The sequence below is a fragment of the Molossus molossus genome, unplaced genomic scaffold (assembly GCF_014108415.1).
Source record: "Molossus molossus isolate mMolMol1 unplaced genomic scaffold, mMolMol1.p scaffold_m16_p_12, whole genome shotgun sequence".
Lineage (NCBI taxonomy): Eukaryota > Metazoa > Chordata > Mammalia > Chiroptera > Molossidae > Molossus > Molossus molossus.
The window spans coordinates 37029352-37173530 of record NW_023425347.1 but is presented as its reverse complement, the minus strand read 5'-3'; the positions used below and the strand labels follow the sequence as shown (position 1 = coordinate 37173530).

The 144179-nt window shown below is 37.6% G+C and overlaps 2 protein-coding genes across 2 annotated transcripts; one reads left to right on the top strand and one right to left on the bottom strand.

Moving 5' to 3' along the window:
* Nucleotides 1-54642: 54642 nt before the first annotated feature.
* Nucleotides 54643-89748, bottom strand: ODF2L (outer dense fiber of sperm tails 2 like). Its single transcript, XM_036256402.1, is given in 19 exon segments — nt 54643-54771; nt 57095-57220; nt 59508-59670; nt 59753-59838; nt 60312-60350; nt 61150-61308; nt 63307-63411; nt 64636-64746; nt 68276-68411; nt 69355-69464; nt 72799-72984; nt 76486-76602; nt 77137-77208; nt 77335-77411; nt 78801-78877; nt 78879-78913; nt 79558-79690; nt 81590-81755; nt 89608-89748. Coding segments are annotated over 18 exon segments (1974 nt in total). The 5' UTR covers nt 81703-81755; nt 89608-89748.
* Nucleotides 89749-99619: 9871 nt separating this feature from the next.
* On the top strand, nt 99620-143495 carry LOC118626677 (calcium-activated chloride channel regulator 2-like). The gene is made up of 14 exons (XM_036256683.1): nt 99620-99868; nt 100766-100903; nt 111088-111238; nt 113689-113797; nt 114937-115096; nt 116996-117223; nt 123332-123562; nt 124606-124783; nt 125907-126013; nt 127347-127571; nt 130380-130650; nt 133642-133812; nt 136864-137097; nt 142842-143495. The coding sequence occupies exons 1-14, from the start codon at nt 99683-99685 to the stop codon at nt 143282-143284; spliced, it is 2832 nt and encodes a 943-aa protein (XP_036112576.1). The 5' UTR covers nt 99620-99682; the 3' UTR covers nt 143285-143495.
* The last annotated feature ends 684 nt before the right edge of the window (nt 143496-144179 follow it).

The window sequence follows — 144179 nt, the reverse complement described above, 5'->3', positions numbered from 1 at the left end:
GTATGAAATGGAAAATCTTAGCTTGGCACCATGTCTAGAAACAGCTGCCCGTAACATGATGGCTACTACTGTTGAATGCCTCCATGTAGATTTGGTCTTTGTGGCTTGTCTGCCTCCGGGTACTATGGTAAGTACAAACTCCAAACACACTTTTTTTTTTTTAAGTTCCTTTGAATTAATGAAAGAGGCTGAAACCAGAAGCCAAACACTCATTAGAATAATGCTGTTCTTAGAAGGTGCTTTGATTTACATTATTTTCATGAGAAACTCAGCCCTTTTTTTGGTGCTGCCCAGGCATGTGAGATATCACAACAGGCCGGCACCTCCCAGGGCCGAGCCAGCAGCATTGCCCCTTGCCAGCACGAAACGGCTACAGGGTGTTGTTCTTCTTCAAAGGGTGGTCCCGAGGCTGCTGCTATTTCCCCTTTGGTGGCACAAGATGCAGCAGCAAAGAGTGAGCATCAAGCTGGACAGTGACATGCTCAGCATTGATTGCATTTCAGATCCTAAGTAGAAGATTAAATGTTCTATATGCTCTGCAATCAAGACTCTAATTCCAAGATTTATCACCCTTACCAGGTCTCAGTTTCCAACTGCTTAATGAAAGGGCACTGAGTTCCACCCTATGTCCGTATACGGGTATTTATGTGTGGTGCTGTACATGCCGTTACAATTCTATTTATTCTTTATAATCACAGATGTTGCTCAGTATAATTTCTATATAGAGACTGTTTACTTTGAAAAAAGAGAGCTAATAATTTTGTTTGACTAAATCATGCAGTTTAGAAAAATTTCCAAGAGAGCCAGTAATCCAGTGTACTTTTAATTTAGTCTAATGCTCCTTCCTTTAATTCACATTTGTTCTTTCACTATGGTTTAAAATAGAACAAGACTTTTCTTAGATGATACCTTTCATGTAAGGTCTTAATGATTCTATGAAAGAAAGAAAAAAAACCTCAACAACAGCCCATCAAACGTTTAAATCAAAAGATTACAAATCAAACAAAAAGAAGATGATAAAGGAGGAGGAGGAACAGGAGGAGGAGGAGGGAAGGACAAGTCATATTCAATTTAAGGGATTGCACAGGCCAGGTTAGGGGAAAGCCTTGTTTTATCTCATGTGTATAAATGCTGAGTCCTCCCTAGGCAACATTTTCTGTTGTTTTAAGATTAGCTGTCTATAATTAAGCAATGCTACTTGGTAGAGTATTTCTTAGAGGATGATTTTTATGAACTGAAGATCTAACAGAACAAAGGAATTTTATTTTACAGTAGAATATTTCAAAAATACCCATTTTAACAAAATAGCTACAGATGTGCCTTTTATTTTCTTTATTTCCAAAGAATCCATAGTGGAATTTAGGCACCAATTGGATAAGTAATGGATACACTAGAAATAGATTTACAAGGAAACCAAAGAAAGGGCAGCTGATACTCCGCTTCTTCAAATGACTTACATAAAACACTCATGCTTCCAGCCCGCCTGAGGCCTGAGACACACCTCAGCTGTGCAGGACTCAGGAGCCAGCGGGAGTGAGGCCAGCTCAAAGGAACGAGGACAGGAGCACTGGACCCCACTTAGCGACTTGACAAGACTTAAGGAAATCAAAAGCTTCCTGAGTCAGACAGTCTGACCACCAGAAGCAGCATCCCTGGTCTAGAAGACTTCTGAGGACCCTCCGTCCCTAGAACAGATTTCCTACCACCGTTCAGTCAAATTTTCCTGGGGAGTAAAAAGGAAACAGTGGATGCCTATTGTACTCTGGGCACTGTGAGGTGTGTTATCTCATCTAATCCTCCCAGCAACCTTGTGAAGTATCATTACCTCTTTTTTACAGATAAGGAATCTCGGTTTCAGAGACATCAATTAACTTGCTTAAGGTTACACAGCTAGTTAAATTAGTATCAGAGTCTCAATGTAAAAGAAAAGTCTGGCTCTGCCTGGCCGGTGTTGCTCAGCAGATTGAGTGTTGCCCCATGGACTGAGAGGTCCCGGTTTGGTTCCCGGTCAGGGCACATGCCTAGGGTTGCGGGTTCAATCCCCAGCTGGGGGGTGCAGGAGGCGGCAATCAATGTATCTCCCTCACATTGATGTTTCTATCACTCTCTCTCTTCCTCTCTACTAAAAAAATCAATAGAAACTTATTTTTTTAAAAAGTCTGGCTCCTTATTAAACATGATGTGACCTCCCAAGATAAAACCCTTTTTTATTTGGTAGATAGATTTAAAATATATATATATATATATATACTTAAGGTACGTTTTAAAAGAAGGTACACCTGAAATGTGAATATTTATTAAACATATGCACACGGAAAATAGAGTGGTGAAGGCCTGGAGTGGTGTAGAAATGTGGTGGAGGGGAGGAATAGGGGAAAAAAGGGGGGACATCTGTAATACTCTCAACAATATAGATTTAAAAGTAACTGAAAGATGTTGACCTTGGCACATATCTCATGACCCTATTTTGCTTCTTGTAGCAACGCATCAGAGAAAACCTCCAGAACATGCTGTCAATTCCCAGAAAGTGGGTCTGAGACTATTTCCTACCTGATTCCAGGGACTGGTCAGGGTCAGCTCATTCTCCATGGATTCAGGCGAGAGCAAAAGAACCAGCCACAGGGAAGACCTGCGCCAGCTCGAAGCCTAAGACAGAGACCACAGCTGCTGTGTCTCGGGGCAAACACTAGTCAGCAGCCACTACCAGGTTCTCCAGTGAGTTCTCCCTCACTGCCCTGTCAGTACCAAGATCAGATAGTTTTGTAATTAGGCTCTACATAATCCTTAAAAACGGGTAATATTTATGTTGTTTGTGTTATTCCAAGCCATAGAAAAGTTGGTGTTTGTGTTATTCCAAGCCATAGAAAAGTTGGTCAACTCCCTGATTCATTTTAGGGAGCTGGCAAAACTGTCATCTTAAAGCCTGATAAGGACGGTACAAATCACAGGTAGAGTGATTGAAAAATGAACTTAAACCTATAAAAAGGATCAATGGGAACTACATTTGCAATAAATATATGAGAATAATAGCAAGAGTCTTATTAGCTAGGGGCTCCTGTGGTGCGGAAACACGCTCGGTGAAAGCCTTCCCCAGTGTCCGGGCAGGAAGCGCTTGGATCCAGCCGGAGACCTCTCCTCGGTGAATGCCAGGTGTTGCTGAGAGGAAATGGAGAAGCCAGACTTGACCGGAAGGTGGCAGTTATCACTAGGAAAGTTCAATTATGTCAAGTCTTTCTGACCTATTGCTTTTATTTTAACTTGAACGTAACTGAAACTGCATATATGTCAGGCATTGGGCTGAGCACTTTTGCGTTGTTTTCTGATTTAATCCTCACAATAGCCCCAAGAGGTAGGTACTATTATTATCTGCATTTTGAAAATGAGGAGATAAACTTTCCAGTGTTGTACAGCAAGGAATTGTTAGAGCCAGGATTTGAACCCTTCGGGGAGTCCAGTCCTGAACCACTCTGCATGCTCTCCCCAAACTCGCCTGCTGCTTCCTCACCCCCACCATCTTTGGATATGCTATTCCTTTTGCCTGGAACATTTAGCCAAAATAATACTGATGGTAACAATAATAGTAGTGGTGATAATAATAAAGGTTATTATTAAAATTAATGGCTGTATCTACTGAGTGATGACTGTGTTCCAGGCACTGTGCTAAGCATGCTATATGCATTATCTCTTTAAATCCTCCTAAAAATCCTATGAGGTAATTATTTATAAATTAATCACTCAACAAAACATGATGGACTATGTATTCCAAAGGCACAGCGGGGGATTGGGAGAACAGTGGTTGGTAAAAGCCTGGTTCACATCAGTGTTATGAAAGAAAATGTCGAAAATGTCTATCAGCCCAAAATATTTTCTAACAAGAGTAAAAATAAAAAACATACAATACCTCAATTTCTAAGATTATATTTTTATGTATAGTTTTACTACATTAAAAGGTCGTTAATCAAGCTGCAAGAAGCTGTTGAAAAGTCTTGGTGGGTCAGCATTAGAAATATTTCACATGTAGCCAAGAAGATATATATGTCAGTTAAAAATAAAAGAAAACTCTGCTTAGAAAATGAGACACCTCCATCTTATCTGACCTCACCAGTTATATCCGCACATAATCTCAGTATCTTCAAGTAAAGTTAGAAGCTACTAACATAGAAGATAACACTATGCATGTACTAACTACTTGATACTCCAAAGATACAATTTCCTGTCTTCCAAGGGGTCTGATGACTTGGCCAAAGAAAAGAAACCCCTAAATAAATATTCCTTGATTGAAGACAATGTTACTGTATCTTACCTGTAGTATTATTTTTGGGGGTAAATTTGGGACAAAGGCACAAAAATTTTTAACTCCACACAGCAAATGGAAAAAATAACAACTGTAAGAATTGTCAACTTATATGGCTTATTGATACGTAACTGGATTGAATGAAGAAACCTATTCTTACAACTGAACATGACTCTCTTTTAAAATCTATATCAAGATAGAAAAGAGAAAAACATTTTGATTTCAATAAGCAAATTTTAAATATGGCTTATATATTAAATGTTTTGATCATGATAATTCTATTCTAGTTATTTGGGAGGATCTCTTTGCTCTTAGGTGACATATACCGAAGTATTTGGGGGTACAGTGCCAAATGTCTACTTCTTTCAAATGGTTCAACAACAGCAAAAGGGGAGGATATAACAACATATTTAAAAGTGGTAACTCTATGTGAAGGGGATATGGCTTTTATTGTACAAATTTTTTCAACTTTTCTGAAGGATTATTATATTTCAAAATAAAAATTTACGAGAAGAAATTTGATTATAGAAAATTATCTGCCTTTAGGTCTTGTATCTTAGTAGCTGACATACAAGTCGTTGAAACGTTTTTACTTTCCTATGTTCCCATCTAACATTTATCCTTAGGTGAATATATTTCCTAACATTAATAAGACCTACCAATGTACCAGGAAGAGACTGTTATAAATAGATATGATGGCTCAACATGGAAAACAGACATGCAATTTCCTTTAAGCTGTAGTTCAAAACTACGTAAGAAACATCACAGAACCTTAGTCTGTTGATATGACTTGAAGGGCTACTTGGAACAACTTTGGAGTGGCGGCATGGTTCTGACGATACACGAATTCTTGTCTTTCATCTTCTTTCCTTTCCATCATCTTTCTAGGCCACATGTGGCATCCCCAAGCCTGGAGAGAAGTGGTCTTACTGGAAGCCTGTGGGGCTCCTGCTAGACCCCAACTGATTGAGGCCAGGAAGCCTGATGAAGGATAAAAGGTCCCAAATCCTTGTAGAGGGAGGAGAATGAGGGGATTTTCTATCCATAGAGAGGGTTAGAAGCATCAGGAGTTGTTAAAGTTCCCCAGGTGAAGCCAATTTGAGAACCACTGCTCTAGAGACTTGTTTCTCAGTGTGGTCTGTGGACTAGAGTATCAGCATCATCTGAAACCTTGTTAGAAATCAAGAATCTTAGCCCATGGAATGCAAACTTGCTTGTTAACAGTATCCCTGGGTGATTCCAATGCAGAGTCTAGCGCAATGCTTCATAAAAAGTGAGTGTACCATAAATGCCCACGATGATGCCAGTAAAAATGAGAGTGCTTTGAAATTAGAAACCATCCTTTATCAAAGGAAAATAGACCTCATGGTATAAATATAACACACCAGGCCTTCCTTGAAAGTTTAAGGAATATCAAGAAAGAGAACAATGTTACTGGCTTCTTGATAAGCTCTTGGTTATCTGTGGTCTTTTAGCAAACAAAAATGCACTTCATCACAGTACCAAGTGCCCAATTATTGCTTTTGTCCAAATACACTGAGCAGGCCCGTGGATTTTTCCTGTTGCATTCTCCTCTCTGTTTACAGTTTTAGAATGTATGTTAAAACTGAACTTTAAAGAAAAACCAATTTTCTGAGGTTATTCTCTAGAGAACAGGCAATGAAAGGTAAGATAAATTATGGAATGCCTTTACTGAGAGCAAGCAATTTTTTTCCCCAGCGTACATGACTCATCAATTCAACTATTACTGAAGATGGACTCCGTGAGTAACAGCTTTCCAAGGGTGGTCATGGGTGTGATAATGAAAAGTCTGTGCATTTTGCTTCTCTGAGTCCACTGTTGTTATTGTTGGTGCATCTGTACAGTGTTTTGAAACTTTTTGCCCACAGCAAATCTGACACGTACCCAACCAAACAAATTATTATTCCCAGCTTGAGTGCTTCTGGCAAGAACAAGAATTTCATATGCCAACCCATGGCTGAGCCATAGTATGTCTTTATTAAAAATAAAGAATAGTCACTATTTAGTGAAAGCTTAATATATGGTAGAAACTGTGTTACATTTTTTTGCTGTGTTTTACTCCACTCTCAAATAGCCCCTGCCCTGTGATACATATGTATCATCAGCCCTGTTCTTCAGAATAGAAACCTGGGCTTAGAAAGCTTAATTTAGTTGCTCTAAATCAGCCCACAGGGGCTAAGCTCTTCTCCTCTAATACTTCTCACGGTTACTACTAAGTGTCCGAAAGCATTTTCCCAGTAACATCTCTTGACCTGAGCTAGAGTTCCACGAGGCAGAAGCCTGGTGTCTGGGGCTGCTGTACTTTTAGTTCATCCTCATCTTGAGCAGTAGGAGCACCATGTTGGCAGGATCATTTCAGCAGAAGGTGGCAGAGCTTGACCCCAAGACTCCTTACAGTGCCAAAGATTTCCAGGAAGGGGACAACTACCTCTTTATGGGCTTGTCCCCTTAACTCCCCAAACTTCTTAGTCCTGTTAGAAGGGGAAGGGGTGCAGGAAAAGTTTCAGAAATTAATAATTTATTAAGGCTCTTAACCCATATCCTTAACAACAAAAATTCTGACTTCATGTACTGCTTTGGTATATATAATCATTGCATATTGCCAGACATAGTATATGTTTTCTCAAGACTTAAAAGCCCTGGCCAGTTTGACTTAGTGGTTAGAGTGTCGGCCCATGGACTGGACAGACCTGGGTTCGGTTCCCACTAAGGGCACGTACCTCGGTTGCAGTTTGTCCCCAGCCCCGGTTGGAGTTGTGTGGGTGGCAACCAGTCGATATGTCTCTCTCACATTGATGTTTCACTCTCTCATTTCCTCCCCCTCTCTCTCCAGCTCTATCTGAAGATAAATGCAAAAAAAAAAGTCCTCAGGTGAGGATTAAAAAAATACTGTAACTTTTTCATGTATAGGAATTCGAGTCTTTCTTCTTAGTTTTTTGTTTTTGTTTTTTAATGGCAGAATCCCTTACATTTCCAAAGTTAGTCATGAGGGTAAGATGACCTGCCTATTAAATGGATAGCCAGAAGTATTATTTATCACAAATAGAATAGAAAACTCTGAAATGCATCATATTTTACTCATCAGAGAAACTTTGTGATCTCCTTGTGATCTCCATGTCTTGGTATTGGTTGTATAAGCCTTACATTTTACATGCACATGGTAATAAAACACAGAAATGCTCTCTGATATCCTCTTCAAGAAAGAAGTCGTGCCAGGTTGGTGTGGCTCAGTGGTGTGGCTCAGTGGTGCTCAAGAGGTCGCCAGTTTGATTCCCGGTCAGGGCCCATGCCCAGGTTGTGGGTCAAATCCCCAGTGGGGAGCATGCAGGAGGCAGCCAACCAGTGTTCTCTCTCATCAGTGTTTCTATCTTTCTCTTTCTCTTTCTTCCTCTCTTTCTCTAATATCAATAATGAAAAAAAAATGTATTTAAAAAAGAAGTCATTTGGCAACATGCCCCATCGTTTATTAAGCAACTGCCTGACTTTCACATATGCTCAGCTTTAGGCAAAAGTATGTCTGCGTATATTCACATGACTAGTGAACTTCAACAGATGTCTATACTGAACTGAAAACACACAGTAGTCAAATCAAATTAAATACCTCCAAGAAATTTTATTTTGAGCCAATCAGATTATATGCAAGAACAGATAAACTCTGTATGATGAAAAATTAATAAAACATTTACTACCGAATCATGTCCCTTTCAAACATAAAATTAGTAAAACTGACAGTTTTTAAACTCAAATTACCCTCAATGTACCAAGATCAGAAGAGGAAAGCTCAGAGCTGAGACCACCACCACTACGTGAGTTCTGAGCAAATTGATATTTCTACCCTCTGAAGACACTGCCGGTGTGCAAACACAGGGTTTTGACATTTTTTTCACCTAAAGAATTAATTGCACCTCTGGGAAAAATGTGTTTGGTTGAATAAATGACAATTAACAACTGTGTTGGGTTGGCACAAACTTCAGAAGTTCTTTTTCCACATTTTTCATCTTAGATATTATCCTGAGCTCAGCATGTTTGTGTGTCAAATGGTTGTTTGTGAAATGTTGTCATCCACTGGGAGTTAAGAGAATTCAATTTTGGCCTAATGCTATATATGTATCAGAACAATTCTTCAAGTCAAATACCAATATGAAGTCGGGAAGTCAGCATTTGTTCTACAAACGTCCACACTGTCCATATGTATTTACTCAAATCTTTATCTTTCTTAAATCTTTGAAAGAAAAGTGATGAAGTTCTGCCACGCCACAACACTACAAAGCCTACATTGATAAAACAGATAGCATGCTTAGATGAAAGAATTTGGGGATATCATGATTAAGAACACAAGCTCGGTGGATAAAACTCAGCAGTCACTTAAGCCTTCTGTACGGCTGGTTACCTGATCTGTGAAGAGGGGTAATTATACTTACCTCACAGGGTTGTCATGAGATTATATGACAACATATGCCACATACTTAGTACACTGCCTGACTCACAGTAATAATTGCAGTGCTATCAAAGTATCCTTATCAATATTTTTTTAATTATAGAAATTGAATGAATACTCAGTCTAAGTTGTTGTTTTCATTTTCATACGTAGTCCAAGGGCATTTCTGGGGTCTACGAGTCCAAAGGCCATGAAAGTCTTAGAAACTAGACTTCTTGCCCCACTCCCAACTCTCCTCATTAACGATCTAAAGAGCAACTTAAAAGGCAGGATTCTGCGGGACTCCCAGTTTCTATTTGCAATTCTAGTCCACTGACTTAGTTGCAAAGTTTAACCCTGTTTCTAAACACGGGTGCAGAGTACCTTTAACTGGGAGCAAAGGGTTGCCTGCTAGGAGGGCATTTTCCCAGAAACTTAGTGGACTTCCGATGCCAAATCAGTGCAGCCCTAAGTCTGGTGCAACAGAAAACTTTCACCCAAGTGTTAGGCCTATTTGAATGATAATCTAGTTGGTTTTGAAACAGAATCCAGATTTCAAAGACACACTGATTAGAGTTTAACTATCAAAAATCAGAAGCTCAAAAAAAAAATCGACTTCTAATATTTTACACACCACTACATTTAAAAATTGTGTTCAAATATTTGCCTTGCTTTCGTATGTCCCATTTGGCAATAGTTTTGTTAAGGCCAATAAAAACCTTATTCACTAGATTTTGAAGCATTTAAATATGGCTGCTTGAAGTGTTGTGCAGTCACAACTGGTGCCAATGTGTTAATAAGTCATTTAGGAAAGCAAGTCCAAGAATATGGTTGGCATTTATATTCTCTCCAGACCAGGTGCATAGATCAAATGTCAAGCTACAGTGCCAGTTCTGATGCATAATTAACACAGTCTTGGACGTTTAGCACTTGGCAGCATGAAACTGAATAAAGAAAATTAAACACGGTTTTAGAATCTTACCATGTGCTTTCTCCCACTGGTTTCTGTTGCTGAGACAGATAAGAGCTTTTTGGGGTTTTTTTTGTTTTGTTTTGTTTTTTGTTTTTTCTGTTTCCTCCCCTCTACCTGTCACCAAACAAAATTAAATAATGCTATTTTTATATTTAGTACTGTATTGTACAGTTTACCAAATACTTTCACTTACATTTCTTATTTAACCCTTACAGGCACATGAAATGGATTTGTGAAACTAGCAAGAAAAGCATTAATATTCATATATTAAGAGTTAAGAAAGGTAAAGCAATGTACGTAACAATTCAGAGATAAACGATGAACCTAGGATTTGCTCTTGACGTTCGCTAACTCTCAGGACACCAACAAAAATGAGGAACACTCTGAGACTCATCAAACACCAGGAGATTTCTGGCTCATTCCACTGGTAACCAGACCAGCTCCAGAGATACTGAGGAACACAATTTGGGTTGCAATGGGCTCCTCCTGTTAAGACCAGTGGACTGTGGGCTGGTTCTCAGGATCAGAAAGGAACGGGGGAAATGCATTCTGCATGCATAGTGCAGCGATTTGCAAACTTTTTTATTTCATGGCATACATTAAAACTAATTACTAAAATTCTGCAGCACACCAAAATATATATTATATATTTTGCCAATCAGACCAAAAAAAATAGGTATAATTTTGATTGTGTTGGTTATTGTCATTTTTTTAATTTGACATTGTAAGCAAAAAAAGATCAGTGCCCTTGACTAAATAGTCAAGTAGTGCATGTTTTAAAAATTCTTGCAGCACACCAGTTAAAAATTGCTAGTATGGTGTTAAATTGCAATGGTATATACCTCTAGGTGAAACTGGGATAATTCTAGAATCATCCAAAAGAGTTAATAATGCTAATACTGTCAACTAAAAAAAAAAAATATTCAGCATCTGCCTTTGCTTATATGCAGCTAGATATAAAATATTTCGAAACCACATGTGGATTTAACATGGATTTAATGATACTGTATAGTTGCTTTTTTTTTATTTCTTGGTTGATTTTATGTTTTGCATATTGGAAAGAGAACACGAAAAGACCAAATGAAAAGAATTATTGCCAGAAAAATGTTTTAGTCCATCTTTCTGTTCAAAACATTGGATTTATGAGCTCAATCTTATTTTATTAAGTTTATAATTTCCTGATGTTTTTACTTAATTTTGCTCAAAGCACATATATATCTGGATGTCTACAAATTATTCTCATAACCTCATCCATAAATGACTTAATACATGATAGGAATGTAGATTTATTTATAAAATTCCAATCAAAGCCAGAATTATTAGATTCCTAAACAATAGAAAAAAAAGAGTACTGAGATCCAGTGGGAAGAGGATTACATATACTCAGTAGTTCCTCTTTTTTCCTGAAACATATCCAAAGGCAGCAGGGAGAATACAAAGCAAAAATTCAAGCTTGTATTTGGTAGAACCAGGAGCTCAGACTCCAAAATATTTGTAAATGCTGCTAAAAGCAACTGAGTTTGCACAGGAACCTCATGGGAGGAAGTAAGCCCAGGAGAGGCCAGCAGTTGTAAATATCAGAAATTAAAAAACAAATAAAAATATTTCCTGAAGTCCAGACACATTCTGAGAGGGAGAAGCTGTCTGTGTTGTCTGAACCAGAGGGTGCAAGAATGGAAATAAGCTGAGTATCTGAAGAAGCCCCCAGAGTCTGGTTCACTCAGAGAAAGTGGAATCAGGGAGAGCTAACAAACACACAGAGAAGCCAAGTTTGCAGGAAGTTTACTGTCCACCAAAGAGAGGAGTCTTGGTTTTGTGAAAATCACCTAGTGTGGAAAATCATCCCAACCTCTTCCCACTTTAGAAAAATTTTGCAAAGAGCTGATTAGAAAAATTCAACCCATTCAATGAGAAATGTATCTTTGTACAACACAAAGCTTTGAATGTATCTTTGCATGAATCAAAATTCAGAATGTTCAATGAGGAAAATTCAGGAAGCAGCATCAATACAAAAGTGCCATAAAAAGGAGGAATAATACAGATGAAAAACAGTCACTAGACAACATTGCCACAGAGTATATAAAATTGTGAATAAAAGTTTTCCATAAAGTAAGAAACAACCTCTTCTATAAGAAAAGGAACAAAACAGAAGTGCCAGATCTTAAGAAGAAAATGATGAAACAGAGGAGATGAAGCATGAGCTATAAGAACTGAGGAAAGAAGGAGAGAGAGAGAGAGAGAGAGAGAGAGAGAGAGAAAGAGAAAGAGAACATCACAGAAATTAAAATAAGAATTTAAAAAGCTCCAGGGCAATACATTATGGAAAACACAGAAGATAAAATGAGAACAGCAACTATATAAAATAAAAATAAAGAACTAAAAAAGACTGACGAGAAAATGAGAGCTAGAGTATAGGAGATCCAACGTATGCATAACTGTAATCCCTGAGAAGAAAATCTAAACAATGGAACAGAACAGATATTTAAAGACATAATTCAAATGAACTGCATATAATAAAGGCCACAGAGTGTACCAGGATGAATTTACCCAAAAGAGTCAACATGGAGACATAATCGCGTACATCTGCCTGTCTTCAGAGATAAAGAGAGAACCCTCTGAGCAATCAGGCAAAAAGATCAAGTAGGCTATAAATAGGGAAATAATCAGGTTGATCTTGGATTTTCCCAGAGCAACATTTGTCACCAGGAAACGTAACAAAATCTATCAAATACTCAATGAAAGAAAGCAAGAGTTGAAGATTTAATATCTAACCAAACAAAGCTTTAAAATTACAGGCTACAGACAACAAATGACACCATGAAAGGATTTAGGAAATATTGTTCCCATCCCTTCTGGAGAAAACTTCTGCAGACAAAGGACTGGCGGTGAGATTTAATATACTTCACTGTAGAACTGAGACCAAAACAAACGTGGATTAGAGTGACAGAGAGAATGTAAACATTGTATGTCTGCACAAGGCAGAAATTATACCATTAACAGGAGGAAGAAAGTGGGAGGAAGAGTACACAGGGTCTCTCAGGTGTAGTATCTGGAGTAAAAGGCTATCATTTAAAGATGACACATTAAATAATATCTGTATAAGTATTTAAAAATATAAAGGTAAGTTCTAAAGCTAGGTGATAGAAACAAGGTAGGAAAAAAAAGAAAAATAGAAAAAAAAAATTTTTAAATCTTCATCTAAGGATATTTTTCCGTTTATCATCAGATAGAGTGGGAGGGAAGGGGAGAGAGAGAGAAAAAAACACTGATATGAGAGAGACACATCAATTGGTTGCCTCCTACACGACCCCAACCAGGGCTAGGGACAAATTGCAACTGAGGTACATGCCCTTGACCAGAACTGAACCGACGACTCTTTGGTCCACAGGCCGACAATTTAACCACTGAGCAAAACCAGTCAGGGCAAAATAGAAAACATTTTAATTTTATCATTGCTTATATAAGGAAACTCATAGACAGTGTCTAAAGATATGAAGATCTAATATTAAGAAGCTATAATTACAAAAGTAATAATGCGAACGAAACTGTAAACCTTACCTGGCCAGTGTGGCTCCATGGATTAAGCATTGTCCCATGGACTGAGAGGTCCAGGTTTAACTTCTGGTCAGGGGGCATGCAGGAGGCATGCAGGAGGCAGCCAATTGATGTTGATGTCTTTCATCAATGTTTTTATCTCTCTCCCTCTTCCTTCCTCTCTCTCTAAAAAAATCAATAAAAACATATTTTTTTAAAAAACTGCAAACCTTTCTTACTGTCAGTGTAGCACAGAGAAAACAACGTGAAGAAAACAGAAAGCAGGCCTGATGCCACACTGCCTTCTCTCTCCCAGCCTGTGCCTACGGTTCCCTACAATCAGTGAACAGAGGGAGAGAGGACTCAGGCCTGGTTTAGATGATTCTGCACAATATGTAGGCACCACCCAAAAGTAGACAGCTGTAGCATTACAGCCCCTTTCTGGGACATCCCTGAAGGACAGCGGTGAAGGAAAATCTTCCCAGTGGGCAGAACTTGGGGCAGTGCACCTGGTTCTTCACTTAGCTTAGAAGGAAAAATGGCCAGTCGTGGGATTATATACCAATTCATGGGTTCTGGCCAATAGTTTGGCTGGATGGTCAGGAACCTGGAACTTTTAAATTGTTCACAAGGAAATTTGGGAGAGATATGTGGACAGATCTCTCTGAATGAACACACACACACACACACACACTCACACACACACAGGGATATCAGTCAGCCTCTCTTCCCAGACATCCCTGTCATTGCCCAGTGGCCATTGTGGCAGGGATGGAGATTACGCCTGGGCTCAGTATCATGGACATCCATTCACCAATGCTGACCTGGCTATGGTCATTGCTGAGTGCCCAGTCGGCTAGCAGCAGAAACGAACACTGAGTACTCAATATGACACCATTCCCTGGGGTTATTAGCCAGCTACCTGGTGGCAAGTTGATTACATTGTGTAGATTCCATTATGGAAGGAACAATGTTTTGTTCTTATTGGAATAAACATTTATTCTAGATATGGATTTGCCTCTCCTGCATGCAATTACTTCTGATAAAACTAAAATCCATGGATTTTCTGAATGCCTTATCCCCCGGCAGGGTATTGCACACAGCGTTGTATGTGGTCAGGAACTTATTTCACAGCAGAAGTGTGGCAATAGGCCCACACCCATGAAACTTACTGGTCTTACCATGTTCCCCACCATCCGCAGGCAGCTGACTTGACAGAATGCTGAAATGGCCTTTTGAAGACAGAGCACCAACTAGGTGACAATACACTGCAGGGCTGGAGAAGGTTCTCCAGAAGCCTGGATAGCTCTGAATCAGCATCCAAGATATGGTGTTGTTTCTCCCACATCTGGGGATTCGAGGGGTCAAAATGGAAGTTGCGCCATTAACCAGCCCATTTCTTCTCTAGGGCTTCCTAGAAATGTGGTCTTTCAACATTTTTTATCATAGGTTTAGCATAATAAAATGCTTCAAACGGTGGGTGTAAATTTCAGTAACAGAAGAGTCATTCTGTCACAGTTTTGAGCCCAATTCCAGAACTGTTCCTGAAAGGACAAGATTTAGGGTCAAAGAACTGGTTTAAGTCATCAAGTTGGCCAGGAGTCAAAATAGATCAGCATTTAATTATTAACATTCTGAACCATATGTGAGTTAACTAGAAACCAGATCCTGAAGCCATAAATATTAACACTTGTTCTTTCCTTTCTGTCCATTTAAACACCAAAAGCACCTTAGAAAACGAAAGAAACAGGAATATTCATAAAGGAAAGAGACTAGAGTGAACTTGTCTGTTTTAGTTTTAATGCTGGGATATTCTTTCACATTCTTTCTAATGTTTTACTTAGTTTGAATCCAATGTTTTCCATGACTTTTACGACTTTCTTCAAAGGCACTTTATTGTGAGCCAGCAAGGTAGGCCACCTTCATAGATTTTCTCATAACTAAAAATTATCTCCTCACTATTTAAAGCATTTTTCATCTTATTTTCATCAGAAATATTTCTATAGTTTATTATATTCTTGAACCTGCCTTATTAAACAAAAGATGTTGTCTTCCATTATCTCCATGAATACTCATCACTAGACAGTGTTTTACAGAGTGAAATTCTAACAACTTTTCAAGGTTATTTTCTCCAGGACCCCAATCAAATACATTGATGTCACCTCCTCTTTTCAAATGCATTCTTCATAACTTCTCAAGCTTAACTGAAGTTGTATGTTAAGTAAAATCAAGCAGGCTCTGAATGGGGGTTTGTAAGTTCACCTAGGAAGTAGGGAATTTAGTGGAATGTTGGCTTTGTCAAAGCGATTTCAACTTTTTTTTAACGATATTTCTGAGCGAATAACCCTAACTGTCACAACTTATTTTTAACATCTAAACAGCTTCTCTCTGGTGTGTGTATGTGTGTGTTTAAACCAATAATTTAGCAGACGTTCATACGAAAGAAACAACCTAAGCTGCATGGAGGGAGGACTGCTCACTTCACAAGGGCAGGTTTTGTGCTCTAAAGCATTTGATGAATGAACAAATGTAGCTATTCCTGCCGAACGTATTTCTCCTGTTCTTGTCTCTGTACCTGGAATCCCCGGCCCATTTTAGCTGAATGTGTGGATGTGTTTTAATTCTTCAAGACTGGTCCTGGGTCAACTTGCCAAAAATCAACCACAGAAAGCCAACTTTCCACAAGGCCAATTTGCCAAATTTTCTTGTTCCTTTCAACTATTTATAAAGTTTACAATAATTCACATTGGATGGGATAGTCTTAATAGCTTTAAAAAAAAACATTGTGTAAACTTTTAGTTGACCAGTTCTTATTTTGTTTTTATAACAGCATTTTAAGGAATGTTTGGTTTGTGTCTATCCGGATTCCCCGCGTAGCTGGACGGGGCTGGGACACCAAGGGGGCGGGGCATGACTGAGCACAGGATCAGCACATGTCGCTCCCAGAGAAAGGCATGGTGTGGTCCTAAGAAAAAGCATACATTCACGGAACGTATATCCACATTATATTCTCAAATATAATGATTTGTTAAGTAAACACTATTCTTATCAACAAGAAGCTGCCCTCGGGTTCCTCTTTTGTCCCATCCATTTTGCACCGATCACGTCCTCAGGAGGGCTGTGCTGGGCCCTGACTCTGCTCCGTCCAGAGCCAGCAGAGAGGAGCTGGGGCAGAGACAAACCCACATTTCCTCAGATGCTCTTACCGAGACAAAATGAAAAGTAGCCCATGAAAACTAAGTAGTGAAAATAAACAAGTAAGTTAATAGAAGTGGTTATTTGGTGAATTGGACTCATTGCCTCCAGGAACTGGCTCACCTGACTACTTTCTTCAAAGCTTTCTTGGATTCTCCTTGGCAAGACTGGTGGGTCCCACTGCAACCTGTTCACACCTCCATTGCATCACTTAGAAATGATGTGAAGATAGGAGCATTCTATCTCAGTTATTTGATTCATAAGTAGTTCAGTTTCTAGACCATTTATTCATTCAACACTGCTTAATAAACAAAAGTGTCTTCACTAAACAGACATTTACTAAGGGGTGGGGGTGAGGCCAAAATGGGTGAAGGGGGTCAATGACACAAACTTCCAGTTACAAAGTAAGTCATGAGATGTAATGTACAGGATGATAACTATAGTTAATAATATTGTGTTGCATATTTGAAAGTTGCTAAGAGAGGAGAGCTTAAAAGTTCTCATCACAACTGGGGGGCAACGGGGGAAAATGGGGGAGACATCTGTAACACTCTCAACAATAAAGAAAGGAAATAGAAAAAAACAAAAAAACTAAAAATCTCTCATCAAAAGAAAAAAATTGTAACTATGTATTGTGGCAGATGCTAACTAGACTGAGTGTGGTGGTCATTTTGCAATATATACAAATATTAAATCATTGCATTGTGTACCTTAAATTTTAAAACAAAACAAAACACAGACATTTATTGTGAGCTGACTATGTGCTAAAAAGTAGCACAGATACCACATATTAAGATTAATATTCCAGTCCAGAGATCAGAGTCTGGAGGAGACAGCCCAAGACTTAGCTATCTTACCTTTCCCCAACCCTCTACATTGTGGTTGGCAGAGTCTGTGCTCAGAGGTGCTGAGCACATTGGAGACATGTTGCCACTAAAGGGAATAGAACTACAAGACCCAAGTAGAGTTACAAGTGTTACAACCAAAATTTAAAACAACAGCATAGCCCTGGCCTGTTTAGCTCAGCAGTTACAGTGTTGGCCTGAGGACTTAAGAGCTGTGGGTTCAATTCCTGGTCAAGGGCATGTACTTTGGTTGTGGGTTTGATCCAAGGCCCCAGTTGGGTTGTGTGGGAGGCAACCAACTGATGTGTCTTTCACATCAATGTTTATCTATCTATCTATCTATCTATCTATCTATCTCTATCTCTCTCTCTCCCTTCCTCCTCCTCCTCCCTCCCATTCTATTAAAAAAAGTCCATTGGAAAAAATATCCTTGGGTGAGGATAAAATAAATAAATAAATCAGCATAAATTCTCCAAGAAAATTTATGAAGTGGCTCTGAAGGCTACATTTTCTAATTGATCAGATAATTTAACAAAAAAAAGGATATACAAAATTGTTTAGTGAGTTACATGGATCTCAGATGTCATAACAAAGAAAAAAGAAAGAATAGCCCTTGTATTTAAAGTTTGGATCCAGAAACAAGGTATCCACTGTCTCATTTAAACTTCAGCAATAATAATTCAATAACTATGCTCAGTGTCTGGATATATTAAATAATCTGTTACATGTAAATTCATTGAAAAATGTATTAATTTAGCTATAATCTAATTCAAAGTATAACCTATTAGTCCAAGTGATAAAAATTAAACAGCATTGAATCATTCCAGATTCAAAGTCTTATAGCTTCCACATATTACAAATTGGTACAGCCAGTATGAAAACAGTACAGAGGTTCCCACAAAAATTCAAAATAGAACTACCTTATGACCCAGAATTTCTACTTCTGGATATATATCCAAAGAAATCCAAAACATAAATTCAAAAATATATATGCCTCCCTGTTTATTGCAGCAATATTTACAACAGCCAAACTATGGAAGTAACCTAAGTGTCTGTCGATAGATGAATGGATAAAGATGTGGTGTACATGTATATATATGATGGAATATATTCAGCATAGAAAAGAATGAAATCTTGCCATTTTTGACAAGATGGATGAACCTAGAGTGTAGTATGCTAATTGAAATAAATCAGACAGAGAGAGATAAGTACAATATTATTTCACTTATATGTGGAATCTAAAGAACAAAATAAGTGAACAAACAAAACAGAAGCAGACTCAGATACAGAGAACAAACTAATGGTTGCAAGGCTGGGGGAGGACTGGGGAGGACTGAGGTGCATGGGTGAGAAAGGTGAAGGGATTAAGATGTACAAATTGGCAGTTACAAAACAGTCACAGGGACATAAAGTACAGCATAGCAAATATAGTCAATAATATTGCAATAACTATGTATGACACCAGCTGGGTACTAGACCTACCAGGAGGATCACTTTGTAGTTATATAAATGCTGTACACCTGAAACTAATATACTATTGAATCGCAAGTGTAATTGAAAAAATTTTTAAATGTAGAAACACATGACAATTTAGGAAGTTTGATAAAATATAATTCAAATCCTCAAGATCTTTAGAGACTGTATCTAAATTAGTGTAGATAATTTAAAACAGAAATTATGTTTCAGATGTTCCCCAAAACAACCCTATTCTAAAATAAACTTATTTAAAAACTTGCTAGTCAAAAAGAAAAGTAGGTATTTGGAATCTCCAGCTTTTGATGTTCTGCTCAGGAGTAGTAGGTAGGAAAGGGTTTGAGTTTCAGTGCCTTTTCAGACATCATGCATGTTAGGCTGAATAATGTCTCCCGCCCCCAAAAGATATCCATGTCCTAATCCCTGGAACCTGTGAATGTTACCTTACGTGACCAAAAAGGACTTTGCTGTTATAATTAAGTTAAGAATTTTGAAATGGGAAGATTACCCTGGGTTATGAATAAATAACCTTTATTGCACTTATAATTTATAGCTGTATCATAGTTACACTGGTTAATGTAACTATTTAATTTAGAGGCACAATGGATTAGGATAAATCCTACAGTCAAATTGATATGAAAAGAAAGATTACCTAGATAATAAAAGTCAACATTCTCTGCTTCACTTTCCTAAGTAAAACAGAATTCCCTTATTCCCTACTTTGACTCAAGGGCCAGACTGTGACTTTTAGGCTATCACAACCAGTTACACAGTTGCCTTACTGATTCCCATTAACTCATACACTCTGAGTTATAACTAGATCTAATTCAGGGCCTAAGTTAGATCTAAGTCAGACTGTCACGTATCTTGTAAGACATTTGATCCTGTCCAAAACTTCCAGAGACATTTGGTTGATGCCAAAATGTAATTGATATTTAAAGTCTGTTCTTCTGCCAAATTCAAACCCTGACCCATCTATCTAACCCTGTGTGCCAATTACCAAGTAGGCTGCCTAGGCAAGAAAGGATATCATTGGCAATAGAGCAACAACACAATTATTGGACCAAGAAATCATGACAGTATATTTTGTGTTAATCTTGTAAACCAAAAATATAAATACATGTTATGTGCTACTTGAACCCGGGGACATTTTCTAAGCGTGGACATTTTTGACAGGAACAAATATCAAGAACCATTTGACATGGACCAAGATGCTCATAAACATTTCTGATGGGACCAAATTTCAGCGATCTTTTGGTGCAGACCAAATGTCTCCATCGACATTTTGGACAGGAACAAATGTCTATAATCACCAGGCCAGATTTTCATGATGCAGCCCCTGAATATGCAAGAATAGAGATTCCAAAGACCTCTTTTATCCTAATAAATAGACACAGACAACACTATGGTGATTACCAGAGGGAAAGGAGGGGGTGGTGGCTAGAAGAGGATAAAGGGGGGATAAGTGGTGACAGAAAGAGACTTGACTAGGGATAGTAAACACACGATACAATATACAGATGGTGTATTTTGCAGAATTGTACACTTGAAACCCATATAATGTTATTAATAATGTCACCCAATAAATTCAATAAAAAAGAAAATATGTAAATAAATACATTTAGAAGTGACAGAAGAAGGAAGATGGTGTGGGCAGGACTGGAGGGAGGGTGAGTGTGTGAGAGAGTGAGTGGTTGTGAAGGTGGACGACCAAACCCAAGTAGTGCAGAGACGCGGAGCAGAAGGTCCCTGTGCTGTGGACGGAGCAGCCGGCTACCGAGGTGAGCGGCCCTTCATGGCACTTCTGCCTGCCCACAGGGAGGTCCCACCATTTTGGAAAATCCCAGGTCTTCCCTGGGAGGAGGCAGTGGGAGCGGCTAGGGGCCAGCAACCTGAGCCCACCAGGGCACCGGGCACCACCGGACCAGTGGACACTCTGTGTCAGCACAGACCGGTGCACAGCAGTGGAGCTCCCAAGGTGCCGGTCGCAGAAGCCGCAGACTCCCGGGAACCCAGCACCATCCCCCATAGTAGCAGCCTGATCAGAGTTGAGATTTACCCCCAGCAACAGAGGCTGGGGAGCAGACATCCATCCCAGGCAACAGAAGCACAGACCAGCAGCTGAGACCCATCCCCAAAAACTATAGCAAAAGCTGAGCAGGAGCTGAGCCCCATGGGGCAGCAGCACCCCTTCCCAGCCACCAGCAGCAGGACCTGGGGCTCCACAAAGGCCTGTGTGGTCCAGTAGCTCACAAGTGCAGAGGGAAGCCAGAGCCCCAGAGAGACTGGTGCGATCCAGCTGCCCATCCACAGAACCTGCAGGGTGCAGGGGCACCAGAGAGGCCTGTGCAACCCAGCAGGGACTATGTGATCCAGTTACCCACAGGATCTGTGGGGTGCTGAAGCACCAGAGAGGCCTGTGCGACCCATAAGATAGGCATAGAGCTGGGTCCCCAAAAAGACTGTGCCATCCAGTTACCCGCGGGAACTGCAGGGTGCGGGGGCACCAGAGAGGCCTGTGCGACCCAGCTGCGCACAAGATAGGCTTAGAGGATGTGAAAATGGAGGCTACACAGATGACCTCCCAGGACCAAACAGGAATTACAACTAAAATAAAGACAAATCCTCAGAAAAAAAGCAACAGAAAAGGAGCAGGACAGACCATATAATCAGGGACACTGGTAGGATCTGTGGAGGCGACAGAGGGTGGCAGGCTGGGAACCCACCGACAGCAGCAGTCTTAGCTGTGAGCAGTGCCCTTGGAGAATAAAGACCAAGCCTGTTCCACAGAGTAGAGAGCCGAGACATAGCACTAAAATTGCCACATCCACTCACCTGGGGGCTATGGCAGAGAAAGGGCAGACTGGGCTAGAACTCTGTGGGAACAGCCGGGATTTGGAGGGTACTCAGAGTTTTTCCTTAGTTGCAGCCACAAAGGACAGTGGCCAGTGTGCTCCTTCCCAGAGCTGTGGGGAAAAGCAGCAGCCACCCCCCTCGGAGAGTCAGCCTTTCACAGGTGAGGAAAAGAAATGAAAATTAAGGCTCATTAACAACAAGCATCTATCCCACCCTCTGGAAATCCTCTTATGCAGAAACCAGGGCTACATTCCAAGACACTGAGTAACTGAGACTACTAGCCTCCAGGGAAAAGCTAGAGGATAACTGAACCTTTCCTGGGCTTGCCAATCTACCCAGGAAAGTAAGACTTGACAATGGTGTTTAACATGGGCCCACCCGGGCTCATCCAAACCCAGTAGAGGAAGCCACAAACAGCAGAACACTAACACCCATACGAAAAATTTGGCAGGCTCCAAAACCCACTGAGATAGCCAAAATGGTGAAACAAAGAAACAAATCCCAAATGAAAGAACAAGAGAGCTCTACCGAAGATGAGATCAATGAAATGCAGCTAAGCAAATTATCAGAGGTAGAGTTCAGAGCCATGATCATGAGGAAGCTCAACAGCATGAGTAAGGACATCAGCACCATGAGTAAAGATATAGAAATATTGAAAACCAACCAAGTGGAAATGAAGACTGACATAGCAAAATTAACGAACACATTGGAAGGATTAACCAGCAGAGTAGAGAAAGCTGAGGACTGGATCAGTGAATTAGAAGACAGGGTAGAAAAAAATCAACCAATCAGGAAACCAAAAGGAAAAAACAATTTAAAAACAGGAAGATAGCTTAAAAGAACTGTGGGACAACTAGAAACATAATAACATTCGCATCATAGGAGTCCTCGAAGAGGAAAAAAATGGGCAAGTGTTAGATAATATATTTGAAGAAATAGTGACAGAAAACTTTCCTAACTTGGTGAAGGAAGAAGGCATTCAAGTTCAAGAAGCATAGAAAGCCCCAAGTAAGAACACAAACAGGCCCACACCGAGACACATAGTAATTAAAATACCAAAATTAAAGGCAAAGAGAGAATCCTAAAGGCAGCAGGAGATAAGCAACAGGTTACCTACAAAGGAAACCCCATAAGGCTCTCAGCTGACTTCTCAACAGAAACACTACAGGCCACAAGGGAGTGACATGAAGTGATCAAGGTAATGAAAAACAAGAATCTGAATCCAAGACTACTCTATCCAGCAAGGCTATCATTCAAAGTAGAAGGTCAAATAAAGAGCTTTCCAGATAAAAAAAAAAAAACCTTAGGGAATATATTAACACCAAACCAGCACTGCAAGATATGCTAAAAAAATGCTGTAATTAGTAGAAGAAATAGGAAGAAAAATAGAACCACACTAAACAAAAATGGCAATAAATAAGTACATATTAATTATCACCTTAAATGTGAATGGTTTCAATGCTCTGATAAAAAGACACAGAGTAGCTGACTGGATAAGAAAGCATGACTCACATATATGTTATTTACAAGAGACCCACCTCACAACAAAAGACTCACATAGGTTGAAAGGGAAGGGATAGAAAAAAATCTTCCAAGCAAACGGAAAGCAAAAAAAAGCTGGGGTAGCAATTCTCATATCTGATAAAGTAGATTTGAAAATGAAGACCATAACTAGAGACAAAGAAGGCCACTACATAATACTGAAAGGATCTATCCAACAGGAAGATATAACCTTGGTAAACATATATGCACCCAATATAGGAGCACCAACATATATTAAAAATCTTCTGGAGGACTTCAAAGGAGAAATCGACAGCAATACAATCATAGCAGGGGATTTCAACACCCCACTGATATCACTAGATAGATCTTCTAGACAAGAAATTAACAAGAAAACAGGGACTTTAAATGAAGTGCAAGATCAAATGAATTTAATAGATATCTACAGAGAATTACACCCCAAAACTGTAGAATTCACATTCTTCTCAAGTGCACATGGGACATTCTCAAAGATAGACCACATGTTACGGCACAAACTAAGTCTCTACAAGTTCCAGAAGATTGAAATCACATAAAGCATTTTCTCAGATCACAATGGCATGAAACTAGAAATTGACTGCAACAAGAACATGCAAAGACATTTAAAAACATGGAGGCTAAATAGCATGTTATTGAAAAATGAATGGGTTACCATAGAGATCAAGGAAGAAATTCAGAACTTCCTGGAAACCAATGAAAATGAACACACAACAACACAAAATCTATGGGATGCAGCGAACCTCAGAGAGGGAAGTTCTTAGCACTAAAGGGCAACCACAAGAAACAAGAAAAATTTCTAATAGACTATCTAACCTCACAACTTAAAGAACTAGAAAGCAAACAAAAAGAAAACCCCAGAGCAAGTAGAAGGAAGGAAATAGTAAAGATCAGAGCAGAAATAAATGACATGGAGATCAAAAAACAATTCAAAGGATCAATGAAACAAAGAGCTGGTTCTTTGAAAAGATAAACAAGATTGATGGACCCTAAGCTAGACTCACCAAGAAACAGAGAGAGAGAACCCAAATACACAAAATCAGAAATGAAAGAGCAGAAATAATAACTGACACTACAGAAATACAAAGGATTGTTAACAAATATTATGAACAATTATATGGCAACAAATTCGACAATCTAAGCTAAATGGACAAATTTCTAGAAACACATAGTCTCCCAAACTGAACTGGGAAGAGATCGAAAAATTGAACAGACCAGTAACAACAAAATATTGAAGATGTAATCAAGACTCTCCCAGCAAACAAAAGCCCAGGCCTGGACGGCTTCACAGGGGGATTTTACCGAACATTCAAAGAAGAAATAATACCCATTCTCCTTAAACTATTTCAAAAAATTCAAGAAGATGGAAAACTTCCAAACTCGTTCTATGAGGCTAGCATAATTCTAATTTCAAAACCAGAAAAAGACACTACAAAGAAAGAAAACTACAGACCAATATCCCTGATGAACATAGCTGCCAAAATCCTGAACAAAATACTAACAAAACAAATCCAGCAATACATCAAAAAAATTATTCACCATGACCAAGTGGGATTCATTCCAGGGATGCAAGGCTGGTACAATATTCGCAAATCAATAAATGTGATACACCACATAAACAAAATGAAACATAAAATCATATGATCATATCAATAGATGCTGAAAAAGAATTCAACAAAATCCAGCACCCATTTCTGATAAAAACGCTCAGCAATCTGGGAATAGAGGGATCATATCTCAACATAATAAAGGCCATATATGAAAGACCTACAGCCAACATCATACTCAATGGACCAAAACTAATAGCATTTCCCTTAAGAACAGGAACAAGGCAAGGATGCCCACTTTCACCACTCTTATTTAACATAGTACTGGAAGTCTTAGCCACAGCAATAAGACAGAAAGAAAAAATGAAAGGGATCCAAATTGGAAAGAAGGAATGAAACTGTCATTATTCACAGATGACATGATACTATACGTAGAAAACCCCAAAGACTCCATCAAAAATTTACTAGATTTGAGAAATGAATTTGACAAAGTAGCAGGATACGAAATTAACATTAAGAAATTGACATTCTTATACACCAATGATGAACTCACAGAAAAAGAAACTAAAAAAAATCCCATTTGCCATCGCAGCAAAAAAAATTAAGATACCTAAGAAAAACTTAACCAAAGAAATAAAGGACCTATTCACAGAAAACTACAGGTCATCGAAAAAAGAAATAAAGGAAGATATATAAAAAGTTCATGGATTGGAAGTATTAACATCATTAAAATGTCCATACTACCCAAAGCAATCTATATCAAAATACCAATGACATAGTTCACAGAACTAGAACAAATACTTCAAAAGTTCAGATGGAACCAGAAAAGACCTCGAATAACAACAACAATCTTGAAAAAGAAGAACAAAGTTGGAGGGATCACAGTACCAGATTTCAGGTTATACTACAAAGCCACCGTAATCAAAACAGCCTGATACTGACACAAGAACAGGCAGATAGATCAGTGGAACTGAATAGAGAACCCAGAAATGGACCCAAGACAATATGCTCAATTAACATTTAACAAAGGTGGCAAGAGCATACAGTGGAGTAAAGACAGCCTCTTTAATAAATGGTGTTGAGAAAATTGGACAGCTAAATGCAAAAATAATGAAACTAGACCATCAACTTATACCATACACAAGAATAAACCCAAAATGGATAAAAGACTTAAATGTGACTCATGAATCCATAAAAATCCTAGAAGAAAATGTAGGCAACAAAATTTTGGACATCATACGCAGCAGAATTTTCACTGATACATCACCAAAGGCAACAGAAACAAAGGAAAATATGAACACATGGGACTACATCAAACTCAAAAGCTTCTGCACAGCAAAAGAAACAACCACCAAAATGGAAAGGCAACCCACTCTGTGGGAAAGCATAATTGCCAACGATACATCAGATAAGGGGTTAATTTCCAAAATATATAGGGTGCTCATACAACTCAACAAAAAGAAGACAAAGAACCCAATTTAAAAATGGGCAGGCCCTGGCCGGTTTGGCTCAGCAGTTAGAGCGTCGGCCCGCGGACCAGAGAGACCCGGGTTTGGTTCCCGCTAAGGGTGTGTACCTCGGTTGCAGTTTGTCCCTGGCCCTGGTTGGTCGTGTGGGTGGCGGCCACTCGATGTGTCCCTTTCACATCGATGTTTCTCTCTCTCTCTCTCTCCCTCCCTCCCACTTTATCTGAACAAAAAATGGATAAATGTCCTCGGGTGAGGATAAAAAAAAAAAAAAATGGGCAGAGGAATTAAATAGACACCTCTCCAACAGGACATACAAATGGCCAAGAGACATATGAAGAAATGCTCAACATCACTAATCATCAGAGAGATGCAAATTAAAACAACAATGAGGTATCACCTCACACCTGTCAGAATAACCGCCATCAACAAATCATCAAACAAGTGTTGGTGAGGGTGTGGAGAAAAGGGGATTCTAGTACACTGCTGGTGGGAATGCAGACTGGTGCAGCCACTATGGAAAACAATATGGTGTTACCTCAAAAAATTAAAAATTGAACTTCCATTTGACCCAGTGATCCCACTTCTAGGAATATACCCTAAGAAGCCTGAAACACCAATAAGAAAGAATACATGTACCCCCATGTTCGTAGCAGCACTATTTATAATAGCTAAGATCTGGAAACAACCCAAATGTCCATCAGTAGACAAATGGATGAAAAAGCAGTAGTACATATGCACAACGGAGTACTATGCAGCTGTAAGAAAGAAAGATCTCTTATCCTTTGAGGGACCTGGAAAGTATTATCCTAAGCGAAACAAGCCAAACAGAGAAAGACAAGTATCATATGATCTCACTTATTTGTGGAATATAATGAACATAACAGTCTGAGGAATGGGGTAGTCCCAGAGATGTGGAAGTGGGGTACAGACTGACAATCCCCAGAAGAGGGGGTGGGGGGAAGAGATAAACCACAGAACTTATATGCATGTATGCATGAACAGTGGACATAGACAACAAAGCTGGGGACATGGTGGGGAGGGGGGAGGGGGTTATCAGTGGGGGGAAAAGAAGAAATATCTGTAACAAAAATAAATTAATTTTAAAAAATAAAAAAAAGAATTTTGGAGGAAGCCCGTCACACACACCACTTCTTGGATAGCCAGAGAAGATCTGAGAGGTGCAGCTCTACTTCTTGAATTGCTTTGGAAGGTCTGCTTGTCCAACAAACTCCCAACTGTCCTCACTGTCATCTAATCCACAGCTGTACAATTTGAACTATTAATTAAATCTCACGTAAAAGCTTTAACTTTATATCTTTGTGATTGAGATATGTTTACACACACACACACACACACACACTAAAAGCCTTTTTAATTAAAATATTTTTGTGGAAATACTCTTACTTTCCATTTTGGAAATGGTCAGAAGTATATGAAAAGTTTGATTCTGCTCAGGGTATACTGTTTTAAATCAAACTAATTTTTCCATAGACTATTCTGTGATTTTTCCCACTCTTAATACACGTCAGCCAGACATGTTCCCTCTGAACTTAATTTCAGTTTGTGAAATTTAAAAGGTGAAGACTAGAATGAATGTAATTTCATATTGGTGGTTTCTGTGGGCTGGGTAAACATTCTTAATGTTTCCATAAAAGCACGGTAAGTGATTTAATTCACTAAGCACAGTGAACATCTGGTACCATGTTTGTATTACCTATGCCCAGTACATGAAAAGAAATCAGTAAATATAATCTACATACTTTTCTAAATTTTTACTAACCCACTTCATTTTAATATGAATTTGTCACTAGTGATGAAGATCTCCAGTTAATATGAACTATGGCAAGAGAGAGTATACCATGAGAAGATTAGGTTACTAATTACAGCATATAAAAAATGGACGAGTACTGATGGACACTTGGGCTGTTTCCAGATCTTAGCTACTGTAAATAGTGCTGCTATGAACATGGGGGTACATATATTCTTTCTGATTGGTGTTTCAGGCTTCTTGGGGTATATTTCTAGAAGTGGGATCACTGGGTCAAATGGAAGTTCAATTTTTAATTTTTTGAGGTAACACCATATTGTTTTCCATAGTGGCTGCACCAGTCTGCATTCCCACCGGCAGTGTACTAGAGTCCCCTTTTCTCCACACCCTCGCCAGCACTTGTTGTTTGATGATTTGTTGATGGCGGCCATTCTGACAGGTGTGAGGTGATACCTCATTGTTGTTTTAATTTGCATCTCTCTGATGATTAGTGATGTTGAGCATTTCTTCATATGTCTCTTGGCCATTTGTATGTCCTGTTTGGAGAGGTGTCTATTCAGCTCCTCTGCCCAGCCCAAGTGTCCATAAGTAGAAGAATGGATAAAAAAGCAGTGGTACATATACACAATGGAGTACTATGCAGCTGTAAGAAAGAAAGATCTCTTATCCTTTGAGACGACATGGAGGGACCTGGAAGGTATTATCCTAAGTGAAATAAGCCAAGCAGAAAAAGACAAATACCACATGATCTCACTTATATACAGAATATAATGAACATAACAGTCTGAGGAATACAGTAGACCCAGAAACATGGAAGTAGGGCACAGACTGACATCCCTCAGAAGAGGGGGTGGGGGGGTGGGAAGAGATAAACCACAGAACTTATATGCATGTATGCATAACCAATGGACATGGACAACAAAGCTGGGGACGGGGCGGGTGTGGGGTGGGGAGGGAGTGCCAATGGGGTAAAAAAGTAGAAACATCTGTAACAAAAAAATAAATTAAAAAAATGTAAAAATAAATAAATATTTTTTTAAAGGGGGGGGGGGCGAGTAGCAGTTCAATTCCACAAGTGCCCTGATCTTACTACGTGGCAGGTCTTGTACCCTGCACTGGGGATAGAGGAGTGAATGAGCCACGCACCCTGTCCATGGAGCCTGGTGCACAGAGGGGGCACCACCCTTGCCAGTCTCACCATGTAGGTGATTTGGCAGATGAAGCCGGCTGTCTTCCTCAACATCCATTGACCTTCCTTCCAGTACTGCAGCGGCTTCTTGTGCCCGGTAGGACGGAAAGCTGAAAGGTACACTTCCCGACCCCCTGTAACTAGAGTTTAGGCTATAATTTGGGTTCCACCAGCCAGGTGCACTTCCCAACGCCTTAGAGTCAAACTAAATTAAGTGGAGACTGAGGTAGCTACAGAATTTGTGAGGCTCAGTACAAAATGAAATTGCTAAAACACTTTTTTCTTTCTTCCTGTGGTCTCCCACGCCTCGTGGGGGACGTGTTGGTTTGTTTTCTGAGGAACGTTGTACTCCCGGAACGCGGGGACACTGGGATGTGAGCGCAGACTCGCACCCGCACCCAGGCCCTGCCCAGGACTCCGCCTGCTGTGGTCCTCTGGCCGCTGGGCTTCCTCTCGCGCCTGCGCCAGGAACGAAGCCTCCAGAAGTCCAGTCAGGCATTTCTCCCAAGGCCTGCCACCCAAACCCACAGAGGATGGGTGACCCCTGAGAGTCCTGCCACCTCCATGCCCAGACGCCCTGGGCACCTGGATAAAGGCAGTTTAGGTGACTCTCCCTTCAATCTGCCTGATTAGCACTCGGTGCAGCCTGGGCGGAGGGCTCCGCATCCCTGCCCTGCGAGCGCATGCGCGGACTCGACCAATCCCAATGCTCCGCGCCCACACCAGGCCTCAGCCACTGCCCACACCCGGCCAGCGCCCGGGCCTCCCCCACCGCAGGATCGGGTCGCTGGGCACTTGCAGGGAAGGGGAGGCCTGGGGTCCCAAAGGACTTCACTTACAAAACACCAATGTAAAGAAAAATGATTAACAATTTCAAGATGGCAACCACAGAGCCTTAAACTCTTGAGTGGTGCCCTTCGAAGTGTGGGGTGGCTGTGCAGGTTGCATGCTCACGAAGCTGGTCCTGAGTGGAAAGAAAGGGTGGGAGGCTTTCATTGTATGTCTGTGGATTGTGGCAACAGCATCAAGGTTCTCCTGCGGCCAGTTTCCTGCAAAAATGCCAGGAAGAGAGTGTGTGAGGTTCTTGGCCATGCGGAAGCTGTGTGATTTTGGAACTTGGTGATTGTTTCTAGAAGCTTAGCCTCGAGCCTGCTCTTACAGCGCTTCCAATAGTTTTGTAAACAATCCAATCGCTGGCGATAATTCCCGTAGCCCACCCAGAAGGGTTCCCTTGCAAACAACAGAAACCACAGTGGATACAGTAGTATAATTCTCTCTGGAGAGGCATGAAATAGGAAGATTCCAGGAGTAAATTGACTGTGGTGGTGGCCACTGTTCAGACACAGAAGAAGGCATTTCATACTGCGGAGGCATTCAGTGCTAGAAGAAAAACCTATCATACTGAAGGAGAAGCATCGTCGAAATGGAATAGCTGTGTCATTCTTCACTGCCCTTTATGCTATAAGCGCTGGAGAGGATGGCTGAAGCAGACCAGTGATATGGTTTGAAAATGGGGAATAGAAGTAAATTGTGCCCTTTCTCAAAAAGAAGTAGGAATTGTCCCCATAATACAATAGGAAAAACGTAAGCTTTAAATTTGAGTAGATCTACTTGCTGTCTTACTGTGGGTAAGTAAATTAACTTCTTTTAAGTCTCAGGCTCCTCAAACTATCCTTCCAGAGTATTTAGAGATATGTAATATAGAAAAAAAAAAAACCTAGAATAATGTATGATACACAGTAGATATGCAATAACTACTGGTATTATAATAATAAAATTAAAATTTGTATATAGGAACATGTGGATGGTTTTCTCCGGTCATTGCTGCCTCTGGGCACATCACCCAAGCAGAACGCTAATAAAGCATCACCACCCAATCTCTATTGGATTCCTCAACATTCATCTCTTATCCTCCCATTTATCCACCTAACAACCCAATCAACTCATCCATCTACTCTCCCACACACCCATCCACCCATCTCTCCTCTCTCTCTTAAAAAACTGGAACTGTCATAAGAGTCAGAATTCAATATTCAGAAACCTTGTGATTGCCTAGTAGTTATCACAGCAAGACATGAATTAGAGATTTACTCCAAAATAAAATTAGTTCAATATCCGTGTAAAACTTTCTCTTCAAAAAGTTGCTTCCACTTTATAATAATGATAGGGATGCTAAAGATTTCTCTGTGTTTGGTGGGGGAGGGGGGCAGTGGGTCTTCATGGCAGCTCCATCCACCACACTGAGTATTGACGAGAAATTGTTCTATACCTTTGCATGTGCTATTTCCTCAGTGTGGAATTTCTTTCCCTGATTTATTTGATCAAATTAAGGCACATTTCATGTTTCTACTCCTCTGCAAATCTTTTAGCACTCCCAGACAGCTGATCACCCCCTCCTCATCCTCATTACCAACATTGTACCTGTGCACACCTCTGAACAGCACATCCTATAGTAAATTACAGGCATCTGTTTATACACCTATATATTTGAGATCCTTCTCTATACTTTTTAATCTGACACCTAGCTCAGTGGGACGCATAGGGGTACTTGATACATGCTGACTTACTCGAGAGCTTTCAGAGCAAGCCCAAGCCTTTCATGCCTGACTCCACCCATGTCCACTCATTCTGAGTTTCCTCTCATCAGTAACGAGCAGCAGCTCACCCAATCTTCCACCTTCTTCCCAGAGCTCCTGTGAGCCCAGCTCCCTCTGTGGGGCAGCAGCACTTCACCCAAATTTCATCCACCCATTTCCATGCCCTGTTCTGTCCTGTACCCTCTCAGACATGTCTGGCATTTAAACAAGAAAAGAAAAGAAAAAAAGGGAGGGAAAGAGGGTTTCAGGAAGAACAGCATGGTCAGCAGTGACAAATGCAGCACGAGGCAGTGAGGGTGGTTGAGTGTCTAATGTTTTGACCCTTGCCGTGCTACAGGCTCCAGTAAGATTAACGGGGTAGAGAAACCAACAAGGCAAATGAGTGCCTTGTCCATTGGGACCATGCATCCCACCATGCTACACATAATAAGTGAATAAATAAACAATGTAATCACTGCTCATAAGTACAACAAAGGAATAGGACAATAAAATGATTAAAATGTTACCTATAATTAAAATTAATCCTACATTACTGCTATATGTGAAGTTTTGTTGTAAATACTACATGTGTATAATCTCATTTAATCCTTACAACAACCCTAAGAGGTAAGTACAATTCTTTCCTCAGTTATAAATGAGAAATTGAACCATAGTGAGGCTAAGTGATATTCCCAAAGCCACACTCCATGTTTTGTTCAGAAAAAACCTCTCTCAGAATTGATATCTGAGCCAAGACCTGAGGAATGTAAAGGAACCAGCCATGTGAGAGCATGGCTAAGGAAAGAAAAAGTACAAAGACCTGGAAATGGGCAAAGGTTTGGGGAATTTGTAGACTAGAAATGATACTGGGGAGCTGGAGGGCAGGGAGTGAGGGGGAAGCGTGCAGAAGATGAGGCTGGGGTGGGGGTGGGCATTAGATTACTGAGCGGGCAGGTCACGAGATTGCTGGTGAAGCCCCAGAGCCTCGAACAGCTGCAGCCGAACCATGGTGGGTTGAGGAGAGAATGGAAGGTGCAGAAGTAAATAGAAATATTCAGAACTGTTTAAAGAGGCTTAGCTTTAGAAACGGACTGAGGATAGTAATGAGAGACAAAGTGTTGAGCTGAGAAACCTTAACTACTTGCAAATGCTGTAGAGAATGAGAAGTATAAGACAGTGTAGAGAGGAGAGATGATTTCCTGAGCAGGTTATGAGCACACACCAAAAAGAGCTGGGATTCAAGCACAGTAGAAGGATTAGAGAAAACAGGAGAATGAGATGAGAACTCTCCAGCCTTCTTCCATTTCACCCATGAGCTGATGGGCGTCCAACTCTTTCCTTCCATCATTCCCGTCCTTGGGATCACTGTCCTCCTCCTGTCTGTGACCAAGGAAAACATTTCTGTTCCAGGTGGAGTGAAAGCTCATGACGAGCCCCCTCTGGCAGCATTGATATCATCGGCCGGTACTTCATATAGACTGAATGGAGCCATGAGTTCTGACAGATAAAATTAATGAACGTGTTCAATAAAGCTCTTATGATGAAATGGCGTGTTTATTCCAAAACACCTACCCACCGCTTATCCATCTCCTTTGAGAAGATTGTAATGGTTATGTTTCTCTTCATTAATAATAAAGGTAATAAAGACAACCCATATAGATAAAGGATGGGCTACCTGCATCACTCAAAATGAGTTTTGTATAAGAATTTACCCAGTTTTAAGAAGTATATCTCTTTTTAAATTTTTTTTTCTTTTATTGATTTTAGAGGGAGAGGAAGTGAGAGGGAGAGAGAGAGAGAAACATGGATGAGAGAGAACATTGACTGGCCTCCTCCTGCATGCCCCCCACTGGGGATCAGGCCCACAACCTGGGCATGTGTCCTGACCAGCAATCGAACCGGTGACTTCTTGGTGCATGGGTCGGCCACAGCCAGTGAGCCACACCAGCCGGACTAAATCTCTTTTTTTGATGTAAAGACTGAAATTGTGGCCTTAGAACAATTTTAAAAGTAAACTTTCTCGCCCTGGCCGGTTTGGCTCAGCGGTTAGAGCGTCGGCCTGTGGTCCTGAGAGACCCGGGTTCGGTTCCCGCTAAGGGCGCGTACCTCGGTTGCAGTTTGTCCCCGGCCCTGGTCGGTTGTGCGGGTGGCAGCCACTCGATGTGTTCCTTTCACATCGATGTTTCTCTCTCTCTCTGTTCCTCTCTCTCCCTCCCACTCTACCTGAACAAAAAAATGGAAAAATGTCCTCGGGTGAGGATAAAAAAAAAAAAAAAAAGTAAACTTTCTCAAACTTTTAGCTATAAGATGATGAAGGCCTGAGGATTTAATCTATAACATTGTGATTAGTTGATAACATTATAAAATTGAAATTTGCTGAGGGTAGAACTTAAATGTTCTCACCAAAAAGAAAGGGAGAGAGCGAGAGATAAACATGTGAGGTGATGGATGTGTCAATTCACTAGATGGAAGGAGTCCTTTCACAATATATACATATATCAAATCATCATGACGTACACTTTAAATATCTTACAATTTTGTCAATAAAACTAAAAGAAAAAAATAGTCAAATTTTCTTTCTCAAAAGCAAAGCTCTATTGAGCAGGAAAGACTGCAATCTGAATCCCAAAAAAGATTATGCTATGTCGAGAGTAATTTTAGAATTAAGTACATTATAATATATTATCTAAAAATTTTACAGGGCAATTATACCATGTTTCTGATTATTTGAAAACTATTTTAATCTAGATATTCTAGGTTTAATCTACTCTATTGATGAAATTATTCTTCAGTCACAACAAATAACATAGATTTTATTACTAGTCTAAGATATGAACAGACTATCTGAGAATTGGATGGAAGTATACAAAAAGGTCACATTTTTTCTAACAATGCTTCTCTTAAGTTGATCAATGTTTCCCATGATGAGATGCTTACAGGCCTAAAAGTTAATTGAGAGTTTAACATTAAAAAACACCAAATTGACTTTGTTTCCAGATTTTTTCATTACAACTGAATCTGAGAAAAGAAAGGTTTCTACTAAGTGTAAGGTTTTATAATGTTCTACTGTTAAATAGGAGTTGTATTTAGATGAGTTCCGGGTATTGTTAAAATATAAACTCAGGCACATTAAACAATTTCAAGAGTTTATTTGAGAAAAAAATTGATTCTAATTGGGAAGTGCCACAAGGGAAGTGGCCAAGAGCTCCACTGACAAGGGCTGGAGGGAAGACTGGAGGTGAAGACAGGAAGCAGAGGGATGATTTGATTGGCTCTAGCTGAAGCTTTTGCTGGATTTGGAAAAGCTTTGTTGGCTGAGCTTGATTTTTTTTGTTTTTAATCCTCACCCAAGGATATTTTTCTATTTATCTTCAGATATAGTGGGTGGGGGAGAGAAACACCTATGTGAGAGAGACACATCGATTGGTTGCTTCCCACATGGCCCTGACCAGGGCTGGGGATGAACCACAGCCAAGGTACATGCCCTTGACTGGAATAGAACCCAAGACTCATTGGTCCGTAGACCAATGCTCTAACCACTGAGTCAAACCAGCCAGGGCTCAACTTGATTTTTTAAATGCTTTTATTTATACCCTGGACACTTCTAGACAAACTTTAGGATAGCATAGATCTCAAACCCATTATGCCCTTTAGAAACTACACCAAGAAAAATAAAACAGGCATTGCAGGTTTGCCTAATTATCTTAAGTATCAGCTAAGGGAAGCAAGAGGTTAAATGGCTTCACTCATACAGTGATTCTAAATATTAGACTCCCCTAAGAAGCTTTTAAGAAATTCTGATAAATTTATTTTTAAGAGCTCTCTAGATAATTCTAATGTACAGAAAGGACATTTTTAACAGGAGAAAGGGGAAAAGCTAGAAATAGCATGAAAAACCTTACACAAATTATTAAACCTCTTTAAGCTCAATTTCCTCATCTGTTAAGTTCATCCATATAAAATAAACATTTATTTTGGTACTTGGCACATAGTACTTAATAAATATTAGTTATTATTGTTTTGCTGATCTAATATAATTTTGAAAACAAATCACTTTACTCGTGAGCAAATGGAGTTTCTGCAAGGCAGCAAAAATCTATGAGCATCGACATTGAAGACAGCAAAGTTTGGCATTTAAATCCCAGCTTGGCCACTTACTAGTTAATTTGACATGGAGCAGGTAAGCCATTTGATCTGTCTCCGCTTTCTCATCTGTTCAATGTGAATAATACCTGTCTTTCAGGTTGTGAAAATTAGAAGATACTATGTATGCTAAGGTATCATTTTCAAAAAAGTAAAATCATGACTCGTACAAATATAAGATGGACATGTATTAAAGATTTTATTCAACTCTTTAATTACTGAGGGAACCAATAAGATGGTAAGATCTGATCAAAGGAGTATTTGACTACAAAGCTTTATAATCTGCCAGTCAAAATTCATTTGCTTGGCATGAACAGCAATTATTTCCATTGCTATGAGTTTTTCACAATTTAACAGCTACTATCACTTCAGAGTTGTAAAATAATATAGTCAATAGAAAGTCAATTAAAGGTGCACATTCTGGAATCAGATAATCACCTGAGGGTCTGCTGGACAATGACCAGGACTCCACTGAAGGACACCAGTAATATTTGCCCATTTCCAAGCCCTGGCATGTAGGCAAAGCATACGGCAGAATATACCTGCCATGTAGTAGGTACTGACTCAGTGGTGGCTTCAGTTCTTATTATTCTTGGGTAATATGATTATTGACCCAGAAAACCCAAGCAAATCAACTAAATGTATCGAGGCACATTTGTCATTGCGAGGACACTGCGTTCATGCTTTACATTCCTCCTTCTACTATAAACATAGCAATGATAGGTTTTTAATATAAAGAAAAGTCTTAATCATATTCAAAAGCAGGAAAACATGCAGATAACCTGCAGCAATATGCAGGAGCTGAAGACTCAGGCAGCCCAGAGTTGGACTCTGTGGGATGACAGAGCAAGTGGTCCTTCCGAAAGCTGGACACAAAGCTGATACCCTTTGCCAGCTCAATGACCAGATCTCTTATCTTCAGTCACTAAGGGACAGGAGCCCCAAGCCACCAACTAAGAGCATGCCCTGGGCTAGAAATGGTGAGGGAGGGATGGTAGCAGCAGCCAAAAACATCTGATAGACAGGGAGGTTCGAAGGAGAGGAGATGGAAACTCCCACATAAGATTAAAATCGCAAAGAAAGTGAGGAAAATGAACACTAAGACAACAAACTTAAAAATCAGAGTAATAATGAATAGAGGATATAATGCAGTCATTGACTGTGGAAGAATAGAGACAAGGAAAATGTGTTCAAGGAAGAAAAACATTTCAAGGGAAGGTAAATGTTTTGAAGACTGGCCCGTTCCTTGGCCATTTGTTCTCAGCTCCATTTCCACCCTCCTGTGTGATCTCCACTTAGGAAAACACAGCCCTTTTTGGCTCCACCAATTCTTCTGACATATTTGTAACTGCTTTTCTGTGCTACATTCCCTGTATTCGTTCTGACTGCCTGAGTGGACGCTGACTGATAGAGTTGGCTACACCGCAGAATATGGATGACATTCAGCATTCTCATTCATACACGCTGAGCATCAGAGGAGCAGTAAAGGAAATGTGAATGGCAGCAGGAACAGACCTGTTCTGCTAAAAGAGTAAACTACCTGCACATTATAAATGTAAACCCATAGAGAGGCCAGCTTCCTGTTCCGTAGGATTGCAGGTGGTTTTAACATGGAGAGAGGATCACAAATGCCGACACCAGACTAACTAGGCTTGAATCCCAGCTCTGCCACCTCTTGGGTGTGTAGCCTTGGGCAGAGTGTTTAACCTCTCTGCCTCAGTTTCTCCAAATGCAAAGTGGTTGTAATAATATATCAAAAAAGTCATTTGAAGAAAAAAAGTGAGTTATTGAAGTGAAAGAACATAGACGAAAACCTAGTATATAGTACTATATAAGTAGTTTTTAAGATTTTTTTAAATTTGTAGTTTCTACTTTTAATAAAGCATGTGTACTTTACCAGAAAACATGTCATAAATAAAAAATTCAGTCTACAAAGAGGAAATATAAATTATCTTAAAGGCGTTATATTTGTAATTTTCACAGTGTCATGGGAGCCTTAGAACCGACATGGTCACACAAACCGACAAGGGTGTGAAGGAGGTGGGGATCATTGTGGGCTATCTTGGAGACTAGCCAACACCATTTGGAATATGAGGATCACTGTCATACTTATTGCCACATGAATTTTTTTCCCGAGTCAGTAAGTAATGCGTGCATATAGAGTAACAAGAACCCCAGTAAATGGTGATTTAAACAAGAAATAGGTTTCTTTATTTCATGCCACAAGAAACCCCAGAGTAGGGAGTCTACAACTAGTCTGGTGGTCAAGGACACCCGCAAGGACCCAGGCTCCCTCCGGCTTTTGGTTCTTGAGCCCAGTGATGACAGCAGCACTTGTAGAGCCCAGGCAGAGAGACCCGGTGGCACCAGCAACCCTCCCGTACACCTCACTGGCCAGAATCCCCACCTGCAACTTCTAGTTGAGAGGCAAGCTGGAAATTAGGTTTTTAGACATTCTAGCTCCTACAGTAGATGAAGGCAAGAAAGAAAAAAAAAAAAAAAAAAACAAGGAAAACTATGTGGACTGAGCCAACAGCTTCTGTCATATTTCCTAAGTGCAGATTTTGCACACTGCATTTTCCTAAGGAGGGTCATGAGGCAATAAATTGTTGGAATTACATTATAACATAAAAGTACAGAGTTTCACAAGTAACAAATTCTCATTAACTATTTCCTGAGTGAATACATCATATTGTATTAGGCATTTAGCTTCTCTTGTAAGCATTAACCTTATACAAACATTTCCTGAAATGACTTTGTATTGTATTGGGGAAAACCAGATTTGCCACTACTGGGAAGTAAAAAGTGTAAAACAATGCAATAATCCTATGTGGTTTACTTTTCTCTTAATTTCAGCTTCTGTATTGCAGGTTTGGATCTGTGCGGGAAATGCTAAGCCCAGCTACACTTCATCTATGCTTCCTCTGCCCCGTGCTCCAAGCCTGTCCCCTACCGCCCTGCCCTCACACACGAGTTCTCGCTCTATCATTGTTCTCCTTGGTTCAGATTTTTTTTTTAAGACTTAAAAATAAAAATGATAGAGCAAGCTGATTAAATATAATTCCCTATATTAAAAAAAAGTTTTAAGAAACTTTGTGAAAGAGACAACTGAAAAAACAAACTGCATTCTGAAAATACCATGAAATGCCAACATAGCATTTTTGTACTTCAAAAAAATGTCTTCAACCTTTGTGCCAAAATTGACTTTAAAATTGAAGCTGTTAAAAATACACACTTAATTTAGAAGCTTTTAATTCACAGGGTTTTTTCATGGGTGGGGTTGCAAAGTGGTGAGTTGAAATCTGCCACAGAGGAGTGTACTGCCTCTGTAAAAGTCAGACTTTTTGCTAAGAATAGACCTGTGGTCTGCAAGATAATTAAAAAGTGCTTGGCATAATTGAAGTTCTGGTGAGGAAATGATTAAAGTCATGGCCTTGCATGTTGGGTGTATACAAACTACTTTAAAACTCAGATAGTGGAATGTATGGCCTTAAAAGTATAAAAGTATTGCAGTAAGATGAAAAACATAAAATGTTTTCACACCATACTTTTTTTTTTAATAGAAGTAGAATCACTAAAATTAAATATTGATTTTACATGAATAATGAAACTTGCTATACCTATTATAAATATAGAAAAATATCTCTCTTTTTTTTTTTTTTAAAAGGCAAGCTTATACTTTTACTCAAAAAAAAAGACAATGGAAAATAAATTACAGAAAAATGTTTACTTGGCCATTTCAGCATTAACATTTTCAATAGTATTTAGTATGCCTAGCTTTGTGAGATACTGACATTTAAAAGTATTGAAAAGTAATGGCTACTTGTGTAAGAACCGGATACTGTTTCTTCCTTGGACTAAATCATTTGAAGTTAAATAATTAGTCTTTCTTTTTGGGTTCAGCAATATGATTGGGTAACTATTACCATGGCCACCTGGGGAGTGGAAGCTGGGGTGAGAAGCAGCTGAAGTAACACTTTTCACATCACATTCTTCAGTATCTGTTGAAATTGTTTTTAAATAAATATTTATTAACTTCTATTTAAATTATGAATTATAAAATTAGGATGAAAACTTTATAAGATAAAAAAATCACTGAGGAAACTAGAAAATAAGTCATGAAAAAAAGAATTACCTTGACTGAAACTTGAAAAGTAGCTTCATATATGATACAAACAAGTTTCAAAACAGTAAGACCCCAACTTAAACCTAGAATTATCATCTTAAAACCAAACAGGAAAACTGAAATGATTACATATGATTTTGTGTCCTAGGTTTTTTTTTAATCTATCCTAAAAATCAAGAAATCCCAAACTCCTTCTTATTTTCAGCTAATTTGTAACAAAAGGAAAGACCATCTTCCTCATCTTTTTATTAGCAATTATGAAAACTCATTAACATGTTTTTATTACTAGTTTCAGGGTTCTCAGGCTAGGTGTGGACTCTATGAAATCAGGTAAGGATAAATATATACATTTAAATGATTATGTTATACATAGTTACAATAGTTTTTATTTTAAAGTAATATTTATATTGCACTATTATAAAACCAGTACATGATAGAATTTACAATCCCAGACTAAATTATTAAGGACTGGGAACGGAAGAGGATGGGGAAAGTAGCAAAGTCCTTATCTCCATGAAAAGCACCGAAACAAAATGAAATAGGCACAATTTATCAGGCAAATATGAAGAAAAAAGTATGCAGAAGTGGTAATATGCCATCCAATTATAATTCAAGGCAAGAAATAAGACAATACATTCTATTTAAATAGTATAATTTGTAAGTGGCTGGTGTGGCTCAGTGGATTAAGCATCCTCCCACGGACTGAGAGGTTGGGTGAGATTCCAGGTCAGGGCACATGCTTGGGTTGCTGGCTTGATCCTCAGTAGCGGGCGTGCAGGAGGCAGCTGTTGCTGTATCTCACATCGATGTTTCTATGTCTCTCTCTCCCTTCCTCTCTAACTAATCAATAAAAACATATTTAAAAATAGTATAATTTGTAATAAAGACATAAGGCATCAACTTTGTGGCTACCTGAAAGGATTAAAAATCAAATGGTCTCAGATAGCTTTATGACAAAAGTAGATAATATCCAAATAATAGTGCATCAAATTATGTAGACTAAAACTATAACATGTAGAAGGAAAAATGAGCAGAAATACAGATGCGGTGGGAGATTTTAAATACATCAGCATAAGTCTATGACAGATAAAACAGAAAAATAAGGAAGGTTTGCAAAATTAATAATGGAGTAGACAAAGATATTTAATAAATTCCCAATAGCAGAAATGACAAAGACAACATTTTTACTATAACATAAAAATTAAAGCAAGAAAACCTTTGAAAACAAATATATAGAGAATAAATTTAAATATAAATATATATTACATATATAATATATAATATATAATAATATTATATATAATGTATTATATATTAAATATATAAGTATATACTAAATTTATAATATGTTTATATATTATATAATATATAAATTTATAATATATGTTTATATATTTTATAATATATAAATTTATAATATATGTTTATATATTTTATAATATATAAATTTATATATGTAATAAAAAAAAAACAAAAAGTGCAAATCATACCCACACATACCCGCACACCTCACTCATTATTGAGAAGTGGTCAGATATAAATTGAACACATTAGAGTCTCTCATTATTTAAACAGAATAAAAGTAAATCACTACAGTGGATTAAAATATATATATAAATATATATAATCTATGTGGCAGTAAGGATACACCAAAATCCCCCAACAACTTTTGGAGGCTGTTGGGCCCTCACTCATTATTCTAAAAATTGAATCAAGCATTTAAGCTTTTTATATCAGGATAATTAAACAGTTAATGAAGTAATGTTGTTGTTGTTGTTTTTTATAGAACAGTAGTAATGAATAAATTCAGAAGAATAACAGAATTAGAAAATCACCATTTTAAGATTCCCTAATAAAATAATAGATCTTGGCAATGATCACCAATGGCTGCTTAAAAGCATTCAGTAAAAAGTTGATCTAATTCCTTTTAATGAATGAATCAGCCTGACATCCACTATCTATTTTAACATTAATAATACTGTAACAACCAGTCATTACATTTGCTCCAAATGTGATGAGATAGAAAGTATAAAGCAACACCTATGAAGTATTCTCGACAAAAAGATTTAAAACTTAATTCAATCAAGATTTTTAAACTAACTACTCGTTTACAGGAAATATAAGAGGTGGAGAAACATGTTAAATAATGCCATGAAGATATCACCAGCCAAACACAGAGAGTAAGAAATTCAATAAGGCAAATAATCTAATTTATTCCATAAATAAATATCATTCAAAATAAAGGCAGGGGAACTGTTATAGATGCAGGAGACGTGTCCACCAAATGCAATGTATAGATTTTGTTTGAATTCTGATATGAATAAGTCATTTATAAAAATACATTTTAAACACAAATGATATTTAATAAAAGTATATTAACTATTAATATTTATAATTATAATATTGTACTGCCTATTTAGAAAAGTCAAGAGAATCAATTGGAAATCTAACAGAGTTAATTAGTAATGTTGTTACTAAATACAAGATAAAACATATTCTAGCATTCATATATACTATTAATATACTATTAACCACTAGTAGAAACTAACAATTCTTTTTTTTTTTTTTTTATCCTCACCCGAGGATAATTTTCCATTTTTTTGTACAGTTAGAGTGGGAGGGAGAGAGAGGAAGGGGAGAGAGAGAGAAACATCGACGTGAAGGGACACATCGAGTGGCTGCCACCCGCACGACCAACCAGGGCCGGGGACAAACTGCAACCGAAGTACGTGCCCTTAGCGGGAACCGAACCCGGGTTTCTCCGGACCGCAGGCCGACGCTCTAACCGCTGAGCCAAACCGGCCAGGGCCTAACAATTCTTGATAACTACACAAAAACTCCAAAAGACTTAGAAATAATTTGCAAAGAAATGTGTAAGCAGTTTGAAGACTACTAGAAAGGATATGGATACAAATACTTAAATAAATTGAGAACCAAGGTTAATAAACTATTTTATAACTGTCCCCATTGCTTTAATAACTATTAAATATTAAATATGCTTTCACCCATCTTATAATAAACCTTATTCCTCACTCTCTTATCAATCTGTTAATGAATAACATGATCAGTAACTCAATTATTTGTTAATATTAGTAAAAATGTCTCTCTTTACTTGGCAATTCCCAAAGCATTGGCTGAAGTATGTGGTTAGAATCGCCTCAGCAGTTAGGGAATCATAACTGGACCTTTATTTTTTTAGGGGCTTTAATAATTTGGAGTTTGCTAACTCATTTCTGAACTTTTTTGGATTAGGAAGTTGTTGCATAAAGTTTTATCATGGGGGCTACAGCCTTTATCATTTCCTATAGCTTAACCTCATTAAACAAAGTTCTGCATTCACTACTAACACATAGACAGCAGTCTGCTATTATCTATAAGGCTGCCACCACCAGCAGCAACCTGATGTTTATAAAACAGCTTAGGGCATCATGTTGTCCTGGCCACTCCAGTTACCCCAATCTGAGTGTTCACAGTGATTACACTGTCCAGTTGACATCTAATCCTGGCAGGAATTAATGCCATAATCTTGGGCCACTGCTCTCGTTACATGTTTATCATACCATCAAAGGACATCACGTTGAATCAATTAAACTCTAATGTGTGAACACGTTCTAATAATCTTCCACATCATCCCACAGCTAAGTATCACAGTAAACTCTCAATTTATTATTGGTTCAACTATTTATATAATAAATAAAACATGTTTGTGAACTAGACTAGATATAAATTTACACTTTTATAAACTAAGAGACTTTCTGAGAACTGGGTAGAGAACCTGCATTTATCAACTGAAAAATACTAAGAAAGTTATTCACAGACTTCAAATTTTTAAAAGTTAATAAAATTACAAATAAGCATCAATTCAACCACACACAGCGTCTTGCTTTAGTCATATTCCCACTGCAAGTGATAACATTATCTCAGCTATTTCTAAGCCAAACACTGCCCTGCACACAATGCAAATTGTGTGTCCCTTTGGATGAGAAAAGGATATGTAATACACAGAGAGAGAACAGAAGAGAAATTGAGGTGCTAGACAGGCCAACCACTCTAATTTCTGCTTCCATATAACTATATAACTAATTATGAGTAGTCTAGATGAGCCACACAATAGAGATTAGATTGAGGAAGGGTATAAGGATTCTGGCTCACATACACATTATCTCAGAGCCCAAAGCATCTAGAGTTAGTACCACTTCTCCCATCAGGGTCATGAGAAGACATTCACAAAATCTTTCATAAGAGAAAAGCTAAAACCAAAAAGATAGTGATACCAAAGCATGAACTGCTTACGGCAAAGGTTCCCAACCAGTCCCATAAACAGGTTCACGATCTTCTCAAATCAAGACCTATGTTGGCTAGAGCTCTGGGCCAGATACTTCTGGCTATTAGCATCCTCCTCTATTTACTATAGTTTGACATAAAAAATTCTTTTCTATGTGTCATGGTTTTAGAAAAGGTTAGGAAGCACTGTTGTAAGGAAAGGAAACAGGTTTAATCACCTTGGAATACTCAGCACCTAGCAGCTGCATTTTCTCAGGGTGGTGTTGCCAACGCTGGACATGGCTGGAGCGGAGAATTCAGGCTTGGCACCTGGCAGAAGACTGCTTCTGGGGTCAGAGAAACAGAGCTTTTGGTGGCTGGTAGGAAATGGAGGAAAAAATTGGAGACTGAGCATCTCAAACATACCACATCTTTCCTCACCAAGCTATTTCCTGAACTCTGAAGCCTGTGTGGAGCAATTGAGCAAAATATTAACCTAAAAACCAGTGAAAAAGCAAAGCAGAATTGCCTTCAATCAATACCAAAGAAGAAAAGAACCACCAGACTCAGTTCCAAGTCCAAAAGAGAGATGCCATGGAAAAGATGTAACCAGAAGCAGATTGAGTCTTACTTAAACCATAACCAAGCCTCAAAGCAACTAATTGGATTAAGGTTGCCAGCCCATCCTCACTAACTTTGCCCATGGTAATGGAAGGAGACTTGACCTGGGGTAGTAAACACACAATACAATATACAGGTATGTATTGTACAATTGCATGAAACCTATATAATTTTAGTAACCAATGTCGCCCCAATCAATTCAATAAAAATAATAAAACAAAAAGGAAGACCCTCTCTGTCAAAAAATAAGTCATCTTTAGCTTCTACAGCCTTTTAGCAGAAGGAAATTTGTAATAAACAATATTTGTTTGATCTAGAAGATGAATCAAAAGAAAGAAAAAGGAACATAAAACAAGTGGATCATTGCTGACACTTTCTTTTAAATCCATTCTTCCAGAAGACTTACACTGAAAAAGTATAAAAAAATAGATCTATAAAGAGAAATAAAGAGTGCCAAAAATTATTATGAAGGGGGGTAAACATAAAACAGATTTTTTTTCTTATTTTAATCAATTATAAAGATGATTGTCAATGCAAAAATAGTAACAATGTATTGTGAGGTTTACAGAATATATAGGAGTAAATCTTATAACAACAATAGGAAAAAAGATGGGAGAGAGACAGTGAAATTATATCATTGCAAGGTCCCTAGAATATATGTGAGGTGGTATGTATCATATATTTGTGTAACAAGTCTTAAAATTTATTTTGTGGATAAAAAAGCTGTGGTACATATATACACAATGGACTACCATACAACTAGCTTTAAGAAAGAAAGACCTCTTATCCTTTGAGATGACATGGAGGGACCTGGAGAGTATTATGCTAAGCGAAATAAGCCAGTCAGAGAAAGACAAATATCACATGATCTCACTTATTTGTGGAATGAACAAAACAAGCTGAGGAACAAAACAGACCCAGAGACATGGAAGTGGGGTGCAGACTGACAAACCTCATAAAAGGTGGACGTGCAGGGAGGGAAGAGACAAACCACAGAACTTATACACCTGTATGTGTAAACAAGAACATAGACAGTAATGCTGGGGCGGGGGGATGGGATTGGGAGGAGGGTGTCAATGGGGGGAAAAGGAGAAACATCTGTAACTAAAAATAAATAAGTAAATAAAAAACCAAATTATATATTAAATATTAAATAATAAAGTAAAAAAAAACCTAATCCAACTGAAGGTGAACCTAGGCAAATTCCCAGTTATAGTTAGAGACTTCAATACTACTCTTTCAGTAACTGAAACAAGTAGACAGAAAATAGAAAAGATATTTTGAAAAATACTATCAACTAATTTGACCTAAAACAAATCTCAACAAATTTCAAAGGCATGAAATAATATAACATATATTCTCTGATGACAAAAGAAAGTAGAAACAAATTACAGAAAGATGATCTGAAAAATCTCTCTAAGTGTCAGGAAATTAGAAAGATAATCAGAAAATACACAACTACCTGGGAATTAGAAAAATATTGATATATAACCCATGAATTAAATGTTAAATCAAAATAAAAAGCTAAAAATATCTTGAACTAAAATATAATGAAGATATAATGCAGTAAACCTTAGATAACCACATATGAAAAGTAAAAATGCTGAAAATCAATGTTCTAAGACAACAATATCTGCTCTCTCTATTTCTATTTAAAATTGTATGAGATGTCCTATCCAGTGCAATAAGAAAGAAGCCAGGCATAACAACAGGAAAGGAGAAATGAGTGTCTTCATTTGCATATATAATCTTAAGTCTAAATATACACAAAATACATTGAAGGTGGAGTGCAGATTGAAATATGAAAGGTAAAAAACAATAAAGCTTTTTAGAAGAAAACATAGGAGACCATCTTCATTAATTTGGAGTAGGCAAAGAATTCTGAAATAGAACACAAAAGGTGCTTAACCATAAAGGAAGCAACTCATAAACTGAATATATTTGTGATACTTAATTTTAGTATTAATTTGACTGGATCACCATATGCCCTGATATCTGATTAAACATTAATCCTAGGTGTGTATGTGGAGGTGTTTCTGGAAGATTAGCATTTGAATAGACAGACTGAATAAAGCACATTGCCCTCCTCAGTGTAGGTGGGCTCCATGCAATGCTCTGAGAGGTGGAAGAGAGGATTCTCTGGCTCTATGCCTGTCTACATGAACTGGGACATCAGTCTTCTCCTGCCCTCAGCACTTCTGGTTTTCAGGCCTTCAGATTCAGACTACAATCTACACCACAGGTTCTCAGGCTTTCAAAAACCACCACAGGCTTTCCAGGGACTTCTCAGGCTCCATAATCACGTGAGCCAATACCATATATATCCTGTTTCTTGGGGGGAATCCTAACTAACACAATATTAAACTTAAGAACTCTGATCATCAAAAGTTAAAAATTAAGGCCCTGGCCGGTTTGGCTCAGCGGTTGGAGCGTTGGCCTGCGGTACAGAGAGACCCGGGTTCGGTTCCCGCTAAGGGCACGTACCTCGGTTGCAGTTTGTCCCCGGCCCTGGTTGGTCGTGCGGGTGGCAGCCACTCGATGTGTCCCTTCACGTCGATGTTTCTCTCTCTCTCTCTTCTCTCTCCCTCCCGCTCTATCTGAACAAAAAATGAAAAAATGTCCTCGGGTGAGGATAAAAAAAAAAAAAAAAAAAAAAGTTACAAATTAAGAAAGTGAAAAGGGCCCTGGACAGTTTGGCTCAGCCGTTAGAACGTTAGCCCACAGACCAATGAGTCACGGGTTCGAATCTGAGCAAGGGCACGTACCTCGGTTGTGATTCGTCCAGGCCCTGGTTGGGGTCGTGTGGGAGGCAGCCACTCAATGTGTCCCTTTCACATCGATGTTTCTCTCTCTCTCTCTCTCTCTCTCTCTCTCTTTCTCTCTCTCTCTCTTTCTCTCTCTTTTTCCCCTACCCTATTTGAACAAAAATGAAAAAATGTCGTTGGGCGAGGATAAAAAAAATAAAATAAGAGTGAAAAGGCAATTCACAGATAAGTAAAAAATATTTTATATATCTATCTCTAATAAAGATTCATATCCAGAATTCATTTTATACTAACTATACCTAACTTGACTTTTAACAACATAAGAAAATTTTAATACAAATGGATAATCAAATAAATAGAGACAGAGGAAAACAAACATCAGCTTCAGGTACTACTTGAACTGCCATCAACTAAATATTAACGAGAAATAAAAATACAGCACTTCTAAAATTGTGAATAATTATTTATACTACAATTTCAGAACTCCTTATAATTTTCAAAGAATATTCACATTCCTACTTTGGAATTATAACTAAAATTGAGAGATGACTTGATCAAATTGATATTCATTTGACTGTCAATTGACAAGATTCATTGATTTTACTAGGTGCCAGACATTGGCTAAGCAATGGAGTGGCATAACACAAGGATTTCCTGCCAGCCTCTAATTACTACTCTAGGAAAAATGCTTAAGCTGCAAATTATTGTAGCAGTGGCATCAACAATTCTGTGTTTCAGGAACTTGACATTTTTCATGGCATTTGGTAGAATAATTATCATTTAAGCATTTGTTGTAAAGTAATTAGATGCAGACAAGGAATTGTGCATGAAGATATTCACTGCAGAAAATTTATAACAAAAGACATGGAAACAACATAACTATCCAACAATGGAGCAATAATTAATATTGTGTATTCAGACATAATAGGATAACTCCCACTTACAATTCTTATTTTAACCCATCTTTTCAATAGTAGAAATTACATCTTTAAAATTATTGTAGGAAAAAAGAGAGATGTTTATTTATGTTTTTTACATTATTTTATTTGCATTATTTTGCTAATAAATCTGATTATCTTATAAACATGTTTACTGGCCATTAGTAATTCTTCTCCTATGAGTTGTCTGTTTTTTATCCTTTGGCTCTTTTATTTGATGGTCATTCATATTTTATTAATTTGTAAGAGCTCTTTATATGTTGGGCAGGAAAAAGAAAGTCTATCTTTGTGTCTATTATAATCCCAAGAGTTATGCTTGGTGTTTTATGAGTCAGCTCATTTGAAATTAAAATTCTTATTTCTTGAACTGCTTAAACTTCTGATAACGTTTGGGCTAAAACATAACTTTTCAAGTAATACAAGATCAAAATAAAACCCAAGTTAGACTTCTAGCAAGAAATACAAATTTATCAAGTTTTAAGGTCATTAACTATGTTTATCTGTAGAAGTAAAAAACAAATATTTTAAAAATAAACAAAAAGTTTTATATAGTATTATATTCAGGTGACATTAAAAAAGTTTTTATCATTAATTATTAAAATAAAATCACTGTGTGTTTTTTTTTAAGATTATTTACATATGCCTTACTACCTTGGGTTTAGATACCCTTTTTATTTAGTTCTTTAAAAAAAAAAAGCCCTGGCCATTTTGGCTCAGTGGTTGGAGCATCGGCCTGCGGACCGGAGAGTGCTGGGTTTGGTTCCCACTAAGGGCACGTGCCTCGGTTTCAGTTTGTCCTCGGCCCAGGTTGGGGTCATGTGGGTAGCGACCACTCTATGTGTCTCTCTCACATCGCTGTCTCTCTCTCTTCTTCCCTTTCTCCCTCCCGCTCTATCTAAAGATGAATGCAAAAATGTCCTCAGATGAGGATAAAAAAAATTTTTTAAGTAAAAAAAAAAAACTCCTTTTTTTATAATGATAGGAAAAGATATCTACAAAAAAGTTGCACAAAATGAACTTTAAACTTGCAAAAAGTGATTACAGTATATAAATTTTAATGTTTCTAATCAAATAATGCATGATAGTTAATTACAAGTTTAATTTTTATAGTTTAAACTACAATCTGTTGTCAATATTAACTCCATCCTATAACAACAAACTAGATATAGACCCTGCTAACAGTTCTTCCTCCCTTCTCCCATGCGTAACTATGCCAAAGAAGAAGAAAAGCAAGATACGTTATTTTTATTTATTTATTTTTTTTTATCCTTACCCGAGGATATTTTTCCATTTTTTGTACAGATAGAGTGGGAGGGAGAGAGAGGAAGGGGGAGAGAGAGAGAAACATCGACGTGAAGGGACACATCGAGTGGCTGCCACCCGCACGACCAACCAGGGCCGGGGACAAACTGCAACCGAAGTACGTGCCCTTAGCGGGAACCGAACCCGGGTCTCTCCGGACCGCAGGCTGACGCTCTAACCGCTGAGCCAAACTGGCCAGGGCAAGATACGTTATTTTTAAAATATAAAATTAAACTTTAAAATTTTAAGGTCTCTTAAATTTTAAAGAAAAAAAGTTATTTATTAATTTTTAATATTTTGTTTTGTGGCAGTGTTAAATCTTAAAGTACCACAACAAATTGTAATGTTAAGTAAATCAAAACCACTGGCTTATATTTGGGATTTAAGCAATTTCCCCAATGCAGTACTATCAAAAGAAAAGTCAGCACATGGGATTCTGTTTAATTCCGAGAGAAGAAAAAGAAGAGACATTCCTCTTAAACACCCTGAAGCAAGCAGCAGTGAGGAAACCCATTCCACCTTGCGGACACCCACTCCCAGACCGTGTAATTTCCCTGCCTTCCCCAGGCGAATGCCCTTGTCCTGCTCTGGAGCTCATAACTAAGGGGAGTATCAGCATTCCTCCGTCTATGTCCATCCAACAAACATGTACGAGAGCCTGCTACTATGTGCCAGACTTCACAACTGTAAATCCTCACAGAGATCAAAATCTATGGAGACAAAGAATCACACACACAAAAATAACTGCCAACTATGAAAAAAAGGATAAAAAGGTATATGATGAGTACAATTTGGTCAGGCCCAAGAGTGGAGGAAAAGGCATTTCAAGATGATAAAAGGAAGGAAGGAATGAACTAAGTTTGCAAGGAATGAAGTACAACTGGACATAGTGGGCGAGGAGGAGAGTGTATGAGGAGGAGGAGGTCTGCAGGGCCTTGAGGGTCACGTTGAGGACTGGATTTTATTCTAAGTGCAATCAGAAACCACTGTTAGGTTTGTAGAACTTCATTCCTTATCACAGTCATCAACTTCTCTGCTCACATTTAATCAGGAAGCTTGTTCTTCAGCTCCACCCAGTTCCTTCCAAGGCCCAGGCAGTTTCAACATCCAAGACTTACTTCTCAGTTATTCGACACCCTGGCCCCCAGTGACCGCATCTCCACCTCAGGCAGGCCTCTCCTCACTGTTTCCTCGCCCGACTCCACTGCTAAAAATCAAAGTCCTGTATGTTCTTCTCAGATCGTAACCTCTCACCAATCCTACTCTTCCACTCCCCACACCTATCGGGTCTGTCTCCCAACCGTTAAATGTAATCTGAATAGAAAAAAGCACAATTTCATTAGAATAAAAAGTTATTACTATTTCTCCCATCCCTACCAAGGCACTTAGCACTTAGGCTCCTCCATTCCTATTCCCATGCTGACACCCACATGTGTGCACTTATATACACAAATAAAGAGATGCTTGTTTTGATTACAAAAAGTGAATCATCTCAAGTACATAATTCTGTGACTTTTCTTCACCTAAAAATAAGAATCATGAACAAATCTCAAGCCAGCAGATAGATCGCTTGCATTCATTCTTTAAATTGCAGCGCATTATTCACGGTACAGGTGCTGCCTGTGGTTCTCCTCCAAAAGGGACTTCTCTTGCTTGCTGCAAAAATCTTGCTGACCCTGGAAAACCTTGAAGTGCGCTGTGCCCTTCAGCGGAGCAAAGTGCTTCCAGGTTTTATAGGTGGAAAGGAACTCACGCCTGCGGCTGAAAAGGCTGGGAGCAGGATTACTGCTCCTAGCACTTCAGCACAGGGTGGCAGGTCTCAGGCCCACGAGACCGAAAGCCATCGTGCCTTTCACCACCGGGTCTGCTGCTGCCCAAGAAACACGCAAGGCAGTCTGCTGGCAGGTACTGAGGGAACCGCGGGCATGAGTGGGCATGGGGCTTGGAAAGAAAAGGCGGCCAGCGGCACAGAAACCGGAGACGCCTACCGAAGCAGACCCCATGGAAGAAACAGAGAGAATTGTAATGAAAATATAATGGAATTACAGCGCAAAAAGTGAACACTTTCAGGAACTAAAAAAATGATTTCTTAATTAGAAATTCAATATCCAACAGAACAAGAGAATGACTGCCCTTGTGAACCACATTGGTGGTCAGAAAAATCAGGTAGAAGAATACACCTCACCAGAAACCCTGTGACGGACACCCTGAGAAAAAAGGCAAGTTGCATGAAGGTCAGATCCAGCAGATGAAACGAGGAGGAGAAAATGAACATGTGGAGAGGTAATAATCACATAAACAATGGAAGAAAACTTTTAGAACTTAAACAAGTCATGAGGCCTTGAATATCCAGGATGAACAGAACACCTTGCCAGCCTATCAGTCCTGTGGGGACAAGGGCACTCTGGGGCAGTAGGAGGCTGAAGGCAAACACACTGCTGAGGGACACCAGGGCACTGACTCGGGCCTCCCTGACACTGGTTCACACACCAGAGAGCCCAATGTCTGCTTAATTCTTCACATGGAAACATTACGCACAGAGATTGTTCAAGTTCTCCCAGGGTCTGGTAAACTCCCTTTGTCATCTTGTGACCCTAGGAGCTGAGTACCAGCCTTAGGGATTGTGCCATAGTCTTTTCCTTCCAGTCTGTCTAAAACATTGGTACAGATTTTTAAATGCCATATGCACAAATTACTTTGATACAAATTAAAAATATGAAAAAGAGAATGATGTAGCTTGGCTGGTGTGGCTCAGTGGTTGAGTGTCAACCTATGCACCAGAAGGTCACCAGTCGATTCCTGGTCAGGTCACATGCCTATGTTGTGGGCCAGATACCCAGTGTGGGGCATGCAGGGGGCAGCCAATTGATGCTCTCTCTCATCAATGTTTCTGTCTCTCTCCCTCTCTCTTCCTCGCTCTCTAAAAATCAAAAAAGAGAATGTATTCATAGGTGAGGTAAATGCATGACTGTCAGACAAAAACACTACCTTTGTTTATGAAATATATACAAAAGTAGTATGATCCTAATTTAGAGCAGAAACTTGGATGCCTGCCACTCACTAGCTATGTCTTTGGACAAGTTACTTAACCTTTTTGTGGTCTGGTTTCCTGAAAAGTAAATGGAGAAAAAGTTAATAGCACTTAACATAAAGATTAAATGGGATAATATATGTACCACACCCAGAACTCTGTCTGGCACATAGTAAGTGCTCAATAAATAATAGCACTGCTGCTGCTGGGCAGCTGCTCTTCTACTGCTTGCAACAGGAAAAGAGCACTGTACACAGAACTTTAATTCTGGAATCAGAAGACTTGAGTTCAAATGCTGACTTTACAAAGTAAACATTTTATACTACCACCATGGTGGTAAGCCCGTTTTCCACGTCTAAAATAGGAATATGAATACCTCCTCTTTTTTTCATCTATCCATCTATCCACAAACATCTACTATATACATACCCAATACTGTGTAGTGGCTGAAACAAATATGAATAAATAGGGCTGTACCCTAAGGAGCTCACAGTCTAGTGAACAATACTCACAAACCTTAGTTTCCTTTCCCCTGAGTATATCTTAAGGCTCACTTTGTTTCAGGAGATGAAAAAAGGACCACAAGGGTCAAAAGGGTCAAGCATGTCTTTTAGTACCAAGAGTACTATGATTTAAAAAAAAAAAAAAGCAACATTGATATTGTTAGTAAATGTAGGGGGAAAATGCAGTGAGTTTCTGAAATTACTGTATTTTGCTATTTTAAGGAAAATACTGTGAAGCAGTTGGGTCGTTGGGAAGTAAGCCCCTGCAGACGACATGGCACCAGAGAAAAGCAGGCCCCATGTCTGATCGGAGAAGAGGATAAAACATCTTGGGGAGACTGACTGAGCTTTGTTTGTAGCTGCACTGTGTAGTCCTCGCCTCTTTGAATGATCTTTTGAGACCTGAGTGTCCTTTGAATAAACAGCTCTCAAGCCACTGTCAGAGCAATCACTGTTATGTGATTCCTTGTCCACTACATCCGCCCCCTTTTAGAGCATCCTGCCTTGGCACGTGAGGTGGGAGACTGTGGGAAGCAAGTTCTTGGTATCTCTTCTACATCATCTAAAAAATAAAGACCTTATTCTAAAGCTTCTTATTGGGGGTGCTTATTTTCATCATCTCATGTGAGTTGGCCCTGGGACAAGATGTTTTCAAATGTCAGTTGGCATTTAATAGCGACGACTTAAAATTGTATATTTAAAACCTCACAGAAATTATAATGGTATCTTAGCATATACCTGAAACAATATTAAGTACATCAAGACACGGGGCATCTTTAAAAGTATGTAATTATGCCATTGTTAAAAATTAATATCCAAAATATTTTCCTTTATTATATTAATACATATGTAGCTATACTATGTAAAACAATGATGTGCATTATTTCAAATCATGTATTTGGCACATAATTAACATAGATTTATTACAAATGCACTTGGATGGTGGTTACAGACAAACACAGAATTATTCTGGCTTCTTTTGTGTACGTATAAAAATATTCTAAAAACCAATATAATTTAAATAGAAATTAAACCAGAACTAAGTGAAAATTACCTAGCAAAAAATGAATGCTAACATTTATCTTCTTTTAAGTTTCAATTGGATAATAAATTATGTTTTAAAAATCTTTACATAAAAATTCTAATACTACCACCCACAAATCACACAGTATACCATCAGAAAGTATTATTTTTCAACTAACCACTTTTTAGACTCACAGTAAAAACCTACTGCTTATAGAAAATAAATTCAACAATTTATCCAAACATTGTTACATAAGAAGATTTAAGAAACTGTAAATAATTCTTAATACTCTCGTTTTGATTCTCCGACTTTTCAAGACTATGTTGTATTTCTTTCAAACATACTTCCTGGTGTTGTGCTTCCTAAATAAAAAAAAGAAAGAAATATAATCAATAATGACATTCATATCAAAGGATAGTCATAACATTTATATATATAATGACTAGATGATTTTTAAAAGAAAAAGTCCTAACATCCAATGTGTTTATTAATATCTTATCGTAGAACTCACTTCTCTTTAAAATCCAGAATAACTAAAGCCAAGTACATGGCTGATACTTACTGTGGTATACTTTGCTGTAATACACCTTCGCTTAGCCCCAAAATATTACATATTTAACATGATCAATTTAATAAATGAGTTTTATTTAAAACTGTCATACTTAATTTCCTCTCACATCTAACATGACATATTAATACTAGTTTCTGCCATTTTCTATGCCTAAAAATTGATATTTTACACCACTAGAATGACTTTTGCTTAAAAATGTCTTAAAAATTGACAAAATTCTAGTTTTGATAATATAAACATTTTATTTTTGGAATCTTTCATAAATAATTTAAAAAGAACTATTAGTATTACAGGTGCTCTTTATTTGAAGAAAAAATTAAAAACCTAATATACTTTTAAAATATCTTGTTGCATATAAATTTCCAAACAGATCTGTTCACTGGAAATATTTTGGATAGACAGGCTGCAAATACCATTTAGCTTCCAACAAAATGTAGGCACCTTGAGAAGAAAAATCTTTTCTCTCCCTCCCATCAGGTGTTCAATACCTGACACCTTCTGAAACTGAGCACAGCTCTATGTCCCCCAGGTGAAGTAGGGTGGTGTGAAGAAATGTGCTAGCCTGGCTACACAAAGTCACAGAATGAATATAGTGAATCTCTGTGGAACATCAATTTTACTTAACTTAGGGGGGAAATACTAATACAAACACACATATTTGTTGGGTAGAATGCAAAATATGCATACATTTATGGATATCACATAAGACTCCAAAGTCATTTCAGGCTTCAGGAAGGCTGGCCTGGGATAGGCTGGTCAAGTTGCCCTTGCGTCTGTGCATCCACTCTGCCCTCCACTGGAACACTCGGGCAAAAAACCTGCAGAGACCTTACACTGTGGGCAGGGCACTGCGGCAGACACCAGAATACAATCGGTTAGGAGACAGGCTCTCAGGGTGCTCACGATTCAACTGGAGCTAAGGCATGTATACAAAAATAAATATTGAACTGCCCACTGAACTGTTCCCTGGAAAGGAGAGAATATATAAACTCTTTTTTCAGTAATGTCTAAATCTATGCTTAGAATTCTAGATATTTACTACTATAAAAATTATCAGGTTCAATAGAACATCAAATGTTAAATCTATTTATTTGGGCAGCTTTCGCCAAGTACTGGGCGCATTATTGCAAAACCCATCTCATCTTAATGTACTTATTTTATTTTTTCAGAAGTTTTAAGTATATAAAGAACATCACACACATTTGCAATATCAGCAACTCTGAAGGTGAGTAAAAACATTTTTTTTTAGAAATAAAGGGAAGGCCTGTGCTAAATTCAAAGTGGAAAATGTTTTGTTCTGATTAAATTGCCATGGAACTTTTGATAGCGATGAAAATAGGCTAATATTGCATGCCACAAAATCATTTAACGTTTGAACTTTCAGGTTTTCAACTTTTAGACATTTGGGGATGAAAAATTAGTTTTCATGGAGTCTTCAGCTCCTTGAAAAAAATGCAGTGTCATTATTTTATATGTCAATGTTAAGTAGATAGTTTTCAAGTAATTTAGTCATGATTGGTGCTAATTTTCATAGCATCTTATGCCAGTTGGCTATTTCACAAATATTTAGGAAAAAACGTTAGAAGACTAATTAATCACAGCCAATTTGGAATTGTCATTTCATGGCTGAGTGGACCAAAGCATCTATCTTATATGCAGATATAATGATATTGAGTATTTACTTAATGCCAACTTTTAACTTTCTAAAAATATAATATTCATTATTCAAGACAGGATCAAAATCTAACTCATAATAATTGTTTAAATTGGGTTTATCTTGAAAAATTCATAACAGAAAGAAAATAAGTAGATTATATCTGTAACTTTCATTAAGCAGCTGTCATGTAAAAGTAATATGTAGAGAAAGGGCCCAAAGAGACTTTGAGAGAAATGTAATAGAAGCTACCAAGGATAAGGATAATAATTCTTTGGCATAATCCCAACATTTTTAATTTTTGTGATTTATATTATTTGTTATTTGTAATAGTATACGTAAAGAAATAGCCCTGACTTCCCTCACTTTGTACTTTAACTGTTTAAGTAAACTAACACGGTAAGAATGCTAAACGCTAATTTACTTCTTATGAAAATACATAAGCCATACTAATACTTACACTGTTTATTTTGCAAACAAGTTGATTTTGTTCTTCATTTCTCTTTCTAAGCTCAGTTTCCAGATCTAATATTTTAATTTGCAAAGCCCTCTCTTTAGATGACATTTTCTCTACTTCTTCAGAAACCTGTAATTTTCATTAAAAGAGTAAAGTAACTAAATGTGCTTTGTTTAAAGTATAATTTAAGGCCCTGACATAGTTATACTATACCTGTTTTTTCCAAATAGCTATTAGTTGGATGCTAGATAATTTAACTAGAAAATGTTTAAAGTTGTTCTATAAAAAAACACATATAGTATAACTTCTTGCAAAATGACCTGAGATAGAAGAAGTGTACATATTTGCACTGCTCTGTGACTTCAGTAGGTTTTCTCCCCAATGCTGTATTTTTATATCCCACTGAGACCAATTTCCATTTTACAGTATTTATATTCACCATGGTGTCCCGAGTGTTGCTGGAACATAGAAAGTTCTCATTCAATGCTGATTAGACTTGGATGGAGAGAACTGGAGGCAAGGCACGTGATATATACATTTCACACACACACACACACACACACACACACACACACACACAATGTGTGCGTGCTCGCGCGCGCACAAGATAAATTTTTCATTCATTTACTTTCAAAGTGGTCTGAATTTGAGTTCTCATATTTCTCTGTTTATTTAGTATAAAGCCTAGCTTGGCTATGTTCAGATATGTGGGAGCCTATTTGCAAGAATGGTAGGTTGGAGCCACAAGAGTGGAGGCAGGGGCTAGTTAAGGAGCAAGGAGTTAGTGGGAAGGACTGTCCTCTAATCTAACCCCTATGGACTCAGTTCTAAGTTATTATAAAATAATTTACAAAGATGTCTTATGCACAAATTCTAAGGGTGATTATGACTGAGGCGTGCTGACAGGGTCTGAAGCTGTGGGAGAGAGCCCTCAGGACAAATATCCGTGTGCTTGACCATGTCCCCCAGGATGGACAATGGTGACAGTGCAGTGACAGCATGCCTCAGGGGGCAGAAACGAGAGACACCCCACAGTCCCCTGCAGCAGGAGAAAAAGGAAAGGGTACACACATCTCTGGAGAACTGGTACACTTTTGAGTAAAAATCTGAGATTATCTAACATTTCCAAAGTCCATTTAGGCTGAACCAAAATAAAGTCACTTCTTATTTTCCTCCCAAAGGTCGGTGGAACTGAGAAATCTAGATTACAATTCTACTGTTGGTGGTACATTTTACTATTTAGCTTTTATTCAATGATGTGTCCTTCAGCACATCTATTTAAATTGATTTAAAAATTCCCAGAGTTAAAAAAAATTATATGATATGTGATATAAAATCCACATATCAAAGATACCAGATTTTATCAAACTCTTGTGGAACTGCCATTAACACACCTTGGAAAAACTTGGTGGAAGAGAGTTTAGAGGAAATGATTCCGAATTTTGTGTTGGACATGTTAAGTTGGAAATGCCTCTGTTAAATGGAGATAGCAAATAAGTAGCTGAATACATGAGTCTAAATTTCAGAGGACAGAGAAGTCTAGGGTAGAAACATGTATCTGAGAGTTACAGGGTATAAATCATTTCTTTTTAGCATTATTTGATCCTCTGAGGAAACTCATCATCCCAATTTTATCAATTAAGAAATTAAAGTTTAGAGAAGTAACTTGTCCTGGGTCAGGGTATAATGTACCAGAGACAGAATCCAAACACAGTTCCTGCTGGACACCAAAGCCCACCTCATGGCCTTTCAGGATTACATTTTCAAATCATTTCACAAATTTACCTCTTCTTTGAGATTTTCCTGAATCATTTCTCCTCACCCCTCCCCCTATCCAGCTCCTATGTGCTGGACGCCATTTGTTTGTTCACATGTCATCTCCCTCCTGGACTGAGTGTCCTGAGAGCTGAGGCCCAGTTTTATTCATCTTTGCATCTCAGGACTAGTAGAGACACACAGTGAGATAGTTACTAAATGCTAGCCAAATGGATTTAACTGGAATTTAATTATTGCGTGTATTTATTTATGCAACAATATTTCCCAAAAGAAATGGGAGTTGAGCTTTACAGCTCACTGGATCCTGATCAAAACCAAAGTGTTCAATAATTTGCACGTTTGCTTTGGTTTTATTTTTTTAAAAGGTGTGAGTGGAGAGTACTCCTTCAAAGTGCTTTCCCTCCTTGCCCTTGACCCTGCCACATCACCATTATCTGGTAAAGTAACTCTGGACTAGTAAGACATCTGTTTAGCTCCAAAAGACAAAAGTAGGTAAAAAACAAAAATGTAATTGCTCCTTTTACCCTGTCATCAGGATCAAAACAATAACTCTAGGTTTGGCAAGATGAGGTATTGCCTGTTTAAAAGAGGACTCTTTGGTAAACTAATTAAAAAGTTTCTAAATAAAGGCCATCTGTACCTTTTGTCTTCCTTGTTCTAAAGCGGCTTCCAGCTGTCTGGCCAGTGCTGTATATTCTGCAGACTTCTCTTTCAGCTGAAGATTGCTGTGCTTGAGACATTCTTCTTGGCTTTCCAGCTTCTTTTCAAGCTCTTTATTTTCTGCTTCCATCTGTTCTAATTTTCTTTTCACAAAAAACATATATTTTAAAATTATAGTGGATAGAGAAAAAGATAACACCAATTTTAAGCCAATTTAGTACCTACTGTTTAAGGTATTCACACTTCAATTGAATAAGATAATTTTCCTCCTCCAGAGAAAGCTCTGTCAGAAGATTGTGATTTCTATCCAACTAAAAGAGAGAAAAAAATTTCTTGGTTATTTTCTTTACAATCAATTTCCAAAGCAATCTATAAATTTTATTGTTAGGAAAATCATAGAAAACAAGAAGAAATAAAAATTATTACTTCTACACAGAGAGACACCAAGAAATATTACATTGTTAAAACACAAGTTCTTAAATTCCTGACTAAGTTTAAAAGAACTATGCTGCCTCATGGAAAAGCACCTACCACATATTTTTCTGAATGATGGCAATTAAAACATTATGAAAAATGTTTTATTACAAAAGGACATTTATTTATTAAGTGTGAAGATTTTAAAAACTATAGAATACTTTGGGTTACCTTTATAGTTTTTGTTTGTTTGTTTCACCTAAATAGTGATTGATAATTGAATATCTGTGAAGTTGTAACTTTGACTAAAAAAACTTATTTGTGAAACGTAAATTAAATTAACAAGGAAATCAACAAAAGATACACTTGCCCATGTCAAGACAAAATGTATCTCCCATTGCTTCAAAAGCTATATTTAAATAGTTTCAGAAGCTCTGAAATAAAAAAAAAATTTCTCATAATTTCAATTAGTAATTATGTAATTTGACATTTTCCTAGAAACCTCTTCTCAGGAATTTAAATTCAGCAAAGTTTTGTTTGCATGTTCTTAAAAATAGGATGCATTTCAAAATTAAAATCCAAACTACATTTGGAAGATAGGGAATCATTTCTAAAACTGTTTTGTAAATACTTGTTACCATCCTTGGGCATGCTTCTTTGAAAAACAAACAAAAAACCTATAATTAAAAAATACATTTATGAAGTGCTGACTACGTGCTAGGCATTGAATTAGAAGATGGTTATGTGGTAACTAACAGAGTATCCATGATCCCTGTTCTAATGAAGTAAAAGGTGTACTGTCAACAAAAGTTGGAAATAACTTAAATAAACTTGATGCACAATTCTAATTCAAATAAATTCTAAGTCTTGTGAGATAAATTACAATAATTTATCTTATCCTGACATCAAAAAATACATATGTAAACATATCATTGCTCCTTCTCTTATGCTATTTACCATGTCCTCAAATGCCTAAATATAGATTCGCATGAATAAACTAAATCAGCAATTCTGGTTACCAATTTTTTTACTATAAAATGATCAAAGAATTGTTTGCAATATAATATTACAGTATCTGCATAAAACTGGTATTTTATCAACTGACTTATATGGGAGTAAAATAAATCAACCCCCTGACATGAGTGCCCTCAGATGGGGAAAACATGTCTTTAACACATCTAGCAAAAGTAAGAATGATGGTGGGACACCTGACCCTGAAGCTCCCTAATGGTGTGTGCCTGGCTTGCACACTTCCCCTTGTAGTGCTGCACACTCTCCTGACACTCCTGAAGCCTCCGTTCCGTCGCTGTCAAGGAATCGCGGACGTGCTCTAACTCCTTCAGATGAGACTCCATCTGGCCTCTCATCTGAGTTGTAGCATTAGGGAAATAAGTGTAAGATCACACATTCAGCATTAATGTTTTTACTATCTTAAATACTATATGTTTATAATATAATATGTGTTTTAGGTATAATGGTTGTAAACAAACTAATTCTACCAAATAAATATGAATAAATATTAAGTTAGGCTCTGCTAAGTAAGAACATATAACTCAAAAGTGGGCTATACTTTAATTAGTTTTCAAAAAGTTTGTTGAATAAATGAAGACAGTATTATTAGCTTGCAGGGAGAATGTTTAACCTACTTAGCAAAAGAAACTTTTGAATCCTGTCATTTATAGTGCAGTGTAGGTATTACTGATAAAGCTGGTATAGTAGCTTTCCACTATCCAGCCATCATCCTAAAGTGACTGTCTAAAGTAATTGTCATTCAATCCTGTAACTCAGATATTTCCATTAGAGCAGCCTTGCGGTACTCATCTTAGTCTAAAGCAGTGGGGCTTACTGTGTATTTTAAGATAGTTAACATCAGCAGTCCTCTCAGTAGACTATTTGATCATTGATGTTATTACAGAGTAAATCTCTCTAACTGTATCTATGTTCATCTCTTTGGCTGCTGCAGTTCCTCACTGTAGCACTTTTGTAGAGATGTGACAAGAAGCAACCCCAAGATATGCTTGTACTGTTAATTAAGAAACAATAACCATTTAGGATGTTCATAGGGAGGAAAAACAAGAGCCACCTCTTCCCCTGTCACAGGGACCACCTAGAGCTACCGTGCCACATCTGGCATTCTTAATCACAAAAGATAAAACTAGAACAAAGCATACCTCCCAAACATCTAAGAGCCCATTAGAAAAACAGGAGACTTAAAACAGTGGAAAAGAAAAAAGAAAAAATTTCATTAAAAAATAAAAAGGACTTTTCTGGTTTAATACCGGTTAGAAACCACTGTGACCTCACAGTATCTGAAAAACTGAGGTTCCTGCTCCATCTGCCTTTTGAACAGGTTTTTAAAATAGGCTTTTATTTACAGTGCTGCCTAGCAAAAGAAAGACATTGGTATTGGTATTGGTATTGGCATTGGCATTGGCATTGGCATTGGCATTGGCATTGGTATTGGTATGCTCATGAGAAAAAGAGACCAAGAGACATGAAATGATTTCTTCTCTAGTGTGCTAAAAATAGGAAACACAACCATCAGAAAATAGTAAATTGAACATTTGATGGGTTATCTCTCTGCTGAACTAGCAGAGTGCAGCTCTGGCTGACCTCTTCACATTGGTGCCTCACTTGAACTTTTTAGTCCCAAGATATAGAGAAAATCCTGAAACAGAGACCTTACTACACCAGTTGGAACTGAGCAGTAACACCCATGACTTCTCCAGCCAGGAGCTAGCATCCCAGGGCTTGCACTGCTTCCTTACCAAACAACATGAAAAGACCCAAAAAGGGATGTGGTTTCATTTACAAACTTAAAAATATTCACAAAAACATCAAAACTTGCCAACATTGGCCTTCCTCTCATTCTGTTGCAATAGGGTGAAAAAAAGGAAATGATGGGTTTTTTTCCCAATGATATTATTTTTCTTCCAACAAAGAATTTGGCAGAGAATATTTACTTTGCTTTTTTAGACACAAAAGATTTACTATCAGAAAAACAAGGTGAGATTAAAAATGAGAGGTATTCAAGTTTGCATACTTACAGTTGATGAAACTCAGTGATAACCATTATTTTTTAGCTATTTAAGTCTCTTCTTGAGTAAAAAAAAAAAATTAAATGTTTATGCTATTTCCAAATATTAAGGAAAAAGTGAAAAAACATTCATACAAACAAACACCATTTCAAGCCTGGAAGAAACATTATTTCCTCAGAAAACACTCCTACAGAGATTGAGAACAGAGAATTCCAAGGTCTAAACTAGAGAAAATGACCACACCACAATGAAAGATATTTGTGTAATATTCATAAAGTCTAAAACATAAATAAAATATTATTTTATTATTTAAAATGTCAAACTTACTTTCTCTAATTTTTTATTTTTGTTTTTTGTTATTAGGTTATTTTCACTTAGCAAATTTTCACATCTGCTTTTCACCATTTCAGCTGTTTCTTGCAACTTTTGTATCTGAAAACAGAATACATTATCAGAGTAACATGTATTATTTTATTATTAGGACCATAATATGAAATAAAAAGCTGAATATTTAAATTTTCAATTTTAAACAAATCATTATTTCCCTCAGTATATTTATCTAATTTACTCCTTATTTATATATGAGAACCACTCAATGCTCTCCTATGATCCACAAACCTTTTTTGATTTACCTGGTATTTTCCCAGCAATACTTCTAGACCTTCACTTGAGCTCTGAATACTAGAGAGATCTTCATTTGCAGGTCAATGTCAATGTAAAGAATCAGCCTTTGGTTCAAACTAGCTCCCATACCAATTATTTTACCCTCCAAATCAAAATCTGCTAAAAAAAAATATCTGAACATTTTATACAAGGCCAGAGCCTAGAATATAGTGACTCATCCATGACATTCCTGCAAAGGGATTGAACCAAACAACCAGCTGGGATGACATGTTCTATAACACGTGCCACTGACCACCACAGCCTCCATTCTTACCTCTGGCCTGGAGGACTAACTGGATATCTCAGCTCTGTTTTCCCATGTCAACCATCCACATGTCCTACTTACCTACACTATGTCCCCCTTAAGCTTTTACCTTTATTTAGTTCATTACTCTTTAATTCAAACTCTTTATTGACCAGTGTGTACCCATCATTCACAGACCTCCGTGAGTCCCATCTTTCTCATGAAGTTTCTTGAATACTACATTTCCAAAACACAAGCTTTTCTAAGTTACCACTGACCACATGCTCTATTCCATACATATTGTCATATGTTCATCCAGGTATTTCATGGGAGTAAGTTTGAATTATACTTTATTTATTGGGAAAAAGGGAGTATTGGGCTTTAACAACCCTAGAAAGGAGTCATTATTCTACATCAATACCATTAAATATACGAGATGACAAACAGATACAAACATGATAAACAAAATTATACATAAGGTTTCCATTACATCTATATAATTAATTTTAGATATATTTTTAGGAATATCCAACACATACACAGGCAATGGATGTTTGAATTAGGAATCATCAGAATCATCTACTTATAAAAAATATGTGGGACCTAAAGAAACATTTGGGACATGTCATGTTCTATCACAAAAAACAGCTTCACCTTTCTTCAGTTCTATTTCTTTAGATCATAAACAAATGCAATGTTTTAAATTATCTACCAAATTTAACAAACATTAAAATAAATGCAGTAGTCACCTGAGTTTTATACACTTCAATAAGGGCTTTCTGTTGTTTTTCTACTTCTTGCAATTCTAAGAGTTCATTTTCAACGGAAACCACCTCGTCCTTCAAAGTAGCAAGTGTAGTCTAGTAAGGAATATATACACATATATTTTAAATCATTAGAATTCATTTGTCCTCCAATGCTATAGGACTATAAAAATATAATTCATTTATCAACAGTTAATAATTATTTTTATTGTATATAATTACCATCTAAAATTTTAATTTCAAAAAGTTAGTAATACTTACAAACAACTTTAAAAGATTTATGCAAGAAATATTTTTAAAACTTTTAAAATTTATTGACAAAAACTTAAAAAATAGACCAGGTTCCTAGATGGGAAGACGCATACCAGTTTTTTCCAAATCAATAAAACTTTAATGCAATTTAAACCAAAAGTATAACAGTTAGGGAGTGAAAATATGACAAAATTAATTTAAAATTCATATGGAAAAATAAATATAAAAGACTAATGAAATTTGGAAAGAAATATTAAATGGAGAAGCTCAGTACTTACTAGATATTAAAATGTATAAAGAACTAAAATTAAGATACTAATATAAGAATATAGAGTCTATTAAACAGAAAAAGAAAAATGTACTGAAATTATATTTAGTATATATGACAAAGGTTAGATTTTTAAATCAATGGGAAAAATATGGATCAGTAAATAATGGTAGTAACACAACTGTTTAACTAATAGGAAAAGTAGATTATTTACCTCCACCCGACACTATTTTTTATATTTATTAAAAATAAAAAAAATCAGCCCTGGCCGGTGTGGCTCTGTTGGTTGGAATGTCCTCCAATACACCAAAAAGTCTCAGGTTTGACTCCCAGTCAGGGTACATACCTAGGTTGCAGGTTCACCCCTGGCTGGAGTGCACGTGAGAGGCTCTCTCTCTCTCTCCCTTCTTGTCTCTTTCAAATCAATAAAAACATATCCTCAAGTAAAGATTAAAGACATACATACACACACACACAAAACAAAGCTATAAAATTTTTCACAGGCAATGTTTGATATGAGGATATGAAGAGAGCAAAAACCCTACTAAATATAAAAGCAAAAGAAGATATCAAGAACTGTAAAGATCTGAGATTTTACCCTCCAAGTTTGCAAGTTAATCTAGCACAGTTTCATGGATTCCAGCAAAAAACACAAAACTCCTAGGTTAGAGTCACAGGACTTTACCACTCCCATCAATAACAATGGCCAGATGTCAGCATTTGTGTTAGTTTCCTAAGCCTCAGTTTCCACAGGGCAACACAGAGAAGGCCAGATGACACCTGTACATGTAGTGGGATGCATTACAGAAGAGCAACACTAAGTTGAGGAAATTCAAATATCTTATAACAGGCAGTCATCATGCCTACCCTTTGGTAGAAGGATACACTGCTATCTTCCAAGCATTTGCAAGCAAGCATTGCTATCTTTCTCTATACACACTGAATGCTTACTGAAGGGCCAAGGACAGCAGCAAGAGAAGACTTAAGATGATGGCTTTAACCAGGATAACAACAGTGGTGCTGGGGAGAAGTGGTCAAATTCTGGGTATATATGAAGTAGATCTGCTGACAGACTGGAAGAAGATGTGAGAGAAAGTTTAGTCAAGGATCACCAAGTAATAGAAAGGATGACTGCCATTAATTGAGATGAGGAAAGTGTAAGAGGAACTATTTTGAGGAATACATGTCTATTTTGGACATAACTTTTAAATACCTATTAAATATCCTAGTAGAAATTTCAAGTAGGCAGTAGACTATGTGTATGGAATTCAGGGGCAAGGTCTAGCCTAGAGACACAAATATGAAAGCCTCTAGGATACAGATGGCATTTAAAGGCCCAACACTAGATGAGATCACCTATCCAAGTAGTCCAAAATCCCCAAAATTACATATATGCAAAAATAGTAACACCAGTTATCTTTGTTGCGAGGTTATAGGTTATTTTAAATTTTGTTCTTTTTGTGCTTTTCTGTTTTTCCAACTTTCTGTAATAAATAAATAGAATTTTATAACCTTCCAAATAAATGTGTTCTTTTTAATAGAGGAGATCACTGGGCCTTGGAAGTAATATCAATTAGCTTCTTTTTCATTTGAACCTTTAAAATCTAAAATTATTCTAAAGTAATTAAAAATAACAAAACATGACATCTAGGCAATTATATATTATAAATAACATATATGTCAAACATACCTAGATATTTTTCTTAAACAAAATCCAGAGAATACATTAAAAGTACATGTTTCTATATTATTAATAAAATATAAATATAAACTTTAACTTGATGATGTTATACCTATGTAACATAAAATCCCATTTCCATGTAATTAAAAATTAGACTTATAATTAATGAAATATCTACCTAATCCTTTCTCTCTGAAGGATATCAAGAAAATAAACATAATAAATATAAAGTTTCTTCTTCCTGGATAAATCATTTTAAGCATTTTTTCAATAAATATTCATTGAGAGCTAAGTATATGCCATGCTTTCCCTGGGCATCCTTGCTTACAAAGATAAAAGTTTATAAGGAGAGATTCATCCTAAATGAGAAGATTTGGGAGTGGGGGGTAGATTTTGAGCTGACCTTTAAAGGAAAAGTTAGATTTAGTTACTGAGAAAAACAGCATTCCAAACTGTAAAACTAGTTAAACTATAGGAATAGTTACAGAAAAATATGAACAAACTGCAGGAAATAATGAGTATTCATATTTGGCTAGAATGCAGAATAACTAGTACACTACATTCCCTAGTTTCCCTTACAGCTATGTGGGGCCATATGCCTAGACATACAAACCAATCACACTATGGATTTGATTAAGTTGGAAAATTCTTTCTGGTTATGAAGCAGCCAAGAACATACTTTTTGGCTTCAAACAGACCACGTCTGAGGCTATATTATATCATAACCATAACACCTAGAAATAATCTTATGCAGAAAAGTTAATGTAATTTTAGATGGTTCACTTAATTGCTAAAATTTAAGCTTAAATACATTTATTTTTTATTTTTTATCCTCACCCAAGGACATTTTTTTGCATTTATCTTCAGACAGAGCAGGAGGCAGAGAAGGAGGAAGAGAGAGAGAGAAACATCGATGTAGTGAGAGAAACATCGACTGGTCGCCACCCACATGACCCCAACCAGGGCCGGGGAACTGTAAACGGAGGTACATGCCCTATGCGGGAACCAAACCCGGGACTCTCTGGTCCACAGGCCAACGCTCTAACTGCTGAGCCAAACCGGCCAGGGATAAATACATTTTTTTAGGTTGCAACAAAGAGACAGTTATTCAACTTCTTAAATCTTATTTAATACTGCTGAAAACATTTTAGCATGTATCTTTATACACAACTATAAAATTTAATACCTATATATAAATATGTGTGTACATATATAAGTATATATGTATATACAGACATATAGATAGACATAGACAGATACAGATTTTTAGAAGTTATTTATTATGTAACATTTTAATACTCCGAGAAACACAAAGGACAAAATAAGAGAATTATTCTAAACATACTGTTATTTTAAGCTACTTGTACTAAGTAGACTAATTTGTCATTACATAAAACACAAACACACACACAAACACATAGTACCTTTAATTTTGTATTCTCGAGATTCAGAGTTTCACTTTCATATTCAATTGAGTGAAGTTTTCTAAGAATCTCTTCACATGAATTTTTCCCATGGTCCTCCATTTTCTTCAAGTCTTCCAAAAGATTATTGATTTGCCTTTATAAAATAAATAATACATTTTGTAAAAGGTATTGAAATTTTCATTCAAGGAATACATTTTAAGTGTGTTTCTGAAATTATTTTGGTAGAGTGCGCAGTTTCAGAAGTTAATAGAACTCAGAGAAAAAGAGAAATAGGAAGCAGTTATCTATGTAAAGTTACTACCTAAGTAACCTTGATTAGAAATAACTACCCGATGATAATGCCAATGAAAAATTACACAACATTCTCTTTGCTATTCAACAAAACATCCAAACTATGATCTACAGATATATCTGTCTGTCTCTTCTCATTCACACACATACAATTTCAGGACAAAGTTAAATAAAAGGATCAAATGAGACAATAATTAATCTTTAGAAGCAAATTATATACTGTTTTCAATTATAATTCTGAAGAAACTATATAGAAAATAAGACCTTTAAAAGCAAATATTCAGGGTTCATTGCTCGTTTTTCAATAATAATTTTTAAAGCATAAAATACATGTATTTTTATCATTTATTTATTTTTGTTATATATTTAAAGCATTTTAAGAAACAATAACTATTAGGACTTTGAAAGCATTTATAGTTTTATTATAAACTATATTATTTATTCTTATACATTTCTGTTTAGTAAGGAAATACTACTTCCAATTTAAGACAAAGTTAGTGTTAACATTTACTGCAAATAATAGATAATACTAAACATATATTCAAATACCAAATATTAACTTACAAGTACAAAATTTTGAAATGTGAACACCTATGTTCTTTTAGTGGGTAATCATTTTTATTGTATGTTTAGAGTAAGAAAAGTTTATAGAACTATAAATAGGAAAATATCAAATCATATAGAAAACACTATTACCACATGTAATCCAGAAGAACCAAGATATAAACCACTCAAAGAACTGAAAACACTTATACAGTAAAATGATTCTAAAGTTTTTTTCTTACTTTTTCATTGTTTCGATCTGAACTTCCAATTCGGTTTTTTCTATTATGATTTTCTCATAACGACTTTTCCAGGCATTGGAAGCTGAAATTGCTTCAGACAACTTGGCTTCCTAAAAAATACATAAAGTACTCATTGTGAACACTTTGGTTGTGTACAGGGCCCTAAACACAAGTATGTTTTAAACAAGGAAACATCCTACAAAGCACAGAACTTTTGTTATAGAAAATTTCAGTGTGCAACTCTGAATATAGAAAAGATTTAAAGTCAACTTTAAAGTTATAGTATCTTTACGTTACTATTGTTTTATATGCATATAGTGGCAGTTCCAACTTAACATGTGAAGGGATGTGGTTATAACTATTTTAAATGTTTCCTAATGAATGAAGATAATTCCCTTTCTGTTTACTGAACTTTTCATTTTGCATTCTATATACAGAAGATAACTAACAACCAGATAAGCACCAGAGGAGAAAGAAACCCTCTGGTGTACATAGAAACGACCCACAATTCCATAACTCCACAGTATTTAATAATACAGCCTTATATTATAATGACGCCAAGCCATTCTCCAGAGGTCACCTCCAATGTCCTGCAAACACTGTTGCTGTCAGCAAAGAGATGAAAGTGGTAGTGGTGGCTTATCCACTTTGAATGTGTGCTCCCAGAGGTAGAGATCTCTGTTTGTTTTGTTCATTGCTAGTGACTTGAATAGTGCCTTGCATATAGCAGACTCTTAATAAATGCCAAACGAATCTACTCTGCAAATCCTGTGAGCAGGATAGCCATTATGCCATATCTACATTCTACAGAAAAACAAATTCACTGGAATGATGGCAGTGCCAATAATTGCTAATCAGAAGTACGGCAGTCCCTCCTTATTGTCTAGGGATGGGTTCCCAGACCCTGAGTGGATGCCTGAAAACACACGGTACTTAACTCTGTATATACTATGTGTTTTCCTGTAAAACATACCTATGATGAAGTTTAATTGGTAAATTAGGCACCCTAAGAGATTAACAACAACTAATAAAATAATTATAACAATATACTGTAATAAAAGTTATATGAATGTGGTCTCGCTCTCTAAATGTCTTATTGGACCATACTCACTCACCCTGCTTGTGTTAATATGAGACGATGAAATGCCTGATTATGTCGAGAACTTTCACCTTTTCACTTAAAGGAAGCACTTTATGGCTTCTCTTTGGCATATCAAAATTACCAGCATCACCGCTCTTGCACTCTGGGGCCATTGTTAAGTAAAATAAAGATGACTTGAACACAAGCACTGCGATACCATGACAGTCAATCCGATAACGGGGGCTAAATAAGTGACTAAAAGGCAGGGAGCGCATACAGCGTGGATATGCTGGACGAAGGGATGATTCATATCCCAGGTGAGACAGAGCTGGGTGGCACAAGATTTCAGAATGGCGTGCAATTTAAATTTTATGAAATGTTTAATTCTGGAATTTTCCATTTAGTATTTACAAACAACAGTTGATTGAGGGTAACAAACTGTGGAAAGTGACTCCACAGCTAAGGGGGGACTACTATAGTAATGGTAACAGTTCATCTTTATTGGGTGCTTCCTCCTTTCCTTCCACCATTCATCCAGTCACTGAACAAACACTTATTGAGCATCTACCGTGCACAAGACATTTTATGTTCATATTTTTACGGTTACATTTTTACTATATTGAAGAAAAGTACATATTCTGTTTTCAAATTCTATGTAAAATGAATTTTAATATGCACTATTTAGTGTAAGTTGGGTAATTATGTTATAACATAAATATAGTTAGAAATTTTACCTATAAAATAAATGCTATGAAGCAAATTTAAGACAAGATGTGGTTAATTGTTGTGGGACTCCTTCAAAAGGAGCGGTCAAGGAAGGCGCCTCTGAAGAGATGTCAATTTAAAAGACACCTAAATGATTAAAAAAGGAACTAGCTAGTGTGAGCCAGAGAAGAACATCACAGCCAAAGGCAACAGCAAACAAAACAGTGAAACAAACTTCATGCATTAGAGAGGTGGAACGGAGGCTAATATTGCAAATTATAGTATGGCCACACACTGTTTTGAGATATATTTTTCTCACTTTTTTCCTCCCTACAACCATATAAGATAGGCAGTATTATTATCCCCTATTTTGTAGACAAGAAAAGTCATGAGGTTAACAAGCAGAGAAGCCTTCTATGCTATAATTTGGGGCCTGGGTAATAATGACACTATTTAAATAGAAAAATCCCAAGAATGTTAATCACCTTATTGGTTTTTATCACTCAAGAATATTTTCAAGCATTCAACTTGGTCTACAACCTTCTAGAGTTTGAACCTAGTCCTCAATTCTCTTATCTAGTTAAATTCTTCTGCATGTAGGTAGGTTAAGTATTAGTCCTAAAATGTCAACACTTGAACTTATAAAATACTATGTTGTTTTGTTTACATACGTGTTTGTGCAAGTCTGTTTTCATTTCTAAAAACCTCTAATAATTCTGTAAGTCTTAACATAAGGTTCTAAGAGGTGGGATACCAGTGAGACATTAAAAAGTAAATATTTTATTAATTGGTATTTGAATAAATATAATAATTCATGAAAAACAACAAAGCACTAAGCCCATTTTCAACTTTGTACTACACACACAAAGATAACTTTCACATGGTGTGTTTACGTCAGAGAACGGCTTTAAACGCATTACAGAGATTAAATGAATTACTGAATAAAGTCATATGGTCTAATAACATAAATCAGCATTTCCCAAACTGGTGTTCCTCAGAACCAGTTCCAAGAGTTGTTTTGTGGGTAAAAGAAGAGTTCTGTGGTTGACTAAGTGCTGGGAAACTCTGAGTCCAGTGCCCTTCATTCCACTGCTTTACTTCCACTGCAGTCTTCCCAGGGCCTCTAACAGGCTCATGTGTGCTGTAAATTTCCACAGGGGAATATGTATGAAATGCCACCCCGAGTTGGCCATAGAAGCTTCGGGACACACTTAACATACCCTTTAAGTAAAGTTCCCACAGAAATGCTGATATAATTCAATATGTAAATTTGACATTTTATGTAATCTTTCAAAATAAAGACGAAAGCAAAAAACTATGAGTAAAGTTTTTCTAGTATCAGTAACATTAAGAGAAAAATAAAATTATATTAAGCACCATCACATTAACTTTATAAATTAAGTACATAAAATAGTTTAGTAAGAAAGAATGTAGCCTGGCTGATGAGCATCGACCCGTGAACCAAGAGGTCACTGGTTCGATTCCCGGTCAGGATACATGCCCAGGTTGTGGGCCTGATCCCCAGTGAAGGGCATGCAGGAGGTGACCAATCAATGTTCTCTCTCATTGATGTTTCTATCTCCCTCTCTCTCCCTTTCTCTCTCTCTAAAAAATCAATAAAGAAGAAAATTTTTAAAAGAAAGAATGTAAATACTAACCTGATTTCTAATCTGGGAAGTAAGGTTTTCAATGTCTCCAGTAAAATGTTCAAGCCTTCGTTTGTAAATTTTAGATGCCTTTTTTAGGGCAATAGCTTTCTGCTTACTCGATTCTTTCATTGCTACAGTCTCATGCTTATTCTTTCTCAGTTGCAAGGTCCATTGGGCTATCTTGGTCTCTAAGCTCTAAAAAAAATATTAGCAGCAATTAAACTATTTTAGAACTCCAATGTTTATGTAAACATTGCAATAATATGTAAATAATCTTCCACATAATGTTATTAAAGGATTCATCCTATGATTAATAAAAAAAACAGTGAAGAAAGGTGATTTCACCAGTGTTTAGCTGTAACCAGTTAGAGAATGCAAATTTAAAATACATAAGTCTACATAAAACTAACTAATGCTGCTCTTACTATAGATAACAATATTGCTGATTTTGGTACAAACACTAATTTCCTTGAAACTGTTGTGATTAACTAGAATGTCACAACTACACTATTACACATTGTACTAGTTATTTCGAATTAAAAAACAATTGAGCTGGAGACAATTCAAACAATAGATACATAAAGGTCAAAGGAATTGATAGCTTACCAAATCTATAGATCATGAAGGGTATGGATAAGATAAACATATAAGTATTTAACAAAGTTTAATTTACTGGAATTAAGGGCATGCCGTGACATTTAAAAGAGTTCACCAAGGACAATAAAAGTATTGCTTTACCCAGTGAGTAGTAACTTTGTGGAAGTTATTATTCTAAGACCGAACAAGGTTGGATAAAGGAATGACTATCAGAGCCGTAAGAGTTAAAGAGATGTTTGAAGACATGATCTATTGAGTTTGATGGTGTTAAATAGCATGACTGCTCTCTTGGCATATCTCTTGATGACAAGGAGAGAGAATATTAGGGCTGGGTTAATGATGAATGAATATGATTTAGTGTGACTACTCTCATGTTTTTTCCCCCACGTTATTTTAAGAGTTTGTATTTAAAATAACTCAGTATTAAGTGTCTATGAATTTAAAGACTTAAGATTTTAATGCTTTTACATTTTTTGAAAGGTGTAATACTGAAAAGAATGTAAAATTATTCAAGAATTTAGGTTTTAGTTTCCCACTGACTGGACAATCATTTTAATTTTTAAAAAATCAAAGAAGTCACAGTAGAAAATGGGACTTTACTCCTTAACTCAATGATCAATAACCACTGCATAGCTTCCACTAAAACTGAGATCTGAAACACGCTTTAAAGACTTGATTTCTTTGAAGACTAACTAGATAGACTAGGAGAAGCAAAACAGTCTTAAATTGTCTTTAAAAATCTATCTTAAACTAAAGAATCCCAGGAAATGTTTTAATAAGCAATTGGGGAAACCAAATAAGAGCAGTACAGTAAGTCCACTTAAGAGAAACAAAGACCCCACAGGAAATACAGTTGTCATTCCTCTACAAGACCACAGGATGTCATCATCACACCATGAATAATTGCTATCCTTTTAAAACACCAAGGGTGAAGTAAAATTTTTTGAACAAGGTTCCCATCAAGACTTTCTCACTAGATTTATCAAATCCCACACTTAAGCACTATTATGGAATATACTAAAACTATCAAATTATTTTTATAGTTTCAGAATAAATAACCCCTCATAGTCATTTGCCAAATAAACAGATAAAGTCAACTATCTGCCTTTTCACATTTCCAAAGAACTATACATACTATAAATACAATTTTTCTCTGTCTCTTCTAAAATGTGAAAATATTCCTACTCTAATTGCTGTATTATAAAGGTCAAGAAAAAAATGAGTTCAAAGTATTCTTGGGGTAGTATTCATAGAATTATAATGCAATTTATATTTTTAAAAGACCCAATATAATTAACAATACCTAAAAACTGAGATTTATGTTACCAAACTGAGTTCACTGTTTTAAGTCTAAAAGAATAACTTGTTAAACCTAAATCAAAGAACTAAATTCTGACCTGCAATTACTCTGTGCCTTTCCAAAAGTGTGTAAGACGGAATGTAGAAACATCAGTAATCCAATACAACTTCTTTTAACCATTTCTAAACTGCTGAATTTTTAAAAGTAATTTGAACTCAAAGTATTAGACAGGAGACTGTCATTACAAAACTCTTAGGATTTTGGCCTTATATTCTTTCCTCAAATTATCAAGATATAAAAAGTAATTGTTAACTTTAAAAAACCACTTAAGCCCTGGCCAGTTTGGCTCAGCAGTTAGAGCGTCGGCCCGTGGATCAGAGTCACGGGTTCAATTCTGGTCAAGGGCATGTACTTCGGTTGCTCTTTGATTCCCGGCCCTGGTCGGGGTTGTGCAGGAGGCAGCCAGTTGGTGTGTCTCTCTGGCATCTATATTTTTCTTTCTCTCTCTTCTCCCCCCCCCCCCCCACTCTCTCTGAAGATAAATGGAAAACTATCCTCGGGTGAGGATTAAAAATAATAATAATAATAGAAATAATAAAAAATCACTTAATATTTCATTTTTAAATTGAAGAAAATAGTTTCAAAATCTTCCCCAACTGTTATTTGAGGATATAGTTAAAAGTTATGTAAGTAAGAAAAATTGTAGATGATTATTTGAGGTATTAAATCACATGTAGTCCCTTGTATTTACCATCATGAGCAATGCAATAGCATCTCGAGTTCCTATGCAGTGCCCAGGACACAGATGCAAAGGACACAGGCTGAAAGTGCTTATAAGCACATGTAGGGGGACAGAGGACAAATTTTACATCCCCTATAAGCCCATTAATGTTCCTTTGATGGGCAAATGCTTTTTGTCATTAAAGGAAAAAAAAAAAAAACCACTCCAAGTGTCCTCTTGAAACATGTGCCACGGATTGCAGATGTCTGCTAAGATTCAGGAGTGCAAAATCAAATTTAACACAGAAGTCCTCACACTCAGTAGGGTTGTCTTTGTACACTTCTCTTCTGTAAGTGGGAACACTACTTGTGTTCCTCTGACAAAAATAACAAAATAGCAAATCCAGATAGATAGCTAGTGTCATACCATATAGCAACCTCAAATTCTTACTGCAAGTGACTGTGATGCTTCCTAAGAATATTTAAACCACTCAGTTTAAACCAAAAAATTCTCCTTATTTGTACTGCTAAAAAAACTGTATAACAAGGAGATTACTCAATTATCTAAACACCAAACCTAGGATAACTGATTTTAAAGTTATTACCATTAGTAACAAACACAAAAATTATAAACATGCATTGAATGCTTACTAAATATGTGTGAGAGTATGCACATATGCATAGATGTAAAAATGAAAAAAATAAAGTACTGGAATACTATATACCAAAATGTACACCCTGGTTTCAGTATTTTTGAGTTAATTTTCTCTTTAATATTTTACAAATTCTCCACAATAAACATAAATTATATAATGGAAAAGGTTTTGTAAGTAATTCAAGTTCTACAAATCCTTCCTTGAGTGGTACTAAAAAGAGATAACATTTTAATATTAGTATTTGAAGGCAAATCTTAAATAGCCCAGAAATATTAAGATTCAGATTCGCCTCAAATATGTATTTCCCATGGCAACACTTAAGTTGAATTCTTTCAAAACCACCAAATTCCAGAATTAAGGAAAGGCTTTGTAGTAGATCATTATTTTTATCACAAACTATAAAAATGAATGAATATTTATAACCTTTATGTATTCCTTTAATTTATCATTCTCTGCTTCCTTTTTATGAATTTGGAGCTGTAGTCGTTCATGAACTACTTTAACTGACTGTGAAAAACGGCTGGCTTTCAAAGCATGTTCCTAGAAAAGAGAAAAATTTTTTTAAATGTGTTATTTTATATATTTATCCACAATCTTTAACTTTACCTGTATTTTGACATGATCTAAAAAGCTGATAAAAAGCAAAGTGACACTTTCCATAAACTGTGACACCCCCTTCCCCATTACAGATGTATTTTATGTAAAGCTTTTTGGGACATTTTTCTCTTCCCTCCTTTTATTTAATGGCTCCTAATCATTATCTCTTTTTAAAAATTCCCATCTATGTTCCTAAATATAGTTATAGGTATGTCAAAAATGCTCTACAATACAAACTTACTCATAGTTGCTAACATACAGTGATTTAAACCAAGTACCCTGACAGAAACACCATAAAAATCTAAAAGAAAAAAATATATATATATTTAATTAAGATGTGCTACTTGATACATAAAATTTGTAAAATATCTAAAAACCTTCTTGAGTCTATTTCTGAGGATATGGGAGCAAGAATGGAAAGAAGGGAAAGGAGTCAAAATAAAGAAAATAAATGAATTAAGCTCAAAATCTGCTTACCTTTTCAGTCTGAAACAAACAAGAAAGTTCCTGGATATAAGTCTCCTTTTCAAGTACCTTCTTCTTAAGATCCTTCAGCAAATATAATGTTAGAGTTAACAATATCATAACTTAAATAATGTTGGCTAACTTTATAAAGCCAAGCAGCATAAAAACAAAAATGTCAGATGAATAGAGACAAAGTATAAAAAGACTCACCGTGTTTTCACTTTCATTATCACTTAGCTTTTCTAACATGCTGGATAAATTGTCACTTATCTGTGAAAAAACACATGCTATAAATCAGTGTTCACAAACTATATTTCTCTATATAAAAAAGGTAGAAAGTGGAATAAACATCAATTAAGAAATATGAACAATTACAGTGCACAGTGCAGATTTTTTAAAATGTTAACATCAGAATAATTTTTGCCTGTGTTCCAAATCATGTTTTGTTCACAATTCATGATATTAGTTAATTTTCTAAATTAATCTCTAAATAATGCCTCAGAAAGTGCAGGCCAATGACATAAAAATCTTGTATACAGAGGAAGCTCACAGTGCTGTTAATAAATAGGTAAAAATTATAAACAATTTAATTCTACCAATAAGAATTATTTTTAATTATGGTAAATCAGTAACAGAATTCTATGTAGACATCTGATGTGAGAACACAGAAGAAAGTTTATTCATTTTAGTGTTATACTGTTTGAGAATGTGGAAAAGCTATGGATTCCTTTCACCTACACACATATAATACAAATTATATATACAATTTCAGAGAGTTCATGGACTTTCATGAAACCCATCTATATACTCTAGAAGGTCACACAGTGGAATTGCTTGGCATATATGTTTTCATTTCTCTGGGTATATACAGCTTATAAATGAATCCTCACAGCAGTTTTATTCATGACAGCCAAAAAGTAGAAAGAAGCAACTTAAATGGCCATCAACAAAAGTGGCATACTCATACAACAAAATATTATTTAGCACTAAAGAGGAATGAAGCACTGATACATGCTACAACATGGATGAAATTTGAAAACATTATTAAATGAAAGAAGGCAGTTATGAACAACCACATATTAAATGATTCCATTCATATAAAATGTCCAGAATCAACAAATCCATAGAGACAGAAAGTAGATAACAGGCTGAGGAGGAGTGGGTGGGGGTAGGAGGTAAACTTCCAAAGGGCATGAAGTATATTTTTGTAGTGATGAAATGCTCTAAAATTATTGTGGTGATAACTGCACAATTCTGTGAATATACTAAAAATTGTTGAGCTGTACAATTTAAATGGATGAATTGTATGGTATGTGAATTATATCACAACAAAACTGTTAACAAAAAGAGAATATATGACTACATAAATATAATGTACACAGGAGCTTAAATTATATGAGTATTTTATTGTAATTGGCTGAAATGAATTATAACATTACAACAAATAATTAAAAATTTTGAGATAGATCATAAAAATATATTTCTATAAAAATGTGCTTTCACATAGACCTATTTATGAAACATTAAAAGTAGGGGTTAGTTTGATTCCCATTTCAAAAAAAAGTTCAAGAATTATTTCCATTTCAAATATACCAATATTTTAATGTCTACAGTTTGAAAGATAATAGCCTTCAAGTGAGAAATATCACTATTAAATTAGTGGTAATTTTCCCTACTTGTTGGTATTCTAAGGTGTTCTAAATCTTGTTTTACACATTTGAAAGTATCTAATTCTTTTGGTAACATATCTTTGTTTAAAAATCTTCAAATTGGATGCAGAAAGATTAGCCTGACAAAATATAAGAACCACATATATATTTAACACATAGTATTAAGATACTCTAAAATATGTTATTACTATCAAAGAATACATTTTTCCTAGTAACAAAATCATTCTTTTGTACATAGTAATAGTAATTGTTGCCAAGTTTATTAATAGTAGTAGAATCTGTCACACAGCACATGAAACTAAAATAAAATCAAAGTAAGAGCTTAAACCCTAAAGTATTTCAGGCATTTATTTTGATAAAAATAATAAAATACAATCTATTTTTTTATCACTAACTTAAACTTTATTACACTAAAATTTTAGAAATTTATATTCCACAAAACATTATAGAAAATAGATATATTTCATCTTTCAGTTTATTTTGGTTTTAAATTCACTTTTGAGAAAAGTTGACTCTCTAACTCAACTCCAGGTAAGTCAAGAACCAAGGTATACAATTTCTAGCTTAGGCTCTTATTAAGTGCATGCCTGAGACTATCTTTAAGGAAAAGAATTGTGGAATAAAGAACACTGGTAAGCCTGTGTTTTTTATATCAAATACCAGTATGTGAGCATAACTACTTTAAGATATGAGACCTCAGTTGTGCAATCTGAGTATTATGTCAGCTTTCATTTTATTAGATGTTTACATATCAAGTACTTACATTTTCAAAACTAATTTCTTCAATTGTGTTCTTAAATAATGGTATAAGTGATTCTACAGAACAGGTTGCCAACTCAGCTTCCTTAAATGTTGCTTCCAACTCAGTCTTTTCATTTAGGATGTCCTGCTTTAGACTAATTAGATAGGCACAAACAAAATTTAAGTTAAATCTGTCACATAAATAAGGTATATATTTATGCAAATATACTACAGCTTAAATAAAATATTATGGTTCCATAAATTGCTCTACAAACTGTATCAGTGACAATCGATGCACCAAGTGGTTGCCAGTTCAATTCCTGGTCAGGGCACATGCCCAGGTTGTGGGCCCGATCCCCAGTGGGGGGCATGCAGGAGGCAGCCAATTGATGTTCTCTCTCATCTATGTTGCTATCTCTCTCCCTCTTTCCCTTCTCCTCTCTCTAAAATCAGTAAAAAAAATTTTAAGTGAAAAACTATATAAAACACAAAGACCACCAACAGCAATGTTTTCACTGCACCATTTGATAATTATTCAACACCCCTTTTCTAGTTTGTAAAACGATTTGTGGGAGCGTTTGTCTTTTTCCTTCCCTTCCTCCTCCCTTACTCCAAACCCAAACGATTTCCCTTTCTAGACCTTATTCCCAAAAACCCTCTATTGAAATTTACTGCTCTTCATAAAAAATTCTCCAAGAATGAATAATCTAAACAAGTAAAAACAACTATTGCTCTCAAGATATCTAAAAACTCTTCACATTTGGCTTTATAATAATTATCATTCAGAACAAAACTGATAATATTTGCCTTCTTCGTAATGTTTTACCTAGACACTACTGTGCACCACTCTAATTTTTTGGCTGGTGCAGGGAGGCATCCATTTTTACATCCTGAAATCAGGATGCTTCTTACAATCTTTGTCACTCAGGAGGAAGTCCTGAGCTGTCTACCCTGCACATCCCCAAACTTATGGAATGTGTGTCCACTGCTTTGCTGAATATCCCAGAGATGGGGTGCCATACTTTTTTAACCCCTAGGAATAGTCACAGAAAGGGCTGAGGGAGCTGGTGAAGTAGGAATGTTTAACAACATTCTAGAAGCAAAACTCCAATATAGGCTTGCTGCATGTTATAATTAAGAGTCCAGCAGCAAGAAACGCTATTTCAGTTAAAGATGCTCCTAAAAATAATCCCATATCACCAAAAATCTTAATAGCAAGGACAACTCTTGAGTCAAAAAGTGACTCAGAAAAGTTGGACTTGAGTATAGAGAAGTTCTAAGAATACCTTAACTCATTTATTAATTTTATTTTTATTATAAGCACAGTGTTATTTAGAATAAAAATCTACATATAATTAAGGAGCTTTTTCAATATTTATAAATAAAATCACAAGTAGTGCCTTAATTGGAAGGTTTTTTTCTTTTTTTTTTATGGAACATATATAATAGCTCATCAGCATCTGATGGCATCTTAGAGGCTATGTCAAAAAGCAGATGATGTTCTTAAGCATCACTGGCTTAAAGAAGATTGTGGTTATGAATGACAATTGCCCATTATTAAAAACCATGGGCAGAAAGTATTTAATCATTATGTATAATCAAACCTTTTCATTTATAACAAGCTAAACTAGAAGCTGGACTATACCATCCGTACTAACAATAATGCTATTTTAAGATTGTCATTTTGGGGAGCTATGAGTCATATAAAAGCAAAGTATGACAGGTATTTCCAAATGACAGTGAATTGGTACTCATTAACAATATTTCCAATATTCCATAATTTGTATCTTCATTTACCTTAATTAAAATGCTTTAAACTTTACAAATTCTTAACAGGTAAGGTTTTCATTTTTAATTTCTTTCACTGAGAGTCTAAAAAACTAGCTAAATTCTGCTAAATAGGTATATTTTAATCAGATTAAATAAATATGCTAACTACCAGACTTGAAGAATATATTCCTGAAAGAATGTGTTTAATTCAAATAATTTACAATATGGGCAAAATATGAAATCCAGAAATCAAAAAATTAGATATCCCCTATTGTTAAGAATACCAGCTGAGATGACTTTCACTGGCCAGCTGTGGTAAGTGTTCTTTCTCTGGTCTACTTTTAAAATGGAAAAATAGTTCTTCTGAATGATTTTCATCATTCAGCGGTTTCTCCATAACTTCGGTCAATGAATTTATAGATGGGTTCCACAGCAACTTCTCCACATAAGCTGAAAGTTAGAAAATATTTTAGTTACTAAATTTATCATTTCATTAGATTCTTTTTTATGTCATAACCCTATAATAAAAATCTAAAGATGTGTAAAAAAAATTATCACAAATTGAAATTTGACAAATAGGAATTTTAATTGCCACTTGTAATACTAATGCAAAATCGTGTCAAAATTGCATAGCACAACCATTCAACAATTGCCAATTTCCATCGTTTTCAAAAGGCCCACTGTTTTCTATATAATCAAAGAATGTAGAAACTTTTATCTATTTCCTGAAGTATTAAAATATCTTAATCCAGTCAGACTACAAAATGGATATGACATGTGTTTAACAATGGTGCTCAGTTTCATTAGATCCATCCAATAGGAAATGTATGTTATTTATGCTTGGAACAGTAAAATTTAACATACTTTTGAAAGCATTTGACAATAGCTACAAAAAGGGTAAGTTATTCCTTTGAAAGTAGACCTTTCAAAATTAAATTAATTTACTCCTATTTCCCAGCTTAATCTAGGATAGTCTTTGGTGATGATGAATGGAGAGATGGCATTACTTCTAAGTTTTACTAATCAAATTGTTATCACCCAAACTGGAGATGTCCTTTTTAAAATGTGAATATTTCTGAATTTCTTTAACACTGTTCCAGTTTAAGTAATACATTAGTATTTCAGCAATCATTAAGGCTGTGTTTTCACAACTCTAATATATAGTAATGTGTCCTCTTGACTTAATTTTGTGTTTATACAAAATCAACTGTTACATTTAAGATCATTTGCATTTTTTCAGAGACAGTTTGCTCTTTGTAATTTATTTTTATATATCAAAGTTATAAAATAAATATGTTCAACAATTTTTAGTACTTTAGATAAATGTAAAATTATAGGTTGAAAGTTATTCACAATATTTAATTAGCAACTAATAAACCTTCCAAAGTATCTGTAAAATATATATATACATATTTATTATTAATCCTCGTCTGAGGATATTTTTCCATTGATTTTTAGATAAAGTGGAAGGGAGGTAGGGAGAGAGAGAGAGGAACATTGATGTGAGAGAGACACATCAATTGGTTGCCTTCCACATAACCCCGACCGGGGGCCAAGATCAAACCTGCAACCCAAGTACATGCCCTTGACCGGGAATCAAACCCAAGACCCTTTGGTCTGAGGACCAATGTTCTAACTGCTGAGCTAAACTGGACAGGGCTATATATATCTATTTTTGTCTGAAGATTCTATATACCACAAAGGCAAATATTTAGGTATAGGCCAATGAAGAGCATGCTCATATTTTAGAAATACCAGCAACTCATGTCCAAGTGAAACTGCTGAATAACCTATAATAGTCTAAGATGATCTTCTTGAATGCTGCAAACATGAAACATCCATTGTTAAAGAATAACAATATTTGAGCTATCTATAGTCTAGAAGAATTAAAAATATACAGATACACAAAATTAAATAAACCAAACCAAAGGGTGAAGAAGAATATGCTCTGGATTAAGTCACTGCAATCAAGAGAATTATCATCTCCTGCTTTGTTCAGTTACAACAGCTACTCTACTCAGGGAGGAATTGGTATTTATCTTTCAGCCATTTGCTTTTTTATATATTTGTTTCCCTGTACACTAGAATCTCAAGAAAGAATGTCTTGTTTATATTTGAATCCTTAGCACCTATAAGCCTTGTAAAAGTTAAGAAATAATTAAAGGAGAGGATTCCAGGCTTGGAGCAGTAATGAATAAAGACGTTTTACTTATTCACCCCTTGATTCATCTTTTGGGGAATCATTAAAAGAAAAATAGTTCCCGTATTTCGAATAAAATCTTTAAAAATCAATGTGAGCCCTGGCCGGTTTGGATCAGCGGTTAGAGCGTCGGCCTGCGGTCCGGAGAGACCCGGGTTCGGTTCCCACTAAGGGCATGTACCTCGGTTGCAGTTTGTCCCCGGCCCTGTTTGGTCGTGCGGGTGGCAACCACTCGATGTGTCCCTTTCACATCGATGTTTCTCTCTCTCTTCCTCTCTCTCCCTCCCACTCTGTCAGAACAAAAAATGGAAAACTGTCCTTGGGTGAGGATAAAAAAAAAAAAAAAAAAATCAATGTGAGGGAATAGGGATCTTCAATTTGTAGAAAATATTTTAAGAGATAAGATTCAGTTTGATATCAGTATTTAAATGAGTTCTTACTTAGCTTTATGGGCTACTGACAGCTACTTACACAATCTTTCTAAAAGTTTTATCACAAGATAAAATCATACGACATTATTCTGCTTCACCACCTATAAAAGTAACCATGTCTTATCTTAAAGGGTAAACAAAATTAAAACATTGTAAAAATAGGGATTTTAGAATGACTTTCCGCCCAACATTCTAAAAAGTTATCTTCATTACTGATTCCTCAAAATGGGAAACAGAAAACTATATAAATCAAGTCTCAGATAGTTCCATAGAAATAATCAACAATCATAGGCTTACAACGTAGTGTTTTCCAGGATAATGACTGTTCAGCAGTTCCAAGGCACTCCATTATCTTTGTGTTGTAACAGTACTATAACCGAAAACATATGTGTGCTGAACAACAATGTGGTAATTTTCTTTAGCATAAAAAGTTCTACCTTCATTTAAAAAATGCTATCATTTTACTGGACCAAATGCATTTTTTTATGGAAAAGCAGATGTTTCAAAAGAAAATGTTTTCAATTATGTAGAATAGACTGCCAATTGAGAAATGTATAAATAATACTTTTGTACAACTAGCTAGTGGTAAAACAAAGACATATTTCGCACACATATTTAATGATCAAATCCCTACAGATTGGCAATTTTAAATATTTTTAATGTTTAGCGAATTAAATTTCCTATACAGAGATGACTTTACCAGTCCCCTACCAAAAAAGGCATGTTCTTAAAGCTTTTTCCAGGAGTGGTCACGGATTTATGCTGATCCAGCTATACTCACTAAACTATGTTCCACTTTGGCCAACACGCATTTGAGGGATGGCTGTTCAGGGACTGTGATGCTGGCCATGGTCAGAGAAAAGAAGATCAATCCGTGACCTTCTTAGCACCTAGACTGTTCTAAGTAACCTAACCATCTGCAGACAAATATCTATTTAAAATTAATCTCTCTGATGAGAAAAGCGTATTAATATTGCAGATTTCTTTTCTTTTCTTTTTGACCAAACACTGATTCTTGGAAAATTAGTTCCCACTGGCTTCCAATGAAAGCGCACAAAACTTCTACAGAAAAAATTAATATGAAATATTCAGCGAGGAACACAAAACAGATAGAGGAATGCTGCTCCCTTCTCTCACTATTCTAAACACTAGTCAAAGTTTACTAGAGAAGTAATAGTATAGCTTTTTAGACTCCATAATGAAAAAATTGTTAAGAAATTTGAAAATAGGCAAAAAGTAAAAAATAACCAAAGGTGGAAAATTGATTTTACAAATAAAAGCTATCATAAATGGAAAAAATTTTTCTGATACAGAGAGTTTAACTTAGATACAGTCGTCCACCACTTGGGTTATGTTCTGAGAAGTGTGTTGGTAGGTGATTTCATCATTGTGCGAACATGATAGAGTGTACTTACACAAACCTAGATGGTAGAGCCTGCTACATACCTAAGCTATATGATAGAGCCTATTGTTCCTATGTCACAAGCCTGTATAGCATGTTACTGTACCAAGAGAAATGATGTAATCAAAAACAACATGGTAAGAGACATATGAAGAAATGTTCAACATCACTAATCATCAGAGAGATGCAAATTGAAACAACAATGAGGCATCACCTCACACCTGTCAGAATGGCCACCATCAACAAATCATCAAACAAGTGTTGGTGAGGGTGTGGAGAAAAGGGGACTCTAGTACACTGCTGGTGGGAATGCAGACTGGTGCAGCCACTATGGAAAACACTATGGTGTTTCCTCAAAAAATTAAAAATTGAATTGCCATTTGATCCAGTGATCCTACTTCTAGGAATATACCCTAAAAAGCCTGAAACACCAATCAGAAAGAATATATGTACCCCCATGTTCGTAGCAGCACTATTTACAATAGCTAAGATCTGGAAACAGCCCAAGTGTCCATCAGTAGTTGAATGGATAAAAAGCTGTGGTACATATACAGAATGGAGTACTATGCACCTGTAAGAAAGATCTCTTATCCTTTGAGATGACATGGAGAGACCTGGAGAGTATTATCCTCAGCGAAACAAGCCAAGCAGAGAAAGACAAATATCACATGATCTCACTTATTTGTGGAATATAATGAACATAACAGTCTGAGGAATTGGGTAGACCCAGAGATGTGGAAATAGGGTACAGACTGACAACCCTCAGAAGAGGAGGTGGGGGGAGGGAAGAGATAAACCACACAACTTATATGCATGTACGCATAACCGATGGACACAGACAACAAAGTCGGGTATGGGGTGAGGGGAACGGAGAGGAGGGTGTCAATGGGGAAAAAAGGAGAAACATCTGCAACAAAATAAATTAATAAAAAAATTTTTAAAAAAAGGTAAACAGACATATGAAGCTGCTGCTGGTGTAACATGCCATACTATTTTACAGCAAAATTTTTTAAGAGTATATTCTAAAATAATGATAAGAAGTGTAGTACAGTGAATACATAAACCAGTAACATAGTCATTTATTGTCATTATCAATATTTATGTACTATGCATAAACATATGCTATACTTTTATATAATGGCAGCACAGGTTTGTTTCACCAGCACCATCACAAACACATGAGGAATGTGTTGTGTTCCAACATTAGGATGGCTACGACATGACTAGGTGACAGAAAAATTTCAACTCCATTATAATCTTGTGGGACTATCATGGCCCATGGGGTTTAGTGTTGACTGAAATTTCATTATGCGGAGCATGACTGGAAATAATTATCTAACTCCTCTGTCCAATGAATACAGGAATTTAAATATAAAAGGGTTGCAGATTAGATAACATAGGGAGAAAAGATGACAGCAAGAGCAACTGGTTTGTAAATACTGAATTCGTACTTCAAGGCCCAATCCCTCCTCCTTCCCAAAACATCCCCCCAAATGCTCCAGATCACCAAGAATCCTAAACATCAAACAGTATTTTCAGAATCATACAGTTTAGAATTTAATTGCTCCATAAATGCCTGTTTTGTTGTTGTTGTTGTTGGACTTGTAGTTTCTGCCTTTGTGGAGTTCCATCTTATTCATCCTTCATTTCCTTGTACAGAACACTTAAAAACATTTTTTTAATATAAACTGAATTTATAATAGTGTTGTTGAAATCTGACTGGATTAAGGCAAGTTTGTATGTTATCATCGGCTGCGTAAATTCTTTTTTTTTTTGGTACGTGACCCTAGGGGGAACCGAATCCAGTACTCTCTGGTCCGCAGGCAGATGCTCCAACCGCTGAGCCAAACAGGCCAGGGCGGCTGCATAAATTCTTATATTTATTTATGCTTTAGTGTCTTATGGCTTTTGGTTTAAAACTGAGCTCTACCAGTTTTGTTTGTTTGTTAATCCTTGCCAGAGGATATTTTTTCCACTGATTTTTAGAGAGAATGGAAGGTGGAGAGAGAGAAAAACATCGATGTGAGAGACATATTGCTTGGTTGCCTCCCACATGTGCCCTGACGGGGGCTGGAAATCAAACCTGCAACCCAGGTACATGCCTGTGACTGGAAATCGAACCTGAGACCTTTAGGGTCTATAGGCTGATGCTCTAACCAGTATTTTGGGGGAAAAACAGATCAGAAGTGCATCTTTAAAAGATAAACCCAGTGTTATTTTGGAGAATGGACTTAGGCATATGAAAGGGAGGAGAGCAGAAGCAGTGAAACTGGTTATTAGGGTCTCAGAGAGATGAAATTTCAACATTTTTTCCTATAAAAATTTTTGAAGAAATCAAAAGCTGTTTCCACTGGTGATAAAAACATGAAGAATAATGAAGGAATTAGAATTAGAACGCCAAAATAGCAAGAGATCAGTACAGAAAGAAGGGATCAAATGTAACACCTCATTTACTCATAACTATCTGAATCGATTGCTCCATTTACAAGTTCCAGAAAATGCTAGCTTATCCCTTTAAGTGCCGAAATTAACTTAGACCAGATTGAAGAAAATCTTTTAAAAGAAGTATTATTTCTTCCTTTTCAAACAGAGTTCAGGTAAACTGGATATAATTTAATCATTCCTTGACAACCCAGATGCAGGATATTAAAATGAAAGAATATCGAGCAAGACTCATCAGTATTTCATCCTTATGAGCCATCTAACATGGGCAACCCTTAGCCACAATGGGCTTTGGTTTTCTCTTCTACAAAATGAGACTAACCTTTGTCAGCCAAAAATGTGGTGAGGTTCAAATAACATGAACAGGCAAGGTTTGTAAGTGTGTGTGTGTGTTTTATTTGGGGCCCCTCTGGCTCACTCTTGGGGCAGCTTTTCCACCAGGTCTTTCCTTTAAATTTTTTCAACTTTTTTTTTTTTTTTCTTTTAATAATCATCCTGAGTCAATAGCCATTCCTGGAATTACTTACAGGCTTGAATTATCTGTATAGAACCAACATATCTTTAAAACAAATTTTGAAGATCTAATCTTTGCAGAATTATTACAAATCATCTTCAATGTAGTCATAAACTGACTTCTACTAAACCAGAACCCAGGAGAAAACAATGACTTCCAACAGAATTGTGCCCATTGGGTAGATGTTATGTCAACCTCATCGCTATACCCAGCATCTTGGGTCTCATTTATTTGTACAGGACAAGCACAATGATTAATAGTAATATAAACAAAGCCATTTTCTTACACCCTTGGGAGTTTGAGATAGAAAAACTATACTATTAATACACATCAATTACAAAATCAGAGGAAAAAGAGAAACAAAAAATGGACACCTAGCTGTTCAAGAATTACAAACATGACCATGTTTTTAATGTAAGCAGAAGGGAATTTTTTTAAACATAACTAACCCAAATAGTGCTTAAGACTGCTCCAAGCACCTCATTCGTTCGAAAACACCTGAAACCTTATTATGCATGAGGTTATAGGGAAACTTTGTCTCCACAATAGACTTTATCCCCAACACCAGACAGCCTGGTTTCTCAGTAAACAAGCGGCACCACTTACTAATCACCAATACTCAAAACCTGGCACAGGTTTAATCTTTTTTATTACATCCACTCTAAAGTGACTATTACTGTCCTCACTTTACATAAAAGGAAAACTTGAAGCAGGGACCGTTAAATGACCTGCCCAAGGCCACACAGTTGAAGGGGGTTTCCTGGACGTTGGAACCTAGGACCCCGGAAAAGGAATTATTTCCCGAGGCTTCCAGGAGTGTTCCTCACGAGAGGAGCCCCAGGGCCTACTGTCCGAACGACTAAAAGCACCATTTCGTGAAGAAACCCCGCCACGCCCGGTCGCCAGGCCAGGGCTCGGTTCTGAAGGCCACCTAGGCTAATATCCACTCCGTAGTCCCGGGGCCTACACCCTCCCTCGGGGGACTAGCCTCGCCGCCACTTTCCCCGCCCAGGCAGCCAGTCTCGGGGAAGCGGAGGTTGTGCACACGGGGGCTGAGGTCTAGCCCTGGGTGAACGCAAGGACCTTCCACTTCCGGGACCCACCAATACTACCCCCAGACCCCCAAAAGCCATCCCCGGTCCCCGCCCACCCACCTTCCAAACCCAAAATTCCCTCGCCTAAAACCGCGCCTGCGTCCCCACCGCTGCGTCAGCACGTCGCCGTGACGTCACCCCATCTCCGCCGTGAAAGAGGAGCGGGGGCACCGCAAAGGCGAGGCTCCGTGAACGTTGGTAAGGCAACGGCCCGCGTACCTGTGCTCTCCAGCCCTGGGTCAGCTAGGAGGGGGCGGGCCGCAGAGAGCAGTGCAGTGGGTGAAAGCTAGGAAGGATGGACCCTGAGGCGGAAGCAGGCGAATTCCTAGAACTGCTTGCGGTGGAACCGTGCCCGCTCAAGTGCAGTGGGACAAAAGCGGAGCTGGTAACCAGCAAGTGGCTTCTCTAGCAACCGCCCCGCCGCCCCGCCCCTTCCGTCGGGTCAGCCGATGCAGCCAATTGGCTGAGCTCGGGGAAAACAAGCGCTGGCGCCTGTTGCCATTGGCGGGAGTGGGGGGCGGAGCCTGAGAGTGGCTCTTCGCCTTTCAGTTGGTTCTGCTAAACTTTTTCTCACATCCTCCCTCTCTTCCCCCCAAATCTTTTGTTTTACGGAGAGGGCAGAATTTGTATTACCTGAGCTCATCCAGAAGGGGATATAAGGTCCATAGATGCCGAGTTTTCTGACATTTGGCCTGGAAGTGCCCTATTGTGCTTTTTAAAGGGGAGATTTGAAGAAGCCAAGTCAACCACTACTGGAAGACACCTCTTTTTTTTTTTTTTTTTCCTTTTTCTTATTGATTTTAGAAACAGAGGAAGGGAGAGGGAGAGAGAGAAACATCATGAGAGAGAACATTGGCCGCCCCCTGCATGCCCCCCAACTGGGGATTTGGCCCACAACCTGGGCATGTGCCTTGACCGAAAATCCAGCCAGTGACCTGAGCCACGCCAGCTGGGCAGACACCTCATTTTAAATGTATGGAATTGTTAACTGAGATCCCCTGGTTTTCTTAGATTAAATGAGAGAGCTGGGTGGTTATTTCAAGATGCTTTTGAAGTCTCAAATTCTTTCAGTCTGTGCTTCAGCCAGTTGGTATGGTTTATAAACTCCAGAACAAGCAAGGCCAGATTTTTTTTGGAAAAGTATAAAACTTGATCCAACACCTCAACTTAAAGTTGATGTTAAGGACTCTCATATTCACGAGAACAACTATCAACTGAGTAATTTAACTCTGGTAGTTCATTATTGGTTTTACAAAAAAATATTTTTCATATATAATTCCAGCAATGCTTTTTCTTCCCAGTGGTGTGATTATCCAGCCAAAAGTTAATACTAATTGAAAGTTCATTTATACTAAACACAACTTTCATATATGCAAATGGTAAAGAACACTAGGGACTGAAGCTTTAAGTATCTACTCTCTCACTGATGTATCTTGACCTCTAGCAAGTCAACTAATGTCTCTAGGCCAGTTTTATCACAAAACATAAAATAAGATAAAAATAAAAAAGGACAGTTGGAGTTGAGACAAGATTTATAGTTTCAAAGGCCTTTCCAACATTAACCTAGGATTCCAGCTAACCTTGCTAATTTGTCATAATCAGAAAAATAATTGTAAATATAAGTTAGGTTAGTGTTATGAAAATTATTTATTTAAAATTGGTATTAGAAGAAACATTCACAAAATCTCACAATGATTACATAAGAGTCTCAAATTGACTAATTTAACTGAATTGTCCAGGTAAAGTAAATATGGGACCCTTCATTCCCTAAATCTAATCTGTTCCTGAAATCTGATTGGACAGTGAATTTTTAGAAAGAGCCCTTATTTTATTGTTCAATGGAAAATAATTCATTCCAGCCCATCCAAAAACTCCAATCAAGAGACCTAGCAGGTTCTGCTTTCCTCTTTTGGAATCCAGGTACCATATAAGAATCTTCCAACTATCCTGCTGTAGAATGAAATGCAGCTGGATCCCAGCTTTTTAAGTCACTTGCCTGAAGTGCCAGACATGTGAATTGTTAACTTTCAAGACCCAGCCATGTTCCCATCAAATGAAGCTGTGTGAGTGACCCTAGCCAACACCATGGTTTTTTGGAGACAGAAGATTAATAAGGCAGGGATACAAATATAAAATTAGCATAGTGTATTAGGTGTGCTATGCTCTAAGAAAGATAAAGGGTTAGCTTTGTTGTTTGCTTTTTTAATTTTTATTTTAGGCTTGTCTACTTTGGATAGGCATTATTCAATATAGGTCTTTTCTCCTCTACATTATTGAAGCTAAGCATAATCCTTTTGTCTGAAAGAAAATCACTTGGTCTTTCATCAAAATGTCATTTAGTTTACATATTAAACCACTTTATGTACATGTTTCCAAACATTGATTGGCACTCTTTAGAAATGCCAATGCTATTTTCTAAAGTGCTTTTATTAGTTGTAACATTTTGGAAAGTAACAGGATACCTGACTAATGATGGCTTCGAGAACAGGAGCTTCCAACACCTCACACAGTGAGAAGTCTGGGTTAGGCTCTCCCCAGATTGGCTCAGCGTCACCAGTGTCATCAGGGACACATGCTCTCTATACCTTTCAGCTCTACTACCTTCACTTTCGGACTGCCCTCCTCGCCTTCCACAACTGCCATAGAGGCTCTCTCAGCTTCTGGCACCCTCATTGAAAAGAAGTGTGGGATTTTTCTAGACTTTTCCCTTTTTTTTTTCATGGAGGAAAATCTTTTCTATGAAGGATTCCAACAGCAATGTCTCCTCCATCTGCCTCCTTCTAGCAGACTACTCCTTAGGTTACTGGCTGGAGTCAGGGTCACATAGTCGTGCCCCAGTATGAGGGAGGCTTGGGAAAATAAGCATCAGACATGTTTGATCCCTGTAATAAGATGGGTTCTGCCAGCATGAAAGGGCAAGGGGCTGAGTATTCAGTAGGAAACTAACAGTGCCCAAGCAGGTGCCATGCACTTGGGAGAAAGGTCATAATTAATATGGATTAATATTTATTAAACTCTTACTGTCCTAGAAGCTATTTCAATCACTATGTGTTATTTAAACTTTATACCAATTTCACAAATATAGAAACTGAGGCATGGAACTATTTAATAACTTACCTAAAAGGCATGCAGCCAGTAAAAAGCAGAGCCGGGCCCGGCTGGTGTGGCTCCGTGGTTGAGCATTGACCCGTGCGTGCACCAAGAGGTCGTCAGTTTGATTCTTGGTCAGGGCACATACCCAGGTTGTGGGCCAAATCCCCAGAGTGGGGAGCATGCAGGAGGCAGCCAATCAATGTTCTCTGTCATCAATGTTTCTCTCTCCCTCTCCCTTCCTCTCTCTCTGAAATCAATAAAGGGGAAAAAAAAAAAAAAGTATCCCAGCTGACAGTAACTGACAATTACATTGATAATTAACTATAGCTACCATTTATGGAGCACTACAGCCTTGTGTTATAAACTTGGACTATATTTTTATGTCACTTGACTTCATATAACTACAGATCTCAGATTATTTTCATGTCATATTTTCTCATTTTTATCTCTCTGTTGTCAGAATTATGCTAGGCACCTTTGGGCAGACAAAGAAGTACTTAGTGATTCCTCTCTTATTAAACTTACAAGCTGAGGGGCTTTTATTTCATCTCCACAGCAAAATTATTAGTGGAGAAGGAAAGGGAAGTCCTAGACAGCTGAAGAAAGGGTAAATGAAGACAATCAAAACTGTCTGAGCTCTGTACATCTCCACTATCTCACCTGCATTCAGCCATAAGCCCGTTACTGGCCCCTGCTTCTACCTTTGTCTTCTTCACCAAAATAAACAAATAAATAAAACGGGAAGTCTAAAAGTCGGATGGATTGTGTCTCTCCACTGTGCACTAGACAGGACTTCCATGCCAGAGCTCCCTGCAGTCTTGGGACCTTCCCACGGCAGCTCTCGGGGCTCTCTTCTGGGCTGACTCCACTCCAGGCACCCACGGCTGCAGAGCCTTCGCACTTGTCCTTCCCTTTTCCTGTACCCTTTCTCTCTCAGATGTATGCATGGTCCCTCCTTCACTCTGGGAGGCCTATTCCGACCACCTGATACAAAACAGCAAACCCCAACTTCCACTCTCTCATTCCTTCTGGCCCAAGACCTGATTTCTTTTCTCCATAACACTTTCACTAAATATCCTATTATATTTGTTGTCTCTCTCCCTTCTCTGGGATGTAAGCTCCATCAGGACAAGGACTTGGCCCATTTCATTCACTGTTATATCCAGCACTTAGAACAGTGCCTGGCACCTGGCTGGTGTGGCTCAGTGGACTGAGAGTCACCCCATGGACTGAGAGGTCCCGGTTGATTCACAGTAGAATCAGTCCCCGGTAGGGGGCATGCAGGAGGCAGCCAATTGATGTTTCTCTCTCACATTGATATTTCTATCTCTCTCTCTGTTCCTTTCTACCAAAAATATATCAATAAAAACATAAAAATTTTTAAAAAGAACAGTGCCTAGCATCAAGTAGAAACACAGTTTTACGTTTTTTACAATTTTCTTTAGGTATATTTGACACAATTTAATTTTTGAGTGAATGAATGAATGAATGAATGAGTGAATGAATGAAAAAAGAGAGAAATAGAAGTTAAGGAAGCATTCCCCTATTTGAGTAATGTACATCTTTGGGAGTTACTTGCTTAAGGCTACATATTGGAGATCATTAAAACAATCTTATGGCTCAATAAGAAAATAGATTAAAGTTGAGGCACAGGCTTTGATAATAATGATTGTGACTTTTGAAATTTAAAACCTACATATCTGTGTTGCTGGTGTGTGTGTGTTTAACTCTGTACTCTGTAGTTGTTTCTTTTAAAAGAAACAATGGTGTCACCATAAAATGCATAATTAATGCAATACTTTTCCCCTTGAGTTCTGAAGAAAACACAGACCTTTCCCATAAGATAAAAAAAATGTAGTTAAAGACTACAAAGACTGTCACTTTCTGGTGTAAGAGCTGTAATCACCAAGAAAATCCCTGGATACTCCCTGGGAGTGCTTGATGCAAAGACTACTCCAACTGTGTAGCTCAAGGACCTGCAGCCTCAGCAGCACCTAAGAGCTTGGTAAACCAGCAGAATATTGATTAGAAGGTCATTAGCAGGTTACAAGTTCCATCTCTAGTAAGGGTCCCAAGAATCAATCAATGAATGCATAAATAAGTGGAACAACAACTTGATGTTTCTCCCTCTCCCTTCCTCCCTCTCTTTCTAAAATTCAATTTAAGAAGACTTGAAAAACACTACTCTAAATAGCACCCTGGAAGGAAGTCTCCTGCAGGTCAATTTCGTCTAGACTTTTTTCTGGAAATTCAGAGCCCCTGGTACCTACATCCCCTGAAGAGAAGGGAGAGTCCTAATGCCCCCATTGCCAGATCTTTCAACCAGTTGCAGTTACTTCTGCTTTTTGCAGGGCTGGTGGGGTAAAATGGAGTATAGACTAGCAGAGGAGAGGAAGGAAAGTCAAAAGACCGGTTGCCCCCTGGGGCTGGAGTTCGGAGCAGCAGGGAATTCTGGCAGAGCCTGGAGCTTCAGACTTGGGGAGGCCAGAATCAGAGCAGGAAGAAAATAGAAGGGGCGACTAGGAAAACAGTCAAAATTCTGTGTTTCTACTTTAATTTATTGCTCTCCGGGTCTCCGTGGTTATTTTTCATCTCTTTAAAAAATGTCACCTATATTTCTGCCATCTCTTTCTTTTTTTCTCTGAAAAAAAAAAAAAAAATGATAGGAATAATGATAACATCTTATATCCGCATGATTCTATTATGATGAGCTATAACAGATAAAATATTTTATAGAAGGCAGTTTTATGCCCATTTGGCAAATGAATATTCCATATTTTCTTTACTGGCTTAACATTAAAAGTAGTTCTTGTTTTTCATTTATTTTGGTAAACTTTAGAGGATATTTTTCATGTACAAAGTCATCTGCAGGGTTATTGCCACAGTGAGGGTGAGGAGGAGGCTTAATAGCAAAAGCCTGGAGGTAAAAGGCTACATGGGGAGAATTCAGGAAACTAAAAATGAGGTGTAAGAGCTCCACGCTTTGGAATTGTGGTCAGCAAACACAAAGCACTTCGCGGACACTATCTGAACCCTTCACTCCTTTTCTTTGAAAATGAGTACAGTCGTCCCCCCCTTACCCACGGGAGGCATTCCAAGACCTCCAGTGGATGCCGGAAACTGTGAACAGTACTGAACCCTAAATACACTGTTGTTTCCTATACATCCATATCCATGATAAAGTTTAATGTATAAATTAGGCACAGCAAGAGATTAGCAATAACTAATAATAAAGTAGTACAATTGTAACACTCTACTGTGATAAACGTCATGTGAGCGTGGTCTCTCAAGATAGCTTACTGTACTATACTCTCCTTTCCACTTACAGGACGCACTTCCTGGCTCCTCGTTGGCATACCGAATTGCCAGCATCACAACTCTTGCCATTTTGGAGCCATTATTAAGTAAAGTACAGATTACGCCGGACAGGGATGATTCACAGCCTGGGCAGGATGGAGCAGGACAGCATAATATTTTATCATGCTACTCAGAACGGTGAACAGTTTAAAACTTCGTAATTGATTATTTCTGCAGTTTTCTATTTAATATTTTCAGATTGAGGTTGACTGCAGGTAACCGAAACCACATAAAGTGAAACCATGGACAAGGGGAGACTGCTATATAACTTTAAAGAAAATAGGTAAGGAAGGTATGAAATGTGCCATCTGGGTCCTTGGCAAACTTTGGTTTTATTTAAATTCTTAGTCGTCCAGACACATGGAAGTAGGGCACAGACTGACATCCCTCAGAAGAGGGGATGGGGGGTGGGGGGGTGGGAAGAGATAAACCACAGAACTTATATGCAGGTATGCATGACCAATGGACATGGACAACTAAGCCGGGGACAGGGTGGAGGGGGGTAGGGTGGGGGGTGCCAATGGGGTAAAAAGGTAAAATATCTGTAACAAAAAAATAAATAAAAATTCATAATAAAAAAAAAAACAAAATTAAAAAAATAAATAAATAAATAAATTCTTAGTCTTAACAATTTGTCTCACTTCTATTTTTATTTATCCCGAAACCTAAGTGACCATAAGTCTTATAGCCCAGCTGCACAGTAGTGTCTAGTTTCCTCTTCTGAATGGGATTGCAGCAACACTTGTAACAAAAACCTGAGAGGTACGAGTCCAAAGTTTATTTGGACTCCTCAAGATGTGAGACCTCCTGACTTCTCTGACACCCATTGCATATTTTATTCACTTTGACTGTGGGTCTCTACCAGCAGACTCTAGTTAATAAAAAATAGAGGCCTTTTTGGGACAGGCTGAACTGAACAATCAGACAATGAACAAAGATGTGCTTTAGATTCTTTAGTTACTGAAATTGAATAACTTATTTTCTTGAAAGCAGATAAAAGCGGAGCAGATTCCTATAGTTTATACAACATTGAAATAAATGCTTGAACATTGTACTCCCTTTTTATTTTCACTTCAGGCATATTTCATTTCTTAGATATCGTAACATCTATAGACATGAGCAGTGAATGTTTTTTTTTAATGAAAGGATAAGTTGTTCTTTCTGTTCTCAAAGTCGCACTTTGTCAGAGGTGAACGCTCTGATCAGGAATGACTTGTAAGTCATTTGCTCAAGTCAGTTTTCTCCTGCAGGGCTAGCTTGGCCACAGGAGAAAGCAGTGAGAAGAGATTTTCAACAGGCCTGGTTGCTGACAGCAAGACAGTGTTACGAGGAGAGGTCAGAACAGGGCTGGTGGGAACAGGCTTTCAGGAGTGCATGTGACTCTCTCGAGACGGTCAGGACTGGGTCAGTCACTGGGAATCTTCCAAGGGGCAGATGATGAAAGTGGAGTCCGGTCAGGTGGCCAGACCTGGGGATTGGGTTCCAGAACCAAGGAAGAAAAAGCAGATAGACAAGAATGAACGTCATGCCTGGACTCTCAGCCCAGGGTAAGCGAGGCCTGAGAGCGTGTTCAGGTTCGAACCCAGGTGATGTCGAACCAGATTGTTCACTTCGGTCTGTTCTTTACAAAGCTGCGTACACTCTGCAGCCAGCATTCCCCACCCCCCACCCCCCCACCCCCGTTCTAAGGGAGCCATTGTAATAGTCGGTAAGAATAAGAAAAGAGAGAGCTGGAAGTCAGCCCTCCGTGACCCCTCAGCCAGTGAACTCCTTGTACATGTCGGCATGGTGGCAAGCAGAAACTCTTCCCTGATTCTGGGCCAAAAAGCTACTCTCACAGTGTGCCTTACAAGTTTAGTTTTTAAGCATATTTCTTTGCTGATGGAAATCATGTTTTCTTAACATCACAAGAGATGGCCATAATAAAATAAACTGCCAAGAAAAGTGGAAAATGAAGTGCATTGTTCCACTCACTGAGTCACACAGTTACAGGCAAAGCCTTTGGAATTGCCACACCTGTGGATTTCTGTTCCGGAGACGCCGTGAGCCCGCAGGAAAAACCCACAGCTGGGAATTAGCCGCTGAAGACAAGAGAGCTGAACTGACTCCTGAGCTGTAGCTTGAGTAACTTTGGCAGCAAGTGATGACCAGCGACATTCCGTTCCCCTCCACACCCAGGGGGAGCACAGGCCCGAGCTGCGAGCTGTCAAGAGGGAGCACGAGGGAAACCGGGGCAGCACAGAAGAGACACCTTCTAGAAGGAAGAGCATCAAAGCGGGGACAGGGCAGAGTGTTGTCTCACTGTTAAGTCATGACTCCTTCGTAATCTGGCTTCTGTTTACTTCTCCTGACCCTACTTATTCATTCAACACATATTTACTGAGAGTTTACTGAGCTAGGTGCTGAGGAGGTCGTGATCAAAACAGTTAGGGTCCCCTCTCTCATATGCCCTTCAGCAGGAAACAGACTACCAATTGCACAGTATAAACATGACACTGTAACCAGAATCATACTTCAGAGGAAAGGGATCTGATGCTATGAACGAGGGGATCTGACAGCTCAGCTACAGGCCAGATCTGGAATCTGAAGGAAAGCAGGTGAGAAGCGGTGAGAGAAGAGGTTTCTAAGTACATGGACAGCAAGAGAAAAATGCCCTTCGATACCCCCCTTAACATTAATTTCTGGTTTCTTGAGAACATGCAAGAACATGATATAGTGAAAAACAGTGAACTTCGAAATCAGTTGGTCTTGTCCTTGCACAATGACAACACTTGTATACTTTGAACAAGTTACTTAGATTTGCTGAGCCATAAAGTAGGTGTGATAAAACCCATCACACGATAAATGTTCGTTCCTGCCCCCACTGGCTAATTGTCATAATCTTTCTGAGACTCAATGTCTTCATTGAAGAACAGAAGTAAAAATTAGACCTGTATCAGGGAACTGATATTTAAATAGGTTCACTTGTAAATTCGAAAGCATTATGTAATCATCAGGCATTAGTAATCACTCATAAAATATTTGGGAGGCCTACGCCATACCAGGACCTGTGATAGGTCCTGGAGAAATGGGAGATTGACTGAGGCAGAGTCTCACCCTCAGGAGAGAGTTGCTGAAAGAGAAGTTCATTCTTTTCCCTGCTCCAGAGGAAAAAGGCAGCCAGGGCAGAGGGAAGAGCCCCTGTGGCCTGCACAGGCATCCAAGTTCCTGGCACTTGGCCCTCCCTGGGGGATATCTGATAGCTTCCCCCCCAGCCATTAGCTGAGAGCTTGCCCAGACTATTTGACCCAAGGGCCCTAGGGACAGGGCTGCAGGATTGATTTCTAAAACTTCAAAATAACCAGACAAGGGAATCTCAACAACCAACAAAATATGACTCGTGTGCAGTAGGGAAGCAGTTGTGCTGACTGACGAAGACTGCCAAGGCTAAGGAGAGGAAAGTCACTATCGATTTCTGTCTCTACTGAAAGTGGATTGAACAATCCAGCTGCTCTGATTTCCAGCTCAACCACCCGGGCCTCCCTCTCTCAAGCTCCTTTTGTCTTATTTTCCTCTTCCTTCTGAAAAAATATAAAATGAGTACGAGGTGGAAGACTTATTGCCCAACCATGATTTAGGAGAAAGCTCAGCCACGGAACAGGCGTGTGTGGCATTACCTAGAGAAACAGGACTTGCAGAGGCAGGTCTCAGATAGATCCACCCTGGATTTTGCAAGGAAGGCACCTCCTTCATCACACGTTCTAGGACCTTCACGTTGAGGAAGAAACTATTGGCTTCCCCGTGACAACCCGGCACAATGCACTTAGCAGGAGCAGTGTGAGTAAACCAGAAGCTTCTCTACAACATGACCCACAGGGACAAAGCGGGCACTGTTTGCAACCTGAAGATTGTGACTCTCCTGGTGGCCCTAAGTCCAGAACTCCTATTCCTGGGAGCCGGAGTGCAGCTTCGAGACAACGGGTATGATGGATTACTCGTTGCAATCAATCCTCAGGTATCTGAGGATCAGAACCTCATCCCAAACATTAAGGTGAGTGGAAAACATGAAGTCAAAATTATTATCCCATTAGAACAGACCCGTAGCCTTCTTTAAGGAGCTAAAACAACCCCACCTGATTTGTAATTTGAGCAGTAAAGAGAGCAGTGTTTCCAAAAGATTGCACCAAAAATTATAATTATGGCCAAGCCAGTGTGTTCACCTAATTCTGTGTAGTTGCAGTTCACAGACTGTTGATCCGGTCCTCTTTTGTTTTCTATTGTTGATTACTACTAATTTTCGTGTTTTTGTTTTCCTACATGACTGTTTTGGGGGTAGCAACATAAAAAATAACGCATTGTGGCAACAAAGACCAGATGTTTGACTGATGAATAAGCATGATTTTGTGCTTGTTAAAATCGTATTGTTGGAGTCCATCCTGTGGGTGAGCATTCTCAGACGGAAAGAGTGACAGTCTGGGTGGAGTGCCAAAGAGCAAAAGTCTTTCTTTTTTACCTGAATGTTCTCTAATTGACTGTTTTCACCTTATAATAAGAAGGATCATAGCCCCATTATTTACAAGCCTCCTTTTGGTAATGCTTTAGTGAAAGTAGTAGCATTATAAGGTGTGGTCTTGAACATGCCCGCAGGTGTAACATGAAAAGAATTTGTTCGGTAAAAGCTTAAAAGCCTTTCACAAAATTGGAAAAATTATATAGGCAAGCCCAGACGCATAATTAGTGTCCTAAAAAAATCTCTTCTAAATAACCATATAAGTTTATTTATTTTATTCCTAAATTTTCTAGAAGCCTAATGCTGTCTCTACAAGAAATGAGCTCCTTCAAAATACTCCCATTGTTTTTTATTACTGCTTTATTCAAGTGTGACCAGAAAACTCAAACTCAAAGGGTTTACAATGATAAAATAAGCTTTTATTTTATTTTGTTGTAGGAAATGATAACTGAAGCTTCTTTTTACCTATTCAATGCTACCAAAAGAAGAGTGTTTTTCAGAAATATAAAGATCTTAATACCTGCCACATGGAAAGCTAATCATTACAGCCAAGTTAAACAAGAATCATATGAAAAGGTAAGAATTCAGAATTTCATTAAATGGGCTTAAATAAAGGGAAAAACAAACAACCAAAATATACTGTGTTCAAACTTTAAAAGCGAGAACTTCAGCAAAAGTAAATCATTGATATTAATAAGCAAATAATATTATTGGGGAGATGGTTAACAATAAAATGTATAGATGTATAATAAAGGAATGTAAATCATGCACTAAAAATAAAAATAAGCAAAATACCATTGCCCAGGTAGCTTCTCAGATGATCTCTTTACTTTGTAACTTTCAGGGTCTTTCCTGAAATTTCTGGCTAAGGACTAAACACTAGTTTTATCTACTGAGCATGAGCTCCAAAGGGAACAATTCTTATTATGACTATCTTTATCTCCCATCCTAGCACGGCGGTACACAAGCATGTCCAGAGAGAAACACTGGCTGCCCATGCGTATAAAAAAAATGACTGTCTTCTGTCAGAGTGTAAATTAGCAGAAGTTCACATTACCCCAAGTCTAGGACAGTTTTTGAGGAGTGTGTTGATAAGAAGGAAGGCAGAAAGTGGGGAGGAAGGGAGTGGCTACCTTCTCTTTTCCAACCAAAATAGAACTTAACCTTCAAAGGATTCTGACAAGCTATAGATTATAGTCAAACATCCATGATGATGTCTGGCACATATGGGTGTGCACGCTATAAATAAATGGTAAATAAATTGGGCAAATCACTGTTTGAAGTTACTGTGAACAAGAGCCCTGATAACGACCAGTGGGGGCAGAAGCACAGGCATTGCAAACATAGCTCAGGATTTCAGCAATGGAGTGGGTTCGAGATCTACAACTACAGCTCAGACAGAAGGAGCAGGACATGTGCGACAGTTTCCTCTCCGCTTATTTGTGTCATTGGTATGAAACTTCCTAAGCCTGTTTTCACTCTTAGCTCTCCTTTGAAATTACTCTCTCAGGAATTGGATGGTATAGTAATCTAGATGGGCACCTCAGTGTTCTGAAGAGGTTACAGAGGCTCTGAGAAGCATTTGGTTTATAACCAGATGAAAGCATGTTACAGTGCTTTGGCATGAAGATAGGAGAGATAGAGGACCTGGGATAAACTGGAAAGAGAGCTACTGCTTTTTAAGCTTCAATTAAGTGTCAGGAATTCTACATATATGTAATGTTGAATCCCCTCCCACCTTAAAATTAGTTGCTGTTATCACAAATTGGGATAGTAGGTTCAAATAAATTAAGCATTTTGTTCCAAGTCAAACAGCTAGTACATTTCAGAGCCACAATTTGAATCTGTCTATTTGATTCCAAAACCCATGTTCTTTGCACCAAGCTACGTGTCTCTAGCTATCTATGTAGATTGCATAAATCAATTTGGCCATCTGTGGAACAAAGATGTATTGGAGATAACCAACCCCAAAACCAAGTTGGGCTCCTGATCCTAATGAAGAAATAAATAACTAAAGCAAAATGAGAATATGACTGAACAGAAAGAATGAAGGAAAGAATAGTCATTAAAAGGCTGTTCATATATCTGTAGGATACCAATTTCTTTAACCTCATAATGTCAATTAAGTCAACATTTAGTGCATAATTATGTACAGAAGCTATGCTAGGCACTGCAGAGGACTCAAGGACAGGCAAGGTGATACCTGTCCCTGTGAATCTACAGTTGAATGTAGGTAGGGAGGAGGGGAGGGGAGGAATGGTTAGGAATAACAGGCACGCACTGTGTGACTATGGTCTATAAGGTACAATGTTAACCCCAAACAGCCTGAGTATTCCATCCCAAGTGGAGCACTTTCCCTTTTGCTTCAGGACACATTTTTAGAAATAGAAATGAGATATTGTCCAAATGAAGACTAGGAAAGGGCTTGACACCTGTAGCTCTTTTTGTAGCTGTTGACTTGCAAAACCCTTGGCTTGGATTCCTATCTTTCTAAAAATAAATTTTAACTATTATAAAAGTATTTTGCCCTGGCCGGTTTGGCTCAGCGGTTAGAGCGTTGGCCTGCGGTCCAGAGAGACCCGGGTTTGGTTCCCGCTAAGGGCATGTACCTCGGTTGCAGTTTGTCTCTGGCCCTGGTTGGTCGTGCGGGTGGCAGCCACTCAATGTGTCCCTTTCACGTCGATGTTTCTCTCTTTCTCTTCCTCTCTCTCCCTCCCACTGTATCTGAACAAAAAAATGGAAAAATGTCCTCAGGTGAGGATAAAAAAAAAAAAAAGTAATTCATTCTCATTGCAAGGAAATCAAGCAATGAAGAATCATGGAAAATACAATGAAAATATTACCTGCCTCTTCTCCTCAGTGCACACACATGCACACAGGCATACGCACACAGCATTACACATACAGTACAAATAGTGGTTATTATATATAGACATGTATATATATTTATAGGATCATATTAGGTCTATTGTTTCAAAATAAGATTAAAAAGAAAAAACAACATACTTAACTTCTAAGGGTAAGTCCTGAGACAATGAATCTTTCTTTCTAAAAATAAAAGAAACAATGTTGCATATAAAATTGTGTTCTATAAATGGTTATTTGAGTAAATATTCATGTTAGTTGTTGACTTAAAATATTGTTCTAGCAATACTACTTGAGATGGTCATGTTACAAGATGAAATATGGCATCAATAGCATGGTTGTTTTGCTGATCTATTGCTAGTGGGAAAAAAAAAAAAAAAGGACAACGCTTAAAAGAAACACATCCTATTGTTTGGCACTGATTAAACAACCCTCATAAAGTAGTTCACAAAAGGCTGCAACATGTTACAATACAGTTCTGAATGATGTGTAAATGCTCTTAAAATTTCTTCAAATATTTTATTATATTTTATACTGTTTTATAATGTCAGATTTTTACATTGTTGACTTTTGGGAGAAAAAATCTGTTCTGACTAAATTTTATTATATAATTTGTTATTAAAGTATAATCATCATATAATCATATATTAGTTTCATGTGTACAATATAGTGATTCAACATTAGTATGCATTGCGAGATGATCCCCACAATAAGACTAGTTACCATCTGTCACCATACAAAGTTATGTACTATTATTGATTAGATTTCCCCACGCTGTACTTTACATCCCCATGATGGTATTTTATATCTGGAAGTTTATACCTTTGATCCCCTTTACCCATTTCCACACCCCCAACACCCCTCTCCTCTGACAACCACTAATCTGTTATTTATGAGTCTGGTTTTGTTTTGTTTTGTTTTTTAGATTCCACATATAAGCAAAATAATGCAGTATTTGTCTTTTTCTTTCTGACTTATCTCACTTAGCATAATGCCTTCCAGGTTCATCCAACTCACGGTAATGGCAAGATTATATTCTTTATTATTCCATTATATATATTCTTTATCCATTCATCCTTTAATTGACAAAGGATTTTTCAATATGTTGGCTATTGTAAACAATGCAATGAACATAATGTGCATATATCTTTTTGAATTAGTGTTTTTATTTTCTTCAGATAAATGCCCAGAATTGGAATTGCTCAATCATGTGCCAGTTTTATTTCTAATTTTTTGAGGAAACTTCATACTGTTTTCCATAGTGATTGCACCAGTTTGCATTCCTGCCAACAGTGCATAAAGGTTCCCATTTTTCTGCATCCTCATGAACAATTGTTATTTCTTGTCATCTTTATAATAACCATTCTGACAGGTATGAGGGGGTATCTCATTGAGGTTTTGAATCACTTTTGTCTGACTAGTAGTGATGCTGAGCCTCTTTTCATATGCCTGACGGCCATCTGTATGTCTTTGAGAAAATGTTTACCTTTACCTTTGTAAAACAGATTTTTTGTTATGGAGTTATATGAGTTATTTATACATTTTTAATATTAATCACTTATTGGATATATGATTTGCAAATATTTCCTCCCATCTAGTATGTTGCCTTTTGTTTAGTTGATGGTTTGTTTCCTTCGCTGCAAAAGCCTTTCAGTTTGATATAGTTCCATTTGTTTATTTTTGCTTTTGTTGTCCTTGCCTCTGGAGCCAAAAGAACAAAAACAAACCCGAAGTTGCTATGCATTATAATCAAGTCATCAATCCGTTTTGAGCTAATTTTTGTATGTGGTGTAAGATAATGGTCCAGTTTCATTCTTTTTCAGTTAGCTATCCAGTTTCCCCAGCACCATTATTGAAGAGACTGTCCTCTCCATTGTATATTTTCCATGATTATAAATCAATTAATCGTTTATGGATGATTAATATCTGGGCTCTCTAGCCTGTTCCATTGATCTATGTGTCTGTTTTTATACCAATATCATACTGTTTTGATTATTGCTATAATTTTGTAACATAGTTAGAAATCAGGAAGCATACCTCCAGCTTTGTTCTTTCTCAAGACTGCTTTAGCTATTCAGGGTCTTCAGTAATTTCATACAAATGTTTAAATTATTTGTCCTAGTTCTTTGAAAAATGCCATTGGAATTTTGATAGGTATTGCATTGAATCTATAGATTGTTTTAGAGTATGGCTATTTTAACAATATTAATTGTTCCAAACTATGAGCACAAAATAGCTCTGCATTTATTTGTGTCTTCTTCAAAATTTTTTATAAGTGTCTTATAGTTTTCAGTGTACAGGTTTTTAACCTCTTTGGTTAATTTATTCCTAGGTATTTTACTTTTTTATTCAGTTATAAATGGATTGTTTTCTTAATTTCTCTAATAGTTTGTTGTTAGTTAAATGCAACCAATTTTTCTGTAATAATTTTGCACCCTGAAACTTTATTGAATTCATTTATTAGTTCTAACAGTTTTTTTGGTGGAGTCTTTAGGATATATATATATATTTATATATTTATAAATTTATATATATATATAAATTTATATTTATATATATATATATAAAATATCATGTCATCAGCAAATACAGTACTGATTCCAATTTGAATGCCTTTATTTCTTTTCTTTGCCTAATTGCTCTGGCTAGGACTTCTAATACTATGTTGAATAAAAGTGGTGAGAGTGAGAATCCTTATCTTGTTCCTGATCTTAGAGGAAACGCTTTTACTTTTCACCACTGAGTATATTAGTTGTGAGAGCTTATGGTATATGACCTTTATTATGTTGAGGTACATTTCTTCTATACCAACTATATTGAGAGTTTTGTGTTTTTTTTTTTATCATAAATGAATGTTAAATCTTGTCAAACTTCCTTTGCATTTATTCATCATATTATGATCATATGATTTTTATTTTTTATGTTGTTTTATTGTTGTGTATAACTGATTTGTGGATATTGGAAAATCATTGCATATATGGAATAAATCCCACTTGATCATGGTGTATGGTCCTTTCAATGTATTATTAAATTTGGTTTGCTAATATTTTGTTGAGGGATTTTGCATCTATGTTCACTAGGGATATATATATATATATAGATATAGATATAGATATAGATATAGATATTTTTTTTTTTTTTTTTTTTTTTTGGTGTCCTTGTCTGGTTTTGTTATCACGGTAATGCTAGCCTTGTAAAATGAGTTTGGAAGTATTCCCTTCATTTTCAATTTTTTTAATGGTGTTTGAGAAGGATAGCTATTAAACCATCTTTGAAAATTTGATTGAATTGACACTATCTAGTCCTAGATTTTTCTTTGTAGAGCAGGTTTTGCTTACTGATTCAATCTTCTTACTAGTAATTTGTCTATTCTGATTTTCTATTTCTTTTTTTTTTTTTTTTATTCTCACCCGAGGATATCTTTCCATTTTTTGTTCAGATAGAGTGGGAGGGAGAGAGAGAGAGAGAAACATCGACGTGAAAGGGATACATCAAGTGGCTGCCACCTGCACGACCAACCAGAGCCGGGGACAAACTGCAACCGAGGTACATGCCCTTAGCGGGAACCGAACCCGGATCTCTCTGGACCGCAGGCCGATGCTCTAACTGCTGAGCCAAACCGGCCAGGGCTAGATTTCTTTCTATTTTTTAATGGTTCAGTCTTGGAAGATTGTATGTTTCTAGGAATTTATGCATTTCTTCTAGGTTGTCTAATTTATTGAAGTATAATTGTTCATAGTAGTCTCTTATGATCCTTTGTATTTCTGTAGTATCAGTTGTCATTTCTCTTACCTTTCTTACTTTATTTGAGCTCTTTCTCTCTTTTGGTGAGTCTAGCTGAAGGTTTGTTAATTTGGTTTATCTTCTCAAAGAATCAGCACTTAGTGTCATTGATTTTTAAAAAATTTATTTCCATCTGATATTTAATATTTCTTTTCTTCTACTAACTTTGTGCTTTGTTTATTCTTTTTCTGGCTCTTTGAGGTGTACAATTAGAATGTTTATTTTAGGATTTTCTTGTTTCCTGAAGTGGACTTGTATTGCTATGAACTTCCCTCTTAGAAACACTTTTGCTGCATCCCATAGATTATGGAATGTTGTATTTGTTTTGATTTTCCTCTCGGTATTTTTTTTTCTTTTGGGTTTTTTAATTACCCAGTGGTTCTTCAGTAGCATGTTGTTTAATCTCCACATGTTTATGGTTTTTCCAATTTTGTTCTTGTAATTGATTCCTAGATTTATACCATTGTATTTGGAAAAAATGCCTGAAATGATTTCAGTATTCTTGAATTTATTGAAAATTGTTTTATGGCTTAGCATGATCTATCCTGGAGAATGTTCCATGTACACTTGAGAAGAAGGTGTATTCTGCTTCTTTGGGATCAGATGTTCTGCCTGTATCTATTAAGTCCATTTGATCTAATGTTTCCTTTAAGACTATGTTTCCTTATTGATTTTCTGTGTGGATTATCTGCCCATTGATATAAATAAGGTGTTAAAGCTCTAATATTATTGTGTGCTGTCAGTTCCTCCCTTCAGGTATGTTAATATTCACTTTATGTATTTTGGCATGCCTATGTTGGGTGCATATGTATTTACAAATGTTATATCTTCATGCTGTATTGACTTTTTTTTTATCATTATGTAATGCCCTTCTTTGTCTTCTATTACAGTCTTTGTTTTGAAGTCTTTTTGTCTTATATGATTTGATTTCTTTTGATTTCTATTTATATGAAACATCTTTTCCCAGCCCTTCACTTTCAGTCTATGTGTCTCTTTACAGCTGAAGTGAGTCTCTTAAAGGGAGCAGATAGATAATCCTTATTTATCTATTCTATGTCTTTTTTATTAGAGAATTTAGTTCATTTATACTTAAATAATTATTGATAGATATGTGTTTACTGCCATTTTGTTCATTTTTGTTTCTAGCTGTTTTGTAGTTTCTCTGTGTTCTTTTTCTCTTCTCTTGCTCTCTTCCCTGTGGTTTGATTACTTTATTTGGTTTTATGCTTACATTCCCTTTTCATTATCTTTTGTGTATATACCTTAGGTTTTGATTTTGTGGTTATCATTAAGTTCACATAGAACAGCCTATATTTGTAAAACCGTCTGCTGTAGGTTGATAGCAAGCTAAGTTTGAATGCATTCTAAAACTGCATTTTTACTCCGCCTGCCGTGTTTTATGTTTTTGATGCCGCACTTTACATCCTTCTATTATATGTAGTCCTTAAATAATTAATGTAATTTTACTACTCTTTTAACTTCATAATTTAAAAGTGATTTATAAGTGATTACTCCATTGTTTTAACAATGTATTTACCTTTACCAGTGGGTTTTTACTTTCATGTTTTCTTATTAACTAGTGTTATATCTTTTCAGCTTAAAGAATCCCCACTAATATTGCTTGTAAGACCAAATTAGTAGTGACAAACTGTTTTGGATTTTGCTTTTCTGGAAGACTCTTTATCTCTCCTTGAAATCTGAATAATAACTTTGCTAGTAGAGTATTTTTGGTTGAAAGTTAACTCTTTTCAGCACTTTGAATATGTCATGCCACTCCCTCTGGCCCATAAAGTTTCTGCTGGAATATCTTTTTATAGCCATATGGGGTATCCCTTGTATGGAACAAGTTGTTTTTCTCTTACTGCTTTTTAAAGTCTCTCTTTATCTTTTGACATTTTAATTATAATATGTCTTGGTGTGGATTTGTTTGGGTTCACCTTATTTGGAAGTCTCTGGACTTCCTGGACCTGAATGTCTGTTTACTTTCCCAGGTTAGGAAAATTTTCAGCCATTATTTCTTCAAATAATTTTCTGCCCCATTTATCTCTCTCTTCTCATTCTGGAATCCCTGTAATGCAAATGTTATTCCTCTTAATGTTGTCCCATAGGTCTTTAAGCCATATTCACTTTTTTAAAAGTCTTTTTATGTTGCTCTGCTTGAGTGAGTTCCAATGCTTTGACTTTCAGCTTACTGATCTGATCTGTTCTTATGCTTTATTCAATATTTTTTTAACCCTCTAGCATATTTTTCAGTTCAGTTATTGTATTCTTCTGTGCTATATTTTCTCTTTGATACTTTCTTTTATTTTCTATTTCTTTGTTGAAGTTCTCACTATGTTCATCCATTCTTCCCCCAAGCTCACTGAGCACCTTTATGACCATTGAATTCTTTATCAGGTAGATTACTTCTCTATATAGTAAGGTCTTTTTCTGAGCTTTTGTTTCGTTCTTTTGTTTGGGACATATTTCTTTGATTCCTCATTTTGCTTGACTCTGTTTCTATGTATTAGGTGATGTAACTTCTTCTCTCAGTCTTGAATGAGGGGTGTTTCCTAGGTGACACTGGCTGTCTTCATTAAGGCAGCAAGAAATCCTTGACTGCCATGCCTATGGGCTTCAGCAATGCAGTGAGAAAAAGTCTTGTCTGTGTGTGCACATGCACACATGCTGCCTTTAGGGAGGGAGCAGGAAGATGCTGTGATTGCTAGTGGAGACACTGGCTGATTCCACTTCTGCCCTCTCTACCCAGCGAGGGAATGGGAGTGTCCCAACTGGCTTTGCTGGTGACTATCTCTTCATCTGCCCCAGCCAGGGAGTGGTTGACTGCTGCAACCCCACTCTGCTGTTTCAGCAAGGCAGTGGGACAGTGTGGCAACTACTCACCCTACCTGTCCTAGCAATGCAGTGGGAGGGTGCAGCATCCACTCTCACTCGCCTGTGCAAGCAGGGTAGGTGGAGAACACAGAAATGGAATTTTCCAGTGCCTCCATCTGCAGAGAAAGTTTCAACTATTTTCTGCTCCTCCAGCAGCTGTTTCAAGATTAGGAAATGACTCTCCTTCATATATAGTCTAGGTACTTTTCACACTTCTGCTTTCGCACTGGGTCCCCTGGCAAATGAGAACTCACATGATCTTTGAAAGAAGAATCTCAGGCCTGGCTGGTGTGGCTGAGTTGTTGAGTGTGGACCCATGCACGAAGGAGTCGTCAGTTCGATTCCCAGTCAGGACACCTGCCCAGGTTGTGGGCCAAATCCCCAGTGGGGGGGGGGGGCATGTAGGAGGCAACCAATTGATGTTCTCTCTCATTGATGTTTCTATCTCTCTCCCCCTCTCCCTTTCTTTCTCTCTAAAATCAGTAAAGGGAAAAAAACTATTTAAGAAATAAAATAAAAGAAGAATCTCAGTTCCCTATAGCCATTTGGGCCCCTTGGGCATCAACCCCAGTGGTTTTCTAAGCCAGACGTGTTTGGGACTTGTCTCTCCAGTGCAAATCCCGAGGGTTGGATGTTTGATGTGAAGCCTTCTCCTCCAGAGGTGCCAGACTGGTGAGGTCCCTCCCTGGCTGAGTCACTGCGTTGGAGATGTTTGTCTCTGCTTCTCTCACCCACGTCAGTGTGGTTCTTTTATTTTTATTTTTTTTCATGGAGGAGCAGTTTATTTACTTCACAGATCTTTTCACAGGGAAATGATCCATATGTAGCTGTAGATTCTGTGTGTCTATGTCTATGGGAGGAGGTGAGCTCAGCATCTTCCTGTGACACCACCTTGGACCCCCATCTGAAGGTAGCTCAGCTCAGAGCAATTTGAGAAAGTTTTAATCTGGAAAATTAGAGGTCAAATGGAAGTAACGAAGCTCTGTGGAAATTTGCTAAGCTTTTAAAAATGTAGATTTATAAGTGCCAAATAATTTTGTTGATATTTAGTTGTGAATGCATTTTAAACTCCATCTACAAGGCATTTCTTTTTTTAATCTCTCTTTAAATTTGAATATAATTCATACAGTAAATATGTACAGATCTTAAGTGTATAGTGCATTTTAACATGTATGTGTTTATGTCACCAACATCACAGTTGAGATATAGAGTATTACAAGGTATTTCTTTCAATTTAGGCAAATGTTATAGTGACTGACTGGTATGGGGCACATGGAGGTGATCCATACACCCTGCAATATAGAGGGTGTGGAAAAGAGGGAAAACACATTTATTTCACATCTGAATTTCTACTAAATGATGACTTAACAGCTGGCTATGGATCAAGAGGTAAGTGTGACCAACAACCAAGAAATAGACATGTGCTTAGTGTGGAAAAGGACTCAGAGAACCTGAGATTTTCCAAAGACTTACCATATGGATGGGGAGATAGGCCACATGCCCATGAAAAGAGGAGGAACAAAGTGAGCCAGAAAGAGTTAAGCACCAGATCAATGGCCCAGACCGTGAGTACTATAAGAATTCAGTGAAAGGAGAAAATATTTTGAGCAAAGGATGGTTAGAAATGGCCTCATTGAGCAGAGGAGCATCATGGTTGAAAATCATTTTGATACAAGAAAAAAAAAGAAAAGAAACAGAGAGAATAGTGTAGATAGTATAAATACATTTGTGCCAGCAGAATAATCCAGAGCATATCTGAGGCATGGGAGCAGTAGACCCTATTAATGGGGCAGACTGACTGTGGGTAGTGAGGTAGTGGCAGAAAAGGCTGAAATACACATGGGGTAAGTGATGGAGAGCTTCAAATGCCCAGATTAGCACATCATCACTGTGTGTGTAAGCACAGGGGTGTCACCGTCAAGGCGGTGTTTTAAGATGATGACCTGGGCTGTGTGGATAACCTGGCTTTCTCAGATCAGTGAAGGAGAAAGTGGATATCAGGAGAACAACTAAGGAAAGTCCAGGTACAAGGCCAGAGACTTGACTGTAGAGGCAGTGAGATGAGCAGAACAGGAAAGGTAGTAAAAAAAAATAAATAAAACAATGAGAATTTTCCATGTTCTCGGTGCTGTGCTGTTTTTCAAATGTTATCTTGTTTAATCAACAACTCTAAGTGATGAGAGATATTCCAGAAGGGAAAAAAAGAAATAGAGGTCCGAACTGGTATAGTACGAAGGACAAGGGGGACGGATGTGAGCAGCAATAAGGAACACATCAAGCTTTTGGCAGAATTAGAAGGAACCAATTTAAAGGGGAAATCCACAAGAATGGATTGAGACAAGATGATGGTGAGGAGCGGTGAACTGTCCTGGTGGAAAAGCCCAGCTGTGGTTGAACGTGGGTGACTAGAGTTTGAGAGAGTAGTCAGGGTCACAGGTTCGGAGAGGAGCATTCAGTGGATGAGATCTGAGGGAGAAACTGTGGTGAGAAAAGATCAGTAGGTCAAGGACTAACCATCCCATTCTTAATTTTTCATTTTTTTATTTTAACATACAGTAGTGCCTTTCAGCTGATGTTTTCATGATTACCCCCATTAAAATCTAAACAGATTTTGTCATCCTCTGTATAGCTAGCAGGAATTGGAGCAACACAGTCTACTTAGACACATTTTATAAGACACTTAAAACTTTATAAATAGAGTTTTTTTCTGGTAACTGTGAGGTGCTGATAATCTCTGCATAAACATATAACCTCATCAGCACTTCTAAATTCCATGAGTAGGCACAAACTTTTCCTTAACCCTTTCAGCTTAGGCTGTTCCCCTCCCTTCCTTTGTCCCAAGATCCAGAATTGCACAATATGCCACAGCCTGAGTCAACTCAGCAAACACTTCGTGGGTTTCCATAACTTTAAAAAATTCAAAAAACACACGTGCACTTTGAAAGGGGAGTTAATCTGGAAAACATCAAGGAGGGAGAAATCAGTTTTGATCTGAACATTGAAGAAAGTGTAATATTTAGAGAAGTAGATAAAGAGTTATAAAGGACTTGATGCTGAGGATGAGGGCTTCCATGAGCTAAGAGTTAGAGATAAATATAAACATGAAGATTCAGGATAAAATAAAAAAGAATCACTCAAGCTAGAGAAGAAGTTCTTTTTTCTTTCTTTCTTTTTTTTAATTTTTTTTTTTATTGACTTTAGAGAGAGGAAAAGTGAAGAAGAGAGAGATGGAAACATCGATGAGAGAGATCATTGATTGGCCGCCTCTTGCATGCCCCCCACTGGGGATCAGGCCCACAACCTGGGCATGTGCCCTGACCGGAAATTGAACCAGTGACTTCTTGGAGCCTGGGTTGACACTCAACCGCTGAGCCACACCAACCAGGCGCTAGAGAAGTTCTATATGTTTGCCCTTGCCTCTCTCCCTGACCCCAAGGTTTCAATCATTGTTATGGATAATAGAATTACCTACAAGGAAAAAAGCAGGCATGCTTGGATACCAGACAGAAGAATAAGAAAAGTTTATTTGCTTATTTGGTATCTGAGCCCATCTGGGCTGCTACAACAGAATACCACTAATTTCAAGTAGATATGCAACAAGTAAATCACTGGTTTGCATTTATGGGACTCAACATATTTTCACTCTGCCTCTTTTACGATGATGGGAGTAAAGTAGAAGGTGATGAAAACGGGGTAAGGAAGAGGAAAGTGGAAAAGAGAATTGTACTTCAACCCTTCAGAATGAGTATATATAGTCAAGTATTGTTATATCTTCACTGATTAGCAAGGTCCATCGCTGAGATTTTAGGAACTCAAACCAAAAGCTTTCTCTTCCACAGGCAGAGTGTTTGTCCATGAATGGGCCCATCTCCGTTGGGGCGTGTTTGATGAATATAACAATGAAAAACCTTTCTACATAAATGGACAAAATCAAATTAAAGTAACAAGGTTAGTAATTTTCTCATGCTAAAAATTTAGATTATTTTTTTACTTATTTTATTTTCATTACAGATGTTTCTCCTTTTTCCCCCATTGACACCCTCCTCCTGATCCCCCCCAGCCCCATCCCCATCATTGTTTATGTCCATTAGTTGAGCATTCATGCATATAAGTTTTGTGGTTTATCTCCCCCTCCCCCTTTTTTTTTAACTTTAAAATGAAGTTTATAATGACAGCTAAAACTTAACTGACAATTTTAAGTTTTGTAATGCTATTGCATTTTTTGAATGCTCATATGGTTCAAATATTCAAATATCAAAAAGTTATATTCTTAGATATTTCACTCCCACCACTGTCTTTACCGTGTATTCTCTCATTCTCTCTAGATAACCATTTTTTATTAGTTTCTTGTTTATTTTTTCAGAATTTCTCTAGGAAAAATTTTTAATGTGTATTTTCCTCATTCTTTTTTTTTTTTTTAAATAATTTCATTGCATGAATGTAACATAATTTTTGAATCACTCCCCTACTGTTGCATAAATGGGTTGTTCCCAATTCTTTACTACCAATAATACTACAATGATAATGCTATATATTTGTTTCATTTTTCATGTGTGCAGGCAGATCTGTATACCTACTGAATAATTTCCAAGAATTACCGAGGCAAAGGGTACTCTCAGTTGTAATTTTGGTAGATACTGACTGATTCCTCTCCAAAGGCTGTATTGTTTTTCACTCCCCTTGACTATTTTAGATTACCTATTTAGGAAGGAATCCTTTGAAATATCATCATTAACTGTTCATTTTCTTCTTCCTCTGATGGCCAATGGCAATAAGTTCAAAGGAGCCCTGACTCAGGATACTGCCTCTCACACTCTTCCTTAGACCTCCGAAAGGTCATGTGGATTTCCTGGTAACTTTTGCTTTCACCTTGGCAATACATACAGAACCTTTCCTCAAGATCAAATTCTTTTTTTCTTCAAAATAAAGTGGAATCCATTTCTAAATTGATGAACTTTAATAAAGTAGTTGTAAAAAAATTTTATGTATATCTAGCAAGGTACAATCTTTATAAGTAATTATTATATGAGCTAGTGAAAAAAAAAACACAAGTATTTTTAAAATAGACTGATTCTTTCTATTTTTAGGTGTTCATCTGACATCGTTGGCATGTTTGTGTGTGAAAAGGGCCCTTGCCCCGAGGAGAACTGTATTATTAGTCAGCTTTTCCAAGAAGGATGCATGTTTATATACAATAGCACTCAAAACACAACATCATCGATAATGTTCATGCAAAGTTTGTCTTCTGTAAGTATGGCCTTGGAATGATAAACTCCTACGAGATTCCATCTCTTCTCAAGATAGACTGATATGTTTTAAGCATTTAAACAAAAAGACAAGAGTCACTATTTTAGAGCTTGAGGGACCTTAAAGTTCATCTAGTTTTTATTTTACAGATTAAAAAATAACTGAGACCCCAATAATGACCATCAAAAAGAGACTCCTTAAGAAAAGTGATTATTTGCTTTCCAGGGAAGGTGATTTAACAATGAGAATCCTATAAACGTCAAAATAAATAGCTCATATGGTGGTGTTCCTGTATCTTTTCACAGGAAAATGCACTGGGTTAATGAGTGATATAACATGATTATTTCTCTCATTTGAGGTAGCAGTCCACTCTTATTTTAATGGCACTTTCTAACTCTCTTTCTCTTGTTTTGCGCAGCCTAGAACTTAAAAAAGAAAAGTCAGGTGCTACCAAGGGAAGTCAACTAACTCAGCTTTGCTGGTTCAGAAACTCAACCTTGTCATCATTCCACACTAATTGTCAAGGGACTAGTGCATAAATCCAGAACACCATTTTAAAATTATTATAAAAAAGAGTATACTGCCATGGGTATCCAATACTTGCCTCCTCGGGCCAGTTCATTTTCTTTCTGAAGGAAGCGGCATGAAACAGTCAAGTTCTCACCAGAAGTCTGCTCTGAGAGCATGGAATCAGAAAGGAAGGGTTAGGTATTATGGAGGTCTGGTGGCATCAGCCTTCATGACCAGATGGACCTATCCATCTTCACAAAACCTGATGGTCAAGTTTGTGAGTCATCTCTGCTCCAGCTCAAAGTACTGTGGGCATGTGCCTCTGTGAGGTTTTCTGTTTCCACCGCTGATCAATGCCCCTTGAATTGACACTTTTTTAGATGACATTTTTTTTCAGTCTGGTTTTAGACAAGAGTAGGAGTCATTCTGGAAATTGGAAGTGATATTTCTTATTTATTGTCCTATCTATTATGTTTTTAATTAATAGCTGTAGTGTCTGAAGCCAACCTAATTCCATGTATTTCATCCACACTGATTGTGACTAGGCACTGTCCTTGTGAGCCTTTGAAAGACCTACTCATTAACACCCAGTCAGATAAGCTTTACAATCCCTTAACCATAGTCATGAAACATAACAACAACAAAAAACAGATTCTACTCCTGTCTCTCCATCCTACTAAGACACTTGTGTCCTTAAGCAATTATCAACCCTTTGAAGCTTCAGTTCCTTTTTCTATGTAATTAGAAATGGAACTAGGAGATCCTTCTAGCTCTACGCACCCATGGTTCCCTTAACAGGAAGAAGCATCCATTCTTTGTAGGAATATAGCCATTGGGAATAGTTGGTAACACATTACTTTAAAATGCAAACCATATCTTTAGGGGGTGTTGACACAGGTTTAGTATCACTAAATGAATTCTATCCATATTTCCAAAGAAGAAGAAAAGATCAGGAAGTAGATTTAAGTTGGTTTTTTCCTCACCCTGTTCTTACAGAGATCAATATTTGAACTAGATCAATATATGTTGACTGATCTCTTAAGATGTTTTCTTTAACACATTATCATGCTAACAAAGGTGGGAGATTGTTTTGTTTTTCTAAGATTAAGATATATATACATGGTCTGCTGTTTGTTATCCAAGTGCAAATAAACTTTGATAGAACTTGATCTTGGTACTACAAGGGTGCCAGTGTTTCAAGCAAAGGGTGCCAAAGGTTAGGTGTAAATTTGATGTCATTCTTGAAGTAAAGAAAGACATCGCTGTGGCACTTCTGATTCCCCACGTTTCAGCTCACCTTGCCTTGTACCATTAGTTGCTTGAGCATGAGCAATATGTCCAGCATGACAGAGAACCTTTATGCTCTGATAGGCTTTGTTCTTTTTCCAGGTGGTTGAATTCTGTAACTCAAGTACCCACAACCAAGAAGCCCCAAACCTGCAGAACCAAATGTGTAACCTCAGAAGTACATGGGATGTAATCTCAGACTCCAGTGACTTTAATCACAGCTTTCCCATGAACGGGACTGCGCTTCCGCCTCCTCCCACGTTCTCGCTTGTCCAGGCTGGCGACAAAGTGGTCTGTTTAGTGCTGGATGTCTCCAGCAATATGGCAGAGGTAACGTTTCAAACCAGCATGGTTGTAAAACATTCATCTTTTTCTTTTTCTATCAGATTTTAATTCTTTTTTTTATTTTCAGAGACTAAGGGTAGAGGAAGGAGTGGCCAAAGGTTTGGAATAGTCTTGGTCAGCATTATTTTAGGAGGACAAGGGGAACAAATTCAGAATGTGGCCCAGAAACTGAGATAATGCAGATAAATGAAATACACAGATAATTCCAAACTTTCATTTTTATTACTAATTGCAACATTTTCCAACCAAGACCCTTTCTTCAAAACTCTGACATGTAACAAAAGGCTCTGGTCTGGCCACATTCCGCTCACTGGTAAAGATCCTCGGTGGAGGCAAGAGACTGTGAATTGGCAGCAAATGTGCATATCTGTTATGTGTATATTTTCCATGTCACTGTGGACAGAAAACCATATCTCAGTTATCTGGCAATCTAGACGTCTTCCAGAAACTCACTCTCCAAAACTCAGCTAGTGGTTAAAGTCTCAGTCTCCGAAACCAAGCCGCTATGCTTTAAGTCCTGGCTCCTTCCCTTACTGTCTGTGTAATCAAGAGCAAAGGAACTTCTCTAGACCCACTGTTCTCATCTGGGAAACAGGGAGACACATAATACCTACTTTCAGTGTTGTGACAGTACCAGCTTCTACAGGCTCACAAGAGTCAATTGCTAAATTTTTAGGAAATCTGCAAGCCAGTTGTTTTTACACTATTTTTTAAACTATTATTTATATCAGTGAACTACAGCCCAATGGTCCAAGCTTGGCCCTAAACCTGTTTTGGCACAGCCCACAAGCCAAGAATGAGTTCATTTTTGAAATGGTTTAGAAAAAATACCCAGAAAATAATATTTCATGACATGTGAAAATTAAACGAAATTCAAATTTCAGTGTCCTTAATAAAATTTTATTGGAACATAGCAATGCTCATTGGCTTACATATTATTTATGGCCACTTTAGGGCTAAAACAGTAGAGTTGAGTAGTTGCAACATAGAACATATGCCCACCAAGCCTAATACATCTACTATCTACCCTTTTGCTCTGGAGGTCATTTCTGGTCTATGTTCTTGATCTATGCTCTTGGGGTCATTTCTGGTCTATTATATCTGTTTGGATTGGCTACATGTCACTTCCCAACTGTGCATTTAGTGACATCACATGGACAGCTTAAAATCAGCCTCGGTGGGAGTATTTACTCCACATAAATTGTTAACGGCAACAAATCAGGTTTTTCCTCTCTCTCTCATACACACATACACATGCACACACACACCAGAAAGCCAGTTTTTTAAACATTTACCAGCATACCATTATGTACTTCATAAGGTTGTTGAAGGGAAATAAATGAGATAATATGAAGTTTTGGGGTCATAAGTGGTAGCTGTTGTTTTGTATATAGTACTATCCCAAGGGAGATTTTATCCTCTTTTATTATCTGAATCAGCAGTCCTGGAAATTTTGCCTTTTTTGGCTTGCCTCTGAAATATTAGGAACACCGCCAGTCCATTCAGCTCCTGGGTAATTTTATAATCTTGCCTAGCTGTAGTTGACAAGGGCACAATGTTCTCAAATATGGTTCTCAGGGTCATTTATATCAGCTATCTGCCTGTCTTGAGCAACCATAAATTTATTGCAAGGGAAAGATAGTTGCACTTGAGAGAAAACCGAAAAGAAGCAGAAGAGAAATAAGCTTAAAGTAAAAGTCATGGCAAAGCCAACTTCCCTCCCTTTTCCTGATAATACTATCATTGAACCGTCATGGCTACTCATTTGTTTATTAGGTGCTTCCACTGCTGTCTTGGGGGATACAGAAGTGACAGAATAGGGTCTATGCTCTGAAATACAACCTAATGAGTGAGACATGACACACACACATGTGAGTAAATACAGTTGAGTGTGATGAAGCTCCACAGAATTGTGAGGCATCATCTACTTCTGTAGAAGAAAGTGACTGAGGGAAAGACCTAAAGCCAACATAATACTCAATGGGCAAAAACTAAAAGCATTTCCCTTAAGAACAGGAATAAGACAGGAATGCTCACTTTCACCACTCTTACTTAACATAGTACTGGAAGTCTTAGTCACAGCAATCAGACATGAAGAAAAAATAAAAGGGATCCAAATTGAAAAGGAGGAAGTGAAATTGTCATTATTTGCAGATGACATGATATTATACATAGAAAACCCTAAAGACTCCATCAAAAATCTACTAGACTTAATAAATAAATTTGGCAAAGTAGTAGGATACAAAATTAACATCAAGAAATCAACAGCATTCTTATATACCAATGATGAAGTCACAGAAAGAGAAACTAAACAAATAATCCCATTTACCATAATGGCAAAAAAATTAAGATACCTAGAAATAAACTTAACCAAAGAAGTAAAGGACCTATTTGCAGAAAACTACAAGACACTGAAAAAGGAAATAGAGAAAGATATAAAAAAGTGGAGCGCATACCTTGTTCATGGATTGGAAAAATTAACATCATTAAAATGTCCATATTACCCAAAGCAATCTATAGATTCAATGCAATCCCCATCAAAATACCAATGACATATTCACAGAACTAGAACAAATACTTCAAAAATTCATATGGAACCAAAAAAGACCACGAATAGTCACAGCAATCTTGAAAAAGAAGGACAAAGTAGGTGGGATCACAATACCAGATATCAGGTTATACTACAAAGTGACTGTAATCAAAACAGCCTGGTACTGGCACAAGAACAGGCAAGTGGAACAGAACAGAGAACCCAGAAATAGACCCAAGACATTATGCTCAATTAATATTTGACAAAGGAGGCAAGAACATACATTGGTGTAAAGACAGCCTCTTTAATAAATGGTGTTGGGAAAATTAGACAGCTACATGCAAAAAAAATGAAACTAGACCATCAACTTACACCATACACAAGAATAAACTCAAAATGGATAAAAGACTTAAATGTGACCCCTGAATCCATAAAAAGCCTAGGAGAAAATGTAGGCAACAAAATTTCAGACATCATATGCAGCAGAATTTTCACTGATACATCACCTAAGGCAATAGAAACAAAGGGAAAAAATGAACATATGGGACCACATCAAACTAAAAAGCTTCTGCACAGCAAAAGAAACAATCATCAAAATGGAAAGGCAACCTACTGTATGGGAGAGCATAATTGCCAATGATATATCAGATAAGGGGTTAATTTCCAACGTATATAGAGTGCTCATACAACTCAACAAAAGGAAGACAAAGAACCCAATTAAAAAATGGGCAGAGGAGCTAAATAGACACCTCTCCAAACAGGACATACAAATGGCCAAGAGACGTATGAAGAAATGTTCAACATCACTAATCATCAGAGAGATGCAAATTAAAACAACAATGAGGTATCACCTCACACCTGTCAGAATGGCCGCCATCAACAAATCATCAAACAATAAGTGTTGGTGAGGATGTGGAGAAAAGGGGACTCTAGTACACTGCTGGTGGGAATGCAGACTGGTGCTTCCTCAAAAATTAAAACTATGGTGTTTCCTCAAAAAATTAAAAATTGAACTTCCATTTGACCCAGTGATCCCACTTCTAGGAATATACCCTAAGAAGCCTGAAACACCAATCAGAAAGAATATATGTACCCCCATGTTTATAGCAGCACTATTTACAATAGCTAAGATCTGGAAACAGCCCAAGTGTCCATCAGTAGATGAATGGATAAAAAAGCAGTGGTACATATACACAATGGAGTACTATGCAGCTATAAGAAAGAAAGATCTCTTATCCTTTGAGATTACATGGAGAGACCCTGAAAGTATTATCCTAAGCAAAACAAGCCAAGCAGAGAAAGACAAATATCACATGATCTCACTTATATATGGAATATAATGAACATAACAGTGTGAGGAATTGGGTAGACCCAGAGACGTGGAAGTAGGGTACAGACTGAAAACTCTAAGAAGAGGGAGTGGTGGGGGGAGGGAAGAGATAAACCACCGAACTTATATGCATGTACACATAACTGATGGGCACAAACAACAGAGCCGGGTACGGGATGGTGGGATGGGGAGGAGGGTGTCAATGGGGGGAAAAAAAAGAAACATCTGTAACATAAATAAATAAATAAATAGAAAGTGACCGAGGGTGTCAATGGGGAAAAAAAAGAAACATCTGTAATTAAATAAATAGAAAGAAAGAAAGAAAGAAAGAAAGAAAGAAAGAAAGAAAGAAAGAAAGAAAGAAAGGAAGGGACCACGGAAGACCTCACTGAGAAGGTGAACTTGGAGTTGAACCTTAAAGGATGAGAAAGTACCTGCTAGGTTGGGTGAGGTGAGGGAGATGAAGGGAGGACATCCCAGGAAGAGTATGTGCCATGACTAACAGGCAAAGTTCGAAGGATTTGTTCAGAAAAGCTGCATCAACTGGTATGGTCATAACTAACACTGGGTGGCTCTAAGGAAGTGGCGGATAAGGTGGAGATATGGTATGATTTTGAGAGAAACTGAAGACATGGAGTTAATAGGACCTGGTCAAAGATATGGGGGCTGATAACAAGGAGGAATGAAAGAGTGTTCCAGGCCCTGGCCAGTTTGGCTCAGCGGTTAGAGCATTAGCCTGTGGTCCCAAGAGACCTGGGTTCAGTTCCCGCTAAGGGCACGTACCTCATTTGCAGTTTGTCCCCGGCCTGGTTGGGTTGTGCGGGTGGCAGCCACTCGATGCGTCCCTTTCCCATCGATGTTTCTCTCTCTCTCTGTTCCTCTCTCTCCCTCCCACTCTACCTGAACAAAAAAAAAAAAAAGAAAGTGTTCCAGGTTTCTAGTTTAACTTGTTGAGAGTAGAGGCCACAGTTGAGAATAATGAGTTGATGACCATGAGGTGAGCAATAACTACTACTTACTAAGTGCTTACTATGTATCCATTTTGCAGATAGAAAACTGAAGCTAAACAAGATAAGTAATTTCTCTCTGGTCACTTAATTAGCAAAAGTTGAAGGCAAGATTCAAAGTCCTTGTTTTACCTACTCTACCAACTTACCTCTCAATATTGTCAGGGAAATAATAGTTGGGAAAGGAGGAAATGAAGGGAAAATGTGCAAAGTTTGAGATACCTGTGGGACATTAAATTGGTGGTGTTTCCTAAGCAGTGTGAAATGCAGGTACAGATGTTAAGAGAGTTGTCTGGGTTGTAGATGGAAACTACAGTTATCACCGAACAGTTGGTCACTAGAGCTCAGCTTGCTGTGCTACAAGACATCAAAACAAGTGACCCTAGTGAATTAATCAGTAACATCACCTGCCCCAAACTGGTCACTAATACTAATTTATACTTGGCTAGTAGTGCAAAGAGTAACTGTACTGTCATATATATATGTCTCAGTTAATACTCACAGCAGTTCTGTTTTAATAAGTAACAAGTATATTATTATCCCTACTTTACAGATGAAGTGCTCAGCCTAAGATGACCATTATAACAGAAGGTAGTGCCCAGATAGATACTTACGACTGCCACTCTCTACCATAGGTCTCTTCACAACGTTTCCTCTTACCCGGACTGAATTTTAAAAGAAGCAACTACAAATATAGTCTCAATTGGTGCTATAGATATTTGAATTTTGAGTTGGAAAGAAATAGTGAAGATATGTGTTCTTAGAGAATGGTAATTATAAACAATTGGTTGGGGACAGAATTCCAAACCACTCCCACCAACCAGAAAGCATTCATTTTTGAGCCTGCAGTCAAGCTAACAGTATCTAGCATTGTGTATCTCTGTACAACTCAAAAAATTACAATGTGCCAAACTGGGGTGGTTCAATGGTTGAGCATTGACACATGCACTGAGAGGTTGCCAGTTCAATTCCCAGTCAAGGCACATGCCCAGGTTGTGGGCTACATCCCCAGTGGGGGGCATGCAGGAGGCGGCCAATCGATGTTTTCTCTCATCGATGTTTCTATCTCTTTCTCCTTCTCCTTTCCTCTCTCTCCCTGATATCAATAAAGAAAAAAATTACAATGCAAAATCCTAAAGAATTAACAGAGATATTTGCTTATTAGGTTACTTAGTGATACTTTTGCCTACCAACCAAATGTTACCTTTTTCCTTTTGGGGACTTAGGCTGACAGATTCCTTCGACAGCAGCAAGCAGCAGAATTTTACTTGATGCAGATCGTTGAAATTCATACCTTTGTGGGCATTGTCAGTTACAACAGCAAAGGAGAGATCAGAACCCAGCTACACCAAATTAACAATGATGATGACCGAAAGCTGCTGGTTTCATATCTGCCTGCCATGGTGTCATCTGAAGCAGAAACCAGCATCTGCTCGGGGCTTAAGAGGGGATTTGAGGTACAGTACTGCAAGCCTCGGATCACCATCACTTTCCTTTCCCCCCATGTTTTATCTGAGTTGCTTATGATACGGGGCAATCTGTTATAATGTAGTCATAACAGCCTTAACTATAGGAGAGTAATGATGGATTATTGTTAAGGTCAGGAACCATGCCTTGTTCACGATTGTAATCTCTGTGCCTAACCCAGTACCTGATATGTAATAGTTGCTTAATAACTGCTTGTTGAAGAAATGAGTAAATAAATGAAAACAACAGCCCAGGCTGGGAGACTCCAGCATCATGTGAACACTTTCTGAACTTGTTCCTGTCAATTCTGGCACTATCCCAGCTGTGACCATTGGGTTGGCCAATCAAAATCAAAATGTCTGGCTCCTGCCTATACTCATACCAGACCTCAAGCATATGAGACTCAAGGCCAGAGGTATGTTCCAGGAATGACAGAGTTCATTTAAATTAGCATAAGTTTAGATTCAATATCTGAGATGCAATCATCAAACATCTGGTAGCAAGCAAAACACACCAATTGCTAATGTTGCTGCCCATAGGCAAGTGTTGCTCACCTTGGCTGCCATTGAAATCACCTGGGAATTTAAAAAATCCTGATGCCTAGGTATCATACCCAGAGAGTATGATTTAATTGATCAGGGGTGTGGCCTGACCATTAAACATCTGTGTCTAATGTGTAGCCATAGTTGACAACCACTGTTCTCAGGCCCCTATTGGTCACTCAGTGGATCTCAGAGGCCAGATCTCACACAGTCAAGCTCCCTCATATCCTCCACGAAGGACTCTATTCCGAATTAGCGGTATATCATGGTGATTGGAGCAGAGAGTCCCTGACCACAAGCAAATGGGCAATGGTACGTAGGATGACAAGTGCCGTGACGGGGTGGTGAGGACTGAGTGGGGATGGAGTGCAGGGTGCTACAGAGGACCTCAGAGAAGCACATGCCCATTGGTGGAGAATTTAAGATGGAGTCTGCTCAGGAAGACTATTTGAATTACATTTCCTTCCGAATGACTGATATTCCACGTTCAGGTGGCTGAAAAACTGAATGGAAGAGCCTATGGCTCTGTGATGATATTAGTGACCAGTGGAATTGATGAGCATATCAGCGACTGCTTACTCACGGTGTTCCGCAGTGGTTCGACCATTCATACCATTGCCCTGGGTTCATCTGCTGACAACAACCTGGAGGAATTGTCACATCTTACGGGTAAATAGATATCTACAAACTTATATTTTAGAGCATTTTCTTTCAGTTTGAATATTCAAAGCATAACAGTGAAACAAGATTATGTCAACAGAATACATGGCTGAATTGGAAAAAAAATAGAAACAGTTTTCGTAAGGAAAAAAACCCCACAAGAATCATTACTAAAATTTGCCTAAATTTTGCTGGATTTTTTTTTTTTTTACATTTCACTTAGAAGGTGAAAATTATATACATCCAATGAAAACATTATGTTTTTATAATTTCTTTGTTAAACCAGCCTGAGCATGTATAATTATGGAGCTAAACAATATGTTTAAGCTTAAATGCACTAACTTCTATAATAAAGACACATATAATATTGAAAGCTACATATCTTTTTTTTTTTTTTTTTTATCCTCACCTGAGGACATTTTTTCTTTTTGTTGTTCAGATAGAGTGGGAGGAACAGAGAGAAAGAGAGAGAGAGAGAGAGAAACATCGATGTGAAAAGGACACACCGAGTGGTTGCCACCCGCAGGACCCAACCAGGGTCGGGGACACACTGCAACCGAGGTGCGTGCCCTTAGCAGGAACCAAACCCCGGTCTCTCTGGACCACAGGCCGACGCTCTAACCGCTGAGCCACACCGGCCAGGGCAAGCTACATATCGTTTTTGGTTCTAAATGGGGCACAGAATAATTGTATCTTATATTCTTTCTAGTCAACAAAAATGGGTATGCTGCCTTGAAAACTGAGTTGGGTTTTACTGAATTATTTTTTAAAATAATATTTTCAGAATGTAAATATAAACATATAGCAATGTAGATTGCAATTAACCTAGATTATCCAGGAATTATATTCATTACAAGTGGAGTAAATATATACTCAATGAAGTTTTTTTTAGTATGTACGGAGTTCTGGACCCTGACTTTACAGCTGTGAGCAGAAGAGACGAAACCACCCCTCTGTGCTGCTCACGGGGTGGGGGGGGCCGTAAGGGTGCCACGCAAAGCAAATCAAACACAGCCCCTATTTCTCACAACTAACCCTCTCATGCAAAGAAAAGTTGTTGGAAAAGGCCTACATTTTATTTTTGTATTCTGTTACACATTTTAATAGTTAACATCCAAATCATGTATTTCAGGAGGTTTAAAGTTCTTTGTTCCAGATAAATCAAACTCCAACAGCATGATTGATGCTTTCAGTAGAATTTCCTCTGGCACTGGAGACGTTTTGCAACAATGTATTCAGGTCAGAATTTCCTCAATGTTATACTTACAATTGGATTTGGAGGGGCAGGGAGGGGAGGAAGCAAAGAAAATAGATGAATTGTGTTAACAGCCTCATCACCTTATTTGAATATGTAATGAGCTTCCTGGCATTACCAGAGCCAGGCTTAATTTTTACCTGATGTCTGTACTGCTCAGCCCTAGGAGTCATTTTCGGAAATTGCTCTTCAAGGTCTATAAGCGGAGCTTGCTCCTTCCTATGGCTCAAAATGGGGGTGTGTGGGGATAAGGCCCAGAAGAAAAATAAGAAGCCAGTGCATTTAGTTTTAGCTCCTCTGGTCATGAAAAGTATCACCTATTTCATTAAATTCTAAAAATTCCTAAATATCTCTTTAACGATCACACTTTACTTGATTTTGCTCACAAAAGCTTCCTCTAATCAAGCCATTTTTTAAAAGGGCCAACATTTTTCTTTCAAGTAGTTTACAGATATTTTGAACATAACTGAACAAAATTTTGTCTGCTGTTTCCTCACAAATGGTAAGTGAACCTGCCAAGGTAATGGCTTCTTGTAAACAATGAAGTCAGTAAATTAGTCTGAGGAACTTTTTAACACGAAGATTATATGCACATCGGAAAGGCAATAACCATAATACCATGATTAGAAGTGAAAACAGGTAAATTAATAATGACAATCTATATTTGAAAAATGGCTTTCTGAATGATCCTTCTACCCTCTGATTTCCTCTTTAATAATATGAAATCGAAACAAACGTAAAAAGTAACAAAATATTATTCATATGGCTCAAATTAACCTTATGTCTCCAAATTTGGCCACCTCTCCCCACTTGTTGTTATGTCATTGTTGACCCCAGCAGTCTGCGGGCAGAAACTACATCGAAACCCTGACCAGTGCTCAGGGCCCTCACAGAATGTGGCGCAGGGTCAGCAGCTCACAAACACCTGTTAAACTGAGTTTAGCAAACAGTCCACAATGTCTTTGCTGTCATCCACCAATAAAGTTTTATATGCTTTTCAAGTCTGAGCAATTTTACGGTGTTACTAATGAATTTAATAAATATAATTTTTCAAAGTTACTTACAGACTTGTATCCATTGTGAATACACAATGATTAAATGCTGTTGAAGCGTTTTATTAACTATAACAAAATATCTTATATCTACTGTACTTATATAATACACTATATTTTGCTCTGGCAACATATTTTTATATGAAAAATAACGTAAATATAATATGTGTCACAAATAAGTTTTATTTTTGTCAGACAAGTAAAGAAAAAGATGGAATGAGTGTGCATACACTAGAAACTTTCCTATTTGTATTCTCTGGAACAGCTTGAAAGTGTGGGTGAGAACGTGGAACCCCACCATCAACTGAAAAACACCGTGACTGTGGATAACAGCGTGGGCAATGACACTGCCTTTCTCGTCACATGGCAGACCAGTGGTCCCCCTGAAATGGTTCTATCGGATCCAAATGGAAGAAAATACTTCACACGTAATTTTATCATCAATCAAGCTTTGAGGACTGCTCGCCTCTGGATTCCGGGAACTGCTAAGGTAGGTGTGGTGTTCTTAACGACAACATTGAGTCAGGTATGTAACTTTCAGATGAATCACATCATTAAATGCATTGTGTAAAGGAAATCTTATTCTGATATACCAAAATTTTACTTTAAACTTATGAGGGCATTTTGTGAATGTTAAAAATTAAGGGGAACTAATACTGTATGTTCGAAACTTCAACAGTGGAAATTAGTATATATGTAGTAAAAATGTTTGCTTACTTCTTTGTTTCAAAATTCATATAGACATACTTATCTATACATTTTGAAAAACCTTCTACCTAGAATTTATAATATGAGTACATATGTTTTTGAGCTATGTGCTGAGTCTTGTTTTAGGTGCCATGATAAGAATAAGAACAGGGTTCTCAGAGCACACAGGAGGGACACGCAGGTGGGATGGGGAGTGGGGGAGGGGAGAAGGCGTCCTGGACGTGAAAATATAAAAATGGAAGTATGAAGGATAACAGGGACAAAAGTGTGAATGACATTCTGAGCAGAGCTAATAGCACATAGAAAGGCTCAGAGGAAAAGAACATGGGTCTTCATACAACTACAAGTAGTTCGGTATGGATGACCTACGAACAGCATGCAAGGTGGAAATTTAGGGGAAGAAGAGTGGAGGGAGCAGTGAGGCTAGAAAGATTAATGGCAGCCTCGTCAGCAAGGGCTCTGGCCCGCTGAAAAAGGAGCAGGAGTTTCCCTAAAAGTAAAGGGAAACCACTAAAAGTTCTAAGGAGGGTGGTGAATTGACCAGATCCTCTCTCGCCCTCACTGGGTGCAGTCCCTCCTTAGCACTGGTGGCCCTCCTTCCCCCCAGGTCACTGTTGAGAGCATCTGCCCTGCCTCCCTGCCTCTGGGCTAGCATCCTTCCCATCCATTCATCATCTCTATCAGGTGATCCTTCCGAAGCACAGATCAGATCAAACCTGCCTCCTATTCAAAACTCTTTGGTGGTCTCAGGATAAAATCCATGTGGTTAGTCTTATATACCAACCTCTTCATATTCTGGCTTCTGCCAAAGCTTATCTCTTTTTTTTTTCTTTATTGGTTTGAGAGAGAGAGGAAGAGAGAGTGGGGGGGAGAGAGAGAAACAACGATGAGAAAGAACATCGATTGGATGCCTCCTGCACGCTCTCCACTGGGGATTTGGCCCACAACCTGGGCATGTGCCCTGACTGGGAATTGAACCGGTGACCTCTTGGTGCTTGGGTCAATGCTCAACCACGGAGCCACACCAACCAGGCCAAAGTTTATCTCTTAACCCTTCTCCCAGATACCCTATGCTCCACTCCTACTGAACTTTTCTCCAAACTCATCATGTTTTTCACACACTTGTGCACAAGATCCAGGAGCATTTTACCTACTTCTCGTTGCCTTTGCCTGACCTCTTGGGCTGGATCAGGTGCCCCATATGAAAACACTTATGACACCCAAACAGAAGTGTTTGATGTGAAGGTTCCTGCCACGTATCTGTTACTAATGTTATGATTACAATAGGTCAGCAATTTTCAACTGGTGTGCCATAAGAATTTTTTAAACATGCAATACTTGACTATTTAGTCAGGGGCACTTGCCTCTTTTCCCTTAGATTTTCAAATAAAAAAATGGCAACAGCCAACACAATTAGCTGTCTGGTGTGAATGAATCAAAATTATATGCATTTTTCTGTTAGATTGGCAAGAAATATATATTTTTTGGTGTAACACAGAATTTTAGTAATTAGTTATTGTGTGATGAACTAATTAGTAATTAGTTTATATGAGATGAAAAAGGCTGAAAATCGCTAAAATGATAGGTGATGATAGATAGATAGATAGATAGATAGATAGATAGATAGATAGATAGATCATCTTGATGCTTGAATTGTGACTTCACTGGAAAATGGTAAATGAATCCCAACAAAAAAGTCTGGGTAAGGAGTGGTGGCATCTTACCTTCCCATAATGGGTCACACGCACACCCTAACCCATGGTTTCCTCTCGTTTCTCCTGCTTGATTGCATTCCTCTGGTTACTTCCAGGGTTTCAGAAGGAGCAGCAGCAGGAAAGACTATTTATGTACAGTTTAATTAAAAGAACAAATTTTACTACAGTGTAGCTTAAGCTTTGTTCTTTCAGACATCATTTTGCAGGTTTGCCCTCAGGCAGTCTAGACAGGCCAAAGAGAATGATGTTTAGCAATATTTCTATAAATTACTCAACACAGACATTGTAGAACCCTGGCCAATTACAAAAGAGTATTCCTTTTCTTCATCCCTAATAGTGTATGTGGGTTTTGTTGCTTGAGATTTGGGGGTATGGCGAGGGTTTGGGGGAAGTGGAGGAAAGGTAGGATACGTACTATTGCCTTTAGTAAAGATCATCCACGTCAATCATAACTGTCTGCTTCATTTGCTGTAATCTTCTCTGTTAAATAAAAGGAATAAAAACACTGAGCCTCCTCTTGGGTGAAGGGGCTCAGATTAATATTTGCAAAGTACTTGAAAGCTTTGAAACACTGCTATCATTATCTTCTAAAATGCAACTCAAGACAGGTCCTTTTCTGCAAATAAGTTCCGGGTATAATTCCCTAAAGAGGTACCTAAGAAGGTATATTGTCTGTACTGTGAGAGCCATGTAAATACTGAGTTGTTATCCCTTAAGCAGTATTTCTATTCCTGACATTCCTTTGTAGTATTTTAGAAAAATGCAACATCAACAAAACAAGAACAAAAAACCCTAGGAGCTTAGATTTATGCTTTAAAAGTAAGGGTTTATCTTTTCCTTCACAGTTGACTAGACAGAAACCCTTTGTTTTGCAGCCCGGGCTCTGGACTTACGTGCTGAACAATACCCACCATTCTCGTCAAGCTCTGAAAGTGACAGTGACCTCTCGCGCCTCCCGCTCAGCCCAGCCTCCTGCTACGGTGGACGCCTTTGTGGAAAAAGACAGCACCTCTTTTCCCCATCCCGTGATGATCTATGCAAATGTGAGAAAGGGGTTTTATCCCGTTCTCAACGCCACTGTAACTGCTACTATTGAGCCGGAGACCGAAGATCCTGTTACGCTGAAACTTTTTGATGATGGAGCAGGTAAAAATGAATGCCGTGTCATTTTTCATGTTCTCAAAAGTTGTTGTGATGCTGCAGTCTCCGTATTAAGGTTATCTTTTTTTTTTTTATTTTTTATCTTCATCTGAGGACATTTTTGCATTTATTTTCAGATAGAGCTGGAGGGAAAGAGAGGGGAAGAGAGAAAGAGAGAAACATCCATGTGAGAGAGACACACAGAGTGGCTGCCACCCACACAACCCCAACCCGGGCCGGGGACAAATTGCAACGGAGGTACGTACCCTTAGCGGGAACCGAACCCGGGACTCTCTGTTCCGCAGGCCGATGCTCTAACCACTGAGCCAAACCGGCCAGGGCTAAGGTTATCTTTAATATTCTTTCAGTTAAATTATTTTTCTCATCCAATCTTATGAGGTTCTCATAGAATCAGTGGTGTGCAAAGTAGGTACAAGTCGCAGCTGCCCAAGGAAAGCAAACGTGAGCTTGGGAAAAGAGAGCATCCACGACGCTCCTCAGAGTGGCTGTGCATGAGCAAAATGGTGAGAAAAAGTCACTAGGTCTCGGCTTCCACCTGTGCAGTGACACTGGCCCCACTCACTCAGTGAGTTCACTCTGGAGCAGGTCTGTGTTCTTGTGACATACCCGTCTTCCACTAAGACTCACCAGCTTTCCTATTCACTGAAATAATCAGAATGAACAATTAAAATAGCAAATGGAAACCCAAGAAACAAGAAGGGGGATGCAATGACAGTGAATCCATTTTCTCTCCTTTAACCTAATAGTGAAAAGAAAGTTGGAAATTGAACTTGTGACCCATAAGACAACCCTAGACGTTCTTTAGCCAAGTAGCTGGGTCGATAAGAGGGCATAGCCAGAGCCTTTCACATGTGTGATTTGGTCACAAGAAGACCAAACCAGCAAGCCTGGGAAATCAAGATGGAGATTCTCCCGCCACAGAGAAAACAAAGTAAAACCAAACAAAGCCCTACTTTGAAGCACTCACTCTGCACACGGAGCTTCAGGGCTTCCTATCATACAGCACAGTCAGCACAGCATGGAGCCGGCAAAGGGCAGCATCCGGGCTCTTCCTAACTCTTCTGACTCCTTTGTTGTTTAACCTTCCTGTTCTGTGTGGGGTTTTTGTTGTTGTTGTTGTTGTTGTTTGCCCTAAACTAAATTCTCAGAATGACAATAGACCTCAAAGTCTTGGTTAGCAGCCCCAAGTGTCTGGTCTTATAATAAAACCATATTCCTTCCCTCTGTAGTTCCAAAGATAAAATTTTTAGGAGTCTGGTTTGGCATCCCATTAGCATCTTGCCATGGCAATCTTATATGACATTTATGAAACAAAAGTTCATTTAAAAGATTTTAGTTCAAGTCTACCTCTGCGGGATACCAGAGAAGTCCTCTTGTTTTGTCTGTTGGCATGGATCCAAATGAACTTGCAAACTCTTGAGTGTTTATTCATGGCCACACTTTTCATTTTTTGTATACAGTCCAAGAGTGCACGTTGCAGGATGTTCCCAGCCTCTGGCCTACAGGAGAACAGATACAGTTATCTTGGGAAAAGTCACATGAATAGATTCAATTGGCTTTAATATTTATTCCCTAGAACCATTTTATTTGATGTCTAAATTTACACTCTGAAAGAAACAATGACAAAGATTGTTCAGGCATTAAAGTGTAAATTCAGATCCCCACGCCCACATTTAGCTCACATGTATTGTCTAATATTTATTTTTATATTAGAAGTGGTTTTTATCTGCTACATAAAATTAGTGAATAAAAGATAATTTTGAGAAAGTTTCCATTATCATTTCTCAACAAAGACGGACCTGATTCATCGTTAAATCGCTAATCAGTACATAAAAACAATTTCTAAACCTACTACAATCGTAAGTTGCTTAGCACTTGTTATTGTAATTAAATCTGCTCCTAGTTTTCTCATGTTAAGGAGCAGCCCTGCCCCTGCACAGGGACTCTAGAACACACGTCGGGGATGAGACAATGCCAGAGCACAGGGCTGGGTGTGTGGTATGAGAACAGGACAAGCTGCTTGCCCAGTGTGGCCACCTGCACTTGAACAGTGAATGGGATCTGCACTTGGGCTAAGCTGTACCTCCCTGCTGCCCTGGAGTCTAGGCCCTCCTGCCGTTCAGCCATGGACTTGGTTTGGAACTGAACTGCTCTCCGAGGTTCAGTGCATAAGGAAAGAAGCCTAGCACTGGCCAGGCTCTTAGAAGGTCTCCTGAAGCAAGGCACAAGGGGTGGAACCAAAGCCGGTCACACTTCAAGTCAGTGAGTCCCTTCCGATCTAGAGCAACAGTCCCATGTACCCTCTAATGAAAAAATTAAATGATATCACAGTTTTCTTAATCAACCATAAATATTTTTTTCATCAGGAATTTTTTCTTTTTCTTATCAGGCATTCAGGGCATTCATAAACCCCTTGAAATTATGTGAAAATGTGCATATGTGTATGTACATCAATTTCCCGCAAACAGGTCGCTTTTATCTTCAAAGGATCTGTGACTATAAACAAGCTTAAAAATGCACTCGGTTTCCGTGGGAAACTAGTATTAGTTTAATGACAGGAAGAAGAGCTCTAAAGGTGATCATTCCATGTTTGCTTAGCACTGAAGCAAGTCCAACTCATTTGTCTTTAGAAAATAATTTGTCAGCCCTGGCCCGTCTGGCTCAGCGGTTGAGTATCGGCCTGCAGACCAGAGAGTCCAGGGTTCGATTCCTGCTAGGGGCACATACCACAAAAAAATAAAATAAAATGTTAAAAAAAAAGAAAAGAAAAGAATTTGTCATAGGTTAAGGGGAAAATTATGGAGCCCTTAGATTTTTATTCACCTGATAATATCAAAAATAGTTACGACCATGACACCATATGCCAAATTGGGAAGAATAAGGGAAGTGAATCTTATTTATTAATGATTTAATTAAATAGTAGTGATCAATTGTGATGATGTGTTGACAGTGAGTTTTTTTCTTATATATCTACAGGTGCTGATGTTATAAAAAATGATGGGATTTACTCGAGGTATTTTTTCTCCTTTGCTGTAAATGGTAGATATAGCTTGAAAGTGCATGTCAATCACTCTCCCAGCATAAGCACCCTAGGCCACTCTCTTCCAGGGAGTCATGCTATGTATGTACCAGGTTACATAACAAATGGTAAGAATCATTATCAGTTATTTGAATAACATCATTTAATGTGTATATAACCGATGAGTGTGTGAGGGTGTGTGGGGTGTGTGTTTGAGAGAGAGGGGAAGACAGGTGAAAGAGAGAGATAGAATTTCACAACTCTTTAGACTTAAGTCTATGCCTAAGTTGTTGACTACCTCTTTACTCTGCAGAGTCATGTTGACAATAGGTCATTCCCATAGATTTCTCCTACCTCCATGTTAGTCATTATTTTGACCTTTTGTGTGTGTGTGATGGTTTCATCGGAATTACTAACAAATAAAAAAGAAAAAGCCATTATTGACTTTTCTCAGTCCCAGCTCCTGCATTTCCTCCACAGAGGTTTAGACAAGAGAAAGAGGCACACAGTTATTAGCAGTTGAGAGAGAGAAGCAAATAACCCAAGCAACCCACATAGAAAATGAGTTCCTGAAAAAATATGACAACTAAATGCTTCCTGAAGACGTTATGTCTTCCTGCAAGAGAAAAGGGCCAAATAAATAGAAGATACACATCTTTTTAACACCATTATTATCGTTTCTGATAGGAAACAGTGGTTAAAGTATAACAAACAGAAATATTCTACTCACTTTTATAATATGATAGCAAAATCATTTCTAAGCATTTTTATTTCAAAACTGCAGAATGTTTATAAATACTTTTCATGTACTTTAGCAGCCATAAAAACTTACTTTGTGTCTAAATATAATACGTGGTTTCTAAATAAATATTCTCTCTTTCGTTTATAAATCAAAGATTTCAGAAGGCCTGGTAGGTGACAAGCTCAATCTTAGGAACTTGGGCACCAGGTAGAATAAGACTTAATTCCACTCAAGGAGCTTACAGGCTACTGACTGGTCTTAGAATCTTTCTAAAACCCATGAGTTCAAAGGATAAAAATATCAGCATCTTGTGTACCATAAGATTAGAAAAGTAATACTCAACTGTGCTCTTATCTGTGTCCTTCATATGGGCTCTTACTAGCATAGAAAGAAAAAGTTAGGTTTCCCAAGGCATGCCTACTATATATAACATTCACTTTATCAGCTAATTTCCAGGTGATGACCTTGAGTACACCTGTCATTGAAAAATGAGAGCTGCTCTGTTTTCACCACCTAATCTCCAGACACAGCAGCATCTACTCCTGTCCTCTCCTCCCCAAGGGCTGGTGTGTCCATTGGATCTGCCCTGGATCCCTGCCAACCGGCTCAGCCCGGGGCCCAAGAGCTCTGCGTTGTGTTTCTGCTCTGCTGATCCCTCTGAGCAGCATCCAAGCATGATTTATTATCTCCCATATTAAAGTACTTCTTGCTGGTCCCTCTTCAGCTACCATCCGCCTTTCTAGTCCCCATCCTCTGGTTCCTTGACATTAATCTAAACCTGCTGTTTGTACTTTCTCACCTCCAATGTATTACTCTGTTCGCTGCAATGACTTCCATCTAAACCACTCTTCCATTCAAATCACTCCACTGGAATTGCTCCGGCCCCGGTCACCTATGACCTCCCCGCGGTTAAATCCAGACACACTGCAGCACTCATTTCACCTGACTTGAGCAGTAGCGACACAACTGATTGATTTCACCTTTGTCATTTCCTGGTTTCTCGGATACGACACTCTCCTGCTTACCTCCTATGCTCTGGACTTTTCCGTCAGGCTCCTTTGCCAGCTTCTCCTTCCCTACTGTGGCCAGTTCTCAGAGCGTAGTCCTAACCTTGTCATTCTGCCATTTGGAGCCACACTGCCTGTGTGGCTTTGGTCAAGTTACTTAGCTTCTGGGTGCTTTAGTTTCATCATCGGTAAAAATGTGGGTAATAATTGTACCCTCCTCATAGCATTGCTGGGAAAATTAAATATCTGATACTTATCAGATATTTAGAAAAGTACCAGGCACTCAGTAAGTGCAATTTATCATTACAGTTGAATTTCTTATTAGATAACATCATTAATCCACATAGCTTTAATAATATCTATATGACTATAACTTCCAAATTCATCACTTCAAAAGTATTAAATCTGGCTGAAACCTCTTTAGGAAATTCAAATCCATGTCTAACTGGCTCCTTGACATTTTAATTAGATGTTTTACAGGAATCACAAACCTTGTAAAACTTACATTTTTAGTCTCCTTCACTTTAGTCTGCTTCTCCTCCCTAATTGTTCACTTTAAAAACCTGGGAGCTACTTTTTGTTGTTGTTGATCAGTTTTCTCCTTTGACATAGTCAAACCCACCACCAGCTTCTGCTGACTTCATCTCCAAAATACACCTCAAACTGCCTACTTTCTGCGTCCTCTCCACTGTGATCACCCAGCCCCAGCTGCCATCACTTCTTGTCTGGACGGTTGGCAATGTCTATCTCAGTGGCCTCTGCTCGCTGTGCCTGAATCCATTCCCCACCGAGAGCAGCCAGAGTGGCCTGTTAGAAAGCAACTGTGATCATTGCCACTGCCCTGCTTCCCCCATCATGTAAGATGACACCCTAAAACCACTACAGTGGCCCACAAGGTCCTGCATGAACGTCTCTTCCATCTCATCTCAATTATACTCCTCGCTGCAACTAAGGTTTTCTAACCTGCAAAGCTCTTCCTCACCTCAGACTTTTATGCAACCTCTTCCCTCTGCCTCGGATATTCTTACTTCTACTCTTTACCTGGCTGACTCATACTCATATTTTAGGAAACCTTAAACATAGCTTCCTTTGTAACACTAAATTACGTAACCTGTGTGATTTTTCTCTCATTGCACCCTGCCTTTTCTCCTTACGTTTATCACAATTTGTAAATTCATGTTTATTAATGTGACTATACATTCCATGTGGTACTGTTTTGTCCATGGTTACTGGTACAGGATATGCCCTCAAAATAGTTATTGAATGAATGAATGAATAAATGAATGAATGAATTGTGGAATACACAAACTCCATTATTCTAAAAATGTAAAGAAAAAAGTTTTAAAATCTCTCTCAGTGATCTGTCAGAAACAAGCTATTCAGGAGGTTGCAATCTGTTGTTTGGGCTCTTCTTTTCTGTGCTGTCCCAGGGAACATTCAGATGCACGCCCCAAGAAAATCCCTGGGCAGGAGTGAGGAGGAGCAAAAGGGGGGCTTTCGCCGAGTCAGCTCGGGAGGCTCCTTTTCCGTGCGGGGAGTTCCGGCGGGCCCCCATCCCGACGTGTATCCACCATGCAAAGTTATCGACCTGGAAGCTGTAAAAGTGGAAGAGGAGGTGACTTTGTCCTGGACAGCACCTGGAGAAGACTTTGATCGGGGTCAGGGTAGGTTTGTTCGCTGCATTACCTATTTTTCTACAAGGAGGCATTCCTAATAACTGTATCAGGTGTTCACCGCATAAAAATTACTTTGGGAGTTTCGAGCTGGCAAAGCGACCGAGGGTTGCCATGGAAAGCTTTGAGTTGTTGGTAAGGCTCTTACGTCATGGAGTCCAGGAATGGGAGCGGGTCAGCTCCCCCAGGACGGAAGAGGCCCTGGTAAACTGGCCAGCGCTAATCGGACAGGAACCTTGACTGCAGACGTGAATAGCACATGTCACGGTGCTCTTGTTAGCGGACAAGGTTCTGCATCACAGAGCATGGGCTTCTGGTACTGGAGGTAAGAGGGTTTCAGCAGATTAAACAGTGACTGTTCCGATTTAGAAGATGGTTTAAGGAAATAATTCCCGTAAGTCATGTAACACTTGGGGCACGTTCCTTCCGCAGACTGGCCATCATTGTCGTTAGGGAGGCTGGCCTGGGGCCTTCTCGCCCTTGCTTGGGTGGACAGTGATGACACTCCTTCTTGACTTCCCAGCTTTCTGGCTTTCACCTGCCTCATCTTTGGATCTCCGTGTCAACACAATCATTTTCCTCAAAGAATAACCTTTTCAACAACTTTGCCGTCACCAAAAAAGGGTTATCATTGATTACACGCTAAAGGGTTTATTTCCCGACCCTTCTGACTGGAATCGCATTGGAGCCAACTTTCTCTATTGAGAGTCGATTTTTTCAATATCTGTCAATAATAGTGACCACTTTGGATTTTTGCCAGTCTTGCTTGCAACATGGGCCATCTTTCTTTGGCTTATAATTCTCTGTTCATGACATCGACAAAGAAGTCTCAATTACAAATAATTCTGTGTTGCTGAGAAAGTCAGTATAGTAGTTTTGTCCTCTTTCATCAAACTTCTCTCTTCTTTCCAGTGAAATACTTTATACCCTGAATTAAAGATTCTCCAAATTTAAAGGCTGGAGATGTAAAACGATTAAAACTGAGCATGGACATGCCCCTTGTCTAGTGGAAACACCTGTAGCTTACATGTAAAAAAAAAAAAGCATTCCCACTCTAGCTTTAAGTTTGGCTGATTGATCTTTAGCAAGTTGCTTAAATTCTATTGGCCTCTGTTTTCTTATATGGAAAACAGGACTAAAACTATCTACTTCATAAGGCCCTGTATAGAAGAAATGAAATGACACATATGAAATCAGAAGGAAGAGAAGGTGTGCCCAGTAAGTTTCCTGGGCTCCTGGTTTGCATCGCCAGAGACTTCTCTAGCTTCTCATTTGGTGTAAGGGCCACAAACACTCACTCCCATCTCTATTTAAAGGTAAGAGTGATGCCTGCTATCTAGTATTGTCCCTTTTCCTCACCGCATCAGAAGCGTGGTAGTGTGTCGAAAGAGACAAACAGAAGCTCACACTCCCGTTACGACTGGGAACCATTCTTTCCAAAAATCCCAATAGTTTCAACTATGCCACTGTATTAAAAGATTAGAAAGAAAGTGAAGGTGTGGAATTAGTAGTTATTGAAAAGAATAAATACAACCAAATGGGACTTTAGTATATAACTGTTATCATAAAGGGCATTAGAAGGAAATAGAGAGAATTTCACTCTAACAGAGAGACCTCAATGATGAGCACGATGATTCAATATAATATTGAAACCTCAAACCACAAAAGATATGTGGGGGATATGGCTGGATATGTATTAAGTTGCTGAGATCACTCAGCTGTAACAGATTTAATGACTCAGCAATGCTAAAATTGACCAACTAGCCATGAGTAGACCAACTAGTGAGAAGGTATCTGTTTAACTCATAAACATGTGATTTGGATGCTTTTTTGTTGTTGTTGTTGTTTTTCACCAATTGTTGTCTAGGAAGGTGTTATCCTCACCTGTATGGCCAGAATTAGAAACAATGGGGGGGGGGGGTAATGTCTCTGTCTTTACAATTATTTTTAAAATGTGACTACATATATTTTATAAGCCTTGTTAGCAATAAATGAACATCTCACATATGGAAAAATATATCAGTATACATCCAGGTACTGGCTCTTCATCATACACAATAGCCTAGAAAAGATGCCTAATTACATAGAACAAACAGAACATTACCAGATCACCACTGTGTTTAGGAATGTACAATTGACCCTTGAACAACACAGGTTTGATCTGCATTGGTCCACTTATACACAGATTTTTTTTTCAATAAATACAGGCAGCCTTTCCTATCTGCAGATTTCACATCCATGGATTCAACCAGCTGTGGATAGAAAACAGTATGTTTCGTATTCCAAATTAAGATTTTTTTCAACCTCAGATTCCCCACTGCTGATCACAAGTACAGTCTTTGATCCAAGGTTGGTGGAAACTGTGGATGCGAAGGGCTGGCTATACTTAAGTTTGGGGAGAGTCAACAGAAATATATGGATTTTTGACGACATGGGGATCAATCCTAACACTGTTCAAGGGTCACATGTATATGGACCAGGCATTATGGAAATGGGTTATTTCCTTGAGTTTTCATTAAAAGTCTGGGGTAAAATAACTGTTAAAACTGAGTACCAAGCATGATCTGTATCTCTGTTATAAAGTTCATTTTCTTTGGGTTTTCTCCAGAAATTAATATGAAAGTATATTATTTACTAACCAACTATTATGTTCCCAGCACAGAGCTAAACATTATATTGATGTAATTTAAGATGGTCATTGCACTACAAGAATTTATAATCCTTTAATGAGAGAAAAAAGGCACAAAATGGTCAAAAAAGCCATTTTACATGAAACACGGTACCATTTTTATGGTTCAGACTTTGGGAGCAACAGATATCAAAAAGGTGTAAAGACCATACGTATGGGTGGGAGGAGAAGAGAGGCCAGGTCCTAATGCCAGGAGCCTGGGCAGAGCCTTTGGAGTGGGGCCAGGCCACAAAAAGTACTACCCTGGAGCCTCCTTCCCTGCCCTGTCTACCCCTACCTACCTAACAGCCTTACTTTCATAAGGCTTCCTCTGACGCCATCATGTTCTTATACAACCACCATTCAAAATATTATCTTTAAAAATTATTTTCCTTTTCTTCCTAGATATCATATCATATTGTATTACATTAATTATATTATATTTCATGTACTAACTGGATATGTCAGTGGATCTAAAGCCTTGTTAGCAATCATTGAAATTATTTTTAATTTTTCTACCTTTTTTTCTGAGTTTCTCATTTGGAATGATTTTCATGAACCTGTTTTCAAGTTTCTTTATTCATCTGTTGTGCCCAAGCCAATCTTAATTCTCTCAAACGAATTTTTTCATTGTAGACTTTTTCAATTCTAGGATTTCCATTTGCTTCTTTTAAAAGTTTCCACATTGCCCTGGCCGATTTGGCTCAGTGATTAGAACCCGCAGATCAGAGAGTCCTTGGTTCCGTTCCCGCTAAGGGCATGTACCTCGTACCTTGGTTGCACGTACCTGTTGGGGTCGTGTGGGTGGCAACCAGTGGATGTGTCTCGCTCACGTGGATGTTTCTCTCTCTCTCTTCCTCACTCTCTCTCTCTCCCACTCTATCTGAAGATAAATGCAAAAATGTCCTTGGGTAAGGATAAAAATTAATAAATAAATAAAAAGTTTCCACATCTCTTCTCAAATTTTCTATCTCTTCATCCACTATATCCAATATTTTCTGAAGACCTATAACATTCCTGATAGTTATTTTAAAGTCCTTGTCTATTAATTTCAAATCTCAATCATTTGTGACTCTGTTATATTTACTGATGTTTTTTCTCAATGACATACCACATTTTGTGTTTCTTTACATGGCTAGTAATTTTTTTGTTATATATTGGACATGTGACATCAAATTATAGACTCCTGAATCTGTTTTTTATCCTGGAGGATTTTGCAATTTTTCTAGTAGATATCTTGGATGATCTTGACTTTGAGGAGGCTTGATTTTACTTTTGACTAGGGTTTGTCTATTTAATTGGCTCTTAATCCTAGGGCATATCCCTTAATTCCGGAACACAATCTTCATTCCTAATCTGTGGATTTTTCTAATGTTTAAAAGAACATCTCAAGGTATGTATTAAGCTCCTCTAACTTGGGGAGAATCATACTCCAAACTCTGTATCTCCCCTGGGGTGGGCAATAGCATAAAATTCTGCTCAGTTTTCAGCATTCTAGCTATTGCTTTTCCCTTGAGCCCTTGATGTTTCGCCCACACATGCATAATTTAGAGGTCTCCCAATGATTTGCGAGAAGTTAATACATGTATTTTGAGCTCATCCTTCTCTGTCCCCTCCCATTTTCAACCAGTCTGGAAATCGCATCCTTGGTCCTCTGACTTCTCAGACCAGTTTTAAGATAGTGGTTTTTTGTTTCAGTGTCAACTACATGTACCAAAGTGGTTAAGTGTCCTCAAAGGAAAAGCTATATAAATATAAATCATTTCTACTCTGGTTCCCTTCTTTAAAGGTTATCTCTCCTCGTCTATCTGTTGTTTATCCGAGTCCAGTGCTTTTTTTCTTAGTATTTTTTTTCTTTCTTTGGAGCTTATACTTGTCATCCTTCTGGAGAGTTCATCCAAGAGAAGTCACTCAGCTGTTACCAGAATGAAGCTTTACATTTTATTTAAAGTGCAAACATTTTTCACATCTTAACATGGATGTATATATTTTGCTTAGGAGGTGTGTTTTTTCCTATGCAGAAGCTTTTTTATTTTATGTATTCAAATTTATCAAATTTTTATTTATGGCTTCTGAACTTTGAGTCTTACTTAGAAGAGCCTTTCCCACTTCAAGATTATACTGGAATTCACCCATGTCTCCTACTAAATAGTTAAGATTTTTATTTTTATTTATTTATTGATTTATTTTATTCATTTATTTTTTATATAGAGTGGGAGGGAGGAAGGGGAGAGAGAGAGAGAGAGTGAGTCATCGATGTGAGAGAGACACATCTATTGGCTGCCTCCTGCACGATCCTGATAGCGGCCGTGTGCCAGGAATCGAACCTGCAACCAAGGTATGTTTGTGGCCTTGACTGGGAATCAAACCTGAGACTCTTTGGTCCACAAGCTGATGCTCTAACCACTGAGCCAGGGCAATGTTTTTATTTTTTACATCAAACTTTTTTATCACTTTGGAGTTTATCCTGAAAAAAAAAAAAAAAAAGGTTTGTAGTATGGATCATATTTTTCCCCTAGCTTTTTACCCAATTGTCACAATACCATTATCAAGAAATTTGTATTTCCCCCCAATAATGAATTCATCTCTATTATTCTAAACTAAATTCCTGAATGTATTTTTGGCCTATTCATGTACCACTACTGCAATTTTTTAGTTATTAAAGCATTATGGTGTTTTTATATCTGATAAGTTTAGTCCTTCTATACTGCTATTTTTTAGACTTTCTATGGCCAATCTTGATTATTTACTTTCCATTTAAACTTTACAATAAGTTTGTTAAAATTGAAATTAGAGGCACTATTAGTAGAATCACATAAAATTCATAAAATAAGAGAAAATAGCTTTATTATGTTGAATCTTACTATTCAGAAAACAATCCCTTCTTGTTTAGGTTTTAATATGCGTTCTCAGATAATGCATTCAAGGTTTGCTCGTGTGCACGTTTCTTGTTTTGCTTGTTCCTAGGTGTTTGTGATGTTTGTTGCTATTCTCATTAGTCATTTATAACAGATTAGAAAACCTACTCAAAGTGGCCTAACCTTCCCATTTATATTTTTAATTTCAGCTAACAGCTATGAAATAAGGATGAGTAAAAGTCTACAGAATATTCGAGACGATTTTAACAATGCCATTTTAGTGAATACATCAAAGCTAAACCCTCAACAAGCCGGCACCAAGGAGATATTTACGTTTTCACCAAAGCTCTTCACAAATGAACCTGAACAGCAGCCTGATGGAGAGACCCAAGAAAGCCACAGAATCTATGTGGCAATACGAACCATAGATAAGAACTCCTTAAAGTCTGCAGTTTCTAACATTGCCCAGGCATCATTGTTTATTCCCCCAAATTCTGCTCCTGTAGTTGCCAAAGATTATCTTATATTGAACGGAGTTTTAACAGCAATGGGTTTGATAGGAATCATCTGCCTCACTATAGTTGTAACACATTATGTTTTAAACAAGAAAAAGAGAGCAGACAGCAAAGAGAATGGAACAAAATTACTATGAACAAAAGCTTCATTCTTAGATATAATACCCATTCCCTTTGCACTTTACAAAAACATACCAATAAAAACAAATTAACATCAAAATTGTTCAAAGTGCTTTGAATTTTTGCATACTATGGATCATATTTTTACATAATAAATAGCCAAAATTCTTTTATAACACTCATTTTGAGGGGAAATTAGAAAACCCGTAAGTTCAGGCTATGGATAAAATAATAAAAATTATTTTCTAAGATGTCTTTAAAGGCAAAAATGACAAGGCCAAAGTCAAATCAAAGAGACGGGAAAAGCTCCTCTTATTGAAGAGAAAAAATAGTCCCAAGTAGAGAAAGAGGAGGCTCAGTCTGATTGATATAACTGTCCATATGAAGCAATTGTTAGGTTACTTTGATTATTTTTTTCATTCTCCTTATCTGTTCAGAACAGATTGCTATTTTATGACTAAAGATCAATCTGTATCTTATATATGATGCCTCTATTGTAAAATTATTTACCTCTAGCCATTTGGTTAACTGTACTACAGATCAAATCCCACCGCAAATGCTCAAAGTGATCTTTGTTTACTGTAACAGTTAACCTTAAAATGTGGGTATTATCCTTTTCCCCTGACACCGGTTTTGTAACAGAGATCTATTGAATTTATTGTTTATAAGTTTCTACTTTCATCAAAGCAGCTTTCCAAGTTATTGTCTTGGGTGTTCTTCAAAGTAAATGGTTATAACTTTCATAAGGCTTCAAGTAAAAAATAAAAGACATAGTTCTAAACTCATTCCAATGCATACATAGGCTATATAGTTTCGTTCCATTTCAACCCAAGAAGAAGGCTCAGGGGAAAAAAAGACTGGCCTTTCTAAATGATTAACTGATTTTATTTTTTGTTTAACTAAGACTCCAGG

What these genes read in the sequence shown, in the direction of transcription:
- LOC118626677 (XM_036256683.1), top strand. Translation starts at nt 99,683, where the DNA reads ATGACCCACAGGGACAAAGCGGGCACTGTTTGCAACCTGAAGATTGTG. An exon ending in AATCAAATTAAAGTAACAAG is followed by an intron (nt 113,798 to 114,936) that starts GTTAGTAATTTT and finishes TTCTATTTTTAG; the next exon opens with GTGTTCATCTGACATCGTTG. An exon ending in TCTCCAGCAATATGGCAGAG is followed by an intron (nt 117,224 to 123,331) that starts GTAACGTTTCAA and finishes TTGGGGACTTAG; the next exon opens with GCTGACAGATTCCTTCGACA.